Source organism: Diplotaxodon limnothrissa, linkage group LG20 (genome assembly GCF_057381915.1).
Source record: "Diplotaxodon limnothrissa isolate DT_005_m linkage group LG20, D_limnothrissa_male_GT1.1, whole genome shotgun sequence".
In the NCBI taxonomy this organism is placed as follows: domain Eukaryota; kingdom Metazoa; phylum Chordata; class Actinopteri; order Cichliformes; family Cichlidae; genus Diplotaxodon; species Diplotaxodon limnothrissa.
In genome coordinates this window covers 8,745,657-8,886,739 of record NC_140615.1, presented here as the reverse complement: position 1 = coordinate 8,886,739, position 141,083 = coordinate 8,745,657, and the positions used below count along the sequence as shown (strand labels likewise).

Genomic DNA, 141,083 nt, shown 5'->3' with positions numbered 1-141,083 from the left:
TCTTTTGCTAAAGAGGGAAAAGGAGAAAAATAAGTTCTGGAGCTTTTCTGCTCCATGTTTTTTGACAAAAAGGCCTTAAATCATTTTATTTCACTATAAAATTTGAAATGCACGTACGAACATAAATAAATATTGTTTATAATTCACAGAATATATTTGCAGTGATGATGCATAAATAATACAAAGAAAAAGGAAAATAAAGGAAACATGTTTAACACACATCCTGTGTAATTTATTTTAAAAATGGCTGTAATTCATAAACAGTTAATGTAAAGGTTTTGAAAACCCGAGAGTTTGCACTTTAATCACATTTTGATAGTCCAAATTAAAATCCAATGTGATGATGTAGATACTAAAAAAAAGCATGAATAATGTGATTGTTTTTTGCCCTGGAGTTACTGCGCTCACATGCTTCTGGACCAAAAGAAGCACATCAATGACTTCTTTTCATGCTGCTAACTGAAATCAGTTGAAATATGTGTACTTTTTTTTTAATTACTCATTAAACATTATTTGAGCCCCTTTTTAAAGTAATTAAAACAGTGATGTGCAAGTTATCTTTCACACTATGAAAAGCTTATTTCATTACATTATTTTATTTCATTTAATGTCACTTTATGACAAAAAGGGATGACTGAGGAAGAAGGTTGCCAGCGAGCATGGTCAGTAATAACAATCAGTTTGTCTAATCAGCAATTATGCTGTCTAACAAACACCTGGCCTGGCTTTTTTTTCTGGAGGCAATAAAATCTGTTCTTTGTACAGAGCTGTAGATTAGATAAGCCTGAGACCCTGTTGCTAGGTAAAAACTCTAACAACTATCAAAGATCCTCACTATCACAGAGGGAACCCTTGGACAGTTATTTTCCATCGTCACCACCTTATCCTGACACAATTCCAAAATGCATTTCAACTAAACGCGGATTACTGGACCTTTAAAACACATTAACACAGTGACAGCAGAGCCCACCTCTTTTTTCTTCAGGATGATTTTCTTCTGCAGGACTTTGACAGCGTAGAATTTGCTGTCGGCTTTATGCTTGGCAAGCAGGACCTGTATGGAGGTTCACTTGTTAGTGCCTTGTTTAGCAAACAGTCTGCACCACCATCTCAGCATTCTGCTTTCAGGATATTACATGAAAGTAGCGCACGCAGCACAGATATGTCGTCTGTGGAACCAGATAATACCGAGAAATCTGATAAGTTTGTTGACACAAAGAGCAAAAAGGCCTGAGGTGGACATGAAGCCACAAAAACGCCTATTTTTTAAGATCTTTAGGAGTTGAATGTCCATATTTATTATGTTCCACTGGACGACGCTCAGGAGACCGAAAGAGGCCTCAGTGGATTGTACAGTTAATGATTCATGAAGAAAGGAGCACATTTCGATTAGACAGTAGTCAGCAGGTAGACTCTCACTGACCCCCGCTGCAATGTCAGCAACCGCACGCTATGTAGTCTCTCTCCTTCTTTCTAACGCCCTCTCACTTGTCTCACAAGGTCAGCACAGTAAAACCCTTATTCATTTGCATTAATACCATTAATACCTTCAACTGGATTTGTTATTTATTAATAAAAAAGGAAAAAATTTACTCGAGGAGCCGCTGCAGCCGCTGCACCTCCTTCAGTGAACTGAAGGAGGTAGAACAAGGAAATGACCGAGAGGAAAAAAAGCCAGGAGATGTATTAAACAGCAGAAAGATGGATCTATAAATAAGTAATTGTTTCAGTGTTACCTTTCCAAAGGTCCCTTTGCCAATGACAGCCAAGAAGTCAAAGTCAGTGGGCCTGGCACTGAAACAAGAAGGTAATGTATTAAAATTACATAATAACTTCTGAGATACTTTATTACTAACAGGATATAAATCGTGGATATAATGCTGGTAAGAGTTTCTCCTCATACAGCAACACCTCCTTAATAAAATACAGACTGTAGATAATTAAAGTTTCTGTTTGAGGTGCTTCGATCTGACATTAAGAAAGTTAATGGGGAGGTGGAGCTACATGCTGGTTAGTGAGTTACTGACTTTGGGTTTGCTGAAGGTCCCAGGTTAACATCATCTTGAGGAGAGGAAGGTGGTGTCCGCAGCTGGAAAAAAAAAAAGATTGATTCAATTGATTTATAAATAGGCTTCAGCAGCAGGAAAAGGATACATGTCACGATGTATTCGATTATCGAATGAAAAATACAGAAACTAAGGCGTTCGCAGTAAAATCTCGACAAGGTAAGGTCATGTCTAGCACCTTTGAAACACCAGAGCCATTCAAAAAACTTTAGAAGATCAAATTAAAACCAAAAAGATGAAACGAAGAGAAGAAAAGGCAGAAATGATCCCAGTAGTAATATTAAAAATAAAAACAGCAAACACAATGTTGGCACAGCTACCTGCTGGTTAAAAGCAATCATGAATAAAGGGGCTAGCTGGTTGTGGCATTAAGCACCATAGCAGCTGTGCATTTAGCTGCTATGGTGCTTAATGCTCATCCTGCTTAGTTTAAGATCTGTGCAGTGCACTAGCTGACCGGATCTACTGGGTTTGTATCCATTAAACATCTCAGATATGTATTTAGGGCCCCAAGCCTTTTAATGATTTATTAACAACCAGTAATACTTGTAATTCAGTTCTATATGTTACTGGAAGCCAGTTCAGGGAGCCGAAAATAGGTGTGGGCAATTTACAATTTTCAGGAGCTCAGGAGCAAAGCTGCTCAAACGTATTTTAAGAAAACTTGTGGGATGTATCTAGAGAGCAGTTATTACAAAAAAAGTTTTGTAATCCATCCAAATTCTTCCGCTTATCCAACTCAGGTTGAGAGGCGGGGTACACCCTCGACAGGTTGCTAGTCTGTCGCAGGGCTAACACAGAGAGATAGACGACCGCTCACACTCATATTCACACCTACGGGTAGATTTTTTACCACTTAACCTAACCCCCACTCAAAGCATGTCTTTGGACTGTGGGAGGAAGCTGGAGTAATTGAAGAGAACCCACACAGACACAAGGAGAACGTGCAACACTCCACACAGAGATGCTGGATTCAAACCCATAGTCCTTCTTGCAGTGAGGCAACAGTGCTAACCACTGTGCTGCCAGACATCGTTAAATTACTGCTAATTATTGAGTATAATACATATTTTCTCTGGTATGAATTTTGTTCTTGAAAAAACTTATTGCACTTTTTGGTTGAGACAAACTCTTGAAGTGGCAGTGCTGGAGGGCTTGTTAGTTTGTCTACAGCAGCAAACAGAGTCTGAGTATTTCAGGTGTTTTCATTAATAATGTTAGTAAAGTAGGATTAACTCAAAGATGTAGATACAGACACTGATTAAAAATGTCATTGTCAGTCTGAAGACTGCTTCTGCTCAGTTTTCTTGTAGTTTCTCTTTTGATCTGCTACCATTATAACATTTTTCCACAGTGCTTTCTGTTTACCAGAAACAGTGTTAACCTTGACAGGTGCAATGTTGTCAAGAACCCTGAGAATGTTAGAGTTACTGCTTGAGCTGGTCATCCACAGACTCTGCTATTGCACTATTACATCATACCAATGGTTTGCATAAATAAAGTACTAGTGTTTTCATTGAAATTCCTCTTTCTAATAGTTTTGAATGTGGCTTGGTGGACTGGGGTGACCATCAAAGAAGACACAAAAATGGTCAGACAGAACTACATCCAAAGCATTAGGATCAGACTCGTAACGGAGCTGATCTTAAGCCCAGACACTACAATTTTCAGGTCTTTTTGATGATTTTGTATATGAACACTGAAATACCAGAAAAATGTAAAAGGACCAAGATATGTTCAACATTATGCACCACCATTTAGTAAAGAAGAGAAAATATAATTCTCTGTAAGCCGTATGTTTGATCTGGTCAAGATTTCATGCCCTTCCTGATGCAACACTCCCCAGTTACCCAGGCTTGGGACCAGCACTGGGAGTACTGTGGCTTGTGGACTCCTGGACAGAATTAACAATGAGTAGATCAGAAGGAAAGCTCAGGTTCAGTGGTGTGAAAACAAAGTTAGAGAGGCAAGGCTGACTCTGGACATGTGCATAGGAGGGATAGTGGGTATATCAGATTAAGGATTAAGTGGAGCTGATGAGCAGGAGGAAAAGAGGAAGACCACAGAGGAGGCTCATGCATGCATTGAGGAAGGATATGCAGAGGGTTGGTGAGACAGGGGAGAATGCTAGGGATGGGGTGAGACTGCGGTAAAGGGAGCAGCCGAAAGTTATAGTAAAGAGGAAGATTGACACTTGGGTCTTGCGCTCTTTTAAATAGCAGTCTATTCAAGTCTGATCTATTCAGGTTTAAATTATGTGGATTAGGATTTTGTGAAAATCTACTCTGGAAATTAAAAATCCAGAACCAGAGGAAAAGACATACGTGAGGTTTGCCTCATTTAAACAGGGAAACCCATCAAAGGTTAAGAGCAACACAACAAATGCATAGATTTGTCTCGTCCTAAGTGATCACATCAAACAAATGGCACTGCTAGAGATCATGTGCTGAATCTCTAAAATATTGATTCAGTGTGACCTGATCAAATACGACGCGACATGAAAGCCAAAGACACTCCAGATGTCGATATCAGTTCACTCATTAGACATCTGCTAAACAAAGCAGGACTGGACTGCAGGCGCGTTTCCCTTTCACCCAACAGAGTAAAATAAAAGCATCATGATAAAATTACACTCACATTACAGTGTGCCATGGTTACTATACTCCACTCCCATCAGTGTTTGACAGACCTGCTAGGAGAGGAGAAATATTCACATTCAGTGGGCTCAGCAGCTTTTGTAGGGGTAAAACATATTCAATATTTATAGGTAAAAAAAAATCTACTCATCTGCTCTGACTCGGAGGAACGTGGTCATCTAACCTCCGTAACCTGCGCAGGTGTTAACTCACCTCATGTGACAACAGCCTGAGGATCAAGAGGAGCTGGTAGTTCTGGTTTGTACTGAAGAGGATGCTGGAACAACAGAAAGACTGTGATGGGCCTCGTGTTTGTGTAGTGTGTGTCTGTGTGTGTGCTTGCATTACTAATGTTATGAAGGGAACACATTTTTACAGCGTTAGGAGACGCAAAAATAAAATCTGTAAATTTTACTCTTAACATTAGGGTGAGGGTTATGTTTCGTAAACTAGAGGTTATGGCAAGTTTTCAGAAAGTTATTGAAAGTCGGTGCGATGTCCTCTAAAGTGATGGAAACATGACCCTGTGTGTGTGTGTGTGTGTGTGTGTGTGTGTGTGTGTGTGTGCGTGTAGCGTGTCGGTGAACATGTTTATATGCTAAATATTGTTGTGTCTTTTTTCATATCTGTCAAAACATATGGGATGACCAAGATCTCTCTCACTCACACACACACACACACACACAAGCACATCCATCTAAACACACACACATAAAACAAAAGTCCCATTGATCTGAGGTCATGCTTTTCCTAGGAACCCTAGGCCTGTTTATCTATTTATAGGCAAATGAGGTGCTGAATGTCACATTACATTTGTGCAGATGCATTTATTGTAGTTTGTATATAATAATATTTTAAGGCCAGTTAGTAACCGAATCCGTGCAGTTTCACACCCCAAAAATAACGATTTTATGCTACATTAAATAATCTACAACTAATGAAGAACTCTCATAGACACAGACTGTCACTTACATAATGCCTTTCTAGTCAGTTTGAGCACTAAAAAAAGCTTCTTACCACAAGTCTTTAAACTTGATCACACACATTCACACGGTGCTTTTACTAACATTAACGCACTCGAACATTTCGACATGCAGAGTGGACGAGCCGGAGTTCGACCCAAAAGTTTTCCAATTGGCCTGATCCACATCCAGCTCAAAATTTTAGCTGTTAAAAAGTGTCCAGTTTGCCAAATTTTAACTTTAAGAGTGTGTTTCCACATTAAGATTGATATGAAGAAAGCACTCTATTGTTCATTTAAATGTAACCCAAAAAAAGTGAATAAATAGACTGCAGTTTGGCTATAACAGCGAACTTAATGCATTATTTAATAATGACACATTTGGTAAGGACGTGACAGGAGGTTAAAATGATGCACATTGACAGTTATGATAACCTCTTAATCTGCCACTAAAGCTACACTCAGCAAAACTACAACTCTGTTCAGAGATTAATCCTCAGAGCAAACCAGAAACTAACTCACAGAAAGACTCGTGTTCGCAAAACTAAAAGCTGGATAGAAAACTGAATCATACAAGAATAAAAACCTATTACAGAGCCTTCTTAGAAAACTGTGACTTTCCTTTAAAGAAGGGAAAAGCTCAGCTACAAGTCAGTGATCTGAGTGAGAGTTGGGACTAAAGACAACATGTAGAGACTTCCTAACGGGGCTATCAGTACAGTATCATCAGTAACCCTGATCGATCACACAGATCACATATGGACGTGTCTAAATATCCAGCAGGCTGAGGTTGTTAGCAAGTTTTACAAGCAGACCTGTGCAATAATGATGAGCACCACAGTGACGCTCCACACTATCTGTGCACCTGTTATTATTACCCCGGATATAGAAAATGACCCGAGGAATAAATCACGCAGAATAGGTCAGAAATGATCAGCTCACCTGTGTGAAGGATGAGGTGATCCGTGCTCTGCGCGCTTCACACTGACAGGACTCCAAACAGAGCGCAGTCACAGTGGCAGCTTGAGGCTGATCTCAGGTCAGCGCATCTGCTTTTCACATGTCATGAGGGGACGTGGGCAGGACTCCACAGAGTGAATCATTGATGAAATGTTAGCGAGCTTAAAATAACAAGGCGGTGCAAGGGCGCAAACTTTCAGCGACCCTGCGTGCGTGTGCGTGTGCGCAAATAGCAACATTTCCGGAAATTGCTGTGTGGTTTCAAAATAAGGTATGTAAGATATAAAATAATGTAAGACTGATATGTTTTTTAACCTTCCAAAGTTATTTGTCAAGAAAAAAGGTGAAACAGCGGTCACATTGTTATAGATACTTCACGTATGTGGTTACATGAGTACATGAACCCTAACTTTAGCGTCATGTAAAGCATGCGTACTAGGGGTGCCAAAAAGGGATTTCCGATTTTTCTGTGTGGGTTTTTGTTTGTTTGTTTTCTCATGTGTAATTTCTGCGCACGCACTGTTAAATAAACTGTGTTTTAAAACTCATTTGTTTTGTAAGCATCTATCACAGATTGTAGGCCAATAAAATCATTTCGTTTAATTAGGGGTAGATATTTTTAGCGCAACACAACTCTTGTACATGGCTTGCTGGGCTATAATCTGTCAAACATATCTCTCACGAATGATATCAAGTCATTTTGAGCCTGAAAGAACATCGATGTCACAAGGTACACGTTGCAATCCATTTTTGCTCAGGTGACTTTTATATATCCTTAGTGTATCAGCAGCATTAAAAATTGTATTTTTCAAGATAGATGTGGCCAAGAGGGCAGCAGAAAGTGCAACAAATACAACATCACAGTTCCATAAAGATATCTTAAGTGGGCAAAAATTGCTGTAATGATTATTATGAAAGTGCCATGACGCAGAGTCATAAAGACACTTGCCAGATATGTCAGTTGTGTATTTTATAACACCTTCATAAATGCTGTTGACTACAGTCTGTTTACTGTATGAGTAAATATATTCCTTATTTAAAAAAAACCCACTTTGAAACATGAGGAATCGCTTCTTGTCAGTCAGCCGACAGAAGCTCAAATTCAGTCCATGGGAATCAGTTATAAAAACTCATCAGTTAACTGCAAATCCAAGTTAAATATATTAAAAAAGTTAAATATATAGACAGTCAAGTCTCTTGGTTTCTAACAATGAAAGTGCTATAGTTTTGTCCTTACAAGGACTTTTAAAGCTTTGCTATTAACTTTTTTATTTATATGTAGCCATAGTAAAGTCAGTGAATGTGGTCAAACTGACACATAATGTTAAAACTACACAGATTTTTCTTATGTTCATCATCTCTTTTGAACGTTTTGAAAATATACTAAAAAAAATGCCAGTTCCAAACAGGTTGGGACAGGGCAGGGGTGACTCAATTTGAAATGGTGGAACAATTTCAGAATAATGGTCCTCAGCATAAAATTGCAAAGGCTCTGAATATCTCATCATCAACATCATCATCAAATATCGATTTTCTGGTTTGTCCCTTCCACACAGAGATTTTTCCATGTTTTGATGTTATTATATACTGTAGATGATGAGAAAAGATCTTTGGTTCCTCAGACACCCACAAATGCAGGTAATAGCTCTGTGATGCAAAGAAGAAGGCAGGGAAACACTGGGCCAAAGATCTGAGGCAAAGAGGAAAACTGTTGTTAAAAGAAGCGGGGATGCTGTACACTGATAATCATGGCCCCATTTAAATTTACTGCACTCATATGTGACCTGTGACCCATTAAGATAATCTAGCTTCTGAAACAGCCCCATATAGTTCATAGACTGGTAACACTTTGGCCGTTACCTCATTTTTTGAGGTTGTCGAGTGGCTCTATGCCCAGTTAGTGGGGCATAGTCACACAGTCCCACAGTTTGAGAACAACTAAAAACAATGAAACTTCGACAGACTGCAGAATAAGTCAGTAGACTCTACTCCCAGCAAGGTTTGTCAGTTTAGATGTGTTTTAACACACGTGAAAGAACATTTGAATAAAAGTGTGTCATCTTCCCCCCAAAACACTATGTTATATAAAGATGTTACATGACAAACTAAACTAAAAAAGTATTTATGAAGTATTCATTGAACTCCCCGGGCTTTATAAATATCCAAGTCATTTTCTTTTAAGGTTTTATGATAGTGGTTTCAAACTCATTCTACATTGTGGGCTGGGCCAGAGCGATTAAATGATACATGTGTAAAGTTCATCGCTCTGACTGCCCTGTAATTAAATATTTAGATTATAAAGTTTTCATTAATTACCAGAAAATGTACTTGTACTTTTGTGTGGTATGGATGGTGGGTGAAGTCTGTATTAATCAGAAAAGCTGACTTAAAATACAGTAAAAAGTTTGAAATATACTCAAAATATATCCTTCAGATTTTCTAAAGCTGTCCAGTGGGAGACATTGGAGTGTTTGCCGGGCTGATTTGAACACCCGGGCCTTATGTTTGACACTCCTGATTTATCATATCTTTTTTTTTTTTTTACTGTACTGTGGGTTCAGGTTTCCATATCATGCTTCTGAATACTGAACTGCAACAAGCTTTCAATATTAAAATGCGCACAGAGCTGAACGTTTAACACAGCTCAACACTAGTTTCAGTGTAATGGGACTTTTCTTTTGTTTAACTCTGCTGCTCGTACAGAAAACATGGGTTAATGTTAAAACCAAAAGTCCTGACTTTGCTTAGCGCCATCTTCTGATATTATTAAGAAAAAAATAAGACCTGGTCAACTGCTGCTCCTTCCTGTATGAAACATTTGTTACCCAGCAGTCAACTGAGTGCTTTGTTTGTTGTCTTGCTGCTGCAGGTTATCAGCAGCGCCTGCTTTCTGGCCTCTGCAGTGGAACAAGAAGATAAGTAGTGAAAGCAGAAAGGGCGTGGAGGGAGTTATCGCCACCATGGCCAAGTGCTGACAACAATACGATCAACAGGGGGATGTGCCTGTAGGCATAGTCAGTTTATAGTCAGTACTGTGCACACAGAATACCTGCACACACACAGGAAATGCAGGATTTATCATCCGTAGCAGGAGGCAAGAGGCAGAGACATTAATCAGACAAGACAGCTGTGGATGTTTATTAATTCATATGGTTTAAATGACATTTGTGACCCAAGATTATCTTGACACGCACACACACGCACACAAATCCCACCAGAGAGACATACAAAGAAGTGATATTTAAGATTCCAGGAGCCCTTAAAACATTCAGCTTTCGTCTCACAATATCAACTCCATACAGTGTTTTAAACAAACCCTGACATCAAATGTAAACATTTCTGAGAACACAGTTCGCCCGGCGCTTCCTTCACATGTAAACTGCAAGAGCGCTCCATTGGCTAGATACCAAATACGTGTTTATAGTGCAAAAGGTGGATTTTTTGCACTCTCTAGTGACCGAGTGTGGGAATATCCATGTGTAAAATCCATTTGAATTTCACAGTTGTGCTAAAATCCCAATGCAAAGAGTCCGTTTCATCTATTTATAACAGCTAAAAAATAATTTCAGACGTTTTGCATATAGAGATAAAAATTCAAACACTGTCGTTTGTTTTCTCTGCCTCGGATTCGAGAGCTGAGGGTCGACGTTTTAAAAGTTACATTTCGTCCTTCACTCGAGCGCTCACATTTTCGGTGCAGCGCGCAGAATTTTGAGGCAGTGAACATAAAGAACTAATACTCAGGAATAATCAGTGAAATGAGCAAAGGCTTCCTCTGCGACTCAATCACAAATCTAAACAGTCTGAACAAAGCAGCTCATTTGATTTCCTTTTTTTTAACATTACAGTGCAACAATTTGTCTAATATATAAGGAACTGTAATATTAACTGTTGCTGAATACAGCACTTCTGTATCAGCTTCTTTATTGCACAAAACATGAAGCCTATAAGAGCCTCACAGACCAGCCTCACTTACTGCATCAAAATCCTTTTACTTACTTTTTTTTTAATGTGGAACCCTTTCTTGTCTTTTACCCAACCTTTTTTTTTTATTTTCCTTCATTTCCATTAGTTGATACAGTATTTCAGGATGATTTCTTTTCAACCTTGATACATGTTCCTTTCACTTTTACTCGTCAGACATTGCAAACTGATGGGTTTTGTCACAATCCAGGTAAGAGTTCTCATCACATCTGGCCACGTGTGAACTTCATCTTAAGGTAAGTTGACCTCTTTGGAGGTTTCAACTATCCTTGTACATCAATAGGAACTATTCTAACTTAGGAAGTAAACGTACAGTATCAGTACTTATATCAGCTGCATTGGTGTAGGCAGGAACTGGATGTTAATCTTCCTTGTACAGGAAAACAAATAAAACAGTATGTCTGTTTAACAAACATCTGTTACATGACATCACCTATTTTTTCCCCTTCACACCACTGAGAGCAGCGGGTGTCTGCAGTTCTCTGCCCATCCATGTGTCCATAAGTTTGTATACCTTAAGATGGACAACTTTGTTCATCTTAATCAAGGACATGATACCTTTTGAAGGTTTTCGGGGATTGTCTTTAAATTTGGAAGTTCAAGCACGAACTGATTAGAATTTGGTAGTCGGTGTTTAAAAGTCGCTGAGAGCTTTTGGCTTAATTCACACTGTGATATCATTTCTCACAATAGCTTAAAAGGATATGTTATTTATAAAATTATAACATTTTTATGTTCAAATAGTAAAAAAGTTACCCACAGAGAGACATGGATGTAAAGTGCGCTTTGGTAGGCAGAGAAATGCAACTGTGGGGTTTCCAGCCGTTCCCGCTGGCTTATAATTCAAATTCAGTATAAAGTATGTGGGTTGAAATGTTGAGATTTAGCACAGCACACACAGACGTACTGTGGCTAAGGGATATTTTTTGAGGGGTTTTGGGTGAACCAAACCCATCAGTTTCTGTTTTCCTACATGTGCTCCATCCTCATATCCATGACAGTCCTCCATTACTCTCCAAAAGTATTCATATTTTCTAATCAACCTGAATCTTCTAATCTCAGCTCTGTTTCTCTTTACCCTGATTGGACCTCACCCCCCCCCCCCCACCCCCCTCCCTCCTCCCTCTCTCTGATGGGTACAGGACACCGAACACATGGAAAAAGGGGTCAGGGTCTTTTTCCCTGCAACAGAATGAATTTGGCACATGATGATTGGCGGCACAGCGCTGCCGCTGAGTGAGGGCGGGATTCACTTCAGTCCCTCGTCTGTGCTCTTGAACATGAGGATGGCGTTGGAGATCTTGAGGGCGGGGCCTAGCTTAATGCTCATGATCTTCACAATGTCGGTCTGGGTCAGCAGCAGGAAAGCCTCCCCGTCGATCATCTAGAGAGACACAAATGTGGAGATAGTAAGTGGAGAAGAGTTTGTTCCATCTGGTCAAATATCAAATTATAGTAGCCCCTAGCAGTGAAATCCACTCAGAAATATTATACAGCTGCAAACATGTAAGAGTGCAAGACAGTCTAAACAGCATCAGTAATGAATGACATGTTTACACGTCACCAGTAAAGACTGCAAATCTTTATTCATCCTTCAGTTATTAATCCACCTCTGGTCTCACCTCTTCTTTGAAGAGACGAGCCTGTTCTTCACAGCCAATTAAATTCTGGACAAATCTGAAGACCTGCGGCACAGATGCAGCGGATTTCAGGTAATCGTATAAGTCAGAGAAAGAATGTAAATAATTATAGAGGCGAACGACATTTTCCCACCTCCTCGACGCTCCATGCAGCCACCTGGCTGGCGTGAATGCCCTGAACGCCGGGCAGCAGCTTGCAGTGCTGTTCCCAGCACAAAGACAGAGTGCGGTCTGATTGGTTGCTCAAAGCTGACATGAACAGTGATGGATACACTCCCTGTGAGGACATGTCTGTGCACAGAAACATACATACACATGATGAAACACGTGATTGTACAAACATGGAAATTTGAGGGGAATACGAGATACATGAGCTGACTGGATGTTTGTTGCAACTGTTGCCTGTCTAAATACTGTATCTAGAATCTTATAAAGACAACGTGATTGTAAAATTATCTTAAAAGCATTAAGTAATTATATAAGATAAATACGTTGACAACCATTTAATTTTGGGTATCATAGCAGAAAAAGCAACGGTTAATTCATTTCTATTAGATTGCAAGGCTCAGTGGAAGCTCTAAAAACTTCACCGGTGAGTTACAAAAGGTCTGCCGGCCTTTTCACAGTAACAAATACAGCATATCAAACAATTAACATGCAAATCTTCTGATTAGATTATTAGTATTTCTTGTTTTGAGGTGAGGTGCTGCGAAAACAAAAAAACAAACAGTGCAACTTACTCTGGTAGTCCCTCTGTTGATTCTTTCTGTATTTGGGAGGACGACCAATCCTGAAAATACAGAAAATGAATGCGAGAAAAAACAAACATGCACACAAATACATGGACACCACTTTACCTGCCACGGTAATGAGTCTTCTTAGTCCTCTGACCAAAGAAGAGGTTTCTCTTGCACTCTGAGTCTGATAGGTCAGCCTTCAGCCTACCCTGGTTACGCTCAGCCAACGGGCAGCCGGATATGCAGTGATGGGCGGTGAAACGACCGGTGACATGGCCTGAGCCGTCACACCCTGGAGTTGGACACTTCCTGTTTCAAAGACAAAAATGGAGATATGCTTTCTGTGCATTTTAGCATCTAAAAAAATTCTAATTTAAAAAAAAAGAAAGTTGGGACTCTGTGTAAAATGTCAACAAAAACATGGCCCCGTCCCAACTTTTTTTAGATCATTGACTGATAATGTCAAATTCAAAATGATGATCCACTTTCTCAGTTCAAATATTTGACTTTTTTTATTCTGTTTTCATTTAGGTTTTACACATCATCCCAAGTTTTTGGAAAAATCATGCATTTAATGACAGAATGACAGAGCTGAGTTCAGGATTTACCTGTTGTGGAAGCTGTATTTGTTGGTTCTGGGCTGACTGATGGGTTTACAGGGAACAGAGGAGGTGTAGGTGGACTGGCCTGTAGCAGGAGGCTCCCTCACACCTACATATATACAAACACAGAGGAGAACATTCACATACACTCATAGGCTGACATTCACAATCACGGCATTGATTATGCCTTAAAGAAATCATGTAAATAACAAGTGGCAAACCGTGAGGCTTTAAAAAGATCCACTAATGTCCACATGAGACTGGCTTTACAACAGAAAAAAACCATTTGGTCTATAAAGTCACCCATTTAACTTGTATTAAATCTTAAAGTTATGGATATGCCTAACAATGTAGATTAAATCATTACCTAAGAACAGTTTCTGTTAATCCAGTTTTCTTATTGTTAGGTAAAGTTAGCATGCCATTAAATATCACAGTGAATTACACTTGCTATGTAAGCTAGCTTGTCAGTGCTAGCATTAGCCAATATCGTAGCAGCACTGCCTTCAAAGTTCAACAAAATATTAAAATAAAGTTTCAGAACAGTCCGTAACACAATACTGATGTCACTGTGGCCACTTCTATCTTTTATATACAGTCTATAGAAGATAGCAATAGGCTTAGAATTTTTGACCTCCAGTTTTAAGTGAAGAAAAAGGAGTCACATGAGGCTGGTTGCTACCATGCGGTTGCTGTGTTTTAGTGTCCCGTGGAGGGATTTTAAGCGGGTGACCGGTGGCCTCGCACCAGCCTGCTGGATGGATGTCTGGGTGATCTGAGTCTACCCACTCATCATAGACGTGACTCCAGCCATCATAATGGATCTGAACAAGAAGAAGAGAGCGGGCTGTAATAGATATAAATACTCCACATGTACTTGAGCTCAAAATGTACAGAAATCAACAGTCAACTGCAAAGACGTATGACACAGTAATTGGACATGGAAGATCTTATTCCTGCAGACCTATCCAAACTGACAGGCACACATTAAACACACTTTATTGTTTCTTCTGTTTACTTCTCTTAGTCGTTGTGCTGTTATTTCTGATGACTGATCCGATCATCTACACACACACAATCCACTTTATTGATCTAGTCTTTTATCTCTGTTTGTCTTCTTCACCTCTGCAAAACTGTTCCTGACGAGGCAAGATGGTTTAACCCATGAGACTGGCACCTTCTGCTTGTTTTCCAGGTTTGATTCACTGCATCAGTTAGATTGCAGGTTGCGCGAGCAGCACCTTGGTTTATCTGGATGCTGATGGTCAGACCGAAGGGATCATATGCTTGATTGTCAGGATGGTCGGTCTTTGAAAGCGGAGCTCAGAGGTTGAAAAGTGGTCCACCAAGATGATATTTGATCTCCAGACTTGTTTATTGTTTTATTTATTGAAGCACAGCTGCTGAGCATAAGGAAAAAGTACTGGAGCAGGAATCTATATCTAATTTACTCTGATGATTGATGAAACTTGATTTCTTTTATTGTCATCAAACCAGTCTTGACTCCTTTTTTTATAAAGCTGATACTGGGATTATGTTTAATTGTGTTGCTTCCAGCTCTTTGACTGATTCTTGGGATCTTTTAATCTTTAGGAATCGATCAATCAATTAATTTTCTTCAAGAAAATGGGTTCAAGTAATCATTCCACAACATTAAAGAACTACACAAAGTTGTACCTTAATGCGATGCGTGTCCACCTCCTCAACTGTAGCCACTCTTATGAGACCGGGACTTCTTTTGTCCACGGCCTCCAGTTTCATCTGAGGCTGAAAGCTGTGAGGTGACCGCTGGAGCAGAGGATGATGGGATTTCACATTCACGTTGACAACAAAACAAACTAGACATATTTTCCATTAATCTGTGACTTTACTGTTCGTAATGCTAGCTCTTCTTTACTTTTTATCTGCATTCTCACCACTTTAAAGGCATCAGCAGCCACTGCTTTGGATCCTGTCTCCTCCAAGTATCGAGACCAGGAGAACCGGCCCTGGTCTGGATAATCTGGTGCAGGAAAAAACTTTCACCAACGTAAACAGCCATAAAACCTTACACGGTTTTGCCTGACTTTATATATCACTTATTAAAAAACAGCTTTTGTAAGTTTTAAGCATAGATACATATGTCAGGTACTAACTTTTAACTGTCACATGTTCATCCTCAGTTTAACGGTAATGAAAGAAAAAAAAAAGAGGGCAAGTGTACAAAAAAGTAACTGAGCAGAACTCATGATGAACCCATGATATGACAATGAGCACGGATAAACTACTGATTAACAGGGATCACATTCCTCACCTTGGGGTGGTGTTAGAGGGAGGTTCCTTTCTTGGCACCAACCAATAGGATGAATGTACGGACTGCTGGAATCACACCTGCATGTTGTGACACACAACAATATGCACAATTTAGGTTCAATAGAAATTTCTGTGAACTTACAGGAAAATTAAGACTGAACTGATGAGAGATTATGCTGCAGGAAATAAATCAGCATCTAGCTGTTGAAGAAAGTGAAACTTTTAAATCCTGAAAGATTTGTGTTTCTCTCTGTTGAAGTGATCTAAAGACACTTGTTTAGTAGTATTGTATCCATAGTGACATTGATGTAAAGGTGGATTTGTTGTACTGCTCTGAATCTCTGTGAAGATTGTGTTACAGCAATGTCAGTGTTTGCACGACACTTTTTTTCTGCATTGCTCTGTAAACAATCTGAGCTGACTGTGTTGAATATTGAACAACAGTTACTTTTACTGAAACACAGGAGCGAGAAAAGAGAGAGGTGAAAAAACGAGAAAGCAGCACGCATCTGCTGTGTGCTGGGAGAAAACTGGCACATGCGCTGAAACGAGTGAGCCAGATAAAAGTCCAGCTTGTTACGCTTTGTTTAATGGAGGCATTATCTTTATGCTAATCAATACACCGTGCTTATGCAGCTCGGCTGCTGTAGTCTGAATTGCTGCGATATGTACTGAAAAAGAAATCGGATACATGGAAAACATATTAGATGTTCACACTGAGAAAAGTCCAAGGGTTTTGGATTTTTTTTGCAGACAGACGAACCTTTACTTCTGAGCAAGGTTGCCACTCTAAAATGTTCTGAAATGAACATTTCACAAACGTAATTTTATAATCTGAAATGGTCACATATCACCTATGACACAGCATCAAACAGCTGTACAGTCCTAATAAAGGTATGAATTTCGTTCCACGGGATTCAGAACTTTTTGCAAACTCTAGCAGCCATCATTAATCTGCCTTAACAATGCCAACTGCTCCCCTCTTGATTAAACTCAAACCTCCAGCTACACCAGCAGAATAGAGATATTATAATTACCCTTTTCTATGACAGCACGAAATATCTAAATAGCTGTATTCTCACCGATACTGCTTCAGATTTATATGAACATATCAAAAGCCCAATCACAGTATCATTTTAGAAATCCTTTAAATCATTTCCCAAAAGCATTCAGTTAGATGCTACGACTCACCAGTAGTCATATGTGTCATCCCAGTTGTCAAAATGAACCAGGAAGCGGTCATCCACCACATCGGTGATGGTTGCTACACAGATCAGGGAGGGGTTCATACGATCGACGGCCTCCAGCTTCATTCCTATCTCGAAACCACACTTCACATCGATCTGGAAAACCAGGGGAAGCGTTACCTTCTTTGGTGTGCTGTTGAGCCACTTGTCAAGATTTTTAGATTATGATCTCCATGCATTTGGTATTTACATAAAAATTATCCAGGACCTTATTAAACAAAACAGTTCAGTTTGTCTTCAGTGCTGCACGATCATGATCTAAGGTGCACATTTCTTAAAATAAGCTTTTCATTATAATAGCTGAAGTTGGGAATTTTCCTTGCACTGAATCAGTCACCTCATCCAATATGTGTGTGTGTGGTTAAAACAGCCAGCATATATTATACTGCACAGAGATGGTTACCCTTCCGGGACTGGCAAAAAGTTCTTTGGGAGCCACTTGTGCTTTAGTCATTCTCAGATAGTTGGTCCAAGTAAACTCCTCCTCTTTACAGCCTGCAGGAAGCACAGAAATACAGAAAGGAGTCACATGTTGGAAGATTTAGAGGATTTAGAGGAATTGTTTTCACATCTGTGTGCTTTAAATGTAAAAATGCCAGGAGAGACTCAGCTGAGCTCAGTAAAAACACTAGATCTCATTACTTAATCTGCACCAAAAGAAACCATGCGCTCTAAACTTCTTGTGTCAATAAAACACACACTGGGATGGCAAATATTTTTTAAGAATTTATTTAGTGTAAGAATAAGTATGACCTCTGACCTTTGGGGGTGTGCAATTTGTGCCCTGTGCTCTCACACCAGCCTGCAGCGTGGATGTCGGGAGAGTTGGCATTCACCCAGAAGTCATGACAGTCAGAGTAGCCATCAAAATGAAGCCGCAGCCGGTAACCGCAGACCTGACATGACATATCAGAAGAGGAGACACCTCAGTGAACTCATTCTGCATCCAAAGCATTCTGTGAATACATGAAAATGATCCTAAATAAGAAGCCTGGCGGCGACGGTCAACTGGCTCACCTCAGCCACAGTGAGGACAAAGTACATGGACGGATGCTGCGGGTCGATACCTTCCAGCTTCATCCCCTGTTTGAAGCCGTTCTTCACTGTCGGCACTCTCTGGGACTGGAACATGAAACAACAGCAAAAGTTTCCGTACAACAAGGAGATGGAAGCAAAGTCTGCATAAAAGATTTTTCTGGGGAAACTGAGTGACAGCAAAGAACAGAGAAACCATCCGAAAACCGCTAGAAAAAATAATAAAATAACAGGGATTATGTCTTCATCTTAATGTTTTTTACTCTTTTATTCCAAGATTAGGTTTTTCATCACTGTTATACAAACCTTTAGATTATTTTAAAATCAAACTCCAACATTTAGTACAGAGGTGTCAAACGTAAGGCCCGGGGGTCAGAATCGGTCCGACAAACACTCTAAGACTCCAATCCAGTCTGCTTAGACAGGTTTGGAAAATGGCATAAATTTTGGACTTTTAACTGTATTTTTAAACATTTTATAACTTAACCGATGAAGACCATGGACATTTATACCACATCAACATAACTACGTAGTAGGTAAACTATTCTGCTGGATACACTCACAGCTCAAAAAAAAGAAGCAAGTTCTTTGAATTAACATACACTTTCTGTTTTGGAATAGTCTCAGCAATGAGCTTTCTTTTGTGTAATTTTCAGCACTTATTTCTTACAATTTAAGCCCAACGAGCTGCGCTGACAGATTTCTTTCATTTGATACAGCAGCGTTTCTTTATTGTGTAGAAAAACGGAGACGTACTGCTGAAATTGCACTTGTTTTCTTACACTGAGATACTTCAGAGATTAAAAGTGTAACTAAAGTTCTTTACACTTACAGAAAGGAGAGTTTCATTGATTTGGCCCGCTTCACTTCAAAGTGGGCACAATGTGAAATTAGTTTTAAATCCTTGATTTAATATATGAACATATGGCTTTGGCGACATAAATTACTTTGTCCCTCTCTTGAGAGTGCTACACTCAATTTTGCTCCGAGCAATAGATTTGATTGCCTACTACGGTTACTACGGATGTGTGTGTGTGTGTGTGTGTGTGTGTGTGTGTGTGTGTGTGTGTGTGTGTGTGCATACCTCTTGGAAAAGCTTGTTAGGAGCAGCGACAGCTTTGGTCTCCTCCAGGTACTGAGTCCACGTCCACTGCTCTGTCTTACTGTCTCCACCTTCAGCAAACAGACACCCTCATTTATTACATTTATAAAATTATTTATTACAATTTACAACTAATGGAAACAGTCAGAAGAAGATAATTTAATGGCATGTCAGCTGCAGCGGAATTTAAAAAATCTAAGCCTGCTGTGAAACTCCAACATTATGTCTTCTATACACTCGATACATTTTCGACCTTGCATGTTTTTTTTTTTCAAATAAATTGAAACAGGAAAGGGTATGTAATGAAAGGATAAAGAAGGACACACAGCTTCTGGATGAAGTAAAGAGATGATGTGATTTTATGTGATGTAGTGTTGCAGCTTAGTAGTAATAGTATCCAGTGAAAGATGATATGCGTCCAACAAAACCACTGATGCAAGAAATAAATGCTCCAACCTCCTCTGATGTGTCGGCCATCTGCTTTAGAATCATCCATTTTCTCATCCTTAAAAAGAAAACACGAGAAAGCACACAACAGGAAACGGTGAGATGGTAGTCACGCATAAAAGCAACTTTAAAACTGAAATAGCAACGCGGTTCCACCGTGCCCTCGATGTCCGAGTCTTCCTCAGATGGACTCAGGTACTCCTTCCTTTTCCTCTTCCTCATGGGCTTCAGGTGATCGGGGGTGAGGGAGACTCTCCCGCCTGCCGGCACTTTCTCCACGCCAATGCTCCTCCTGAGGCGCGGGGAACGAAAGATGAGCTTATGCATGTGGAGCGAGGCGCGTAAACATAAAGGCCGAGCAGCGGGGCACATACTTGTCAGTGATGGGGTCTCTGCGGAGCTCTTCTGTGTAGGTCCGCTGAGCTCTGGGATTATGGTTCTGTTGTCCTGGATCAACCTGGACTTCAGCTTTGATCGGCACCAACCTCTCTGGCTCCAGGGCCACGCCCCTCCCAGAGCTGGCAGGAGTCGACGCATCTGTCACAGACAGGGCTGCAGGTGAAAACACGCCCGTCTGCATCTTTATTGAATATTCTTTGACTTTTCAAAGTTTCTCAGCTGGATTTTAAATGTCTACAAAGAAATCTGCAGCTGCAACCTCTTCACTTGTAAAGAGAAGCTCTGCTACAGCTGATGTAATTACCACTCATTTATGCTTAATACACACACACACACACACACACACACACACACACACTGATGACTGAGCCCATGCTGTTTAGTACTTCAAATAAAAGTGCAGGCTGTTTAAACACGTGTAACACAAGAACTAGTTTAACTCACTGTTATATTTGAAATATCACATATAAAAGCTGCTTTGGTTATCAAATATGTGCTAAAATATAACAAACACATGTGGCTAAGTAGTATAAAAATCTGTTATCCTAGAGGTGACCGGTTCCAAACTGTTTTCTGCTCTGTGTGTGCAAAATGTAAATGATTCACCAGAGTGCAGTATTTGTGTGTCTGTGCCTGATATTACTATGACCTTACGTAACCACGAGTCTACCTGGCTTGTCTGGAACTCTTTCTGCGTCAGTGGATCTCCCAGAAGTCCCTGCTGCAGGTTCAACAGTGCTGCTGGCAGTGCCCGGGGTGATCAATGTGCTCAGAGCTCCTAAGTCACTCACACAGAACTACAAGACAAATACACACACACACATGCATCAGTGCACCATCTGTCAAAATGTGTCCGTGTCTTTACAAACTGTATGCTGCTTTAAAAAAAAAAAAAAAGTATATACATGTATATGTATATATATATATGTGTATATATATATATGTGTATATATATATATATGTATATATATATATATATATATATATGTGTATATATATATATATGTTATTCAGGACTTTGTCAAAAAAGAAATAAAAACAACTTTCAATGACTTTTTTTAAACCACAGCAAAGCTTAATATCGCTTTACCTTAAGGTTGCTACTGGGCAGGATGGCCATTCCCTCCTTCAACTCTAGGACATGGACAATGCTACAAGCTCCGCCCACCTGTGCTGTCAGTGCAGGCGTTGCCATCTCATTGGCTCTGCTTCCTTTACCTGGGTTACCCACTGCAACAGCTGGAGTCACCTCCACCTTCTGATGGGCAGGAGCTGAGGAAAAAGATGCACTCGGAATAATAAAGCACAAAGTGATGTAGTTCATTGTCATCTGCTTTACTCACTATAAATGGTAAAGGAAAAACAGCGCTCTGTTGCCGTGACAACCAGGCAAATAGTATTTGTTTGTTTCTGTAGATTTGCAGACAGGCTTGGTTATCAGCACACTTCACAAAACTGTTAAACAGCTGCTAATATCGTCACTCAGTTTTCACACTCAGTATTACTGCACATTTCGCTGACATGAGAAACTGCAATAGAAATCAGGATCTGCTGGTTATTAGTGTTATATTATTGTTATTAGTGATTAACACGTTTGTAAAAGACCCGGGGGCACAGACCCGGCCTCAGAGAGGGTCACAAGCTAATGTGCGTCTAACGCCAAGTCAGATAAATGGGAGGATTGTGTCGGGAAATAAATTGTGTCTGTTTTTTATTTTTATATCAGTTCATTAAAGTATTTTTTCCCCCAAAACTTTGTTATGGTTTTTATTTCAGTAAGTTTTTATTTTAAGTAACAACAACAGTCTTGGTTTATCTAACACAGAGCAGAGATTTTGGAAGCAATCAAACTGTTTTCTTAATGTTGTTGTTATTTTGGAAAAACACAGTTTTAATTACCTGATTATCTCTTTTGTTAATAAAATTAAAAAAGTAAAAAACTTCCACGGCTTTGGTGAGCTAGAGCTAACGTCTCAGAAAGCGTTGCTCTGTCCGGCCAACACATCAAAACTTAAAGGTTTAATATTGAACATGGAAACTCTGAATTAAAAATTATGCATTAAAACTTATTAATTATGAACAGGCACTGGAAGATTTGTCAGGATTTGCACATGCAGTGAAGAGTGGCTGAGTGAACTCTATGTACTACCAGTCAAAAGTTTGTACACACCTTCTCATTTAATGTTTTTTCTTTATTTTCATGACTATTTAAACTGTAGATTCTCACTGAAGGGATCACAACTAAGAATGAACACATATGGAGTTATGTAGTAAACAAAAACGTGTGAAATAACTTGTGTTTTATATTTTAGATTCTTCAAAATAACCGCCCTTTGCTTCCATTACTGCTTTGCACACTCTTGGCCTTCTCTCAATGAGTTTCATGAAATGGTTTTCCAATAGTTTTGAAGAAGTTCCCAGAGATGCTCAGCATCTTGTTGGTCCTTTTGCCTTCACTCTGCGGTTCATCTAATCCCAAACCATCTCCTGTGCCTTCAGTTTTGAATAAGTTCCCCAACAGTGTCACCAGCACAACACCCCCACACCATCACACCTCCTCAATGCTTCACAGTGGGAACCATACATCTAGAGACCATCAGTTCACCTTTTCTGCGTTGCACAAAAACACGGCGGGTGGAACCAAAGATCTTAAATTTGGACAATGAGACCAAAGCACTGGTCTAATGTGTTTTGTGCTAATTTTGATAATTGTATTTCAAACAAATCTCTTCTGCTTGTTGTTGCTGCTTGTATTAGTTTCTTAGCAGCTATTTGACCATAAAGGCCTGATCTGCGAAGTCTCCTCTGAACAGTTGATGTACAGATCTGTCTGCTACTGGAACTCTGTGTGGCATTTATCTGGGCTCTAATCTGGGTTGCTGTTAACTTGTGATTTCTGAGGCTGGTCAGATGAATTTATCCTCAGCAGCAGAGGTAACTCTTGGTCTTCCTTTCCTGGGCCGGTCCTCATGTAAGCCAGTTTCATTGTAGCGCTTGATGGTTTTTGCAACTGCACTGCATTCAAAGTTTAGTTATTTTCCGGACTGTCTGACCTTCAGTTCTTAAAGTAATGAGAAGGTGTGTCCAAACTTTTGACTGGTAGTGGATGTAGCATCTTTAACAATCCTTAAACCATCAGCTGGGCCCGATTCCAAGAAGCAGGCTTAGTAAACAACTTTGAATTTGTTAACCCTAAATTGAAGGAAACACTGTTTTCCCCCCCTGAACGACAGGTAACTTCAACTCTGAGTAGTTACCATGGTTACCAAGTTTCTCTCTCTGACTCCTCCCCTCTTGATATGCACAGTTTAATTTCTCCTTCATAAAGTCGCTGTCAAAGTGCACAACGCAGCAAATTCATTCACAGAAGAGGGCATGGTTAGTTCACTGTTTTCTGTACGTAACATAACAGCGATTACATCTTAGACTTATTGTCAGTTCAGATTTAAATCTATAGACTCGGTCTTTCTAAAGCTGAATCTCTGTGAACAGTAATGCAGCTGTCACACTGTCAGTCAGTTTGCCCACACTTTAAACATTTGCTGCAGCAATCACTGTTTAAGTTATCAATCATGTGTTGTTCTGTAATCAGTCACATTGATGGAAAAATGGCTGAGAATATCTGATTGAAGATGAGCGTGAAATGACTAAAACTGAGTTCAATGGTTTTTTTACAGTGACGTTTAAGGATGCGCTCAGATAACCATCATGGATTCAGACTGGATCAGGTCTGGATCCAGCTCATCTCCTCCAGATCCATTCATTGTGGCTTAATTTGTCCCGATACAATCTGTATTCCTTATTTAAAGAGCCTCACCCTCCCAGAATTACACTAAAATATCTCAAATCTATCTGAACATCATGTAAACAGCTCTATAAAAGCTGAGACATTTCTAAAAACGTGTTTGTCCATGCTAACATGCAAAGTCTTACTATCAGGCTACCAGTAACTGAGTAAAACATCTCTACTGTTGCCGTAAGAGAGCCATCATCTATCACTGAAGGCTGATATTACATAAAATTACGAACGCTTACACTGGGGAACATTAAAGCACAGTTTTTCCTCTAAATTTAATTAAAAACTTTTATCCAGTAATGGCAGACATAATGAAATCCTCTGTGAAAAATGAAATTCTTACAGCGCATCAGTACATTAAATTTTTACTGAATAATTATTGGGAAAAAATGTAATGATTATAAACTGCTGCAATAACTGTTTTTTTTACTGAACCAAAACTGACTTGAGGGCAGACTGTCTGTTGCCGTCTGGGTTACTAATCTCACAGGTCCATCAGTAAAGTGTGGCTCGTCTGTTTCTCCAGATTTTTATCTTCCCGGACATCTCCTAGATTTTGTCCCTGTCAGGTTACAGCTGAATCATTAGGGTTAAAAATCAGAACTATAGCTTCATCTAATGAAAGTTTGCTAAATAAACACCGCAGTCAGTACAGAGAAGTTAGATATTTCATATCGAACATTTATATTGTGCATGATGATGACAGAACGGCCCGTGGCTCAATAAAATGACTCTTTCCGCACTTCTAAAAGGACTAAAAGGAGGCTCTCTTGTTTACCTGTTGCCGTGGTGAATCTGCCCTCCTAAAGTAAAAGAGGTCAATTTTAACATTTTCATTTAAATGTATCCAGCTAATGATTTTATTAGACTGAGATTTAAAGCGGATGACTTGTTCAATGAAAAGAAAAGATAAGTTTTTAATTAACAATTCAATTTTCATTGGGGGGGGGGGGGGTTATCACAAATGCATCAATAAACCTGACCTGAATTACTGACAGAATGATCTGAAGCCGTTTAGTAAGTCTATGAAGGTTTTCTGGAAATGAAGACTCAGAGTTGATTATTAAACTCACAGCTTTGTGAACAGTGACCTAATAAGATGAGTTGCATCTTTTGTGTATATATTTCTATGTGATGTTATTAAGTCAACCATTAAAATGACCCTTGTTTTGTAATGTGATGCCTGTGAATTAGGTTAAACATTGCAGGTGTAAATTCTGAACTATGACCTTACAATTTGCCTGGTAAATTATTACACTGCTGGTTACTTAAAGGCTCACTTCTCAATTCGTTTTTCAGTCTAATGAGATCAGAAGACACGATCAGTGTTTTCCCCAACAGTGCTTTAGTAGAGTATGTATCTGTGAACATGCTTACATATGAGTTCACCTGGTAGCAGGAGAGCAGTGGTGGTGTGGGGCTGAGGCCGAGCCTTCTTGGTCACACCATCACCCCCGCAGATGAGGATTGTCTCTGTGGGAGGCGAAGATGACGGATCCATAGGGGTGCAGTCCGGTTCTTTGGCTGGAGCCTCCATGTTCACTTTGGCACTCATGACGGCGTCCCAGTGTGTTGTGCTGGAGCACTGGGAGACACAGCGTGAGAAATAGCACAAAGTAATGCTGTCTGGTTATCGGGTAACAGCTTTAACATTGTGTGTTAAAGATTTATAGAGGAGACTGTACCCAAAACCTGAGGAGGGAGTGCCACAGTATGGACGGGAGAGTAATCCCGCCAATTTAAGCTTTCATTTTTATGTTGTTTCTTGTTTTTAAATATATTTCTTTATTGGAATATGTCTGATTTAGAGGCATATACAAAATTCAAATCTTAAATTATTATAATATTATTTTCTGCTGTCTTGAAACATCTCTTTTTAATTTACCACATTAGCACCGCTTTTATCATTCAACAAAATACTATTTATCCAAAGTACAGGACAGAGTTAAAATTTTACTTTAAAATTTAACTACATTTCACCCTCCAAAAAATCTTCCTCTAAAAGTGTTTCCAATAAGGCAAAACAGCCATGAACTTTTATAAGCCATGCATTCCTTTCAATAATAAAAGAATAATGGTGACACACCAATATTTACGCGCAAGCTCCCAAGTCTACACACACACACACACCGACAGAGACTAAAATACAGCATTTCAGTTAAAATGGCGGAGGATCTGAAATCCTTGAGGCAAAAAATGTGCTAAAGCAGAGGCTCAATTCCTGTGAAAATCCCATTTAATGAAAAAAGCAACCTTATCGCCCATTCCGGCAATATCTTTAATGAATGAGCAACATTTTCTCCTCATAACAGCGTTAAGTGTGCCGGGTATTTTTTAAACCTTGGCGCAACTGCTTTAAATTTAAAATTAGTATTTAAACCTGCTACGTCAAAGATCCGCGAGCCATTATCAAATGTATATATTAAAGATGATAAGCTTTGTGCTTGATTACATCTCTGACGCCAAAAACGGTTTACCTCGGTGAGGGGAGAAAAAAAAGAAACAACAGACTGGCGGGTTTCTTTTTAAACCCAGTGTGACTAAAATATGCTTCTGCCTTCTATAATTAGAGGAAAGTTCTAAAATTTGATTTTAATTCGTGTTTTCAGATTTCAGGAACTGAAATTTGGCTTACCAGCTCTGATCTCCTGCGGCTCCGGGGCTTGGACTGCGCATGCGCGGGACCACAGTACAGTCACCGCTCGTTGGCTATAATTTAACGCCAAAAGAAAGACTTCCAGTGCGTCGCTCCACTTTCAGTAATGGTCGATAGGTGAAAAAAAAGTGCTCCCTCGATTAGCTGCAAAAGCGTAAAATAGCTGCTGTAACGATTTTTATTTGGCATGCGAGCGAAATGTTCCCGCTTACATCCATAAATACGCGCTCTGCTCATTTCCTCCACAACTGCAGCCTATAATGAGCGAGCGCTTATTATATAATTAGCAGGATATAGGTCATGTCAATACTGCAGTCAAGGTTTTTATAATCCAGACAAAACAACGTCAGGCAGCAAGTTTATTTTTTAATGAAGATCTTTTATTGAACATAGCATAAAAAAGGACTTTTTCCCCATTAGATCTCATACATGTTGGGGGAGAAAAAAAAGTCAGTTCCACAAGATGGAGAATGTGGCTGAGTTCAGCAAGTCTGATGTTTACAGACTCACAGGAGTTCTGAACACATGGACCTTTCAAGCACAAAAACAGTACTAGCTGCAAACTTTAAATAAGGCTTTCCAAAACCCTTAAGTCTGTTCTGAAGCTGGGGAGGGAAAACATTACCAGGGAAGCAATCGGCGCAATGGAAGAATCTGAGGAAAAACAGGACGCTGCAAAGGAGTCTAGTCAAACTGAAAATCAAAAACTAAAATAAAGGCCCTTAATAGATTACCTGCTTAATGTTACCAACCTCCTCCCCCCAAAAAGCTACCAAAAGATTGCTTTGTGCTGATTACTCTATGTACAAGTAGTTAAAAGGGATCAAAATAATCCATCTACAATGCAAGTTACTCAAAAGTGAAGTCCAAACCCTCATCTTTAAATTAAGAAGTTCTGCACTACAAACTCTTACATCCTGAATATGCATCGTTTAACACGAAGACAGACTGATTCCTCGAAGAATGTGACCGAATGTGCAGGTCAACTCAACTGCTCCAGTCCTGGAGCCTACTCTTCAACAATCATGCGAGCTTGAAAGAGTACGACACAAAATAATTACCAATCAAAGATGGATGCTTCAGACATAAGAGGCCTGGAGACACAAGGAAAGCAAACTGTCAGACTACCAACCAAAACAAACAGCTGCAAACTGAATAAAAGAACATTTAAGACAACTTAATATTCACTGACCAAACAAACAACTTGAAATGAAAGCAGAACAGTAAGAAACCTAAATTTTACCAAATCAGGCACCAGTCACAGAGACATCAACTTCCTCAGGCTATAGTTGTAGAGCCCAGCACCCATTTTCATTAATCCAAAATTCTTAATTTTATTTGTAAACTTTATTTTTTTAATTTTTATTTTTTTAAAGGGAGCAGATCATCTGAAACAAGTTCAAAAAGCATCGGCTGTATTGTGGTTGATGGTCTAATAAACTCCTGCTTTAACAAGTTAAAAGACAAATGTACATTTGAAGGGGGGCGTCAGAAGCATAAACCAGTTATTAAACACTGCTCAGTATGTACAGCATAATGATCAAGCTAAACAATAAGAAAACCTCTCCCTTCTCTACACCCACTAATCCTGAGAAGCTGATCTAGACCGTGAACGAGACCTGGAGCGAGACTTGGAGCGAGACCTGGAGCGAGATCTGGAGCGAGACCTGGAGCGAGACTTGGAGCGAGACTTGGAGCGAGACTTGGAGCGAGACTTGGAGCGCTTTTCTCTGGACTGGGATCGGCACTCTTCCTCTTGTGGAGATGGGGAGCGAGAGGCAGATTTGGCCACATGCTCTTCTTTTCCATTCTCTACTGGAGAGGGTGAGCGGCTGCGGGACTTCTTCTCAGCAGACCGTTCCTTTGATCGGCTACGAGAATCCCTCTCCGACTTTACCTTAGAGCGGCTCTTTGAACGAGACTTGGACTTGTGCTCGGGGGAGTGAGACCGAGATTTGTGAGAGCGTGAACGAGATTTGGATTTGTTGGATCTGTTGGATCTAGAACGAGATCTGCGAGAACGTGATTTGCGGTCTCCTGACTTGGAGCGAGACTTTCTCTCAGACCTGGAGCGGGAATGATGCCGTCTCTTATTGCTGCGGGAACGAGACCTATAGGAACAGAAGCAAAGCTCAGTACAGCCCCACCTTACATGACAGCAATGTCATGACAAAATGTCATACTGAACATACAGAACTTATCAATACCAATAATTTAATTTAAATCTCCATGTTACGGTTCCAAGATTACATTGATCCTAACCTCGAGTGGGATCTGGAGCGACTCTTTGAGCTCCTGTGGCTTCTGCTTCTCCTGCTACGGGAGCGACGACGACTGCGAGATCTGAAGATGACAGAGCACGATTTAAAATTTATTTTTTTTTTACATCAGTTTCTTGTTAAATAAACAAAATGTACCAAAGCGAGGCTCATCTTAAAGCAGTCAGCAGTAAGAAATTTGCTTACCTGGAGCGACTGCCAGAGTAAGACCGACGTCTGCGAGGACGGTCCTCCACCAGGCGAATTTTCCGCCCGTTGATGTCAGTACCATCCAGCTTGTCCAGAGCCCTCTTCATGTCGGAATAAGTCCGGAACTCAATCACTCCCTCATTGGTGCGTTCCTTGTGGGCATCTGCATAGGTCACCTCTCCTGCCTGACGCATGAAGTCCTGGTGGACAGGAAGAGGATAAGGTGCCGATTATTGATTTCATTCCAAGCACTTCTACAATACACTTTCCCTTTATCTGAAGATTCCCCTCTCTTATTTTCAAATATTTACCTTGAGGTCCTGCCAACTACAGCGGCTGGATAAGTTCTCCACAACGAGGCGGTACTCTGTGCGGACTGGCGGTCCATATTTGTCCCTGCCAGAGCGGCTGCGGCTGCTGTAACCGCTACCTTTATAAAAAAACAAAACAAAAAAAAAACGACAGCACACACAAATAGTTAGAAACCACTAAACCAAACAAGATTCAAAGTACTACTGCTCTGGGCTATCAAATGCACTCAAGGCAGTGAGTTTCCAGATTGTCCTTGGGGTGGGGGTGGGGGGGGGGTTAAATTTGTACAAATAGTCAAAGGGGTTTCTTTGATCTCATTTTCAAACAGCTTCAGTTAAGTGCTCTACAAGCAACTGCATGGGCTCTTTAAAGTTTGTATTTTTCAACATTTGGAAGCTGTTTTCTGCTGCAAAGAACACCACTGCATCTGTTTCCGGCAATACAAAAAACACAAATCAGCATCTGTCTTACTCCAGTACATCACTGTGATGCTATAGCTGCATAAAACAAATGGACAGTGATGTTCTTTCAAGACCTGTGTATCCTGTAACACAAACAGAAAGGAGGCATCCACAAAGGCTGCAGTCAGGGACACTGTTCAAATTGATTACGGTGTTAAAAACACACCGATCTTTTGAAAATTGGCATCTTTTTATTTAACCGGATGTCAGTCTGAAATTCTTTTTTCCAGTTTTGATCTTACAACATTTCTTTAGATTGTAAGGTCTGTAAAGGTGCCGATCCACTTATGTTTGCTGTCAACATAAAAACCAATGGCAATCCTCACCATCACCCCTGGTCTATTGGCAAAAGGCTGCTGTCATCATGGCTTCCGGTTAGGTCAGCCAAGGATCAAGGGGGGGCAAAGGTCACACACACATTGTAAGGTGAAAGCCAAGGCCAAACGGGACAGGCAGTCATCTTAGCCAGTCATCTTTAGCCTCAATGGACTCTCAGCCTCAGCCCGCAACTGGACTCTTTCAAATTGAAACATCAAGGACTTTTGTTAATGTTGAATATAAAAAAAAATTTATATATAGACCAAAGTTAAAACACATTTCACATGAAAACGTTAGTCTACTCCTAATGACTACACTAACTAGGTAGCTATGTATGTGGTGATTTGTGTTCAGCTTGTTTTTTTCCCCCTCTGGTGCAAACAAACAAAAATAAAAATAAAAAAAGACACCTTCACATGGCTCGCCCAAATGACAGTTATGGTTCAAGTGAATTTTACAATGTATGAAAAGAAAACTATGTTATTTAACAACACTAAACTCTAGACTCAAAACTGCTCTTTAAATCTCTCAGATTGTTGCCCCTTGCAATCAAATAGCATGTAGCTCGTGATGATAATCACTATGGAGGAGCAAAAACCTGCAGGTCACTACCCCTTGGGTGACAGACTGAGAACTGTTCAGCAGGGTGATATAAAATTAAACTGGACTCCCTGATTTGTAAGAATGAAGATAAACCATGGTTGCATGTAATGAAGTTACTGCGTGATATAATGAACAACATCTCTACTGACAGTCCTACAACTTTGCATGCAACCTGCGCCTTAAAGAGCTACCCACGTGGCTGGCTATAACCCATGAGGGGTACCTGGAAAAACCTGATCGAGGGCCAGCTGAGTATCTAAACCTATGCGGCAAGTCTGTTAAAATTAGCGTAACCATGAATCATTCAAACAGCTGTCTGTGCAGTCCACGTCGACACCTCACCCCAAGGGGAAGGGGAAGAGAGGGTATCTTGTAATAGACTGCACTTACTGCGCCCACCACCCCAGTAACCCCCACCGTAGCCATCTCGGTCTCGTCGCGGGCCCCGGGCATGCTCGACGATCACCCGCTCCCCACACAGCTCCTTCCCGTTTAGCTCGTAAACGGCGTCGTCGGCGTCCCTATTATCTTCGAACTCCACGAATCCATACCTGCAAAAAGAAAGGGTTTAAAAGCATGAGTATGAAATGAGCGTTACCCGCTTACTTCCACGAATTAGCGTTAGCATACGTTAGCACAGCGACGTGCAAAGTATAAAGACGCCATGTTGGCCACGCGACATTTGCTAAACGTTCATGAATGAAGTTAAAGAAACAAAACGTTTTACATTTATAAGGACAATACTAAATGTCATACATCGACATATTGCGTTTTAGAATCAAACTTAACTTCTAAAAAATATATATCTATCTGCGTAAAAGAGTGAAATGCCCCCCGAGTCCGTGCGTCGTTCGCATGAATGGCTAGCTTTAATGCTAACTACGACATGCTAGTTGGACTCTGGCTTACAAAATTCCGCCGAAAACTTACCCGTTCTTTAAATCAATCTCCATTAGCTTCCCATAGCCGCTGAAAAACCGCTGAATATCTTTTTCGCGGACATGATAGCTTAGTCGTCCGATATAAACTCGAGGCATTGTGATTCGCCTAGAGTGACTGTTCTTCACTACTGCTCCGAAATTGCTGAATGCTACTGCCGTTAGCTCTCCGCCAGCAACCGGTCGGCTGTTTCGCCAAACCCAGCCAATAAGCGTGAAGCTAACGATGATCAATTTCCGGAACAGAACTCCAAATTAAAAGCTACCGTTTATCACAAAACCGCAGACATTACGCGCACGAGAGGAAAATACTAGTTAAATCCTATGTAAAATCTGCCCTAGTCATTTCCAACTAGAGGCATTTTGTAACTGTAGTTTGCAGTGGGTACATACAGAGATCATCTTAACTAATTCAAAAAAGGGTACAATTTTACTTGTAAAAAAAAAACAAAGAAAAAGAAAACACCCGCAGTCACAAAAACTAGGTAGTTAAAAAACACATGCAACTAAACAGTAAATTGTTGGAATAGTAAAGTCTCTATTGCAACAAAGTTGAATTAGAAAAATTCCCGTTAGCAGCCAGACACAGAACCAGCCTTACTGATCAGTTTATTCACTCCGTTGGTATTACAATTTCTGATGCATATGGTCCACAGCTGCGTGACGGAATATCTCTATCATTTATAATTTCTGTTTAAAGCCTCTGTGTTGGCCTTCCATGTGGATGCCCAGGTAGTCATAGTCCTCCACCACATCAGTAGCCTGTCCCAGGATACACACGGTTCGTGTCCTTCTGAAAGTCAAGTCACCAACTTCTTTGGTCTTATTCACATTCAGAAGTCAATACTTTCTCAATGACCACTCCACAAAACCATTAACCTCTGCTCCTCATCACTTAAACATCCAGCTGCTGCAGAATCTGAGTATTTCTTTAGGCGACATCACCTGGAGTTGCACTGATTGAAAGTCCGAGTTGTACAAAGTGAAGCAGAACTGAGACAGCATAGCCTCAATGGTTTGATAACTATTGGATAAATTGGCCAACTATATCTATAGCATCCATATTCTGACTCCAAATGATAGTATAAGTGCAAAGTTTGTGAATTTAAATTAAACATTCATGGTTTGGCTGTATAAAATTGTTGAAACACATTTAGAATATGGCAAGTGGTAGAGATTAATGAGTACTTATCTGATAGGCTATGTGCTTAAGTCTGGCTGGTTATGACAGATTTATGTGACTTATACATCAGTGATTGATGCATTTGCCTGCATACTGGTAGTTTAAGCGCAGCTAAAAACAAAAACAAAAAACAATTATATAATATAGTGACATTTGGGCCTGCAGAGGAAACCTAACTATGGCACCAACCTGACATATTATCCTGCAGTCAGGTTCAAAATAAATCTGCAACTCGACATGTAATCACCAAACTCAAGGACATTGTCTTCAGTTACCATGGTTATCAGCTGCTCATGTTTTAACCTTGTGGGTCTGTGTTTGTATCATTACAGCAAACCGTAGGCCTCACAAGGACTGTCAATCACATCTGTGCAAGTCACACAAATAAGACTTAAATATTTTAATGGGACTTGAAACAATGGCCATATTTAGAAATGGGAGGGGGCCATAATGACGAGAGCCAAGGCCGTTCACTGATCATTACGACCTTTTTCCATTGTGACAGTGAAAACATGACGTCATTATCATGACTGACAATTACTAAACGGGCACCGTCATTAATGCAAGCAGAGAAAGTAGTGGAGAGAGAGAGAGTAGAATATTTTATTTTTGTAAAAACCAGGTTTTAAAATGATTCCAGCGAGACCTTTATATTCACATTCCTCTCAAAACAATTAGATTGACACTCCTTGATAGACTCTGTTAACCACACTGCAAAATAGGAACCTGAAGGAGGAAACGATCTGAGGTGCCTGCTCAGAAGTTGTAGTTTATTATTACTTTATTATTTTAGTGACTGGCATTAGCTCATGAATCCTGCTCATCGGAGAAAAAAAAAAAAAAAAAGAGAGAAAAATTGAATCTTTATTTTCAAATTGACTTCATCAAACCTCAAGTGGCTGACAAAATGTTCTAATCAAATAGGTACACAAACTGCTCATCAGTGCCACAAAAGCACTCACAAACATACTGTATAATAATTTCTACTCATCTCATAAACAGCCTCCTTTATTAGAGTACTCTTAATGTTGCTCTCCCCTTCATTAGCCCCCAAGTCTTCTAGTTTTGTGTCTCCTGCTACAAAATGATCAAAAGCAGGTCCTGTGTTAGGAGCCTCACACACTAGTTTCAGTGACATGTTCCTGTATGTACTCCAGCCCGGTGACTGATTTGTCTCTATAAGCTTGAGTAGAAAATCCTGGACTGACAGTTTTTTGTATATATCATTTAGGACCAGACCAGAAACAAGAACACACCCTTTAGTTGAGTTCAAGAAAAAAAGAAAAAAACCCAGAAGTGACCAAGTCAACAATTCGTTGGTTCTGTTACTGTAGATGAACTTAGCTTATCTACAATTTGGCTAATCTGAAGAAATATTAACGTCTGGCGCATGTAAAGTGGAAAAATAAACAAAAACTAAACTTCAAGCTGTGTTAAATCAAGGGTTTTTTGGAGGAATCAAGAATCACAGCAAATAGGAAACAGGAAAAAAACAAACCCTAAGAGCTGGAGGGTCCATCAACCAAACAAATCAAATGCATCCAGCAGTGTATGTGTCAAACATCTGTTGCTTATCAGGTGCCTGAACCCTATCTTTCATCTTTAGACACTCTCACTCCCTGTCAGGTCAGGCCATGACACAACCAAAATGACAGCCAAACCCTCCCGCAGTTCAATTCAGAGAGTCCTTTTAGCAGATCAAGCGGGCGCCCGACCCCAGCTTCGGCCCTTCTGATGGGGAAAGATTGGACCGTGAGAAGAGGTGGGGGAAGCCCAGTTTTAATGGCCTTTAGTTAGCTTTGGCGCGGAGCTGCGCCCTCTTGCCCGTCACAGCCTGGAAACCGGTCTTGATACTGGCGACGGAGCAGCGGGAGTGGCACGTCTCACACTGCAGGAAATAGAGACGAGTGTCCTTCTGCAGGATGGTCTCCGGTGAGCGGCAGGTGTGACACGTCACATATTCCTCTGCAGGGGTGAGAACAGTCCACTCAACATTACTGTTCACAAGCAGGGGCTGTTTAATTTTACCCCCATCAATGTAACTTCACTGTAAAGAACACGTCGTTCCTACTTACTGATATATCTTCTCAACACATTTTCTATCTGTTTCTGTTGAAATCTGCCTTTGATCACAAGCTGGTTATTTCCGTCAATGGAGCCGCTGTTGACAGAGAAAAACGCTAATTAAACTTTTACTTAAAGTGAACACACAAAAACAAAACGTGCCACAAACTTAGCTTGAGAACTGACATCACTTAAAATACAAAAAGCGTACCTCGTTCCCAGCTCAGCCAATAGAAAAGCGAGGAGATGTTTAGGCTGACGATGCAACCTGTGATTAATCGCATGAAAAAAGAAAAAAAAGAAATCAGTTTGTGGATTACACATACTACAAGTGTCACTGAAATGCGTCTGTCAGTAAATATAAAAAGCTACACGAGGCTCACAGTTTGCAGATGTCTGTGAAATTGACAAAGGAGGTTTTCTTGGTTCCCACTCGGACCACCTGGGGAGGCTTCATCACAAACTTCCTCTTCTCCCCAGCCACCATGTCGGGGTTCTTCTCCCTCATGATGTTGAAGACTCTGTTCAGGAGCTGGAATAGAGACGATACTGTGACTTTGTTTTGTTTTTGTCTATGTTCATAAAGTTTTCAACACAGAATATAAAAGGACAGAAATTGAGAGCCCTGTGGGATCAGCTGAGGATAAAAATAAATAAAAAAGGAAAGCAGTGTGTAAATCTGTGCTTTTTATAAACACTGTTCTCAGACCGGTAAATCCAACTTTGTAATTTTACAAACCGTTTCACTCATTTCCTCATAGAACAATAAGTGGGGGATTTTAACAACTCTATTCAAAAAGTACATTTAATGCCGTTAAATATTCAGTGCAAAACTTCAACATAAATGTAGATCAAAGCACCAAATTAGTGGACACTAACTTGGTGCTTTGTCCTACATTATCAGGCCATATTTCACTTTGTTGCAATCCTGACTAAGGAATTTTCATTTTCTGACGTGAACCTTTGAAAGTAAACAAATACCAAAATGAACACATTCATAAAGAATGTGGTCCAGTGTTTCACTATCTGTTTGACAAAATAAACAGGAAATATTAAATGTTGAACTGCTGTCTTAGAAAATCATTGCAATCAAAAAAATAATTTATCATTTTGAAGTGTTTCTTTTGCCTCTTAGGAAGGTTGGCAGGGATAGGTATCCGTTTATAACCCCGCCAGTCTCAGGTAATGTTTCATCAGATTTTTTAACCCTGCTAGTCTCAGGTAATGTTTCATCAGACTTTCCTTTTGGACACAGGCTCTATTCAGGCAGAAACGGTTTGCAAAGTAATTCCAGTTTAACAAATCTGTGGGGACGGAGCTCACAAAACCAAATGGGCTGAGGTCTTAATATCAGGACATTTATTAATGAGAGAGAGAGAGAAATACAACAATCTATTATGTCTATGTGTACACAGCCTCACACAGTACAAAACAACCGAAAACAGTCTAATATTTATCCCACTTTACAGGAAATAACTTCACAAACAACTGTGATAACTCTTTTTCTGCCTTTCCTGAATTGTTTCTAACTTTCTCATTTCACGTATCATCCTACCTCGTCGTAGGTGTAGTCTCTTTCCGAACCAGCCCAGGCCGGTCCTGTGGAAGAGCTGAAGGAGATCCCATCACCATTCTTGCCATCATCATCATCCACTGCTGGGAGAAGAAAAAGAAAAATGACATTATGGGTCAAACATTATGATCCATGTCCCTTTTTTCGGTCCCTAGTTTCAAAACCATGTGATTTCATCGTACCGTCGTCTTTATCACCGGAGTCGTTTTCATCAAAATCTACTTTCTTTGGCTTCTTCTTTTTGTTAGGGAGCATCAGATCCAGGTTGTCCTCCTCCATAGCTTCCGTCTGCTCGCCTTCAATTTTCAGCTCCTGGTTTGGACAAGCGAGAAGTGAAACTCAGCACGTGAAAGTTATTGGTAAGCCAATCAAAATCAGTAGAAGCAAAAAGTTAAAAGTAATGCAAAATCAGCAAATGTTTAATCAATGGCTGACCTTCAATCCCTCCTCCATATCATTTTCAAACACTTTCTTGGGTTTCTTCTTCTTTTTCTTCTGGTTGAAGAAGTTTAGGTCGTTCAAGTCATCCGACGGCTCTGGAAAAAAAGAAAAAAAAAAAAAACCCTCCTCGAGCTCATAACTCTACACAACATAGTTGCGAACTGATACCGCACCTTAAATAGATCTAACCTTTCTTCCTGCCTTCATCTTCATCTAGATCCACCTCCTTGTCATCTCCAGCCTCTGGTTCTGCCTCCTTTGTCTCCACCTCCTTAGCTTCTTCTCCCCCCGTCCCTTCTCCTCCGTCCTCCTCCAGCATGAAGGGCTTCTTCTTCTTCTTTTTCTTCTTAGTCATGTTGGGATCGAAAATCATCTGAAAAAAAGAGTGAAGGAAAAAAATCTAATTAAAATAAATATTGAAATGCTGTCCAGCTTCATTTAGTACAGACACTTTATGGCTGCTTTAAATATACATAACATTGACTAATCCAGCATAAGTACAATTACCAGTGAGAATTACAAGATATATATATTTATGAAAGTCATGTTTCATCAGATTTTTCTTTTGAGTGGCAGTGGGAGTTTGTTTGAACATTTTACGCTTGTGAAATTTAGTTTTCAGTTATGAAAACTGGACTGTGGAAAGACGCTATTTTTTCCATTTTAGGCCAAAAAAAGTAACATGAAGTCATATCAAGGATTGAACAAAGAAAACAACTTAACAGATAACAAAATGTTGCATATCATCTTTACAGACAGAGGCTGGACTCTTGAGTTGATCCAGTGTACACTGAGTGTGTCAGTACACTATTAAGAAACCCTACCTACTGCTGTAGGTTTCTTAATAAGGCTTGAGGTAAAGTAACCCTCCAGAATTTTTAACTAACATATTGCACAGACTGCCCCCATTCAGTTAGAAAAATAATAATAAAAATGTCGTACTATTAACATTAAGCAGCGGTAATTCTGGTATTTTGGTTTTATTTTACAGCCAGAGGAGCTGTCCTTAAGGACAAACCGAGGTACAGATAGCTTTTGGTCTCCAGCAGAAAACGTTAACAGTTAGCTCCGCAGCTCTGGTAACGGGAAGCTAAGGCTACATAGCTAGCTTCCACTCTTCTCTGAGAGTCCGGCGGAAGCTTCGACAGCTCGAATTGATGAGCCACGCTCAGAATATATAACGTATATGCTCCGATAAATAGCTGTATATCAATATACTTGATGACTTTCTTGATATTCCGGCTGGCTCGGGCCGTGCTAGCCCGACTGCAGCAGCCATGTGAGCGCTACTGCGGACAGAAAGGGAGGGAGCAGGAGAGTCGAGGCCCAAAGTCATCCCCAGCACCGATATGCGCCTGAAACTCAACGAATTCCGTCCAGCAGTTCTTCACACCTACACGGATTAAACAGCATCTGACTCGGAGTGCCTTACCTCGTCTCCTGACATGTTTGCGTGCTGAACAATGAAATAAAAATGCCTCTTCTTTCTTCTTCGATCAGTCCCACACCGCTTCGCCCAAAATTTCTTGCATCAGCGTATGACTACAGTGCGCAAGCGTGAAGTCGCCAAATCCCGACGTGCTCGTGGTGACACCCCTTTCTGCGCTTGCGCATTGACAGTTTTTAAGGAACGTTCAAGATCGTGACTCAGAAATAATAAACTGGTGCTAAATATGCACGTTGTCGTTTTTATATAGTTCATTTTTTACAATTATAATAGTAAAAACTTTCATTTGTCAACAACAAACTAGTCATTATAACATTACGATAGAAAATAATATTTAAGTAAAAAAAGGACAGAACATCAGCGAGAATAGTACCAGAAAAAAGGAAAGAAAATCAACTTAAATACAATTAAATAATACAGTAAAAATAAACTTGCAAAACAAATTAAAGAATTGTAAACAGCATTTCCTACATTATCAGGCCATATTTCACTTTGTTGCAATCCTGACTAAGGAATTTTCATTTTCTGACCTGAACCTTTGAAAGTAAACTAATACCAAAATGAACACATTCATAAAGAATGTGGTCCAGTGTTTCACTATGGGAACGGGAAATATTAAATGTTAAATTGCCGTCTTAGAAAATCATTGCAATCAAAAAAACAATTTATCATTTTGAAGTGTGTTTCTTTTGCCTCTTAGGAAGGTTGGCAGGAGGTATCTGTTTATAACCCTGCCAGTCACAGGTAATCTTTCATCAGATTTTCCTTTTGAGTGGCAGTGGGAGTTTGTTTGAACATTTCCTCTTGTCAAATTTAGACAACTGATATAAAGCATAGGTAAACTTGGCTATAACACCTGCTATCAACACTGTATAGTCGATTCTTTCTTTACAACCTGGAGCATATCTTGTATTATGTATTTCCCCTTCTGATCTCATAATGATTGTCATAAAGTCACAATGACTGTATACAGCCACTGATTATTATGTAAATATTTGCCGCTATGTAGCTAATGTGCTTTATCCAGAATAATAGTTGTACTTTAAGGGAAAATCATTGAGATCTGATAAACAGGCACCATTTTTCAAAACTACAAAAGATCAGTGAAACGGCAAATTGATTTTCCCTTTAGTTAAACTTTGTTGAATGAATATAAAAGCTGCAAATTTTAAGATTTAGTGCCTTTGGAACAGACCAGTTACTTCTCTCGTCTTTGTCTTTAAATCTCCTTTAAAAAGATTTTGTTAATATTTGTTTTTTGGTGTTATTGTGATGCAGAAAGAAAAGAAAAAAGCTCCAGCTACACAACCCGGAACAAGATGCTGATGTGGTGGAGGACTATAAGTACCTGGGAGTCCACATGAACAGCTGAAGAGAAGATCAGCACAGATCTCAGTTTCCAAAGGAAGCTGAGATGCTGCAATATGCGATGCGACATCATGGAGATTTTCATCACGTAGATGTGACGAGCACAGTGGACTTTACTTTGTTCTGCTGGGGGAGCTGGCGACACCAAAAGAATGAGCAAACTGATCAGGAAGGCTGGCTCAGTGACTGGCCATCCTCTCCTATACTTACCGAACGGCCGCTCCCTCAAGAGACAGATACAGGAAATATTTCATGCCACCACAAGATATCTGAATGGTAGTAAGGCATCTGCCAGAAAATAATAAATTATTATTGTTCATTTTGTCTGTTAAAAAAGATTCTGTCTTCATTGTTTTATTTATGGAGTGATTTTAGAAATACTCTGTAACAAAGCTTTAGTTACCAATTTAATATTAAACTAAAAGTGTACTTGCTGAGGTTTTTCTTCACTCACACTTTGTTTCTTTCTCTGGTGATCTGCTTAACTTAGTCATTTGACCAAAAACCAAAACAAAACGCATGAACAGACAATGCTTCCACCACAATGAAAGAATTGAAAACCATTTAATGATTCGCAAATAATATTCTCATCTGGATAAATAAAACATAGAAATGCAAACATGCTTATCCATTTGTCCTCGTGTTACGTTTTCTATGTAAAAAATGTACATCATGTTGCTGAAAAACTAAAGGAATTCAACTCTTTTAAACTCTGAAATGCATGTGTTGCAGATTGGCTATAATCTAATCTTTTATAAACCACCATCTCCCTCTGGATGCAGTTAATAAGGTGTGACAATAGTTTAATATTACTAGTTTCTTTTTTTTTCCTTTTTCTTTTTAACATACATTTTGAAATGAAAACCTTTATGAGTGGGACACAGACAGAGGAGGATGAAAGTGGTAGGTTAAACATCTCTCTTACTAGCCCTGCGGTGTGACCTGTGTCGTGATTTCCCCACCGTTGCATGCTTCACGCAGCATCAACCAAAGCGCTCAATGGCAGCAGTAATGCAGTGTACTTAAAAAAACAAAACAAACAAAAAAACCAAAACACACACAGTCAGCTGGGATATTTACACCAAAGAACGAGAACCACTGATGGGGTTGGGAGGGTAAGGGGAGAGGCAAAGAAGGAGCGAGCGGCAGGAGGTCGAAGAACCCAACCTGAAATGAAAGAAGAGGTTTGGATTCTGGCAAACACACACAGCTCAAAGCTTCTTCAGCCAGCACACACTCAGCTGCACCTCCATTTCCAGAGCAGTTAACAAGACGAGGAAGCAACGGGTTATTTTGTCAAGGAAAACAAAAAAACAAACAAACAAAAACACAAAAAAAAAATTGCCACAAATAGGTAAACGGGAGAGTGAGAAATCGATTTTTTAAGCATTAATCATCCTTGAAAATCCCCCCCAAAATCATCCAGCGATGTTAACAATGACAACAGCTTGGTGAATAACTCCATCTACTGCACCATCCAGCTTATAACACCACCCTGCAACATGAAATCTGTGGCCACCAGCATGGCACACGACAAGGACCACAAAGTGCTGCATTAAAGTTGAGGGTAAAAATATTAGGTGACTTTGTCCAGTATAGCAGACCCTCACGGACTCATTTGTACTGAGCACCTTGGGGGTCTCTAAAGGGGAAAAGGAAAAGAAAGACTACAGCATTGTTGCTTTTTTTTGTTTTGTAGTGTTACACATAAAGTAGACAGTCCACTCTTCTCAGACACACAGAAACACTCAGACACAACATCCCATCAGTCCATTCGTTTCCCTCTTGTTCCTTTCCTCTCCGATGCAGGTGTGATGTGGCGGATGCTGCATTTACATGGCTTCCATCGCCCAGCGCTGCAGGTCCTCCATGTCGTCCTCGTCCTCCTCTTTCCTGGCTGTGGGAGGGAGGACAGAAATAAAAGATGTGATCTGAGGATCCTATCGAGATCTCATCAAATCCTCATTCAGCATTAATCACTTCTAGGCAGTACTATTGTAATTCATTATTACCCAATACTGCTGCAAGAACACTGACGGGGACTAGAAAGAGACAACACATTTCTCCCATACTGGCTTATCTCCACTGGCTTCCTGATAAATCCAGGATTGAATTTAAAATCTTCTCCTCATGTTCAAGGTCTTGTATAATAATTCCATTCGAGCACTTTGCTCTGAGACACTATCTCTACTTTTAATATTAGGCTTAAAACTTTCTTTTTGATAATGCATACAGTTAGGGCTGGATAAGCTAACTATGAAACCTTTGGGGCAAGTGCCTGCTCATAAGGGATCATCTGATTGAGGGTTTTTTTCTTTATTATAGCAGCACCTTTAGCTGACGATAAAGATAAAGATCCTATGAAATAAAGCTCCTTGAGGAAACTGCTGTTGTGATTCGGTGCTATATAACTAAAAATAAAACTATAGCAGTCACATCACTGAAAGTTAGTAATTAACAGTTTGTACATCCTGCGAACAGCGTAAAAATGCAATGCAAATGGTTACACCCCAGAGTTCTTACCAGGTCTGGAAGGTAATGAAGTCGAAGGCACATTGGGGAGAGGGGCGGTCTCTGGTCCACCGATCTCGAGCAGATTTTTGTCCAGCTCTTCCTGTTCCAGCTCGTCCAGCTCGGCAAGCAGCTCATCCTGAGAAGCAAAGAAATTCACCCCAAGGATGAAGACCAGCAACAACGTATTCATACCAGCAAAAGCAAAAAGATAATAACTAATAATTAGACTCGGCTATACTGGGTTAACCCAACATCATTATCAGTGCAACATTCATATGCCAAACACAGGATAATAGCAACTGTCTAAGAGATAAGTAATGATATTTCTGAGTCAGGCGTATGAAAACATGCTTATGTCATGTACAGTAAAATCCCATCATCATTAAGAAGGAAGCCTTAGATAAGCAAAGATGCAAAAGACAGAATGATTTCATTCTGATGGACTGCTGCCCCAGTCCTGTGCTCCAATCAAGCTCCAGATGATTACAGAAGCTGTCTTAAAAAAATTGTTAATTTCATGTATCTCAGGCTTCTTGTTCGGCTCCACACACAGGTGCTTGCTTGTTTCTGGCTTAGTAACTTGTTTTGTTTCCATCTGGGACACTTGCCTCACCCTGACGATTGTGGCAGGTTTAGTAGAAACTGCACCATGCATAGACTACTCTGTGTACAAACAACAGATCTCGAGGTGGTACCAAAGGTTGAGGTTTTTTTTCTTTTAAATGAGGGTGTAGTCGTTTTTTGTCTCCTGTGCTGTTTTGTGAAAAAAGACATTAAAAAAATGTTTAAAAAGAATCTATTAAAACCTTTTAGGTGCAACTCCACCTTCTCCATCCTGGTTAAAGCACACTTTAACGTGCCTACAAGCCAGGGTCATAACAGTGTGTATCTGCAGTTATCAATACGTTGCTGTGGATGCAAGTACAGATTAACCCTCCTGCACCATTTCATTTTTTTTGATTTAAGCTTAGAATTGAGTCTTTTTTCTTTAATCATCACTACCCGTTTTATTTGGGTACGCTCTCAATTTATGTATTTTTGGTAATAAAATCTGTGAATAAAATGAGGCACTTGCACACTTAGAATCAGATATACCACACAAATGTAAACATAAAACAGCTGAAGAGCTTCACCTACCTCATCAAACTCCTCACCAAAGCCCACAGGTTTAGAGATGGCGTCAGAGATTTCTTGGGCCAGTTCCTGCTGCTCTGTAATGTCCTGCATCAGTTCATCCACTTTGTCAATGTCCCTGAAATAAGAAGGAAAGACTGTGAGCAAAAGAGAATTCACTCATATAGGTTTTATAAAAGAGGCTATTTAATCTAAATATGACGATTAGATGTCTGAGTAGTTCTACGGCAAAAACTAAGGAGGATGTCAGGCATCTAATATACATGGCAGTGAAACCCACATACACTTTTTTATGGTTACATTTTACAGATACTGACTGAAATAAATGCATAAAAGAAAGGATTACTGCATCTTGGTGAAATTATATGCACATCATTATCAGCAAAACCTCCTTGTAATATTTCTGATCATTTCAGAACTGACTGAATCTTCTTTACGCTTGCTTTAGTCTCAGTAACAAAAAGGAAGTTGCAAAAATAATCTATGCAGAGAGGTTTCGTCCCAGTCCAATCGATCACGCCTTGGTGCTCGCTCTTACATGTTTTCATGAGCAGACTTCATGGCCTTGGCAGCGAAGCCCATGTTTTTGAGCACTTCAGTGTTGGTGTTGGCGTTCTCCAGAGCCTCCCGCTGGAATTCAATGGTGGACAGCGTCCCATCGATCTGCTCGAGCTGCTTCTCGTACCGCTTCTTTCTTTTCAAGGCCTGAAGTGCCGCTGAGGATCCAAAGACAGGGAGTGGGGTGGGGAGAGTCAGAATGAACAAATTGGCCTTGAAACACCATTTAGTGACAATGGAGAGAAACAGTGAATAATGGTACTTTAACACAGCAAATATTTGTGATACTACCCAATCAGGCTGTCATTCCTGTTAGTCAGCACTACTCTGTGAACCTAGATAATTCACTGCTAATTATTCGACCACATTAGTGACACTTTTAGCAATACGAAAGACAGTCAAATATAGCCGGCGTGAAGACTAATGGAAAACCTGGAGAGTAATTAATCAGATAAAGAGGTCAGATGACAACAACCCCTGAAACCTGATAGGCTATACTGATCTTGTCAGAGAAGGTTGTGCTACGCTGAGTCATTCTGTGAACTTTGTGGATCAGAAGAAGGAAGTGATTAGCTAATGTACCATACACTGCAGTATTCTGACTAAAAATTGGCACTAAGTCTTTTTTTTTTTTTTTTTTACTTAATACATCTGGTGGCTCCATTAACTGTTCATCCATTTTTCTTCTTCCACTTATTCAATTTAGGTGTTGCGAGGAGGGGACTGTGGGCTGGCTGGAACTTATCCCAGCTACCTTAGAATGAGAAGCAGGGGTACACCCTGGACAGGTTGCCAGTCTATTACCGAGCTAACACAGACAACCATAAATCATCAATTGACCTAATATCATGCATGTCTTTGGACTGTGGGAAGCGATGGAGAACCCGGAGAGAACATGGAAACTCCACACTGGCTGGATTTGAACCTGCGATCTTCTCGTTGGGAGGCGACACCGCTAACCATCCTGATCTAAATTAAATTTACTCTGATCCCTAGAAATGTGCTCGATGTCAACAAGAACAATACACATGTACAAATCTATATGGTTGGCTCCACGTTGTGGTAGAACATGGTCAACTTGTATTACAGTTAACTTATAATGAGCCCCAAGCTGTGATCGGCTCACGTAATCATCTGTAAGGAGACTGTGGGACCTGCTGGAGGTCCACAGGTTTCTATACGGACATCTGATCAAGATGCAAACACGCCCACCTCTCTGACACTTATAACACGTGCTCAACCCTTGTCCTGGCTAACTGGGTCGATATCTTTATTGCCGCTATATTTGCAACATCATACCTAACAGTCTATATACACACACCACACCTTCAACCAGGTCTCCTGATTTTTAAACAACCACCTATGAGTCAAAAGAAAACTCGAATATCAGCAAAGGCCAAGGCTAGCGTCCCCGCGGGGCCATAAGTTAACGGTGATCACATAATGAAGTCAGTCACACAGCTAGACAGCCGCCCATCCAGACTGGCAGCCATGGCCGTGGTAAAGACGCTGGATGAGGCTGCCAGCAGTTACGACACCTCGGGAAAGTTAGCCAACTCAGCTAACGGGCTAGCTAACGGTTAGCTTGAGGTTGCTGACAACAAAAATCTAACAAGCAAGAGAAGAAACTACGGGGGAAAAAAAACCCTCGCGGCGTCTCACCTCTTTTGTTCTTTGTGCCGTTTTTCTTTGCGGTCTGCAGCTCCTGTTCGATCTTCTTCTCTAAAAATTCCTGTTTCTTGGTTAGCATCTCCTCCGTCTCCCGGAGTTTTTGGATCGCCTCCTGTGGACTCGGTCCCTTTCCCGATTTTCCTCCTCCTCCAAATATCTTGCCAAACACCGACATGTCTGGGATATTACACAGCGCTTACTATAAAGACAAAACACAAATGCGAGATATCTTATAAAATAAAGCTACGTCTCTGCTAAGCTACTCGGACACTTCGCCTTAACCTGGACCCTGGAAGGGTTGTTGATGTTTTTCCACTTCCTGGATTAGGCCCACTGACGTCATTCTGCCCGGCGAATGAGGGGCGTTGCCTGTTGGTTCTCTGTCGCCATCTGCCTGACAACTGCTTTTAATCCTCTTTAATTCTTCAATCACTCTTCTTTAACAAGGAATATATTAATAATAATAACAATAGTTTTTCCTCTTTCGAGTTTAGCAGCTGTTGTGCTTTCGTACTTAATGAAACGTCCCAAAATAACAAGTAAAGGCAGTATTTTTGCAGCTGTATAGATTTTTTGTCCTGCTATTCAAGTATCAAAGTATTAGCAGTTACAGGGATATGCACACCATGCTTCCCAGATTGCATTCTTAACTGAAAGGGAAAAAAACAGAAACCTTTCACAGAGCCAGACAGTTGGGGGGGGTTATGTATTTTAATTCATTATGATGCTACATCATCCATGGTGGCTGTTTATTTTCTTCCTTTAGTACAGTATGTTAATAACTTTGCCAGTTATCCTTTGAGTCTTTTTTAATTTTTATTTACATACAAAAAGAGTATCCAATTACTGTGTGATTACATTGTTGTGACTGTATCTGCAGGTGTGGTCTGAAGCGCTGATGCCTTTGTTTTTAAATCCTTTAATGTAGTGTGTATTCACAGGTCAGTCCTCTCACAGCTGCCCACATCCAGACATATCTGACCCCCTCCCCTCCCCATGCAAATAAGCAGATATTCATTGTTGTTGTTTTTTAACTTTTGAGGAAATGAATCAGCCGAGACGGTCATGTGATGGCCAAGATAATACAGCTGTGTTATCTCACAACCACCAGAACTCAACAGGACAAACGGAAAAGGTGACAGCAAAGGAAACAAAAAAAAAAACACACACACACACACACACAAACTGATAACCAGACTCAAGATGGTCCCTTTTGGAAAAGACAGTATTTTTTTGTTTGTTGGTTTTGCTAACATGGATTTTTCAACACTCAAAAAAATAAAATAATCATAAGAAATTCAGGTCATTCCATGCAGACTACAGAGTGCACAAGTGAGAATAGCGCATTTGAATATTTTAAACAACAGAAGCAAAGTGTCTACACGACAACACAAGAGAGGAAGAAGAGAAACAAACAAAAAAGGCAAACAACTGCTGTAATACACCAGAGGGCGCAAAGTCAATGCACCATGGGCAAAATTCAATAGAGTGGTCAGAACTTGTGTTACATACTCTGATGTGCATGGATAAGTAAGAGTCTGTTTTGCATGACCTGTCCAGAGCTTTGTAGCCAGACATTAGCCTTTTTATTTATTTTTTTCCTGTTCAGCGTAACTCTGTGTGCAAACCTGAGGAAGTAATTAACAAACAAACAAAACAAAAAAACAAAACAAAAACCAAGCATGAAGATGTAAATTACAGCTTTGTTTCTGAAACAAACAAACAAACCAAAAAAAAAAAAAAAAAAAAAAAAAAGAAGCCAAAAAATAAAATATAAATCACCATACAGAACACTTTCTCTGAAGTCATAATTGTGAATTTACTGAGTCATGATTTTAATGAATTTCTACAGATTCCTTGGTCTGGATTACACCAAATCATCCAATTCAATCATTCAATTAGATTTTCAACAAACACCCCCATTTTTGCTGAATACAAGAAATCCGTTTGGATTATTTATTTATTTATTTTTAAACCAGCCCTCTTCACAGCCTGTGAGCCTCACCGTCTGTGGTCTCCTCGCATAAAAACAGTCACACAGTCCGACACATCATTGCTCCTGCAGGAGGCAAAATAAACACACACACACACACACACACACACACACACACACACACACACAGACATGCTTTTTCTTTTCTTTTTAAAACCCCAAACTCTTTAGAGGACAATACATGAAGCTTGAGTCTAGAAAGGGGGAGAAAAAAACAAACAAAAAAAAAAAAAAAACAGTCTTTCACTGATCAACTGTGTTCACCTCTCCTTGCAGATTAATAAGTGGAAGAGATTATCAGAAGAGGGTTAGAGCTTTTAAACGGACAACGTGTGTGAGCAACTTATGAAAACTTGCGAATCAATGAAAGACTAGACATTCAGCCAGCGTGAAGCCACTTAAACACACGACTAACTGTTACCTGTGCAAGTTAGGGAAGATCATTTAAGGAAGAGAGATGGACGGAAAGAACAGATCAAAGAAAAAAAAAAGAAAGAAAAAAAAAAAGGACCTGTGACAAAAATGCTCGCACTCATGGTTTAACTTGGGATAGCCTTCTTTCGTTTTCTTTTTACACCAAACCATCATGATATTGCCTTAAATGTTTAAAAGAAGGAAAGAAACAGATCAACATAAACCCAGAAGACATCCCCGTCGCCGTTGCTGACACGCGTCCTCCCAAGCACGCGGTCTATCCGTCCGTCTGTCACTGTGCTCTGTCCGTCTGTGTCCCTACAGGGCCAGCTTGCCAATGATGACTCCAATCACAAAGAAGAGCACGCAGAACGCCAGCACGCGGGTGCTTAGGCCTTCGTCCCTCACGGCTGTGGTGGCCATGGTGGAGGAGGAGTGAGCGGGGGCCAACGGTGTCACCTTTCTCTTCCGCAGACCGTCATCCTCCTGTGATGAAGACAAGGAGTCAGAAATACAAATACGCGCTTATAAGTTAACTTTTAATTTGTTAGAATTTGTCACTCCGCTTCTCAATGATAGCTTATCAAAAATCTGATATTTATTTTTATATGTCATTACTGGATTTTTAAACAATGTTTACACCAGGATCATTTTCCATCATTTAACAAAGAGCCAGCATAGTGAACAGTTTTGCTTTTCTGTTGCAAGCAGCTATAACACTGCTGCCTTCAAGTGCTGTCAGAATTTTTTAATTATTATCAAACTACAGAAAACAAAACAAACAAACAAATGAAGAAGAAAAAAAAATCACAGATAACAACAATACAGATATCAAAAGGACAAGGAAGCTTGCGGGAAATTTTATGCCTGAATATAAAGCTTTACATACAAAACATACAATTTTCACAAATGCGCAATGTGTCCCCCTCTCCATGCATGGCATTTGTCCATAACATAGCCAAACTTGTCCCATACTTTTGCAAGCGTGTCTGGAGTCACTGCAGCCACTGCTGTTGCTATGATACACCCAGTATGATGATTGTATATCATATATGACTGTATGTTTGTTCCCACACTCCTCCTAGACGACTGATTTAATTTTCCTGAAACTACCTATGGTTTGTAGTATGTTGAGTGATTAAAACTACAACATCAAATAAAAATTACTTTTTCTTTTTCAGTGCATTTGTATTTGGAAACTTCGTGACCAAGGCCGGTTCATAAATGTATGTTGTTTTTACGCATCTAAATAAAACATAATGTTTAGGTTTATATCCATGTTACAAGGACACTTTAATGGTCACCAGAGGGTCTAAGTTCTAAGAACTGGCAAGACTTTACTTGCCATCTGGTGTGTCTATACCAGGGGTGCCCAATCCCAGTCCTCGAGAGCTACTATCCTGCAGCTTTTAGATGCATCCCTACTCCAACACAGCTGAATCAAATGAATGGCTTGTTATCAGGCCTTTGCCAAACACGATGGCATGCTGAAGAGGTAATCAAACATTTGATTCAGCTGTGTTGGGGTAGGGATGCATCTAAAAGCTACAGGACAGTAGCTCTCGAGGACCGGGATTGGGCACCCCTGATCTATACGATTGGACAGCATTATTTGAGAGAGAGGGAAATCTTCCTGGATATTTGCATTGCTGGGAATGGCAGGTGTGGTTGTTCATTCCTTTAAGGTAAAGTACTGACTTGCCTCTGGAGTAATTCCATTTTAATTTCTGTTTCCAATTAAAATCCCCTATTATTTATATTAAAGAGAGGGTTAAAGTGTAACTTCTAGCAAAACTTTGCTACAGTGATCGTGTAGAAGTGTAGTTTTAAACATTTCTCAAAATCACCTTTACTCGCAATTTTGTAGTAATTAACCTATTCAGGTTTATGATTTATAAGCTGGTAAACATTTACACATAACAGAAAAGACATTCATAAGAATCAGCGTAACGAGCTGACAATGATATGAGCCATACCACATACAGGATGGGGTCACTGCTGTCTAGGGACAATTCTCTGGACTCGAGCAATGACAAAAATACTTTGAGAAAACTCAGGCAGTCATTGAGTCATTTCATTCTCTGCTTCACGTTAATGTAGTGCAGCACTAGTTGCACTAGTCAAAATATATTTCCTGGAATAAAACATTTTATTTCAGTGTTTTGTTTTGTTTTTTATTTCAGACTTGGTCTTGTTCCTCCTATATTTAAGAGTAAACTCCACAGCAATGCTTCTTCTGTTAGCACAAGAGAAGACGAGCTAGAGCAGAAAATACAAGTCTGACTGGAATATGAGACAGACACACAGGTTCTTATTTGTTTTAGCGCGTCTCACCCTGATCTGTTTGTTTTCTTCCCGTAGCCTCTGCACTTCCATCTGCAGTCGCTTGCACTCCTCCATGATCTTCTTCACTTCTCCATCATCCAGCGAAGCACTGGCTGACTTGGGCAGGACAGAGTGCTCAGTCTTAACAGAGGCAGAGGAAGACACAGTTTTGATGATTTCACTCTCATGCTGTGGAGAGAGAGTGAAGATGGGGAGTGGTCGGTGGGATGAGAGTGGAAGAAAAAAAAGGAACGAGGGGACATGCAAAGACAAAGCATGGAGATTAAAGTGGAAACAAATCACAAAACAAAATAAATCACGAGATGGGTGATACAGTGATGTGTAGCTGATGAATACAAGACAAAAAAAAAAAAAAAAAAAAAAAATGCTGACAGAAGGAAAAAAACTAAAAACTACTACTCCACTGAAACAGAAATTGAATGGTTTAGTCTGATTTTATTCTTTGAAGGGGACCTATTGTGCTTGTTTTCAGCTCCATACTGTTATTCATTGTTGCTGCTAGAGCTCGACATGATTTACAAATTGAAATATTTCTTATTCATCTTATACTTGGCCTTGGCACAGTCAAACAGTTGATCCAGTCTGAAACGAGCCCTTTTAGTTCCTCACCTTTTAACGCTGCACTCTGTTTTAGCTAACCTTCTTTTGATTGGCTGCCTCCTCTCAAACAGAAGGTTTGGGCAGCTTGGTGGGGTTCCCGTGCTTTCAGCCAGATTACTGCTTACAACTTTTCTGTCACAACAGGTCCCACTAAATACTCAGTCAGCATATAATCTGTTACTACAGACAGCTATTATTATGTACTTAAATCAATGAAGTACACAGTGGAACAACCGTTTGTGGAGCTCATTTGGGGTGTGAAAAAATGTGATTGAATGTTTAAAGTGATGTGGCAAATGTTGAAGTGAAGAGAAACACTTACAGTTTTGTCATTTTCTAGAGGCATCTCAAATGCACATCTCAACTTTGAATCCATCAGCTCTTCAGGCTTTGCCTCCTTCCACTGTTGACAAGAAAATGAAAAAGGGAACCTTTAGATTTTTCTTTTCTTTTGTATCACAACTTCATTTTTCACTAATATCCATACTTCAAAGTAAATTCTCAACAGAAATGACCAACTTTACATTTTCAGGCTTAGGGAGCTGCATAAAAATGTATACATTTGTCAAACAGTTTTAAAAAAAGCTTTTGCGGAATGAGACAAATACATTGAGTGAGCTACACTATTCAAGTGTTCAGCTGAAGATAGACTTTTGGAAGACACAGATGCCACTAACGCAACTAAACAAAACAAAACTCAGGGCCGAGAGGCAATGTAAGAAATTTAAACCCTTCAGATTCTCCAGTAATAAAGCACCCCCCCCCCGAAAAAAAAAAAAAAAGAAAAAAAAAAAGGAAAATAGTATGCTCAGGTACTCACAACTCCTTCCATGTCAGTCATGTCATATGGAGCCAGCATGGACTGCACCATGAATTTGTGTTTACTCTTTTCATTGGGGTCATAGTCAAAAGGCTGTAGCATAACTGTGGGCAAAAACAAAGACAGAATGAAGAAACCAGGATTTGCCTGTCTCATAAACCAATAGAACACAGAACACATTACATGTTGAAAATGGAAAAAAATGTACAATGTCAAGAAAAATATTAGCCATTTTGAATTTGAAGAAAATCGCTGAATTTGAAGAATTTGTAGCAACATGTCTCAAAAAAAGTTGGGACAGAGCCATGTTTACTGTGGTTTACCATTCCCTCTTTTTTTAACAACAGCCCATAAAAACCAGAGGAAATGGGACCAGTTGCTGGACTTTCAGGGGAGTAATAGTGTCCCATTCTTGTCTGTTATAAGCTTCTTGCTGTTTTTGGCTGGTAAAAGGTCTGGACTGCAGACAGGCTAGTTCAGCACTTGGACTCTTTTACTAGAAAGTTATGCTGTTATGATAGCTGCAGTATGCTGTGTTTTATTGTCTCGCTGAAATATTCAAGGCCTTCCTTGAAAAAGACGACCTCTAGATGAATATGTTGCTCTAAAGCTTGTATGTACCTTTCAGGACTTATTGTGTCTTTCAAGTAGTACAAGCTAGAGCAGGGTGATAAGACCAAAAATATTTATCACGATATACTAGGGCTGCTCGATTATGGCAAAAATGATCATCACGATTATTTTCACTGAAATTGAGATCTCGATTATTTGACGATATTTATTTAACCCTTTAAGACCTACCATAGAACCAAGTCCGCCAGAGCTTATATTATTATTATTATTATTTTTTTTTTTTTTTTTACATGCTGTAGTGCCATTTGTGGGAGCATTTCAAGTTGCTATACATCAATACAACTGTTATAGCCCATATTTTAATAATATGTATGCATTAAGTCCATAGTAACTACATTAATTGCAAAAAAGTGCAATAAACTACAAAAAAATTGAAAATCGTTTTTGTTTGTTTTTTAACATATATTTCTACTTGGGGAAATTTAAGAGGTTTATCCCTCAAAAAGTTAAATACAAAAAAGTTGCAAAAAATAGTTTACAACAACAGGAAATTTATTTTGAGTGTCTTCATAGTTTTATTTTGGAGATACAGCAATTTTTATATATTGCAGGAAAAACAAAAAACAATCCTATGATGCAAATTTGCAAAGAAAACAGCATGTGCATCAAAATAAACTATTTCCAGCAGTGCAATTCGAGTTATAAGCATCCCAGAAACTATTCAGAAAAGTATAGAGTCAAACATGACTTATAAAAACACCAGTATAGGCTTTTAAGGCCTACAAGTAAAAAACTACATTTTCCGCGAAAATGATGTCACTTCCGGTTTCGGACAGGAAATGGCGGATATGCGATAGTTCGCGTTGATGTCTTTTTCAATGTGGGAAGTGTTACAAACAGCTGATCGGATCGGCAAAGCCTGTTTCTGGAATATTATGTTTTTGTTCCTGCAAGTGCTTTTTATGCAATTTTTGCAAAGCTATATGTGGAAGGAAACTGTGACCTAGGACAAGCTGATGACATAAGATGTAAGTACAAGTCCTCCGGTTTCATATGCAAAACAAATTATTGCGTTAGCTTACGCGGTTCTACAGGGATTTAAAGGGTTAACAATAACAATGTATTGAATAATGACTTTAAAAAATAATATAAAATAGTGTGCAAATACTGATAACAGTGCAAATGTTTGCAATATAAAAAAAATAAATGAAAAATGTAAACATCTATGTTTAGTGAACTTTGCAGTGTTGCTCTGTGGTGCAGCTATGACACCGTAGCAAAGTTTACACACTGTGTCTACTTGATCCACGTCTGACTCCGCAAATCCATAATGTTTCCACACCACTGAAGTTTTTTTTACCTCTTTTCAACCAACGGCAGTCACTCTCCTCTCCAAATAAATGCTGCTTAGCTTTCCGAGCTTTCCTCGGGTCCTCTTAATTGTTGTGATGCGTGTTCGAAATGCAGAGAGGTGCGCTCGATTTGCCACACGGAGCAGCGCGAGAGTAAAGCACGAGGGAGGGGCTAATAATCGGCTCAGTCATTTTTAATGATCGTTGAAAGCCCAGATCGTAATCGTGATTAAAATTCGATTCATTGAGCAGCCCTACGATATACATTTGAAAATTTGCGATAATGATATAACTGACGATATAATTGACACTAGACAAAATACTTTACAACTCCACAACTTAATAATGCAAAAAAAATAAATAAATCCCATCAATGTATTTTCACTTAAAGCAGCTGTTTTTTTTGCATTTAAGTTATATAAAAATTGCAAATTCTTTGCTGACAGTTTAACCAAAAGGCATTTCCAGGGGAAATTGGCCGACATATCCTCAGCATAACCATGCATAATATCCAGAAAACTTAAAAAGAGGTTATACAAACACACACAATACGGTAATATTATGTTGAAGCACAGTAGGTATCACTCCGCGAGGCTCCTGCCTACGGTAGCCGTAATGCTCCGACAATCCATCAAGCAGTGCGGCTTCGTAGCTTAGCAAAGTCGTACTAAAACATTTGACAGATTTTCGAGCGCCGTGTAGCACACAAAATCATTTCGAGGTGAGTAAACACAACCCGAATTCATACATACGGCACACGGGATTATAAGGGGCACTCTCGATTTTCAGAAAAATCAAAGGATTGATTTTAAGTGTGCCGTATTTTCCAAAAAACACGGTAATAACGATGGCCCGCTAGCATGCTCTACCAAAAATAGTGCTTTGTTGTGTATCTGATGGACGAAAGTTAAACCAGTTCCACACCACTGAAGTTGCAGCATTTTTACAAACCAATTCTGGTTCATCCGTTTCATTCAATGATCCGCTTTCACCCTTCTCATTCTCTGTCGCCGCCGTGCTTTTTCCGCCATGTGCGTATGAAAACAAAGGCACTGCGCATGCGTGTTTTACCCATATTCTATCGGGAGATTTCATTTTCTTATCGTTGCCCAACATTATACCGGTATTACCGTGAACAGTATAATATGGCACAGCCCTAGTACAAGCTTCCAATTTTATAGGGACAAATACACCCCATATACCAGTAGAGCCTTATATAAGCACTTTTTGCTTTAGTTCAAAGGACGTGATGTCTTTTAAAAAAAAAAAAAAAAAAAAAAAAAGATTTATGTGTTGCTGCCATCAAATTCGAACTTAACTCATCTTATTCATGAGGTAGTAAAATGTCTCATGTCTAAACATTTGACACTTTTCCATCTTATGCTGTGGATAAAATGTTTTCAAAAATTTTAACTTTGAGTAAATTATACCACCCTCCAAAAAAATAAGAAACAAAAATGAAAGAATAAAAAAAGAAAATGATGCAGGAGACAGAAACCACTTTAGTTGTCAGAAACAAGTCTTTTTTTTTTATTTTAATTTAAATATAATAGTTATGTGCAGATTAGACAGATTATTGGGAAAGTCATAAGGAGGCATGTGTGTAAAATGTCTCCAAGCATGATGTAATTATAAACTCAGGTAGTGACTGCAGTATCCATTACAGGTAGTGCAGGCGCGACCCTTTATTTGTGTGCTGCAACACAATACATGGTTGCTGCTAGTTCAGCACTACGGTTCCATATCTGACGCTGTTAAATGTAAGTATATTACACTTTATCTAGCACTTAAATTATGACAACTCAATATAGTTTTACTTCTATTAAGCCCAATAAGCTAACATTAATTACAGAGTTAGGCAAAAATGGATCAGTATAAGCCTTTGAACTTCTACATTAGGTTCACAGCTTTACCAACTTTTCTGGATGGCAAAAAGATGCAAAGATCCTTACCAAAAACATTTATGGAGGTTCCAGCGTCAATGATGCCACTGTTTGGGCGCACACAGTATCTGCGAGGTGCGGTCGTCTTGACTTTGAAACACACATTTCTGTCTGTGGGGTTGGTCAGCTTCAGGGTGGCGGTGACAACATCTGTAAATGGGCCTGAGGATGAGAAAGAAAGAAATGCAGTGACTTGAGTGTGCGTGCAAGCATGTGGGTGAATTTACACGTCTCGTAGTTTGGGTATAGATGCAGCATTTGTTTGTTACTTGGGCTCCTAAGAAGAAAGAAAACAGGGTGGGTGCACAAAGATTCTCCCAGGTAAAAGTGCAAATATACACAATGTAAAAATCCATTTCTGCAAACATCAATATCAGAGCAGATTTTTTTTAGCGGTTTTACAGAGCCTGCCACAAACAGAGCAAATTAAACATTAAAACAGTGGTGAGATCAGCAAAGTGTGCACGTGTTTATAATTCATACCACGCCCTCAGCCAAACGTTGGATGCTGCAGAAAAATTACTAGATGGGTGTCTTAAGTGCTAATGTTTTCCTTTTGTCTCTGTAGCAATTAGGTCTCTCACACGTTTCTTGACAGCTTAAGCATGGTTTTGGAAACTGATGTTGATGCAAGTGTGCATCAGTAACAGAGTGGGTGTATGGATCTTCTCCAAAGCCCTGCAACAATCAATCAGTGAACAGCCCACTTCAAACTGATACCACCACCCTAGGCCCTCACTTGACCCATTTCTGCAGCAAAAATGACACACCAAGGTAATTATCCAAGAAAATAATCATTACCGCTGGCACTGCAGCTCAGTCCGTAATTTCATAATCATTGTGCTTGGATACAGAAAAGCTGTAAAGGAATTCGGGTTGCACAGTGGGAGAAAACGCCAAATCTCCTGCCGGCTAGCTTATAATATTGTGAAATAGCATGGTAATAAGGATAAGCAATGACACCCTGATCGTGGAAAATGCTAGAATAGGGAATTCTTTGCAGTCGGGCAGTAGAAACGACACCGAAGGGGAGGTTAACTGAACCATTAGATCAAATCGAGGTGTTTCCAATGCTGTCAGAGTATAAAAGAGAACGTATGACAAGCAAATGAGAGAATTAGAGAAACGGTGCGGCGGGCCTGCCCTGACGCTGCAATGACAGCTAGCAGTTTGCCTTGTTGCTAGTGAGATTAGCTGGATGCTACTCCAGCGAGCTAGTTAGCACCGTCGCACAGTGTCGTTTCACCTGTCACCGCACAACTGTCGTACACACAATGTAGACTACAGCTAACAGCTATATCCCTCACGTTTTACCACAGCATATACAACGAATGGCACATTCAACTACTCAGTAGTGCAGAAATCGAAATACTGGCTCTCATTTACAACGTCTCCTGTGTTAGCTACCTAAGCTCGGCCCTGCCCTCCGCTTCTTCGGTTACCTCTGAATTTCAGTTCGTGTTGTGGCTCCAGCAACAGGACTTGTTCTGGTCTGGCCATGTCCCAGGGCTTCTTCCTGTCGTGACGGCGAGGACAACAATATTTTTTTTTTTATCGCAGTTGGCCCGCAGAGGTGAAGCAAGCTGGCTCCCGAAGAAACAACCCGGCCGCCCTCGGTTTTTCTACGGGAGGGTAAATAAAGAGGGGGGATTTATACACGCACAAACACACACCGCCACTCGAACTGACAGGCTGGCTGACTGACTGCCACCGACAGCTGCTGGAGGCTAAAAGGTGCTACTGCTAACTTTACTAGCAGCGGAGACGAGGAAGGAAAAGGCTACGTCACGCTGTGGGCGGGACTAGCAGGTGACGTGAGCTGGTTTTTGTTAGTGCTGTCAAAGAAAGTCCAACGTTTAACAGCTCAGGACTGAGATAAGACAGCACTATGAACACTTCAGCCACAATAAAGATTTTACATTAAGGCCTAAAGCACTGCTACACATTCCTTAAAATGTTATGTTTTAATCTTATATAGTTTTAATAGTGAAAAATACAAACCATACCAGTATATGGAAGAAATTTCAGATCCTTTTTGCCATAGACCTTTAAAGAGTCCTCTTCTGGTTGCTCCCAGTAGGGGCCACCACAGCAGATCATCTGTCTTCATCTCGCTGTCTCCCTTGAATTCTTTCTCATACCATCCATCTGCATTTCCTCCTTCACTTCATCCATGAATCTTCTCTGTGGTCTTCCTCTTTTCCTCCTGCCTGGTAGCTCCATATTCAGCATCCTTTGCATTAATACATATTTATACCTTCTCTGCACATATCTAAACCATCTCAACTTGCCTCTCGTTAGTGTCATATCTTCAAACCATGCAGTATAACAAGTCTCACAGCCACCTTTGAAAATAATGCCAACCAAATTCCTCCAATAGGTCTGCGTAACCCCTCACCATAGGTAGACTTTGAATTAGGTAACACCAATTAATTCAGCCAGATTTGACAACCCACAGGAAAAATATGGAGAGGCTGGTCTGTGTTTTTCTTGGCTTGGTTTTTTTCCCCCTCCACATTTGTGTCCTATGTTTTTCCAAATAAAGTTCTTGCTGAGGGCCCCAGTTAGACTTATTCCAGCTCCTATTTTATATCTGTATCTGAATGGACTTAATTTAGCTCAAATTCAGATCCATCAGATATGAGTTTTCCCTTGCTGTGATTTTCTACCACCTTATCACATCCATTCTCATTACATCATGCTCTGCAACACCTTTCTTGTAGAAAATAACCAGCATATGGTTTTGGATGCTGCTTTCACTCCATACTTGCTCCAACGGTGACTTTGGCATCAGCTTAAACTTTGCTTAGGTTGGTGAGACCAGCAGAAAAATATTAGTCCTTTATTTATCCAGGTAAAAAAAAAAAAAAAATCTCATTGAGATTAAAAATCTAATTTCCAAGAGAGTCCTGAAAAAAAAAAAAAAATAGGAAAAAAAAAAGCAAACTCTGCTAATGTCAAAGCTTAAAATTAATAAAAAGAAATTTTCACTAAGTAAAATGTTGAGTTTTTGGATACGGAGAGCTGGAGAAAACTTTTTAAAAAAAAAAAAAAAAAAAAAAAAAAAGAGTACAAACAACAAACATGTACTAGAAAAGTCTTGTGCATTGCTTCCATACACACCGCTTCAAAACACACCTGGTAAGTTCTGAAAATATAGAATCAACATGTCAAGTTTAAGTTTAGGTGCTTAATGATTAAAAAAATATATATATAGTTTTTAAATTATCAGGGCACTCATTAGGAGGCTGCAATATTTCCTTTTTGACTGAGACCATGGAAACTGAGCTGAGTAGGCTTGGGAGTTACTTAATCCAGAATAAAACTAGGTAATTTTACCTTTAGATACTCACATCGGTGATACATGCAGGAAAATCATTTACACCAGGAGTGTCAAACATAAGGCCAGGGGACCAGAATCTGCTCAGCAAAGACTCCAACCTGGCCTGCTGGAAGTCTTTGAAAATTGTGCAGGAGGGCATAAATCCTGCACTTAAATGTATTCTCAGAAATTTTCTTTTTCCTACCGAAGACGACCTCCTCCACAGCCACACTCTAAGTAATAGATAAGTGCCAAAGTTAAGAGGTTGTCTGAATTAAAAAAAATAAAAATCAATGTGTCCACAGTCAAATAATAAAAAATGGAAAGTTTTTAACTGAATTTTCTATTTCATAATTACAGGCCCGTCTAGGCAATGAGCTACCAGAACTTTGTAATTTTACACATTTGAGTCCGAAGAGTCATGTTGACACATTTCTTTATCACGTATAAGATATCTCAAGCAGTAAATATGCATTTAAGTTATTTTTACGGGCTAAAAGATTCTCTCAAGTACAGCCCTTTTAAGATCAAAGTGGGCGCACAGTTGGCGACCCATTGTGCTTTTCTACTTGTGCTACATCCTTTCATATTCTTTTCTTCCTGCCAGTCACTCTTTGAGATCATTATATTACACATGTACTTTGAGTAGCAGTAGCAATAAATGAATAAAGAGATAAAAAAAACCAAACAAAAAAACCAAAAGGAGCTAAAGAATTTATAGAGCTAAACTTGAAATAGCAAATATGTTTTATACAACAGTGCATTCAGATCATACTTCTGATTGTAAAAGCTGCAAGACAAGGCATCTCTAATTTTTTTTGCTGCGGTGGGGGCAGGAGTAGGGGGGCGGGAATAAATAAATAAATAAATAAATATCAGCACTGTTAAAGATTAAGCGATTTGGTCCGATACGTTACTGATTTTCACAACGAATGTAGATCAGTTTTTTGGTTGGGAGCTAGAGACACAGGTAGATGTGCAAAATGTTCACTGCCATGAGGATTGTTGTTTTGCGAAGCACAACAGTCATAAGAATCGATAAGCTTGGATGCACTTTTGTCTAATAGGGTTGTTGATTTCTATCCCCTGAGTTGCGTAGAGTGTAATGACAAAAACATGACAAAGCAGTTGCTGTTTGCACCAAAAAAAAAAAAAAAAAAAAAGAAAAAAAAAAGAAAAAAAAATTCTTTATTTCATAGAGCTCCTTTTCAGAAAGTAGACCCATATTTGATGTACACATTAAATGAGACTAGGGCACTGAAATGAGAGATGCTAATACTGTACAGGCTGCCTCTGCTGTGCAAGGCTAGGCAGGAGGACCCCCTCCCCCCTCAGCAGAAAAGAAAAACAAATTGTTCTTTTTTTGGCCATTTTTTCTTTTTTGCAAAAACAATAACGATTTGTGTAGAAACAAGCAATGTTTTGCATCTGTCACCTCCCACTTATAACCCTTCAGTGTGTGGAAGAAAAAAAAAAAAAAATCCCAAACAACTTCAGTTGAAAGGATTAAGTTATAGCAATATGCACACCATCAAGTGTACAATTTGTCAAGGTTCATTTGATTCTAATAAAATACTTTAGAACCCATATAGATTTCATATTTATCTTTTTGGGGGTATATGGATAAAAAAAAAAAGAAAAAAAAAAGACATTAAATCATAAAGATGGGCTGGAAGGAAAAGGGTGGAAAAACCCCCCAAAAATAACCCAAGGAAAAAAAAAAAAAAAAAAAAAAAAAAAAAAAAAAAAAAACACACACACCCAAAAAACAAAAACCCAACCACCCCAAAAAACAAAACTCTAAAGCTACAAATGGTCATCCACCATCTCCAAGGAAAGGAGAGGAGAAAGAAATAGACTGAGAAAGAGAGAGGTGGGGATAAAGAAAGGGAGAGAATGTAAGAGCGAGGGAGGCAGGGAGAGGATTGGCCAAGCTATACAGCGCAGTATGACACCCACTTTAGCTCATTACACACGTACAGTCGTGATCAAGGCACAGGGATCTTCTAAAAGTTTTTTCCTCAATAAAGTTGTACAAAATAATACATTTTACAGTCTGTACAAGAATAATAGTTCAGCAGTAAAGTAAAGACAGACATACAAGGGAGGAGAGGAGGAATGGTGGAGGGAGGAATGGCAGGGAGGTGCAAGCACACAGGTGGGGGCAGAAAAAAAAAAGTCCCATTTTGTTGTGTTTTTAATATTCCAAGATTAATATATCTTATTTTCTCTTTAAAATGAAAGACCACTGCCAGGAAGGTAAAAGTGCAAATGGAAAAGGTGGCGGTGAAGAGGGTGGGCGAAAGATGGAGAACGTGTAGAGAACGGGTGACAAAAGGATGACAAAGAGTTGAGATAAAGAAAGAGCGCACAGGGCACAATGGCACAAAAGTCTACACAGAGAAAAACAGCTGTGGAGACTGTATAACAGGATGAGAGTTCTCTTTAACTTATATGGTACTGTACTGTTGAAGGATGCCCGTCGCCCTCTATTGAAAGTCCCATAGAAGTTGGCATTTCTGGTTCTTTTTGTTTTAAACTCAATATATCCTCCTCATGTGATGCTCCGATACCAACAAGACAAAGTCAGGTGGCTAAACAGTTCTGTAGAGAAGCCGCTGGCGCCCCGATCAATCACGGCCGACACCTCCCATCAGAGAAACTCAAATCGCAGTTGGCTCCCATCCCGTTTTAGTGAACACCTGCTCGAGTGACGTCTCACCAACACACCCGTGGTCTGGTTAAGTCTGTGGTAACGCTGCTCCTCTGGGCTCGGCTGAGCTTCGCCCGTTTAATCTCAAAAAGCACCGACCCAGATAAATAGCCGGCATCTCAACGAAATGCGAGCAGGTACGTGCGTTGCCAGATTGACCCCCCTGTTGTGCAGTCCAGTAAAAAGCAGGTGAGATGTGTTGTGTGTGCGCAAGCAGAGCCACTGGATTTAAAGATGTCTCTAAGTGAAAGGAAGGTTTGGTGTACATGGTTTGAGTCAAAGTCCTGAGCACAGTGCTTGTTTTTTTGTTTTTTGTCTCTCTTAAATACAGTGTTCAGTTGATCTGCTGTGATATATTCATTCTCCATTTGCAGTAATTCATCTCTTTCCCAATTGCACTGAAGTAGTAGCTCTTAGTTTTCAGCCCAATCAGGGGAGAAAAACCCCCCCCCAAAAAAAACCCAAAACGAACAAAACTCAAGCTGCAGCTCCAACCCTCGCTGCAGGAAACTCAGTCCGGACTGGGCCACTTTTTTTCTGTTTTTAGGAAGGTGAAGGTAACGTGACGATAACATTATGTCGAAAGGTGAGGAGCTGGGAGTATGGCTGAAAGTCAAGACTGAAGTCGGTTTTACGTGTAAGCCCCTCAAACCCATCCGTCAAAAATTCTGCATCAGGTAGAGAGTTTGCATCAGGGGAATTTCTGGGTTCACGGCGTGTTTACTATAAGTGTGTGTTTTGGCCCCTGTTGTGTCACAAGAGCTCTCATACTTCTGCAGAAGAGTTCAGAGACGCAGGTTCAGGGATTTCTTTTTCGTCTTCCATAGTCCGATCTGGTTTTATCTTTTTGGCCTAACACCTTTCCTCTCCCATCACAACAGCTCGTACTGCCGCAGGTGCATCCGCTGGATGATGTCTCGACAGTCATTAAAGACGCGGCGGATGTTCTCTGTGTCGACGGCGCAGGTGAAATGGGGGTAACAGTAGTGCCTTCCATCTCCACTTGCTGTGCTGATCCTCTGTAGAAGAAAGGAAAAGTTACAAAGCAGCTAAACAACTTTTGTGCAGCAGAAACGTCTCCAAATTTTATTAAAGCATAACCCCCGCCCCTCCACTGCATACATTTAAAAACAAATCCCATGAAAGACAGCTACGCACTTACCAGGAACTCATCTCTGATGAAGTACTTTGCCCTTGTAACACGCGGATCTTCTCCAGGTTCTGGCGTTGCTGTAAGAGGAGACAGAGGCCAGTGACTAACTTCTCACCATATGCAATTTCACAGGTAGACAATTTAAACATGACAATGCAACAACTAGTAAGGAGGCACTACAACTCTATAGCAGAATGTGTAAGACGTAAAAAGAAGCTTTCCACCTCACAGAGCAAGCGCTTCACTACAAAAATCTTCTAGGTGTATCCAGGATGACCCCTTGTGGTGAATGATATCAAAGGTATCCTTTCAAATTTCTGGATGAGTTGTTGCATCGAATTTTCCATTTTTTTAAATGATAAATTTCATTGATGAAAATAAAAATGTGTTTTCACGTCGGTATAATTTATTGTACTTAATCTTAACTAACACACACACACACACACACACACACAGCTCAAAATCAGATGCTGTAATAAGGCAGCTCACCATCATCAGGTGTGGTGTAGCGAGCAAATTCTGGGAAGTATTCTTCGATTTTGGACTTCCCTGCCAACACCTTCTCTGCAAGCAGGTCCTGTTTATTTAGGAACAAGATGACAGAAATGGTCCGCAGCCACCTGAGGAAGACGAGAGACTGAAATAAGATCACACTGAAATATAAAATTGTTTCCAAGTGTGAAAAGACAAAGTTCAGTCAGCCAAAATAAGCCATAACAGGGGCCAGCAGATAACAGTTCGCTTAGGACTTGCTCAAAGTGTTCTAGCTTCGAAACCATGTTTGATAAATAACTTGCCTACCCTTGAGAGGCTGAAGTGCTGCGAAGGCTTTCTGATTTCCTATGCTGTCAACTTAATCTCGGGATTCAATACAAAACAAACCACAAGTCCACAGGATGACAGGTTTGGCGTCTTTCCTCACCTGTTGTTCCAGATATTCTTGAAGAGGTTGAGGGCCTCCTGTAAACGGTTGGTCTGATTGTCCTCTCGGATCACCATGTTGTAACTGCTACTGGCCACCACAAAGATGATGGCTGTTACGTCTGAGGAAGAGGGAGGAACAGCGATAAATCAGACACCGTGAGAGAAAAGGATACGAGTCAAGGGAAGTGAGAGGAAATAAACACCACTTACCATTAAAGCACTGAATCCATTTCCTGCGCTCATCCCTTTGACCGCCGACATCAAACATACTGTACAGATATAAATGTAAACATGGAAAATGCTGCCATCATGTGGAGAAAATGCATATGTACAGCTGATTTGTGTTTATATCCTCAGACACTGTAGATTACCTTTGAAAGAAACTGTTACTCTCCACCCTTTTTTACTTACTGGAAATTAACTTTGTCCACTTGGAATCTCGTCTCAAAGATCCCTGAAGTCAGTACTCTGCACCTCAGCAAATCCTGGTGAACAGGAGTGACACAATGTAACAACAAGGCTTTTATGTGCCAGATTAGAGTGACAAACCTGGAGAAACACTCACAAGATACAAATCCAACATATGGAATATTTGGACAATATACTGAATTTCAAAGTGAAAAATAAGAGGATATAACACATTTGAGTTTGGCACCAAAGGAGCAAAAGCATAACTTTAATATGTGACAGGGACCAAAATGTTAAAGTCCCTTCCTCATAAAATACTATTCAGGGGAAATAGTTGTATAGTTAAATGTAGGATATTATTAACTTTGTAGTGGAAGAAGTTCACCCACCTGATCTGTTGGAGTGTAGTCACTCTGTTTCACAATGTCGATCTTGTCTAGAAAGCTGAAAAGACGAGAGACACAAAAGGCAAGAGAACAGTTACCGAAGTAATACTATAGACCACACAGTGGTTTCATATTTGTAAGACTTGTACAGGTGTGCTCAAGGAGTCAAATGAGACAAAAAAAACACCACAAAAAAACAAAAAAACAACACTGGTATAATACCAGGCATGACTGTGCACTTTTTCCTCCAGCAACACTTAAGTATCATCTCTCATGTACATCGCTACAGCTGTGGTATTATATGAAATACAAAACCAGTTTGCCAGAGAGGCTGTCCGTGTGGTTTTGAGCCCGACATACTGAGACTTAAAGTCTCCAATAGAGAGAGATACCAATAAAACCAACTTTTGAATTTAATTGTATTTTTCTACAGCAGATGACCTTGAAGGTAGAAGCATCCTCACTGCTCACTCAATATGCAGGGAAAACACTGAAGCTGTTGTCCAGTATGCCAAAATGAGTCAATGTGAAAGCAGGGAGTGAGCATAGCTACAAGTGATCATGACAACTCAAAGGGCAGAAGACGACAGATTCAGGTTACACCCAGCTTGAGGAAACTAAGATCTTATGGAGAAGAGTACAGTGCATTCAGTCGTTTTAATATGTATAGTATTTAATGTAGCTTTTTCCTCATTTGCAAGAGAAGGTGGGCCTCCTGCAACATCTGCAATTATTTCACATTTGAGTAAAAAGGATGACCAAGAAGTGCTATGTTAAAGATCAGAACAAGCCGCAGGCAGCATTCAAACATCTTGCCAATGACAGCAGGTCATCAATATATCATGGAAGACATGGATGAACTAGGAAACAGGAAGAGGAAGTGGACAGTGAGAGAATCTTTGGGATTCTTTGAAGGTCCGAGCAACCACCAGCCCCATCCGGAGAGGGAAGAAAGAAAGAGAAAAAAAAAAAAAAAAAAAAAAGTGTCCAGAAGGTAAGATGAGAGCACACACACAAGAGTGGAAGAGGTAAAGAAACAGAAGGAGAGAGACAGAATGAAGGTGTAGTGGCGTCTGTCTGACATTACAGAGCAGATTTCAAAAATAGCTCCCCAGCGCCCTGGCCTGCAGCACGGTTACCATGGAGACCCAACCACAGGCACTATTAATAGTCTATCAGCACCCAATCTCGTGCAGCTGGAGTAGCACCAGAAAGAAGACAGACTGATGGAGAAAGGGGAAAAAAGGAGGAGAGAAGGAAAGAAAGAGCAGGATGAGTTTGTGTTGTGTGCAAGGAGGAAGGAGGAGGGATCACAGACTGGACTGTACCACTTGAGTGAGGAAATCAACTTTTTAAAGATCAAACCGATCTAAAGTTCTCAATGACCGGATGCATTATTCACCAGGATGGATTTATTAGTAAAAAACAGTCAAGACTACAGGGTCATAGTCAAGAGCTGAGCAGCGAAGGTATCCTCCTCAAACATCACCCCCCCCTCCTCTAAGCATCCTCTGATCTGTAGATGACTCAGCCTCCGCCATGTTTGCTCCCAAACCCTGCAAACTGCAGCTGTTACACGACTCCTTCACTATACATTTTCTTTGTGGTTTTACCTGCTTTTGTTTGGAAAAAAAATATAAACTGGACAACTCTGACCCATAAAAAGTACATTTAGGACCCCCCTTAATCACTTAACGTATGCACATCCAGATTTTAAGATTTCAACCAGTGACTCCTGTCTCAGCTCCCTTTTAAAAGTCATCCACCTTTGTTAGGATGACTCCATACTCCTGACAGGTTATGATAACTTTGCTGTTTTTATTTGTAGCAGATGCAGAGTGCTCCAAGTCTCGTCAGTGATTTTTAGAAGTCCGCAGGTATTTAATGTATCCCAAAAATATGACCCTTTAAGTTTTATTTCAGTGTTTACCAGGACATGAAAACTGCATGTTTAGAAACACCACTCGAAGACTAAGCTGTTTTAATAATAGTGATGCACTGTATCAGTCTTAATTCAGCAAGAGACTCGTTTCCCTTTATGCTGAAGAGCTTTGATATTGTCGGACTTACTCCTAATCGAGATGATTTCTAGCTAGTTTTCCCTCATTAATGCACTGAATCAGCATCGTCAAATCTAATCTTCTCCACTACACAATTGCATGCCAGCATTTTCACATACGACCACACTCGTCATTTACATGTGTAAGGGTGCGTTGGTGCCCGCACATTGGGAAAATGAGAGGAAACAGAAGGAGGGCGTTTCTATCTGCTGGGTTGATTTTAAATTAGAGCTTCATGCAACTTTGTTTATAGACTAGCTACTTTACCTCTTTTCCTGAACTTTGAGTCAGTGTGTGTTGTTGAAAACATGCAGTGTGTGGTGAGGGTATGGAGAAGGGTTCAGAAAAACAGAATCAAGTCTTTGTTAAGACTCAAAACAAACGTGTCACAGTCAAGTCAAAACATTTGGTTGAGTTGTTCATCTCAAACTCGAGTATGAGCACCGGTTACAGTATTGAAGTCCATAACTGTATGTAGAGGTGGTATATGCCGATATTACCTATGAGCTTTCTCCTCTTGATGGGAAATAAACTCTGGATCTCATTGCATTTAGTTTTTAAATCTTTTTTAAAGCACAGTTAATATTATGTAGGGTGCATAGTGCTTCCCTAACGAGTAGATTTTTTGGCAATCTCTTAGGGAGCTAGAGCATTCATACTATCCGGTCTTCAAGTCTGATATTATTAGCCGTTTCTGGGTCCAAGCTACACTTTAAACAAATATAGCAGCATCACAGAGTTACAATTTTGCCTAAATTCTTTCCTCTTTAATAAAATGATCAATGTGACTGCTCTACCAGGTGTAACAATTAGGTTTAACATCCAGGCATTCACCATAACAGAGCTAGCAGGGAGCTACAGATGGAAACCATGGATTGAGATTTCTGAAAAAATTAAAACTTACAGCTCTGCTATCACAGCCGACAAAAATGAAGACAGAAAACTAAACAACAATGTTTGCAGGGTTACTGAAGTTGGGCTAGCTGGTATATAATGTTGTTCTATGTCACTGCTAGCTACACAGCTATGATTTGCATAATATAAACACATTAGTACACTAAAGTTGGAAGATGAATGCCAACTTTTTTCCACTCAATAGAAGATCATGTGATGGTTCCCGATGGTTAGGGATAAATGCAATTGCATATCAGGAAGCTGTAAACAGACTAAACTTCAGTCAGGAGAACAACTGAGATAATCCATTCAAAATATGAGGTTGGTCATTAATATACTACTGCATGGGGCTTTAGTTACATCATAAGGTTTTAAAAGCTGAGCTTTAAAAATGAATAGTGGTAATAAAAGTGACAGAGGTCGACAGTGATCACTGAATTTTTTGTTTTGGGGGGCTTGCTCAGATGACATTGAATAAGATACAAACCAAAACCCAAACCAAAAACAGCCTTAATAAACGCAGAGTAGTTTGGACCTGGAAGCAGGGTTCATACATCATCACTTAACAACCGGATTGACGAGGCTAGGGCTCACATTGCTATCATCTAGTTTTGAGTCCTTAGTTGTCATTTAATCTAAGGAAATAATTTAGCCAGATTTAAGGAAATTAAGGTAAAATGCACTTTTCTATAATACACGGTCTCATTGCCATATAGGAGTCATGAATTGAAAAAACCCAACTAGTATGCCTTACCTGCCATGAAACCGCTTAGTAGCGCACATGCTGGGATCAGGATGAGCATGTCTACCCCAGATTTCACCCTACTTATGCTTTAGTCATAAAACCGGAAGTATTAGAACAAATACGAAAACATACTTCAGTCTCTACTTCTTTGTCAATAATGCAACTGTTCATCCTGCTTGTAACCGGCTTCCAGCAGGACCTGACACCATCTCAAGCTGAAAGGAGCCGCTCTGCTATGCAACTTCTAGGATGCCCCAAGTACACAACATTTGCCTCAGATTACTAGTAATAAGCTTCTGTAACTCAAAGCAAACAAAACAATAAATAAAAAAGACAATTAAAACTACACCAACTATAAGATAACCACACAAAATGGCACCACATGCACAGTATCAATAAAAACTAGAAGTTATCCCTCACAGAATCCTCACATTTATAAATCACGTCACCATGAAGTTGAACTTAAGTTACTTACTACTGTGCACAGTCGATTAGCTGGTACTCATTGGATCTCTCATAGCAAGCCCGGACACCTTCGTCTTGCCACAGTGTCTTTGCGTGATCGTAAAACTCCTGAGAACAAGAAGATTTGGGGAGGGGGGGGGGGAGAAGATGAATCATACAGGCAGAACAGGAGAATTGAAGCATCAGCAGAAGTTGGACATTGTTAGTAATCATGTTTATCATGAAATTACAAAAAACAAGTTCTGTGTCACTGCAGTGGAAATGCGAGACAACATTAGAACCACTGCATGATTAAACAGGATTGAGCAACAGCTCATGTGCTTAAACATGTTTCAAAGTAGGCGATTGTGTGTATTCCTTGTGCATGTTACACTGAACATGACATGAAACGGGGGGGAAGAAAAAGCACAGGGCTGTCTGTTGTCCATGATGTGTATGTGAGGGCACCTCCTGCCCAGCGTTTCTGTTGACACCATATGCAGTGTACGTTGTGCCTGGGCGATGTCTGTGTGCACATCTTTAAAAAGGTAAATAAGGGTGCAGATTCCTCACAGCAGACAGACTTTGTGACATGCAGATATCAAATCAATGAAGCATTTATCTTTTTTGCACTCTTAACACCTTTGCCGATTTCATTTTAAGGAAGTAAAAAGTTGCAGAAACAACAGCAACAACACCACCTCTGTGTGTCACTCACTGACCACTTTGAGCACACCCGTTAAACCTGACTTGAACTGTCCGGAGCATTGTACATGCATGCTTCTTAACTGGCTTCATGGTGGCTGGTGGTGTGCTGGATTGCATTACACGGCATGTTCCCAATATTTTGTCCACTCCATTAACATACATGAAGAAACATTAGGCAATGTCAAGCACTCCGGTACACCACCAGCCACTATGTGAAGCCAGTAACAAAGCTGACTTGTCGCTTCTTTAATAACATCAAAAACTGAAAGGGTGCAAGCTTTGTGAAGGTGGAGTTGATGTTTGAACTGTTGCTCATGCTTACAGTAGATTTTACGAAATGAAGTGGCAACACTATGAGAATCATTGCTATAAAAAGGACCATTTTATAACTGCAGCATCCAAACCCTTCATCCTTAAAAAACACGCAATACATATTTAGCACAGTTTTTAAAAATGGATCATTCGGTCTGCTGCTCCTGAACCTCTCATCAATGTCACAGAAACATGGCCATTAGTCAGGTGACTCTGCTCCTAGATTTAAAAAGGAACAAGTTTGATTTCCTTAGAGTCTTCCAATCCCTATGAGCACACTGTTGAGCATTTTGACAAAACCCTGTGTCTCCACATTCCTGATCAGGGAGGTTTTCCTCATGTACAACAGCGTGTTCCCCGTGTGTGTGTAGCTATATGCACTGAAGCTACTGAAATTTACTTGTGGCTGTAAGGTGGTAACACCTGTTATTGCTGACATATCACCCCAAAATAACTTAACACAAACAGCACAACTAGTTTTTCTGCCGATTTAGATGCCCACTCTAAACACATATAGTATATTCTCCTTCATTACAGCCAAATTCATTATATTGCTCATTTACATTTTTTTTTTTTTTTTTTTTTTTTTTTTTAAATACCAGCATCTGTGCTGTGATATTGACATTTAATATGAGAGATGCTGCTTCTCTTACTGCAGATTTCTAGGCATCACTAGATTGTGATATGAAATATGTGACTGTTTGATCAATAACTGCAGCTAGTTGCTAAACTAAGAAAAAAATCAAATTTGATGCACTCATTTAATGAAAATAAAAAAGTTGGGGGGGGGGGAATTAAGAGCAGACCAACTGCAGTGACTCAAAAGGTATTTTCTATGTGCAGAGCCATTTTTAGCTCATCTATAAACTAAACAAATGCAGGTCAAATATATCTGGTTTCTCCTACACTACAGGAACAAAGGTATTGAGTCACCTACACTTTACACCTACAGGAGCTGTTCAGCCTTGGAAACCCATGCAGCTCCTGGTGCACAGTTTGTGTGCTGATGTTAATGCCAGAGTTTGGCTGTTACTGAGTCAGCGGAGTGTTAGAGCCTCAGGACTTGACGACCCTGCTCTGCCACTTTGAAGCAGAGTTGCTGTGGTTTCTAAACACTGACTTTGCAATAATACTACTTCGAGTTCATGGTGGAATATCTAGGAGGGAAGAGATTTCATGAACTGATTTGCTGCAACAGTACTATCCCTAATATAGCACCATGCTCGAATTCAGCAAACTCTTTAGACTGGCTCTTTCAGCAGTGTTTATAAAGTCAGACTGCATGGCTAGGTGCTTGATTTATACATTTGGGGCGATTGTGGCTCAAGAGTTGGGAGTTCGCCTTGTAATCGGAAGGTTGCCGGTTCGAGCCCCGGCTTGGGCAGTCTCGGTCGTTGTGTCCTTGGGCAAGACACTTCACCCGTTGCCTACTGGTGGTGGTCAGAGGGCCCGGTGGCGCCAGTGTCCGGCAGCCTCGCCTCTATCAGTGCGCCCCAGGGTGGCTGTGGCTACAATGTGGCTTGCCATCACCAGTGTGTGAATGTGTGTGTGTGAATGGGTGGATGACTGGATATGTAAAGAGCTTTGGGGTCCTTAGGGACTAGTAAAGCGCTATATAAATACAGGCCATTTACCATTTGAATTTGAAATTTAAAGTGTTTACCAAAATCTACATAGTGTACTAGAGTGGGCAATAGACAAATGGCTGTGTTGCACATAAACACTGGAATTTGCTGTGTGTAGCCATATGTAGGAAGTCATCCAATATTTACTTAGACAGCAAGTCAACGGCACATTCCTCTATTAATTTACACTATGGGCTGCAGAGATGAGACATTAACAAATGTGTGATTCAAATTGCAAACAAAATTTGCTCTTCACATTTTACAAATGAAACACTCATTCCATAAACTCAGTTAAAGTTAAGAAATCTGACTTGGTAACAATTAGTGCAGCCCTCAAGTCATCATGTAATGGAAAAGTAAATGGGTTGGACTTATCTTATCCCAATCATCCAGCAGGCAGTCTACAATAATGTACCTGACAAAAATAAGGATCTCCAATCATTTTCAATCTGCACTGGATTCAATTCCTCGTCTCCATTAAAGTCCTAAACCGGTTTGACCGTGGTAAACGGCTTTAAACTATTAATGTTGGAATTCACCTGTTCACAAACCTGCATGCGTCACGTGTGGGCACGTCCGTCCTCGTAGCTCTTTACAACTTTACCAGCACTCTGCTTGCTGAATTAACTGTAATACTCCCTCCTTTAAATTAAAAATGAAATCTAACCTAAACATTTATAGTGGCAGGCGCACAAGGGCACTGTTAAAGCCAGTTTAAAAGCAACTGACTTCCTGCAAACTGATTCCCGTTTCATCCTGATTTACCATTAGTCTTCATTTCGAGATAAATTAATAATGTCACAGTCCTGACTGGAAGTGATGATGTGCCTATGACGCTCACCACCACACACACTTTTCACCATCATGTTTTATAACTTTGAAACTATGCCATGCTTGTCATAAACAAGTCATCCAACCAAACAAGTAAAACGACCATAAACAAATAATTGCTTCCCAACAGCTCAGAATGCATGGAATTCATTGGGCAGCGGGGTGATTTAGTGGTTGACGAGAGTGGCTCGTAGGTTAAATCTCTCAGATTTGAGTCCTCTGACAGCTGATTTGTCTTAATGAATTGTTGCAGAGTTAGATTTGCTGTCTGCTTACAAACTACAAATCACTCAGGGTAAGAGTGTGAGCTCAGTGCCACTATGTAAATAAATGGGTGTCTGGTGAGGATCGTTACTTGACTGAAACACAGCTGCCCCTTTAGTTTCAATATTTCCCACCCCTATTTATCATTTATGAACTTTATTCAAAATAAACAGAAGTAACAAAAGCTTCTTCTTGAAAAAGTCATACAAGACTGAGTGACCTGAAACCTCAAGCCCAACAGGTGGCTGTAGATAAACACTGACTAATGTCCACACTAACATTTTAGTGTTGAGTGCATAACTTACTTCCCATGCATTGCACTAGCCCTCAGACTTTTGCAAATGCTGCTGAGCTCCAGCACTGCAGTGCAGTGCTAACTACTACACCACCAGTGCATGGCGGCATACCAAGTGTCAGTTGTCTTAACATACACATTTTCAAGACGGACAAAGACTCCCAAAAAGAATACCACTGTTTCACCTTAAACTGCTATAATCATATTAGTGTAGGTATTGTGCAAACCTTCATCTCTTGGGATAGACAATTAGTCAATGGAAATATCCCACTGAGAATACCAAACCCACACAGACATTACCAGTGGATTCATTAGTAAACCCCAGTGTCTATAACAGTCTCTGGACACAGTCTTTACCTGTTTCAAGAGATCCTCACCTGTGACACTGGGAGTAATTCCTACCATGATCTACTGAAGTACAAACACACAGCTGAAAAGGCCATGGCCCTGCTACAGATCCATTATACAGACTTTAAAAATAATAACACAAATTTAAATAATAAAAGTCCTAAAATGTACCTTACACATCTATCCCAATTTCTGAAGCAACCCAACAAACTCAAACAAGTATATAAGGTCAACTCTACAATTCTTAGTAGAACATAAACTGGGGCAATGAACTATGAAAACGTGAGCCATGAGTTCAATTTGAAAGAGTAAAGCTGGAAAATTACTGTCATTATAAAACAGTTCTGAAGATCAAAGCAAGGCAAACAAGAAAAACCGCTAAATAAATTACTTAAAGAAAGCTACATGTCAAAGTGTGGGTTGATATGTATTTGGTGATATATTGCTACTCACAGATGGAAAATCAAAGTCTTTCTGATTGACAAAGTTGAGGATGTATTCAATCCGGCACTGGTTTTCAGGACATGCCAACTGGACAGGTGGGGTTAGGGTACTCATAGCTGTTACTATGGTCTGTAGAAAAGAAACCCAAAGAAAAACGATAAGACAACACGACAGGTTACGGCCGCATTTGTCTAAGCTGCTACTAAACCACCAACAGCACACTTACCTCGATAGCCTCTTTAATATTATTCTTAATGTCCTGGATTTTCTGCTTCTTCTCTCTGAAACAGAAAATGTTCAATGAGAAGCAGTAAATCGCAGAAATACTGCAAATGTCTTCAGAACAGGAAAAAAAGTGCATGCATATAAAAACTGTTTGACTGAGATGAAGTGCTCAAAACATGTAAAACGAGTTCTACTTTTGTCTGCAGGTGATTTGTTATATATAGAAAAAGTTAATATCCTAAAGATTTTGGATATTAATGTTTAGCATTTAACCTGCAATACATTGAGACCACAAATTAACCATAAAACAGCAATAATCTGAAACTGTTAAGAGGGAGCAAAATAGAGTAAATAAAAAGACAAGACATAATTTAGCGTTAAAAAATAATTTAAGGCTAATGGTGACAGAATGATTACATTTGTTTTTTGAACCAGTCGGTGACATTTTGTCAAACAGACAAAACTGCATGATACAAAAGCAACTTCACATCCACTGAAAGAAAACAGCCATTCTCACAGCTTGCACTGCAACTCTGCCTCTCTTCAAACCACTACATTTACATCAAAAACATGTTTAGTTTTGCTATAAAGTATCATTTTAATGAAGCTTGGAGAAAAAAAGAAAAAAGAAAAAAAGTGTTAGAGGTCCCTCTTACCCTGACCGGGTGCATTACAGTCCACTGTATTAGGTTTGTTTTTGGTCTGTATGGGTAAACAGACCTTCATTGACATGCATGCTAGCGAAATTATGTCTGCTGTAAATGATAGCCGTGTGTTTGAGACATTTGGACTGACAAAAAAAATGTTTCTAATAAAAGGCAACCAGAGAGCCAGTTAGTCTATCTTTCACCTTGAGCCTGCCAGGACAACAGTACATTGTGTTTACAATAGCTCCATGTCAGTGACAAGGGTGAAACGGTCCCCTTTACAAACTTATCTACACTTAACAGCCACAAATGTATGTATACAGCCAAAGCCATGACACCAAAAGCTAACGTCTGTTCACTAGCTTCAGTAACTTGGCATTTCTGGCACTCAGTCTTTGTGGTGAAAGAAAAACAAAAACATATTTTACAACAAACCACATGTGAGGTAACTGGGAAGAAAAGAAAAATAAAATGGGGGGGGAAGAGGAAGAGGTTATGAGGGGAACTGGGAAGGCACATTTACATTTTTAAACTGATAGTCAATGAAGACTGTCACATGGTTGTGTGATCTCTCCAGAGAGACTGCTTCCCTCTGTATGGTTAGAGAGAGATGGACTTAAAGTTGTAACATATATGCAATATGTGCTACAGTGATTGCATCCAAAAAACATGTGTTCAACAAAAAAGAAAAGCGTTTAGGTGGATGATAGCCCATCTAAAGAGGGTTTGAAATCAATATCAATAACATTCTGTACTCTAGTGTGTTGCATAACATGGATTAATTAATAATCAACTGGCCATCTATACCAGGGGTGTCAAACATGAGGGGTGGTGGCCAGAACGGGGCCAGCAAAGTCCCCCCCAAAAAAGAGAAAAAAAACAGACTTGTATGAAACTGAAATTCAGTAAGTTGTAAGAAGCCACATTAAGTTAACATGAAGACTGTATAGAAGTCTCACTTCAGCCCATTTTTAAGCTTGCTGTGTTGGTTTCATGGCCAAGGGGGTGGGGGGATAAAAATAAAATGAACTGCTTTGATTCAACTTTAAGGCCCATCATCTGCCCCTCCCCCTCAATAAAAATGTCCCAAATACCCCAGTCCTCATTTTTGCCTACTTTCCAGTTCCAAATGCCTTGCCCAAGGGCAGCTAAGTCACGTTTGTTCAAAGAATATGGAGAGATGAGTCATCCATTCATCTATTTCCCAAATCACGCCGGCAATTGGAACTGCCAGTCTTCCGGTCACGAGACAATTACTCTGACATTACCATGATGCCACAACACTCAATCCATTCACCCCAAAATTATTTTTATCACAGGCCTTATTGAACCCTTTAAGGCTCAAATCAGTATATTATGTCCTGCCTGAGGATGCAGGCAAATTAAAGCACATTATTATGCTTGTCATGTGAAGTCCGTTCTGGAACACCGTTTTGGTTTAAAGAGACCTTCATTGATGAAGGTGATTAATTCCAAAGGTGACGTCTGATCAGACATACACAGACAATAAACCTAACATGAAAATCCTCCAGTTTACTGCATCTGAGGACAGGAATGAGCCATACAGGTCTCAATAAACACGAGTCACATTTATGACTCCAATGGCACTCTACGGATTTGTTTCTTAATGAAGACAGATCTCACCCATGCAAGCAGAGACAGACACACTGACACACACTGTTCTGTGTTGTGGAGTCACACACTGGGTCATATGCCCAAGTTCGCCTTAAGTGCTGAAAATCTAGCCTAACCTCGCAAAGATACTTCCATCTTATCAATACATGACCACCACCAGACCAATACAAACATCTTATTTTACTCCTGAAACTGGTTAAGCAAAAGTTAAAGATGTGCTCCCAAAAACACTGAGGAGGGGGGGAAGAAATGCAACACAAGGGTAGTCTTTAGAGTTTTCACACAGAGGGTTTAATTTGTTAGACCACTCAGCTAGATTAACCCTCAACCAAGTATGCTTGGTGATTCAGTTCAACCCCCCACCCCCACTCCAATCCATCAGAGGGAACAACTATCAGTTATATTGTTGGTCACCGTTGGAGTGACCTTAGGAGACCCTGACAGAAACTTGTGCAAGTACTATAAAAGTTCAGCTGCTGGCTAGCTAGCTCCAACTCCCATCTCATGTTCTATCGGAAAGCTGACCAGGACACTGATCTAGTGGTCTTTCATATCATTCAGCCTTCTCTCTATTTTGTCTGGTGTTCAGACGGACTTCTGCCCTGGAGATCTCTTGCAAGAGTGCCACTACCCTGATCTTAAAATGAGCAGCATTGCTAACTACTCTTCAACATGGTGGAGCTAGCAGTTGAGGCACTGGAGAACAGCAAATTATTGGAATCATTTATCACAAAGCTGGCTTAATTTTACTTGTAGGTGAGCAGTTTTTAGGGTACTGACTGTCAGTTCTTTAAGCCGGCTTGGAGCACCTTACCCTTACATGCACGCTTCTCCTTACCTGGGCAGATTTCAAAACTTAAACTAGGCCCAGTCATAGCAGTCAATTTAGCTTCGACCAGAGGTGGTCAACAATGAGTGAGCTAAGTGGCATCATAATGTCTTTACAGAGAATTAGCTCACTAAATAATCGCTTTTAACCAAATCAAAAAATGTCTAATTTCTGCCAATACTAGCATATCAATAAATTAATAAATAAATTACTTCAATGCTCCAGGGCTATATAGTAGAAGATGAAACTACCTTTAGGATTCTATTGCACCATTTTACAACTGAATCAATACAAGTTAGGTCTACTAAAAGTTGACAAAGTATCCCACTGTATAGTCAGTTCTCTTCACAGTGAAAAGCCTGCAGGCTGGTCAGCGACCCCTTGGAAACCTCCAGTTGGTAGCAAAAAGTGTAAATTTGCCAAATGGTTGGCAAGTGGTTGCTGGCTGTTGCTAGGTCAAAGTAGTTGCAAAGAGGTATACTTGTTTCATTAGAAACTTATGACCATTGACAGAAACTCTTACAGGGGTCTCTGTGGCGCTGAGGAGGAGATGTAGATTCAGCCTGGGATAAAAGTCTTCAAACCCACAAGCCAACATGAGCCTCAGACTTAAAAGAGCACTCAGCAGAATGCTGCTCATTCTCAGCCTCACTCTAGTACTCACTCTGCATTGAAGCCGTTGACATGTAGGATCCTCATCTGTTTCACTATGGTGCTCTTTCCCGACTCTCCAGCTCCTGAGAGAGAAAAAGTGAAAATGGATTATGTACCTTACTGATACACTTACATGCACTCAGTGTTGGGATAAAATGGGTGTTTATCTGAAATACCAGTTTACAGTGTAAGTACAACTTCCTTTATGTGGACACAAGCACTGTAGCTCACTACAAGGTTAAAGGTCCCAAACTGTTATGGGTTTGACTGAATAAGTTGCCTGCAAACTGACAATTAGTGCAGTGCCCGCTGTTACAGGCATGTTCGCACCGGTGACATTACTATGAGGTCACAGAGGTGTGAGAACAAGTGCAAATAAGGCCACCAATAAAGCACAACACTAGATTATTATCCAAGGGGCCAGAGAACAAAAGAAGACCTTGAGATTCCTTTTTAAACTACTTCAAATAATGGTTTAATTTTGAATAAAGTATAACATCTTGTTGTGTCTGCCCCTACAATCTCTTACCCTTTAAGCAACTATGACAAAATACAGAAAAAAAAAAAAAAAAAAAAGCCCCAAAACAATTCGAAAGCCCATTTGTGTGTCCTGGGGAGAAAACATGTTAAGGTGTGCACACAAGAGGAATATTCTGATCATTCAATATCACCCGGGATGGGAGACTTCATTCTGCAGCATCACAATGAGTCCCCCCCCCCCAAAAAAAAAGCCAGCACCAAGAACCATCTGACAAGAACAACGGGTCCATCAACAGATGCTGTAACCCCCCACAGAGTCCTGATCTCGACACCATGCTCTCAGTTAGACTAAGACTAGCTAAAAGTATAACATATCACAATTCTCCTAAGATACTGCATGAAAAATTTGAATTGTTAAAAAATAAATACATAAATTAACTCCAATTAGGGTTTTTTGTGTTTGTATTCAGATGTCAACAATACGCTTGTCGTCACTTTATCTGAGCCTGAACCTTACTGTGTAATATTGTATATGTGTGTTATTCATTTTCGTTTCTCATTTCTATTTTAACAGACTGAAATTGATAGCATGCAGCACTACCGGGCCGTTAGTGGTAAGCTGCAGGTTGCCAGATGAATTGCTTGGAACTGCTATAAGAATGAAACTCAGTTTTTGCCCTGTAATGTCAAACCTACAGCATGCAAGGCTACATGAGGAATGAGCAAATTTAGTTACAAGACCCAATGTACACCAAGATGTATGCTTTTCCCGTTTCAGGCCTATTTATATAAATTTAAAAAAAAAAGAAAAAAAAAAAAGAGGCCTGAAACAGCAGTCTTGTCTTTGTCATCTTAGTTATTTCTGGTGTTCACTTACATTAAGGTAAAATTAAATTTACCTTGAATTAAATAAAGACAAATGTAAGTTACACCCCCCCCCAAAAAACAAACAAACAAAAAACCTAACGTACTTAAGGTAAAGCTTAAAACAGACTGAAGCACAAAGCCACAAGTACATCAGTTTGTTTGATTATTTAATATCTAGAAGATTAAATATTTATTAGGTGATTTTTTTTAACTATTGCTTGACATGATGAGTGACTGTTGAAGTAAATGTCTAAATACATAATTACATGTAAAACTTATTTTGGCATTCTACAGTATTACAGCAATACTGAATATTTCAAAGTAAAGTTAAAGGCGTAATAAGTGGCATGTTTGTACAGATGTCATTTATCTTAGGGCTCTTTTCTCCCTTTCTGTCCTACTTTGGACGAATGAAAAAAAAGTTAACTAAATACATTTCCAAGGTAAAAAGACGAAGTCTAAAGTAAAAAAAAAAATAACTTGGTCAGCTTTACATTAGCATCATCTGACAGTTTGCACCAGTTTAGGCTGCGATTCCCAGCAATGAAGTGCAACTGTTAGTCAAGCACATCAGAGAAGCCACACAAGTCTGGGACTTGTGCATTTTGATGGCTCAGCTTGCTACAGTATATATCATGAACTCGTAACATCATGAGCTCGACGATAACTGATGACCTCGTGTCACAGTGCTCCCTCCTTCTCTGCCCATTACCCGTCTTTTACCAGACTACATTGTCCTTATTTTATTGCTTCACAAATACTAAAGTACACTTTAGTTTGGAGAATGTTAACCACACAAATGATTTTAAAAAGTAGGTCATATATAGCCAAATGAGTATTATCCAAAATGAAAATCCCGACTGACTTTAACACCTTAACAATGGCCTTAAAAAAAAAAAAAAAGGGAACTTTTGCCGCCACATGTCCACAGTGAGCATATCTGCTAGTAGACCCTTTAACATTGGCAGTTCTATCACATTAAATCAGAGAAGATACACCAGAATGTCAGACATCAACCAGCCAGAAACAGAATGATAGAACAATACTTTGGTCCATTATGTGGCAGGATTGTTGAAGAAAATCAAGATTTTGCTCCAAACATAACATCCCAGTGCACTTCAAGCTGAGTAACACCCTCAGACCAAAACTGGTTCATCCCTAGGACAACACACACACACACACACACACACACACACATATAAGCTAAACAGCATAGTGTATGCAGTGCAGTCAGGAATACTTGGACCTTTAAACAGGACAAACCAAACAACCACCTTACAAATGTTTAACACAACATAGGAGAGCCAGCTCAAGACTCAGCTGTACACTTGTACCTAAAGGAGAAGGACACCAGGGTTCACATTTTCATCCAAGACGGACGGTTTGACAGGGGAGTGAAAGAGGCCACCTAGGTCCACTTTGATTTGTTCATTGTTGAACACCAGCTATCACGACCTACAACACAGTCTCAACAGTCCTTCCCAGGCATTACAATCCCCACTCACACTTTGCCTCAGGTGACCTCAATAGCTCACATGATGGTGGGGTGGGAGATATGATATAAGAAATTTCATACCATGCCCCCAGTGACAGAATGACCCATGCCCTTTTATTTTTTTTTTAACACTACTGATCATGCGAGATTCCACATGATCAACGTTGGGTCAAGGACCATCTCCAAAGAGACAACCCCAACTAAGGGTTCAATACCTGGGACTGTCAGTCATTTTGGAAGTAAAGAAGCCTCTTGGATAAACTTAAAGCCCAGTTATGTTCTTTTCAAGCATTCAAGACAACCATGATCTGGATGACAGAGAACCTGCAGAAACATGAAATCTAAACTGCCATTAGGCCCTTCACAGCCACAGAAGTCATCAGCACTGAAACTCTTGCAACATTGCTTAAACTAAAACATCAGATTAGCTGCTAATATAGTTGTACGCTAACACAGCATTTAAAAAAACAAAACAAAAAACCAAACAAACAAAAAAACAACAAAAAGAAAATGCTTGTTCCTTTGTTTTGCAAATACTGTGGTAGCATTAAAGATGCAATTGTTTTTGTCATGGCAAACTCATTAAATATTGCTTCACATGCAATGTGGCATCTAAAACCTGTTTACATTAACACCCTGAGAATTTAGGATGCTTTTTTATAATGAAGTCTGACAAAGATGCCAAATTAAAATGTAGTAATTTACAGGATTAATGGTGTGCAGCAAAATGTGGTGGGTTCCACGTCAGGAAGCATGACTGTTCATCTGATGTAGTATCATGATGGACAAGAGCTGAACTGCATCTGGGGCACCCTGCAGTGTTCTGACAGAAAAGCTAGCTTGTGGGGTTGACCAGTATAAGCACAGAGCAATCCAGTAGTCTTTTTGTACTGCTACCCTTCACCCATTGTGTCTTATTTAACAGGTCTCGTTAACATGGACCTATTAAGGCTTTAATTAGACTGGGTGGTTAATCCAATCAAAAGCATACTGAGCAAAACACATAAATGATCTGCAAATTTAAACCTTGTGGGCACACATGCTCAAAATTTTGCTCTGCCAATAGATGGTCAACATTTGTGTTTTAGCTAGGCTACAATACAAACCAACACTACAAATGCTGAAGAATCGGTTAGGTTGTGTGTCCAGCTTTAACTCGTAGACTCTTTTTGGTCAATTTACTGCCTGTCAAGCTGCAGAGATCATCTTATTACCAACAAAGCTAACACAAGGTCTAGTAGCAGGTGTGAACTGAGTGTCCCTTTTTTATGCTTCCTTACCTTTGCTCACCCTTAAAAAAAAAAAGTTTCCTTTAAGGGTCGCATTTAAATCAAGCTGATATTTTAGATCTGAAAGACCTAAAAATTACAGAAGGTATATTTGTTTTGTCCTTCTCCTTTCCAAAAGTCATCACAACTTCCTCCCTAATGCAAGTAGTGACATGTCATACAATATCCACCCTCAATAGTGATATGTTCAAAACAAATTGACCCCCTCCCCCAAGGGTCCGCCGCAAATTCTTAGAAGTCAAAACCCTGTGAATGGATATACGAGGAGGGTACAGATGAGAGCTTTGCAGGAAACAAAAAACACTCTTATATAATGAAAGAGACCCAGCCCACCTAAATTTCACTCACACAACCACATGTTGAGTCTTACACATATTCATTTCTTCATTAACCAAGTTTTGGTGTGCTTTTCTTTGAGTCACATTATCTTATGTTTGGGCAACACACCCACAAACTGGCATGTGATGTAAAGCTTCTGTTAGTTTGGCAAATTTGAGGCCTGCATGCATGCTTAGTGCTAGAAATGAGCACTGTTCAGCATGCTGCAAAGTCCCAGTTTAATACAACTGAAAAAGAAAAAGTGTTAAAGAACAAACATACATTACTTAATGATCAATTAGGACAGGCTGGTTCTGATTGATGTTGGTGCTCGTTAATCCTTTAACCACTGCAAGCAGTTTACCCCACCTTACAGGTTTGCCTCACTGCATACTCTAAAACCAGCCAATGGGCTGTGCTACAGCAGGTTTGGGGAGTTAGCATTGCAGAATGACAGTCTGACAGCAACATGCCAAAAACCCAGCACCGTATTGCATTTTTGGCCTTATGCAAGAGCAAAGTCACTGTTGACAATGTTTCCCAAAACAACATCCCAGAAAGTTTTGCAGGGAGGAAGCAGGGTCTCAACCGTCCAAACAGAGGCCTTGTCTGTAAAGCAGCAAGCACATAAGATCTGTAAAAATGTGTCAAACTCACCTAGAAGTAGTAGTCTGTGTGTTGCTCTGTAGATCTGTTTGTCCTTTTGGAGCTGCTTCTCTATCTTTTTGTTTGCTTCTCTTTGAGCCTTCTCCTCATTTCTCTGGTCTTCGGTCTTACTGTTGCCCAAACAACCCATCTTCCCGCAAGAAAAAAGAAAAAAGGGGGTCCAGGGGAGGAGGAAGAGGTGGTGGAAGAAGAAGTAGAGGAGGTGGTAGTGGAGGGGGAAGGGAAGGTGGGGGGGTAATGTAGAAAGAAAAATAAATCAGATAAACTAGTCTAGATGCCTCGTTTGACCCGCGGATTTGGCAGCAACGTTACCCACATTTACACCGTTTAAGGTCCGTGGCGCCCCTGTGTAGAGATTTAAAGTCCGTAACGCGTATTTTGCTGTCAGAGAAAGGGCAGGATACTGTTGCTGACGACACGGAGGCCGCCTTCTCAGTTTGCTGAATCCGGCTCGGGCTTTTCCCTTTTATATGCAGTAGTTTGTGTTTCGTTTTTCCAAACTCTTTCCCCCCCCCCCCTTCAGCCGTGTAAGATAAAGACTTGTAATCCACAATGTCCACTATAAGACCCAAAAACGGCGGTTCACCTCAAACGGAGGCAGAAAAAAACAGCCTAATTTGCATCTCCAAAAGCCCGGGTCTTGCGTCTCACAGCTGCCCGTGACAAGGAGCCGAACTCGGCGTGTCCGCAAAGCTCGCCTGTGCTGTAGCGCCGCTCGTTACCACGTCGCTTTTCATGACAAACATTTCCATGGGTGTATACTTAGACTCTATATCTATTTTTCTGTCTCCCCGACGGCTGTCTTCGTCGGGGACCCAGCAGGACAGCTGTAAGGAAAATAATATTTACACCCAAACGAGCTACATGTGTGGCATTCTCGCTTCTTCCGTCGTCACCCGGCTCTTTTTCATTCTCTGCATCAAATCAGCCCCAAACTCACTGCGGTTGTCTTTTCGTCTTGATCCCTCGCCACCTCCAAATCCGAAATGATCCAGTATCCCCCCTCCGATTTGTCCTCCTTATATGTGATGGCTGTTCCTTGCTGTTTTCTCCTCCAAAGGGCCTTCTCTCTCTCTGCCCCTCGCTTTTGTTGCTGAAATGTTTTATCAGCCCCTCACATCACCACCAAGCCTCCAAAACTGCGCACCGATAGACTTTTTTTCTTAATTTCTGGCTCGACTCCGATGAATCCCTTCAAAAGAGAGAGGGGGGAAATAATTACAAAAAAAATAAAAATAAAAAAAAATAGGAGGGGGACAAAATAACAGAAAAAGAAAACGTGACCAAAGACGTGAAAATCCCTCGAAATGTATCCACGTTTCTTGCAGGTGAAAAAGCTACACCCGCTGTCAGGCTCGGCTTTTATAACCTACATACGGCCTATACATGTGCACACACTCTGTCATACAAACATACATTTATATACACATATGTAGATTCCTCTTGAATCCTAGGTGGGTAAACAGGCTACAGACTTGACACTACATGTGCATTTACATTCACAAAAAGTAGGACGCGGGGCTGTTGTAGCAGCACATTCCCACCGTGAAGGCCGCTCCCCTCCTGGCCGCTGGTCGAGGAAGGTGAAAGACGGGAATACCCGATTCTTGGAGGTTATTATTTTCTCCCTTTCTCTCTTGCTTTCTCTCTCCGAGAATAGTAGCCTACATTGAACAGATAGACAGCGCTTTTAGAGAGACGGGGTGGGGCCACACAACGCTCATTGAACCCTGGGAAGGAAGGACCGAGAGAGGAGGAGGAGGAGAGGCCGCTTCGCCTGGTCACGTGATCCGGGTGCGGAGCCGCGTTAGCGGCGTGGCTGTGCGGAGAGAGAAAAAGGCGCCCTCTTCAAGGAAAAAAGACCTGAGGTGGTTTGTATGCAGGAATAACAGCACAAGACCCCTCTGAGCAGGGCTACTCAAATCTTAGAAGACCACTAGATATGTTCTGTTACAGACATTTATTCACGGAAAAGTACAAGCACATCAGCAGCGGATTATACTGAGTTATACTATTAGGAAGACTGGTGCATTAAGTTACTTTCAAGACATAGGCTTAACACTATTATACCCATTTCTTAAAATCTGCTAAAATAGTTTTCCATAACTCACGATTTAAATAATCATTCTTTATCTTGTGAAATAAGCTGCCCTCACTTTAAGCTAATTCTGACTGGCTTTCTCTTGTAAAGCACGTGAGTGCAACAGGCGCATTCAGAATTTTTTTCATAGGGGTGGCCATATGGGGGCCACTAAAAATATTGGGGTGGCACACCAAAAACAGAAGAGTGCCGGGCGCAGTGGTGGGGAGAGGGTGACATCGTAAGGGACATACAAATGACAAAAATAATGCTTCAGCTCACTGTAGGGCACAGGTGTCGAACTCCAGGCCTTGAGGGCCGGTGTCCTGCAGGTTTTAGATGTGCCCTTGAGCCAACACAGCTGTTTTAAATGGCTAAATTACCTCCTCAACATGGCTTGAAGTTCTCCAGAAGCCTGATAATGAACTAATCATTTGATTCAGGTGTGTTGGCCCAGGGTGATATCTAAAACCTGCAGAAGACCAGCCCATGAGGCCTGGAATTCGACACCCCTGCTGTAAGGTGTCTTCCTCTCTCTTGCGCTCACATTTATTAAAATTATTACCAACACAGGACCCACCCTAGGGGGGGGGTAACAAATCTTGGGGGGTGGCCAGTGCTGCCCCCTGGCTCCCCATTGGCACACAGCTGTCTGCCTGAGATGACTATATTAAAGATATCTGTTCTTACTGACATCATATAAAGCCACAAGCAGAAGAAAACTGCGACTGCTTTTGACTTTGCACACACAATGACCTATTTTTTTTTGAAACTGAGTATTTATTGTTTTAATAGTACTACACGTCAGAGAAAATAAGGGTCTCCTTTAATAACGCAGGTGGTGGAACTGTTTGACTACTTAGTGTCACTCCATAAATTCATGAGAAAAATAAAACAGCCACGTGCAATATTTTTTTTCCTATAAAATATTGTGAAATATAAGTATCAAGTGGCATACCATGCAAATCTTTAGTGAGGGATGAGGAGTCCCATAGTGTCCTCCAGATAAAAAAAACTAAAATCCACGTTTTTTTTTATTTAGAAATCGAAGATAATAAAGCCACAGATAAAAGTCACCTGTGGCAGAAGCTGTATTTTCAAACACAAATGAGTAGAGCCAGCTGTGCTGACATTAGCACTCTCTACTCCTAAAAGCTCTGACTGATACATACCAAAGTGTTCAGCTTCCTCTAGATATCCATTATTTATTGTATAACCTGTAACCAAACCTACACATGTATTCACTTCATATAATATCCCGATCGAGTCCTGGGCGGAGTCTTTATCCCTTCTCCATCTAGATCTAGAGATATCAAATAAAATGTGCTATAGCCTGTGATAGTGGATGTAATCTATCAGTTCTCTGCCATTGGAGCAACACGGCTCTCCTTTACCAATATTAAACACAATACTAAAATACCACAAGTCACAGCCAGCTAATCTAAAGGCTAAAAGACTTGGTTAAAGCATGGCTTTGAACTTTTATGTCCTGGTGAACTTTGAAAAGTTAATGTACATGCTTCAAAACAAATGTCCAGAATCCAAACTGCAGTTAGGACTTTTAGACACTGGGTGGCAGCAGTTTTCAAAATCAGCAGGCAGGTTTGGGTTTAAGTCAATTGCTTCTGAGTTATCCCCATGACATTCATACACATTTGACTGTAGAGCACACCACACCAAATCAATTAACAATATTTACAACATTTTTGAGTTTTGGATTGTTAATTGCTGTTCATTTTGTATTCTCTGTTTGCTTTTGTTCCTTGAGTTTTGCTTTGAACCCTCATTTTAGAGTTCAGATTTTCTTTACCTCTTACTTTGCATTATTTATTTTTGTTACTTTATTCTAGTGCAGTCTAGGCTCCCTAGTTACATCTTGAACCTTTTTAAGTGTTTGTCTCTATTCTGTTCCCTTTCATCTACTTCCTGTTTTACTTCCAAGTCACAATTTTATTGTACACATTTTTAAAAAACTGCTATTTTTTGAGTAAGTGAATCATATTAAACATACTGAAAAATATCTAAGCCGTTTTCACTGGCTTCCTTCTTTCTACTGATTTAAAACTAGAACCATGAAACTTTACCAAGATGTACTCCATGACCATGTGGTAGCCTTTGGTAGTGAGTCCGTTGCAGACTGGGAGCTCTTTAAAAATATTTTGTCAAATTCCCTGAGGAGAAGTCTACCATCTGTTCAAGTACAATACAAAAAAAAAAAAAAAAAAAGCCGCGCCACACCTTTTTGTTTTGACAACCATCTCTTTGAATATGCTAAAAGTCTAAAAGATGTGAAATCAAGTTGTGACTTCAAACTTGAAATCAATCACAATCTCCTGTTAACTGTGTCCCCATTCATTTGAGTCACTAACTGCAAACTAATAGTATATATACCACATGTTGTTAGTGTTTAGTGTTAAAACTGGGGTAGGCATATTGCTTTGCATGTCACTGGACAAAGAACTCACAATAACTTTTGTCATATTGTAATACAAATAGTCTAAAAGAGAACTAGACTCCTCCACCTTTTCTCTGTCCAGTTTTTCACACCATATCATGCGGGGAATATAAACTAGAATAAAGGCAGGATCTGCATGGTCCTATAGGTCCATTAGTCCTTGGACAAATGCACAGTTTCTTGTAGTTTTTTCTCCCTGCACCACCACCCTGATTTTAGATCAAACAATCAAGATATGATCTAACTACAGCGTTTCAATTTTAATTCAAGGGATTGAACAAAAGCATTGAGCTAACTTTTAAGGTGCTAAAGTATTTTTATACATAGTCACCAATTTTCAGAGGCTCAATACTATTTGGACAGTTGACTGACAAGCAACTGGTTGATAAAACATCTGGAAATGATACAGATTCAAACTTGTATTTGTTAGTTGTTCACTGGAATTCTCAATATTTGACTTACAAAGAGATGTCAGTGCAAGTGCCCATCCTCATGTGGGCTGAAACAAGTAAACCTATCAGAGAGACAGCAAAAACTTTCAGGAATAACCAAATCATGATCTAGTACATTATTTAAAAGAAGGAAGCCAAGCAAAGTATAGAGAAGGAAAGAAATAGCCCCTGATGCTAAGCATGTGACCAAACATGGTGGAGGTAATGTTGAATGGAACCAGGTCACTAGTATGTATTGATGGTGTGACTGCAGATAGAGGTAGCAAGATGAATTATGTAATTAAGTGTACAGGGTTACACTTTCTACTCAGATTCAGCCACAAAACTGGCCAGAGAGCGCTTCACAATGGAAATGGATAATGATCCAAAAAGCATACTGTACAAGCAACACAAGAGCCTCTCAAAACAAACAAATAACAAAAAATGGGCTGGTCTTTAATAGCCAAGTCAGTCACCTGATTTCAAGCAAAAAGACAAAACTGAAGCAGACAGACCTACAAACAAAGGCCTAGTCTGTCAAAATCAGCATTTGGTGATGTCCATAGTTTCTAAACTTCAGGTAGTCATTGACTGGAATAGATTTTCATCCAAATTCTTATATTTAAAATGAATGTAGCTTGTTTACTTAATTTTGACCCTCTGATAATATGTGACTATGTATAAAAATGACTATAGCTGCTAACCAGTTAATACACCATATCTTTTAAATCCCCTTGAATTAAAGCTGAAAGTCCACACTTCAACCAGATCCTGATTCCTTTATTTAAAATCCACAGTCATACTGTACTGAAGCAAAAGTACAAACACTGCTTCACTGTCCAAAAACCGAAATGTCTCTGTATAATGCAGCCTTAATATCAAGGCAGGTGTGGGTTTATTTGTATTTTTAAGGCGGTAGAGTGAAGTGCATCAGTGATGTATGCTGGCAAATGATCTGTAAATGTTAGAGGAACTGAAGTGAGACTGTTCCCGGCAACAGATCAATATTGGCTCAACACCCATCGAAACCAGGGTGCTAAACTCAGAGAGTAAAACTCACTTTGAGTCAGAGTGCCATTTCTACCGATTTCTGTGCACGTCCTCTTGCGCACATGCTGAGCATGAATTATTATTCTGATCTTAAAACTAAAACCTAAGAAAGGTGAGAACATCTCAAATATATTTTCCTATCTCTTAAATAGCTAAAGACACATGCACACTCACATGCACTCACATCCCCACCCATGAACCTTCTAGGGCATGTCCGATGGCATCTCTTTCTAACTGCACTGTCATGAAATTTTAGCTGCACACTCAGCACTCATTGTCATCATGATCAATTTAGATTTACTGCTGAGGAGTAATTCAACCTTTTTTTTCTTTCTTTCTTTCTTTTTTCTTTTTTTTTACACTGTGTGCTTATCTGCACACATCTAAATATCTATAAACATACACAAAAGGGATTTATTACTATAGCTTGGTGTTGTAATGTAACGACAATTTAAAAGTTAGATGTTAAGCATTAACTGTAAGCATTGTCAAAAATCCCTCCACCATTCTCCTGTCTGGCTGCAAGAGATCCCACTACCACATTGTTAACAAAACACTTCATTTTATACAGCTGATATTTTCATTATTGGTTATTGCTTAGTCCATAAATTTTTTTAAAAAAAGGTCCAATACAATTTCCTAGAGAGGTGGCATCTCTTTTGTCTGAACACTCAAATGCCCTTATTTGAATCTTTACCATGTAAAATAAAGAAAAGGAAAGTTTAAAGTTTGCTTGAAAAAACAACTTGAGTGATTATTTAAAGACCAAAATGTGACCTCTATTCACAAATATCATTTCTGCTGCTTTGCTTTACACGGAGAAAATAAGATTCACACTCAGTACCCCGCTAAAACTCAGAGGATGCTGTATGAATTTGATTAAAATATCACACATAGATTGACCTGCTATACAAAGTGTTGATTCCTTGCAATATATAAACAAGAAGAAAACTGTGACATTTTAGGACAACAACTACTACTTTTAATGTTTTAAGTTATCTTTTTTTATTTAAGAAGCTGGTATTTCTTTTTTTTCCTGTTCTTATACACAGCAAATTCCTGCATTCCTGCAAATCCTTAAACTTTACAATACTGCAATTTAAATTAAATGAACATAATTTTACACTACATAATGCATAAACGCTGTTGCTTCCTCAAACCTGTGCCACGGTTAATTAAATGCTAATAAAGTGCTTTTCCAGTCTCACTCTACTAATAGTCCTGGAAGAGGCTATTTTAACACATTTACATTATTTATGTTGCCAAAACTATCATTTGAAACACAAAAAGATCATACTGGATTTTTCTCCCCCAGCCTTTCTCTTATATTTAGAACAAAGTTAATGTTATTGCATTGTAAGTCCTTGCATTGATCATCCCTCTGTAGTCACACCAGCTCTTTAATGGCCTCACATCCATGAATATTAGATACACTTCCCTTCACCCCTCAGTGCAAATATGATGAGCCAGCCTGACGCGGCTTTAAGGAAACAAACAACGAGATATGAGAGTATCTGTATGGGTTTCACATATATCAGATAGAGAAGATTCTGGGATACACTAGTTCGAATACAATGCAAGAATGAAGGCATGGATGCAACTTGCACATGCAGAAACTTATAATACTCCCCAATGACATCTTTCAGCAGAGTCACACAAAAATCACTGCTGCACTTTGGTGTTCGTCTGCTTTTGTGTAATTCTGCAAGCGTGTTTTACAGTGAAGCAACGATAGTGGATATTCTCCTGAGTGAGATTAGCTACAATATGAGGATAGTAACAGAGATGCTGGGTTACAACCCGTTATGTCTGGGAGAGAGACAGAGAGAGAGAAAGGGAAAGAAGAGGGAGGTGAGGAGGAGGCGGAAAGGAGGGTGTGACAGAAACACAAGCGAAGAGCAAAGGGAGTCATTATCCGCACACAATATTTGAATCTGCTGTGTTTTTTAATCGCACTGCTTCTCGTCCTCGTGTTATTTTTTTCTTTGCTGTACTATAAGATACTTTGATTGAGGCAACATGAGTTCTCTTCTGACAAATATGTGAGCGGGCTGGAATTTCCCTCCACATAACTAAGTCACTTACTTATTTATGCGGACATCCAGCGAGTGAGAGCATCTGAAGGAGCAGTTTGGGTGTCTCTGACACACGGAGGAGGACATGGCGGGGGACCTTGTGGTTGGGATGCTGTATAACTTGTTACTACCCCTGCTCCTGCTCACTGGTGAGTTGATGTCTGTATGTTTATTTAATTTTTATTTATTTTTACTGCTGGTGTTGGTGGTTTTGTCCGGAGATAGTGGGGTTTATAGGGATATGTAATAGACGCGGTTTCAGATTTTTGGGTGTAAAAGTTTACATGGCAAGAATCTTCAGGTGTTTACTAAAGGTTGCATATCTGTTAACACAGCATAAGTTGGGTAAAAGCTACTGGTGAACCCTTGTTGCAGCATATTATCGAGACACAAAAACAATTTGTGAGAAGCAATGTGCTGCCAGATTAAACCTGAGGTAGACCGTGCTGATGAAAAACAGTTACTCCTATCTGAGCAGTATTTCTGTACCCACCATCGTGTAAACTGTTTAAGTGAAACATGCACATAACGGCCCTATGTGCTACAGGGTAAGGTTAACACTTAACCTGTGCTTGCTGCTTAGGAGCATTTTGATTATCATTTGTTGGTATTTCTGCTGGCATAAATGTTCTCATTTTGCTGTTATAATGTTGTTTAAAATGAATGTATCATATTTGAGGTTAGGTATGAGGTAGTCAGTATTAAGCAATATTCTTTAAGATTCTAACAAATCATCCAGCAGCAGTACCAAAATATTAGCTGAATTGTAGGGCTTTTTTAAATTAGTCAACTAAATTAATATTTATTCCTGTTCCAAAATATTTTAGGTCTACTTGTTGAACTCAGGTCTTTTCCAGCATAGAGCAAACCAATCGAAAACCATCAGCATCTTTAACCAGCTTTGTTAACTAAGGTTTCCTTGCTAAAACAAATATAATGGCTTATATTAATGGTAATAACAGCTTACCAGGGATTTTTCCTACACATAAGAAATCACCCCGGAAGTGTGTAACCTTTTTTTTTAAAACAACTTTAGGTTGGGGTTAATTTAATTATGCATAAAGTGCACCTTTGCTTATCAAATGGGCAAGAATAACAGGAAAATGATAGGGCTTCTGTTAAGTAGTATACACTCAGTGCTGTTACTATAAGCAGAGTAGTCATACTGATGTGGATAGACAACCCAGAACAACCCTTTCAGCCAGGTTTTATAAATTGTTATACTATAAAAAAAAAATCAAAGGTATACTAGACACAGTTTATTCTTTTAGCCTTTGTTTCATTATGTGTGTTTTACTGTTGTGATGTGTACCTGCTACCTTAGATGAAACATTACGAGTATTTTAGAGTTTACATAATAATTAACATTAAAAAGAAGCATGCTGTGCCTTATAAAAAATACTCTTTTTCTTTGAATTTCTCTCAGACCCATTGTGTTTTTTCCCCTCTGCTTCTCAGCTTCATCTTTCCGCTATAATGGTCTGTCACTGGTATATTTCCTGTTTTTGCTCATCTTACCGCTGCTGCCGAACCCGAGTCTGGTCACCATGAAAGGTGAGAGGGGCTCCAGAGGCTAATGATGTCATCTGGCATGTTGTTGCTCTGAATCATAATGTAAAGGTCTTGGTTCAAACTTGATTCAAATCTAAACAACATCAGTGATTCAGTCTTTTTTGCCTGAACTTTAAGCTTATAAGATTATTCCAGCATGTACCAGGTAATTGTAGAAAAACAATGTTCATTTCCTACAATCGTGGGTTAGAGAAAATGCTTTCACTTTAAGAAACATTTCTTGTGATGTGTTGTATAAAATTTGCGGTTCCACATATTTGTACACCAAATGCTCTGTGGCATTCAAACCTAATATTGATCTGGCATCTTATTTTAACGATTAAAATGTTTGGTTAAAACTGATAAAAATTAAGATACATTTTTAGAAATTTAGAATTAGCTTCATGACCCTGACGTCATTCACTCACCTTCTTTCTTGTGGCTTCTTTTAATTTTGGCATGTTGAGGCCGTTTAGTCAGTTCATGCTTCTGTTCAGTTCAGGCGATGATTCGATGGAACAGGACATCCACAGTTATACAGTCTCTGTGTGACAAATCATACTCCAAACAATTAGCAGTGCTTTGAGGTTTGGGCAAATACTTTTTTGTTTTCGCAAGGTCAGGCTGGTATTACTTGATCATTATATATAAATTCATATAACTAGGAATTTATATATTTGCTTATTTTAGTTTAGTCTCTATCTTAACTGCTTTTTGCATTGTTTTTTATGCCATTTAATTTTTTTTAAATTTATTTTACGCTAATTTATGTACAGTTTTGTGATGTTACTTACCTACTTATCATTTCAAACTTGTATTTTGTGTTTTCGCTGGTTGCCTTTCCCTTTTTTTTAAACTTAGTTTAAAGAGCAGACACAGTTTCACATGACGTATGTGCAAAAGTAGGAGAAATCAAGTAATCTGATGTGAAGTAAAAGAAATGTAAAGACCAGCGCAAGTAAATCAACCTGTGTGCGATGTATATATGTCTACAGCATGTGTGTGTGTCTGCCTTCTCTGTATTGATCACAGCATTCTGATGAATTAAAGTATATGTATCCCTCCCTCAAAGTACTTTGTAAAGGGGAAGTGGTTTGAATGGTCAAATCAATTATACATAGCCTGGTAATTACAGCAAGGAATTAAAAGATGTAATGTCAGCATTTTCACAGCATTTCTTCTTTCGCTCTTTTTCTATGCCTCCATATAAAAACTGTTTACCCTTCAGCTTCATAAATCCCCCTGCTATAATCTTACTGCGCTTGGACTAAGTGGTGAAGCCTGTGTACATCGTGTGTGTATGGCTCATGCGTTTCTGTGCACCCACCTATGCTGGAGAGAGTGTGTACGTGTGTGTTTTATGAAACAATGCTTTTAGTAAAAAGCGTGAACATCGACAACGCATTTGCTGGCTCAGCTAATGCTAAGCCACGTCAGCTATTAATGCTTTGTATCTCCAACCTTTTGATTACAAGAACTCTAGCCCTGAGACTATGAACTGTTTTATTTATTTGAATATACAGCCAAAATCGCAACACAGCAACTCACTTTTAGACTGTCATTAATATCTTTAATGACAGTCTAAAAGATAATAAATTCGGAACTTGTGCAAATAATGTTGTGACACGAATGTGATTTCAAAAATAGTGCCACAAAGCGATTTCATTGGATAAATAGCTGTACTAGACCAGTTGTGACAGAGCCAGGCGTTTCTTTGAGACTTGAGTGTCCAGTTTCTTTTAAAGAAACTGAAGTATGGACAGAACCAGTCCAATTTACTGCCAAGTGTCTGGGAGACAATATTCTGCTGAACAATGTCTGAAGAGAACCACAGGATGCATCCATTACTGTGTGTTTTTGTGTATATGTGTCCCAGAACTCAGAGAGTAACATGCCGGCTTTATTTAAGGGGAATAAAAATGATTATTGAGTTGAACAGGAGACAACAAAACACGTGGTGTACAGCAAAGATAAAAGCAACTTCTATTTTTATTGAAACCTACTTTTCTCTGCAACTACACCTGTGGAATTAATCCTACTTAATTTCAGATACAATTCTGGCTTCCAACAATTATAGAACAATATAATAGATTTAAAAAACTATTGCATAATATTCTGTTTTGCAACAGTTTGCTTGCTTTGCCTTTCAGGACATCTCTTTCTTTGACTTTTGTTTCTCTATAAATTTTATACCAGGGTGTCACAAATTTTGTCCTGCTCACATTTTATTTACATATTCATCTTTTATATTTGAATTACGGTTAAAGTTTGAAGAAAGTTGAATTGACTCAGTATTTTCAGTCTATGAGTAATTGTGTTAGTTATTTGTGATTTCATAAAAGATAAAAATAATAGATTTTGTCCTAATTTCATAAAGTTTTCTTGGTAACATTTAGAGGGAGAGAAATTGCTAATTATTAAAGATTAAAACATCAAAGTCACACCTCGGGACCTTTTCTATCAACATATATAGTGAAATACATCATTTGTTTCCTCGAGAGACAAATTTTGTATTTTTCCCTCTGTAATTCACCACAATGGATTTTAAATCAAACAATCACGATGCGATTGAAGATTTTCACCTTCAATTCAAAGGGTTGGAAAAAACGTGTATAGTTGTATCATTGTTGAGGTCCGCAATAAAGAGACACCTTCATAAATGGAAATACAAAGAATTTACAAAAAGATGCAAACCACAGGTTACAATGAAGAATAAGAGGGCAATGTTGCAAGAAAACATCTAAAACAGCCTGAACAGCTCTGGGGAAACAAAATCCTCGGACAGATGAAGCCAAGATTAACTTGTACCAGAATGATGGGGAGAGTAAGACGTGGAGCAGAAGACAAACTGCTCCAGCATACCACATTACAGTGGCTTGCAAAAGTATTTGCCCCCCTTGAACTTTTCCACATTTTGTCACATTACAGCCACAAACATGAATCAATTTTATTGGAATTCCACGTGAAAGACCAAAACAAAGTGGTGCACACGTGAGAAGAGGAACAAAAATCATACATGATTCCAAACATTTTTTACAAATAAATAACTGCAAAGTGGGGTGTGCGTAATTATTCAGGCCCCTGAGTCAATACTTTGTAGAACCACCTTTTGCTGCAATTACAGCTGCCAGTCTTTTAGGGTATGTCTCTACCAGCTTTACACATTTACAGACTGAAATCCTTGCCCATTCTTCTTTGCAAAACAGCTGCAGCTCAGTCAGATTAGATGAACAGCATTTGTGAACAGCAGTTTTCAGATCTTGCCACAGATTCTCAATTGGATTTAGATCTGGACTTTGACTGGGCCATTCTAACACATGGATATGTTTTGTTTTAAACCATTGCATTGTTGCCCTGGCTTTATGTTTAGGGTCATTGTCCTGCTGGAAGGTGAACCTCCGCTCCAGTTTCAAGTCTTTTGCAGACTCCAAGAGGTTTTCTTCCAAGATTGCCGTGCATTTGGCTCCATCCATCTTCCCACCAACTCTGACCAGCTTCCCTGTCCCTGCTAAAGAGAAGCACCCCCAGAGTATGATGCTGCCACCACCATATCTGACAGTGGGGATGGTGTGTTCAGAGTGATGTGCAGTGTTAGTTTTCCGCCACACATAGCGTTTTGCATTTTGGCCAAAAAGTTCCATTTTGGTCTCATCTGACCAGAGCACCTTCTTCCACATGTTTGCTGTGTCCCCCACATGGCTTGTGGTTGTGTACACAGGTGTTAAACTACAAACTATGTGATGGTCAAATAAATTATGGGCGTAACTGTTTGCACTACGGTAAACCATAAACCATTTCTAGCTCATTACACAGAACAAAAGACTTTGTTCTGAATTCTGTAATTGCACTTACTTTTGCTTCCTGCTTGCTACTGGTCTTAGGTCAAACTGGGCAGTTCCTGCGGCTGATCATCTACACGAGTTTGATGTTCCTGACCCTGCAGTGCTTCTTGCAGATCCCCTTCGCATACATTCCTCCACAAGGTGAAAACAAAACTCTGGTCACAATAAATGAGCAATTTTTATAATAAAATGTCACCAATCCTCCGAGCAGACCTCAAAGACAGCCAAAAAAATAATTTGACTATAAAACAGTGCAAAGAAATACCCAATTAAAACAGGAATAATGCTTTTTAACTTGATGGCTGTTTGGTTTTCCCCTTTTCTAACAGTTAGTGGCTTCTGGGATGGATTTCTCTACCATTTGGGAATTGTAAGGTGGGTAGCCTGTGTTGTTTTTTTTAAATGTGCTTATAAACAAATTGATGTATCATCTATTGGAGATCAGTGAAGATCAAATGTTAATGTATGTGTATTTTCAGATTTAGCTCGGTTGATCCTGGGAATATTGTACGTCTCCTGCTCCCAGACGTGGGCCTCTTGGTCTCTACGTTGTTCATACTGAGGCTCTGCAGGAAACTGCTACGCCCCGTGCCTCAGGTCAACCTCCATGAAAACGGAATCCCGCCCTCTGACCCTCAGGTAACCACTCGCTTGTCAACAGCTATAGTCACTATGACACAACATTACCCTTGGGGTATCAATCATAAGGCCCAGGGACCAGAATCAGCCCAGCAAAGACTCCAGTCTAGTCTGCTGGAAAGTTTTGGATAATATGAAGGAGTACAAAGATTTTGAACTGTATTTTAATACATTTTACAGCTTTTTCTGTTGATAAAGATGACTCACTTTGCCATTCAGTGAGTCATCAGTCAAAAAACATTATTACAAATACGGGGCAGTCTGGGGAATGAGCAACTAGACCTTTTTCTGTAATTTTACACATTTATTGTGTGCTTCTTTTTTCTTATATTAAGACATCTCAGGGATTAAATGTTTAGCTAAATGTCTTTACAATGACAGAATGGTGAGTTTCAGTGGTCTGAACCACTTCAGATCAAAGCAGGCTGTATGTGGCCCACAATGTTCTATTGGTTTGACTTCCCTGCATTAAGCTAACAAAGCACTGATTGTTTCATGGATCTTTCAGGATGTGGAAACCTCTGACACGGAGTCAGAGGATGGAAGTGAAATCGAGGGTTCATCGTTTGACAGCTCAGAAGAGACTACTACCCTGCCGGTACAGTCGGGTCCACCACAATTTGTCCAGAAGCTCATAGTGTTTGCAGCTGGACTGAGGCTGCTGCTGTCAGCTATCATGAACACAGCAGGGAAGGTGGTGGTGACTCTGCTGCTGGGGTTGGCAGGTACAATACAGCAGCAGCTTTGTGCATGCCAGCTTACTATAGCTTAAAAATGGTGAGTATTGCCTAAATCACCTTTTTCTTCATGGCTTGTCATCTTTTATGTGTGTACAGGTATCATACTGCCCTCCCTTACCTCAGGAGTGTACTTCGGGGTGTTCCTGGGGCTGGTGTGGTGGTGGGTGTTTGGCCGCTCCATCAGCATGCTGCTCTTCAGCTCCCTGTGTGTGATGATGGCCATTTTCAGCGGAGGACACCTGCTGGTTCTGTATCTCTATCAGCTGCCACTTTCCCAGGAGCTTATACCACCAGAAGATGTTTATCCCAGGTATAGAAATAAGAGTAGATATTTAAATTATATCAGTCTGGTTCTTCTATTTCTTTATTTAAATTCTTTTTACTAAAAATATGCCTTACGTGGCACTTTTCTCTCTCTCCCTTTACTCTTCCCATTCATCTCCAGATTGTTTGGTATGATAGGAGTCATCAGATCCGACACTTCAAACCTGCACTCTCTTAGCGTGCACACAAACGTCAGCTGGCCAGACTTCCTCAACCCGTTGGTTCTTCTACTCCTCTACTACACACTAGTGGCTTTGCTGCACAAATGGGTTCATGTCACAGAGAAGGTGCGCGTGTGTGTGTCAGACTAAATATGTTTAGAGTCAAAAGTCATATGGGATAGGTTCGAAATGACAAACATGGGTTTTTTGTTAATTAAAATGAGAAAAATACACGCTCACACACATCAGAACTCGTGCAGGTTCCTGGGCAGAAGACAAGCCAGTGACAAAACACACACACAGACAATAATGCAGACAGCTGGGTTATTTTAAGTCACACAAGATCCAGTCACATGGGTGTAAAGTCCAGTGAGGTTAAAAAAAATGTTTCTGGCTGGTGGATTTTAATAAGCAACACTTGCCTTGGCTGACGAGGGGAGAAGTTGCTTTTAAACACTAGAGTTGTGCATACATTATCTGCTCTTCAGCTATTGCAGTGACTTGAGCTTAGAAAACTACTGCTTTTATCATACCAGTAACACATCTCTGCCCCAACTTCCACAACTGTGTTGCCCAAGGAAGCAGATTTCCAGGTTCTACCAGCTTATCTTGGAAGGTTGCCACTCCCAACAGTACTACAAGTAGAAGTGCAAGTTTTACTATTACTTTGAGCGCTACTCTGCCATTGCTGGTCCGCATGGTTTTCACTTACTTGGCAGACTTTTGATAGTGATTGTGCTTCTCAGGATGAAGCAGATGAGGGTGAGAGTCCAGTAGAAAGTCCAGACGCTCCTCCAAGCTTCTCCAGGGTCATCTACATCTCAGGAGATAAGCAAGAGGTAACTTCATTATTGAATTTTGCATCCAACTATCGTTCTGGTTGGTACTTATATCAGTGATCCTGAATTCATGCTGAAAGCTTAATGGCTGTTAAATAAATTATTGGACATCACATAGTTTTATTACTACAAGTTGGTATTTAAACGCCTATTAAAGTCGAGATTTCCCTTTTTAGCTTTTAAGTAGCACAGATGAGGAAACCTATCTACCTGACGAGGTGAGGATGTTTTAGCATTTTCTATTTAGTACACTGAATTCTCAATCAGATGTGGACTCACTTAAAATTTCTTAGAGATTATCCTACAGTTTTGTTGTAACACACAGCATAATTTGCTCTCTTTCTTCAGCCAATGATTTTGATCAAAGGAAACTCCTGGCAAGATCTCCACACTGACAGTCTTGGATGTCCATTAGGAGGGGCAGATTACACAAACGGTTACCCTCTACCACATTATGAGGGCAAGGACTCACTGTCTCATGGTAATCACAGAAAACTTAAATACATATTTAATTAACTAAAACTATACGGTACACAAACTTGATAAAAAAGCAGAAGCTACTTTCAGCTGCTCTCTTATTCATAAGGGGTCACTGCATATAGATTTGGCAGATTTTTTAATGACAGATGTCCTTCTTCACACAACCCCAAAAAAGATTTGTGTGTCCTCCTTGGTATGGAACCAGGGAACTTTTTGTTTGTTAGGTAAATATGTAAACCACTATGATATAGAGTCAACTTTTATTTTTCACTAAACCCTTTCATTTCATTCTTTACTTTCCCTCCCTCTTTTGCCAGACACAGAAAGCGAGGAAGATGTGGAGGAGCAGACTGAGGAGGTCCATGAGAGTCTGACAGAGACCTTGCCTCCACCTTCAGGCCCAAGTGGTCTGGTCATTTTTGGTCAGCAGGTGCAAAAGCACAGCTACGTCAGCGGCCTTATCATCATGATGGTAGAGTACAAATAATCATGCTGGTTCATAAATGTGTTCTGTGTGGTGACTTTTTTTTAGCAGCCACAACCAGTATCATCACAGTGTTGAACAGGTGAAGACATTAGGTATAGGTCACATTATATTACAAGCAAAGATAAGGAGGATTTACGCATTAGCTATGAAGTTTCAACCTTTAAAGAAACTGGTTTATTTGTTTTTTGAAACCACTTTTTTATACAGTTACAATACTTTAGACAACTGCAAGACTAATTTATATATACCCAGAGTCTACAGGTATTTTCTTTATTTTCTACCAAGGTTATTATAGTTAACTGTAACTAAGATAAAAATTAAATCTAGATGTGAAAGGCATTTTAGTTAGCTAAAATAAAATGAAAAACATGACTTTTGAAAAAAATTTTTTTACTATTACTATATTACTAGATCTTAGTAGTATTGTTAGTTTTCGTACGAGTTTTATCACAAATTGACTAATTAACATCTGACCAGTTGAAGCTAAAGCAGCCATATTTGGGTGAGTAAAGATTAGCAAGCAACTTTGCATAGTTAATAGCAGGCTCACTATGTCGTTATGAAGTTAACTATAACTATTATTCACAACATTAACAATATTAGCTAACTCACCCTAAGCGGCTAAAAAAGTTGTTTTTGTTATGATATCCACTGCATACAGATTTGGAGTATCACCTACAACAACTGGCTGACTTTCTCCATGCTTGTGTGGTCCTGTATAATTTGGATGATGAGAGACAGAAGGCGGTATGCCATGATGTCCGCCCCTTTCCTCGCCATCTATGGCACCGTGCTGGTGGTGCTGGGCTTCTTGAGCGGGCTCCGGCTGAGCCGGGCCGAGTTGTACCCGGGTCTGCCCCCGGCGGTCATAGTGGACTTTGACCTGAACAGCTATCACCCTGCACCCTGTGTCCACCTGGGAGCAAAGGTTAGCCATGACAGGGTAATAAGGAGCAGGAATGGACCTGATAAACTATTGTAATTTCCTTCTGTGGTTCTCGCTTCCATTAAAAACAATAAAGCTGTATTTAGACCTACCTTAGCTTGTAGGTTATATTGTTTTTTGTGTGTGTTACCGTTCAGTCATTTAAGAAACACGAGCCTTACTGTATACAGTAACCTTATGTACTTAGTAAAAATTACTATTGTATAGTAGTTTGGCTTTTTTTTTGTACACATTTATTATCTAATATAACTCTAATTCACTTTTTCTTCCTGACATTTATTTATCAGTGTGTTCATGTATTCCATCTAAAGTTTATTACCATAAGGAAATTTGTGTTTTTTTAACCAGACAGTCTGAAGTCACTGAATTCAGTTTAAATCTTTCTTAAACAAGAATTTTCCAACAGTATTCACAGACTAGTGTACTTTGAAAACTTTTGACAGATTTTTTTAAAATAATTTTTTGTTCCCAACACAGGTCTGCTTCAGCTTAATATTTACTAAGTACACAAACTTGTGTATTTTGTGTTTATGATAAACTATTTTCACTGCAGGTCTTCTACACCTTCAGCTTTTGGTTGATGTTTCGTCAGCAGCTGAAGGAGAGACAGGAGGGGCAGAGCATGAAGGCAGAATCTCTGGATGAAGTCAAAGTCGTGCCATGTAATTTATCTTTTCATTGATTTTCTCGAGATTATATGTCAGAAGATGTTGGAGTAATGTAACTCCTACCTGGGCACTAATGAAAATCATCCTGACATCAACAAGACAAGTTTAATCATCAAGCTGTCTCTGTAATGCCCTCCCTTACCTCCTTCTCTTTCTCACTGTGTTTCTGCCTCCTTGTTTTGCACCTTGCCAGCGGAGGAAAATCAGCCATCTCCTCTGGTAGCGAAACTGATCTCAGGTGTAAAGGGGTTTCTGGTGAAGTACTGGATCCTCTTCTGCTGCTCTATGTTCTTTGTGGTCAGCTTCTCTGGAAAGGTATCTAATGACAGACTTAAACATCGTAGCATTGGCTAAGGCAGATTTTTACTAACAGAGGCCCTAAATATCACAGGAAGAAGTTTTTTAACAACTATTTTTTGCTTTGCTTCTCAATATGTTTTTTGCATTCTCATTACATGTAGTGCCCAGTGCTCACCAGATACTGGCTGTGAGCACTCTGGCTAACATGGTTATTGTAAGAACTCATCTTGCTACTGTTTCAGCCCATGGTGCTACATACGGCAACGTACAGCAGCTTTAGTAATGCTCATCTAACAGAGTTGTGAGATGAAGTCCCAGTTACAGCCTGTAAAAATGAAGATGTTGTTACAGCGGCTTTCAGTAAAGGCTGCACAATCTTAATCTGCAGACATAGTCACAGAGAGTCTGTCTGTGGTCAGTGAGGGAGCGGAACCAGCGCTTCCAGTCACCTTTGTAACTGCAACTCCTCCGACTTCCCCGAACATCAATGCACTCTCACCTCGTCCTTGAATGCACTGAAAATGCACCATACTGTATCATTATAAAGCAGAGCCTTTCTCTATAAGTCGGATATAATGCAAACAAAAATGTATTGCAAAAAGAGTTTTCCAAAAATATTTTCAAACTGATCTTTAGGAGCCTCTGTATGGTCAAAAACGAATATTATTATGATTAGTAGTAGTATTAGAAGTAATAGGTTTAAAAGTAGTTTTATTGTTATTCTTGTTGTTGTTTTTTCACATGTATTTCCTTCTTCAGTACTGTTGAATATCAGCATGTGTTTTGTCTTCTGCTAGTAAAACCTTATTTACGAAAAAGAAGATGAAAATGCTCCTTCCCATAGTCCCACACGTCATTGGATCCGTCTGTTTCTATAATCTCAGTCTGAATTGTTTCTGAGCCGTGCAAATAATAAGTAAATACTATTGTTTCATTCATTGTATCATGTTTCACTCATTCAGGTGGTCGTATACAAAATCCTCTACATTGTCCTCTTCCTCTTCTGTGTTGTTCTTTACCAGGTTAGTAACTTAGTTTTCTGTCCTCTAACTTAAAGTAGACTTATATCAGAGTATAGTTACTCAGCTCACAAAATATCTATCTATCTATCTATCTATCTATCTATCTATCTATCTATCTATCTATCTATCTATCTATCTATCTATCTATCTATCTATCTATCTATCTATCTATCTATCTATCTATCTATCTATCTATCTATCTATCTATCTATGATTTTGAAATGGGTCACTAAGTGGAAAGTTAATCCACTTTTATAGTTAAAATGTTGTTGTAGAACACATAAAGCCAATATATTTTAGGTTCATCTTACACTATAATGTGTTGACTCCTAAACTAACATCAGTGAACCATTCAGCTGTTGTTTGTGCGTAAAAATGTTCGGAGTGGGTGTAGATCTTCCATAAAATGTAGAAAAGCTCACAAAGGCAGACTGTTTACTCTTCATCCATACTCTTTTCCAGTTAAAAGTATTGATTATGACTAATAAGCACATACACAGCCACTTTTTTTGCTCCAGTTTTACTGTTTTTTCTTGCCCATATTATGTTTCTGCTGACCTTTTAGAAAGATGTAGGCACTTACAGGAAGGCCTAATGGCTTTGGACATGACATGTCTATTTAGACAACATCAGCAACGCCCGGTGTTTTACATACCAAGGCGATTCGAAGGATAAATGCAACACTGTCATTTTTAATGAAGATCTAATTTGGCTGTTCTGAACTATTTTGTTTAATTTTTATATATTAAATATATATATATATATATATGTATATATTTATTGTCCAGGTACACCCTGGACAGACTGGCAACCTGTCCAAGGTGTACCCTGCCTCTCGCCCTATGGTGGCTGGAATAGGCTCCATCCGTCCCTTACCCTGAAAAGGATAAGGGAAAGAGGATCGATGGATGGATATTTAATTGGTAATTATAAGACTTACAGGAGAAATTATAAACTGTGTTTTTTCTCTCAGATCCGTTATGATGTGTGGCGTCGACTCCTGAAGACGTTCTGGGCAGTGGTTGTTGGTTACTCCATGGTGGTGTTGATAGCTATCTACATGTACCAGTTCAGAAGCGTGTCTGGGCTATTCAGACAAATCATGGGGATGTCAGAGGAAGGGTGAGTCTCATACAGTATTGTGCAGAAGTCTTTAGAAACTTCTTGATTCTTTATATTTTGTTAGGTAAATGGGATAATAGATGCTGCAATTTATGGAAACATGTGCAAGCACATATGTAAATACAGTGAAAGACAGTCTCTGACGTGCTGAAACACTATCCGCTCAAAACACGTGAGGGCTATAGGTTTGAGGCTGCTGTCGGGGGTTATTGGGGGGGGGGGGGGGGGCCCTCTGGCATTTGTAGTTGTTGAGGGCTTGGATGCCTCTTCACACCTTCTGGCAGCTGGTCTGTGAGGAAGTTCTCTTTCCTCTTCCTGTAGGCCTCCTTGGCCTGTTTGATGCCCCTCCTTAGGTTGGCTCTGGCACAGAGAGCTGTCCCTCATGCTGAAGGCGCAATTACTAGTTTTGATCAGAGCCTGTACTTCACCCATCATCCTGAGTTTTTGGTTAGAAAAAACCTGGATGGTTTTGGTCACTGTCATATTCTCTACCCAACACTTGATGTAGAAAAGGATAGATTGAGTTTTTCCATAGTTATGTGTAGACACGACACTGGTTTATACCTTGAGTTTGGTCCTTTTTATGTTTGTATGATTCTTACGTCAGTGGCTTAATAAAGAGAAAACTTTCCTCTGAAATGGTCAGGTACAAGGAGTGGACCAAAAATGAATGAAAAAGCAGGCAATGTCCAAAGAAAAACATTGAAGGACCTTGAGAAAGCCCTGAGAACTATTGCTCAAGAGCACTTTAAAACATTGCAAGAAGGCCTGACTCCTAGAAAGCAAATATAAAGAAATGAGGGGTGTAGACTCGAGTCTTTTGTCTTGTACTATATACTCGTGGTAGGTCGTGAATTGTTACTCATTAATTTATTTTTGTTAGTGTTAGGAGCCATTTTGATATGAAGCAAGAAGCTTCTTTATATCTGTTTAATTTGTCTTTGTAGCAGACTTGGCTGTTTGTTATAAGGTTGTGTGTTTTTCTCCCATGTGATTCTCCAGTCTTCGTGACCTGGGTCTGGAACGGTACAACACGGTGGAGCTGTTTGCACGCATTCTGCTTCCTGCTACGTTCCTTTTGGCTTGTATCCTCCAGCTTCATTATTTTAACTTTGACTTTCTGACTCTCACTGACCTGGACAACGTACCTGTCAGAGAGACTTCAAGGTGAGACAGCAGGAATGTATGGAGGGAAAGATCCTGCTCAGACTATACTACATACTATGTGTCTCGTTTGTCCTTTTCTTCGTACAGAGAGGAAGAGCTCATGAATTCAGTCAATGAGATATCTGACACGTAAGTGTAGCAATTATCCTATTATAAATTTTTAATTGTACTCGCAGTTCAAATACTTTGATTGTTTGTACAAAGATCCACCACATTTGACCGCATCTCACACGGCTTATTCACTGCCTGTGGATAAAATCTGCATTTGAATCAAAATGAACTTTCTTTATGTGGTGAGAGCATTACATTATGTTTCAGTTACATAAAAATATTAAAAGTCGGGCAATAATAAAATAGTCTCTGGCTGTGCTTTGAGGTAACTGAAATATTACAAGTATTGTCATTATTCTCATTTTGTCCCAGGATTAAAGAAAACATTCAAAAGCTCCAGAAACGGTAAAACTTTTCATTGTTGTTTTATTATCTTCATTCTGTATTGTATTAATTTGGAACATAATTTGTTTGGATGAAAAGTTACTACGTATACTTGGATATATAACAACCTGTAAAACTGCCGATGGATTTGTTACTGAATTCCTGCAGTTTTTTAGTTAAATGGAACACCCTCATTGTGGTTGTCAGGCTTGTGAAGGAGCAGATGGGAAATGGTAAAAGTCAGGAGACTCTGGCCAGCATTGGACAGCAAAGCTCCTCAGAAAAAGGGGCAGAAGAGCAGGAGGAGGAGACAGGAGAAGGTAGTATCTGTAACAACAATGTTTTTCATTAACAAGCTGGCACAGGTTGTTGTTGTTTTTTCAATTTTACTCTCTGAAACTCGTTGGCTTCCTTTAACACATGCAAACACATGCAAACATTACTCTTTCAGTTTAGAGCATTTGGAGTCTATTCACATGTTCTGATGTTTCCTCTTCAGATAACTGAGATTGTACTGTTACTGTCTGCGGCTGCAGCATTGATATAATCCAGTGTTAATGATCAAATTATGTCTGATGCCCTTTCCTACCCTTGGTATCATCCCCTCTTCTTAGAAACAGTGCACAGCAGCAGTGAGGACAAGTGGATTGTGATTGTGGATCGGGCGAGCCTGCTGCTCATCCAGGGTCTGTCGGGGTTTCGAAGGCTCCAGGAGCTGAGCTGGAGGCTGATGGAGCTCCACAGCCTCAAAATTGTGTCGTCTGGCATCATCTGGGTATCGCTGCAAGAGGTGGGATGTTGGCTCTGATCATGCATGCATAAATTCTATAGGTGTGTAAATACAAGTTATTAAAGCAGCAACAAAAAAAATATGTCCAACAGTATTGATTTACTTAGTGCTGATGTTGATGAGGGTACATTTAACCTCCAGCTCTTCTTCTTCTCTGTACATAAATATGTTAATATATTTTGCACAGGTTTCACTGATGAACTTGCTTTTCCTGGTTCTGTGGGCATTTGCACTCCCATTCCCACGGTTACGACCTTTAGCATCAAACATCTCTGCTGTGTGGGCATGCGTCATGGTGGTGTGCAAGATGTTTTACCAGCTCAAAGTCATCAAACCTCTTGATTACTCCTCTAACTGCACTGCTGTGAGTTTTCTGTAATTATAAGTCTCTGGAGGTTGGATTAAGTGGCTCGTTTCTGTGTTATTGGGGTTTTTTGCGCTTGTATTCTGTGGTAGTGCAGTTATACTCACCTCACAGCAAGAAGGTTCTCTGGTCAAACCTGCTAATGCATGTTAAGTTAATTTGTGAATGTAACTGCCACTGTGTCACTCAGGATTGTAGTTATGTGGGATGCTATTTCTTCTACTATGCACAAACATTACAAACTTCAGTCACATGGTCCTGATGTCATCTCTGATACTGAGGTAGAAACAGGCTTTGATAATGAGTCTGACTACCTTGTCTAGGGTTTACTTCCCTCCAACAGCTCGGGCCTGGATGATGGAGCAGAGCTGAAGGGAAACATGGTGGAGTTGCTGAGGAGGTCTATTCTCTACATCGAGCCCGTTGACCCCGTCTACTGGTGTGGAGCACTGCGCAAGTGTGAGGGCAGGATCCTCCCCTGTCTCAGGGTGAGCTGATACATGTCAAAGTTTGGTATCTTAAAAAAATTGTGATGTGTTTCCAACATTTAGAAAAGAGTGCACCTGCTTTTAAAAGCTCTTTTAAAGTTGTCCAGATGAACAGAATCAACTTTTGGAGATTTACTTACCTGGATGATTGAGCATCTTTTAAAGTCATTTACTAGTCATGAAACTTCATTAGGGCAAAAATCTTTAAGAAATTTAGATTTCAGTTACTTAGCAGTAGTTTTGTTTAGAGAAAATAATACTTTGATATCCATACTATTATTATAGCATTAAAGTAATTATTGGTTGTTGTTTTTTTACTGTGATAGAACCATCTGATGGTCCTGGGTCTGCTGGTGTTCGAGTCTACTGTCCACCGCCACCAGCTCTACTTTCGTCTCAATAACAGCCTGAAGCCTCCACCCTTCAGCATTATCTTCCAAGGCATCACCAGGCAGCACCTGGATCATGGCATCCTGCCATGCATCAAGTACTTCATCAACTTCTTTTTCTACAAATTTGGACTCGAGGTACTTTTTCAGGCTTGCAGTATTCATTCTGTTTCTCTTTAACTGAAAGTGCACATCTCTGACTTCTTACCATGCTTGTACTGCTTCTTAGATCAGTTTAATCGTTGCAGTCAATGTGATTGGTCAGAGGATGGATTTCTACGCCCTGCTCCATTCCTGCGCCTTGCTAGCCGTCCTGTCTCGGCGACGCAGGAAGGCGATTGGTGAAGTGTGGTTTAAATACTGCACGTTTACAGCGGGCCTCATGGTGCTGCAGTATCTGCTCTGCATCGGCATCCCTCCTGCTTTCTGTGTTGGTAAGGATCTTTCTAATAGTTTGTAGCAGTTTTGCTTCCATGTCTTGAAAAAAATATAAAAAAAGTTTCTAAGATAAAAAATGTAATCACCTAAATCACTTCAAAGGAAATATAAATATATATAAATGAAAATAATCTGTGCTATGCCTTTTATTCCATTTGCTTGGTAGATTACCCCTGGAGAACAGCTGTTCACCCTTTGTCTTCTAATGTGATTAAGTGGTTTTACATGCCGGACTTTGCCATGAGACCCAATCCTTTATTCATATTCTGTGAGTTGATCTTCTAAGTTCTTATTTTGTTGATCTTCTTTTCCTCTTCTGGGTTAGGGTCTCCCATTTTTGTCCTTTTCCGTCTGCAGATGACTACCTCCTGCTGCTCTGCTCGTCTCTGCAGTGGCACGTATTTGAGGAGGAGAACCGAGCTGCAGTGCGACTGCTGGCCGGGGACAATGTCGAGATCAGCCGCAGTTTGGATCCTTGCTCCTTCAACCAGTTCATACCTGTTGACAACTTTCTTCACTGCAGGTCAGAATGTGTGATTCTTAATTGTTGTAGGGTTGATATGTCTGTTATCAGTATACTGACACTGTGTAATTCTGTTGTTCAGTTTATTTTCTTCTTATCTTTAACATGACTCACCCTCCAAATCTAAATTTAGTGTTGATCAGAGCAGGAAATAGCCTGAACTCCATAATCCAGCACTCTCATCAAACCGCTTTTTGTATTGTGGGTTAAACTGCATATGGAGAGTTGGGAGCCCATCACTCTGGTCTGTGGTCATTTTAGGAGCATTAAAGGGTTGAATTAGATTATTAATTTATGCGTGTCTCATTTCCAGGAACTTTTGTTAATGGGCTTTATTTCAGTCTTCAGATTTCTTGCTGTCCATAAAATATATTTCTGAAAATTCTCAGACAAAACCAAAAAAATTCCATGTGGAAAACACATTTGGAATTAGTAATTTATGTACAATTTTATATTAAAATAAATACAAGAAATTCGACTCCCTGTCAGCTTAGAAGATTGCAGATACAAGTGGCGGAAACAAGCTGGCCTGCCCCTTAGTGATAGGTTTTAGGCATTCAGGGGCTCAGAGTAGAGCCGCCATTCCTCCACATTGAAAGGAGCCAGCTGAGGTGGTTCAGGCATCTGACAAGGATGCTTTTTGGTGCCTCCTGGATGAGGTGTTTTCCCCTACCGTGAGCAGGCTCCAAGGTAGACCCAGGACACGCTGGGGAGATAATCTCTCTGAGTTCGGCTGGAAATGCCTCGATGCTCCCCTGGATGAACTGAAGGAGGTGGCTTGAAAGAGGAAGGTATGGGCTTCTCTGCTTATGCTGCTGCCCCCAGGACTCAGTGCCGTGTATGTAGAAGTCTGAATTTTCTGATTATGATGACTACAAAATACATGAAGTAAGATTGAAGTCTTTGAACAAGTTCAGATTTAATCTAAATGATTGTCCTTCTTGCTCTGCACCGTTCTCTCACATACACTCTTCCTGCTCCTCTTCTCTGATTGTTGTAATCCAACTAATCATCCCTGCCACCTATATTATTGATTCATTAATTAATTATTCCCTATTTGTAAAATTGCAAGCAAGCCACATGAGCGATGATTTTGAGGCTCGGGCTCCTTTGTTTCAACACATATTAGGGACGACAAAATTATTATTTATATCTCTACTTATTTCTCTGATGAACTTTTGGGCTATTCGCAGACGACTGATCGCCTAATCAGAGGGAAAACCGTTTTAAAGCCCCGTCTGCCAACTTAAGAAATAAAGCCGTCATTACACATGTACTTTGGACAATGCTGGAAGATTGGATTCAGTTCGATTCTATGGAGCCGCCAGAAAAGTGTGCACAGAAGGCAGGAAACCTGATTTTGACTTACTGTAAATTCACCAGACAGACTTTGTACTAAGGAGCTAGCAGGTTAATGACTGATAAAAGAAAGAACTTGCTTATTTGTTTACACATAATAACACCACATCACGTTCCATTATGTTGATGTGCGTGAGTGATGTCAATGACCACAGGGAGCATCTGAGGCCTCGCTTCCAGACAGAAGCAACATTTAGTAAAGAGCTCATGATTTTTATTAAACATATAAACAGAAAACAAAACATAAATCATTGAATTCTCCCCTGTCTGTTCACATCCATGCATTTATTCATTGTACTACAACTGCACTGAATACTTTCTTATTGTCTGCAGTGCAAGTGTTAGTGTTATAACTAACTCTGTTTAGGCATGTAGTGTTCCCATGCTAAACTACATTAATTTTGTAAGTTACTATTAAATGTCCTTGTTTCCTTGGTGAGCTGAAAAGCCTGAAAATATAGAATACAAAATCTCTAATTTCCCCAGTCAAATTTTTGTACCACTCTGGATAGATAAGTATAAATAACTTGAAATGAGACAGCATAATCTCTAAACGTTAATGGTTATGAGTTTCCAAAGTGTCAGCCTGCACTTCAGAGCCTGTTGTTTAGATAGAGGGGATGAAGAGGTGGCAAAGTTCATGGTAGAAGTGCAAGGTGAAACGTAGTTATGCAAAGACAGATCGCTCCTTCAAAAAGGCTGTAAAGAACACTAAATACTTTTAAAACGTTTCTAATTGTCTAGAGTTCTTGGACATTAAGTGTTTTTGTGTGCATTATAAGATAAACAATCGCTACCTCCGAGAAAAACGCTTTCCGTGGAAGTGGTTGAAGAGATTACATTGTTTTTAACTGTTAAACTACAAACCCGTTTATTCAGTTCATTCTTTTGTTAAAATCTTTAACAGTTTTCATCTAATTTTCTTTTCTTATTTACTTGTTCTACAAAATTTAAAAAACATTCTCTCAAACATTTGAAAAAGTAAGAAATGCATTCAATTAAATCCATAAGCCTGGACAATTACATCATAAGCCTGTACATTAAATATGGATAACGTGCACTTTAATAATAATTTTTTTGCTGTATCTTAATGTAAATACAGAGAAGGAATAAACTACTTGAAGAGTTTTAAATATGTGCTTTCCAAGGTTTAGTATAGTTTACTAAAACTAAAGTAAAAGCTGGAATTAGAAGGGTTTTTTTTATTAACTTAAATAAAAATAGAAACTAGACTCTTGAAAGATATCAAAACTAACTAAAACATTTCGTGAACTTGGAAATCAAATTAAAATAAAAAAAATAGTGAAAGTTTTAATATTTATTATTTTAATATAATTGATAATTTGATTTTATCACAATTTGCTTAATGAAGCAGTCATGGATGTGTTTATTGGGAGTCTGGATGTTGTGTTTTTATTGTATTGCCTGTACTGATTTTCCTAAATCCTGCCTCTAAAATATGCCCTCCTCTATGTGGCGTCTAAAAATAAAAACTAATAGAAAATACAAAACTAGATTAACTGTAGTGCTTACATATTTTTTATAGCGATGGTTTAGCTTTGTAATATTTGGCAGTATGATTTGCTTTCTTTTTAAACTGAAGATGTGGTCTCTGTTTTGTCCTCAGGTGCTATCTTGATATGGTGAAGGTGTTTGTTTTCAGCTACTTCTTTTGGCTGGTGCTTTGTCTCATTTTCATCACTGGCACGACACGCATCAACATCTTCTGTCTCGGCTACCTGGTGGCCTGTTTCTACTTCATGCTGTTTGGAGGCAGTGTGCTGATGCAGCCAGTCAGATACACCCTGCGGCTATGGGACTGGCTCATTGGGTACACCTGCTTTGTGATCGCCATGAAGAACCTGGTGTCTGTAAGCGACCATACCATAAAGAAGTTCAGAAGTTGTACAATTGTACAGAATAATTCAAGACATGCAGCTATTTTTTTAAAATCATGCATTACTGATTAATGCCTCTTTTTCCTTCTTTCAGCTGGGTTCTTGTGCCTACCTGGACAGCCTGGTGAAGAACAGCTGCTGGCTAATTCAGGCATTTAGCATGTTTTGCACCATCAAAGGTTATGATGTCCGTAAGTGTCTGTAACAAGGATATTTAGTCACGATTTGTGTTAGGGAGAAAAGAATGTGCCAGAATTTCCGATGGTATATTTACACTCAAAGCCACTTTATTAGGTACTCCTGTTAAACTGCTCATGAATGCAAATATCTAATCAGCCAATCACATTGCAGCAACTCAGTGCATGACCTGCTGAAGTACAAACTGAAATTGTCACAGTGCTGAAACAATAATTATAAGCATCATTAAAAAAAGAAAAAAAAACACAACAGAAATACATGATGGAAAATTAGAGTTTTTATATTGACATTCAACATTTTTTAGATGTTTTACAACACTTTTTTACAGCTGTGTTATATTTTACTTTTTTTTTTATAGTTGCACTTTATTTGGAAGGTTAAAATTATCATTTTAATTAGCCAAAATAAAATGCAGAATTAAATATCCATTGGTATACATTAAAATTAAAATCAAAGTCATTATTCTACACAACACATGATGCAGAAATGTTTTCTGTCATGTAAATGTTTGTTAAAATCTGCTGTAAATTCTTCAGACATATTTCTCCTACCCTGTGTGCCTTTCAGCTGATCCCGATGATGAATGTGAGCTGCCTGCAGGTGAAGCCGGCATCGTCTGGGATGCGATCTGTTTCACTGTCCTCTTGGCACAAAGGAGGGTCTTCCTCAGCTACTACTTCCTCTATGTGGTGTCTGACCTCAAGTCTTCTAAGATATTGGCCTCTAGGTCAGTGCTTCATTTTCAGGTTTAGCTCTATAACATACAGTAGTCTTAAAGCTTTACACATAAGGTCAGTGAGGTTTGAAAACTTGAAAGTTTTATATGTTTTGTTGGATAAATCTAGATTGAGTGTAACACTTAAAAAATAAAAGAAAACCAAAGACACAAGAATTCATGCGAAAGCTGTTTACGAGAGGTTTTTGGTAGCTCTCTCTTTCATGGATAAATCATTACACAGAATTCCTAATAATAATTTCCAGTAATTTTCCTGGAAAGAACAACGTGATTTGGTCCTAACTGCATGAAAATGTATTTCGGCATGTTTGTTTGAGTTGCTGTGGATTTACTAAGGCTTACAAGGCTATGCTAGAATGACCAAACTACAGTTTATTTTTTCTGTTTTTTTCTGTTCTGTTTTTACAACATAGTAGCTGTAAAAAGACATCACTAATCTCTTACTCTAACTCATTTTACATGGTGGGTCAGATACAACCCACTTTCATCCTGAGAGGGCCAGACCAGTGAAACTTTCTTTTCTTTGTGTTTGTATACAGAAGTTTATTTGCACATTTAATTGCTGAAATATCTCAATATAAGTAAAAAGAGCAGTTTCAACAGTATGTCTCAGTTTTGCTGCATAACTAAGAAGTGTTACTCTACTAAATGAAAGAAATCTGTTGCCAAGATCTGTATGATGTGTAAAACAAAATGTGTAAAGCATTGCCCAGACTGTCCTGTAATAATTGGACTGCACTGGAGTCTGCGCCAGGCCAATTTTGTCACACATTTTGGGCCTTATGTTTGACACCCCTGCTTTAGAGTCACAATGTAAACTTAGCTTGTTAATGTAAAAACAAACAAAGTAAAAGCTAAAACAGCAGTTAATGTCCCTGTCCATCTCGACCTTGAAGGGGCGCTGAATTGTTTGAGGCCAGAGTGAAAAAACAGGTAGCAGCCCGACTGGAGATGGAGAAGAAATCAGTGGAGGCTCTGAAGAAACAGTAAGAACACTTACACTGAAACCATTAATGGATCAGGTTTACAGTAAAGACCATCACACTTCCCCTCTTCCTAAGCAGCGAGTTATAAACTAACCTTTCAGCCTTCTTCCTATAGGATGGAGAAGATCAAATCTAAACAGAAGAGTCGACCTGCACCACCAGAAGAACCTCTTGCTGATCAGGAGCAGGTGACACCTGGTAACACAAGTGACTCTTTTTCAGTTTCTAATGTTAGCAAGGAAAACAGGCCAAATTCATACAGTAGAGTAGAGAGAGTATGGTGAGGGATGTTTGAGGAGGGGGTTTAGTCTGCTTGTTCTTTTTCTCTGTGATGGATGTGTTTACTTTATGGAAGCCAGTAAATATCATCAACACATAAACAAAACGAACTGTAAATTCCAGGTGATGACGAGAAGGCAAAGAGAGATGCAGGAAAATGGTGGAAGCCCTGGGTCTCTCAGCCTGGAGGTGAGCAGGATCCTTAATCAGTGTGAAAGAAAGAGAGTATTGGCAGAGGAAAGAGTGAAGACAATGCTGTTTCCTATCATTAGGTTGTGTGCTTCACTTCTTTTCAATTTAATCAAAGAAATGTTTTTAACCTGACAGTAAATGCAGCAGCAGATTTTAGCCACTGACCTGCTTCTTTAGAGCAGATCAGATGCCAGTGGTATGTCTGTGTGTGCATGTAGTTTTGACACTGTTTTGTTTAACACAGTGGAAAACAATTGTGGCTACCACCTGTTTGAGAGTGACAGTGAGGAGGAGGAAGAGGAAGTTCCTGAGAAGACAGAGGAAGCGCAACCACCAAAGAAGAAATCTGCTTTTCAGGTTAGAGCCAGAATGATCTGAGCCAAAACTAAAAGCAATGGAGATACAGTTAAAGTATTTCACAATTTCCCCTTAAAGTGTTCGTTTTGAGTTTTGTAGCTGCAAAAACAATCTATGTTGTAAGATCAGTGGGTGATCTGTGCATCTTTGTCTTTAATTCTAGTTGGCCTATGAGGCCTGGGTCACGAGCTCAAAGAAGGCCTTGAAGGACCTGAAGAAGGAGAAGACAAAAATAAAGAAAGAAGAGAAGAAGAAAGCAAAGAGAGAGCTGCAGAGGCAGCAGGGTGAGAACGGATCATGTTGTGTTTACTAGTGCTACTCTTACTAGTAGACATGTATGGTAAAGGGGACTGTAACTATAAAGACATGCTGTATCACAAACAGTTTGATGATGGCTCTTGTTCTCCAGGCATTGATAAAGCAGAATCCAGTGAGGACGAACCAGATGAAAGTGTTGTGGAGGAGGAGGGAGAGGAGAAAAAAGGTATACACTTCTAAGGGATGGGAATGCCCTAGTTCCAAATGACCCTCTGCTTGTTGTTGCAATGAAAACAGGAAGCATTAAAAGCATGGAAAACCTTCACTCTAATTGGCTTACTGTGCTTTTACACATAACCTCTTACAGAAAATATCCTGCAGCGCATCATCAGCACGATAAAGTTCAGCTGGGTGTTCCTTCAGTCTCTTCTTGATGACCTGACGGAGGGATTGAACTCATTTTGTAAAGACAACCTGGGCATTTCCAAAGTGCTGCGCTTCGAGCGAGCCTTACTCAACCAGCAGCAAAAGAAGGTCAGCTGAGAGGATAAACACTTGATTTTAGTCAATAAGCAATGTAATTATAACAGAACAAGTTTCACAATTAGTCTCAAGGCTGATATTTATATTTAACACAGTTTTATGGGGGAAAAAACAACAACATTATCTGCTATTAGCAAGTTCAGTACATTCCAGGCAATCCCATAAGATGAACACTAAACACAAATGTCTTTAAATTTGTCTTTAAAGTGTTTTTGATACATCTTCAGTTTATTTAACCAGGATCCTTTATCCTAATGCACCTTTTAGCACTCTGTCTGTATTATCTGGCTCTGCAGGGTAAAGAGGTGAGTCAGGAGAGTGTGAAGCAGTTTTATGAAAACTGGAAGTCCCGTCAGAACACACTGTCGTCTCAGGACAATCTAGATAAATCCCTGTCAGCTCCCGGCTCTCCACCTGCCAACCCTTCTTCACAACACGCGTACAAGAAGCTGAAGAACCAAGCCTCCAAAATTTCCTGGGGCAGCAGTGTTTCCAGGTACACACAGACAACATAGTCATAGTTTACCTTTCAGGCACACACACTGAGTCTCTCCCTCCTGCTTAACTTCAGCTGCATGACAGACGAGACGATGCTGGTGTCCCGGCAGCCAACGCAGGAGGAGCTGGATGAGCCTCCTGCTGTGTCACCTGCTGCTGACCAGCTCAGACGAAGGCTCTTTAAAGAGGCCAATATTGACATGACATCTTTTGACACTGAGGAACTTTCACCCAGGTGAATGGATGAGTGAACGACGTTTTAGACACATATTTCTGCTCAGTTTAATCCTGTTGTTAGCTGTGATCTCTAACAGACAAATCTATCAGACAAAAACTCCAGTGCAGAATTCATAAAATTATTATTTTCCATTGAGAATAACTTCTTCCTGTTCTTCATCAGTCAGTAAAACTGCAAACACCACATAAATAACACGCATAATTGCAGGAAAGGTTTCATTTACCAGAAACAGCTTCAGATACAAGAATTGTCTTTCAAGATGTGATTCTATGATTCCTGAAAGTAAGATTTCTGATTCGCTTGTTTCTTAAAAGCTGTGAAGAACCAAAAGAACTTCATGAACAAGAGGAGGATGATGAGAAACAAACAGAAGTTGAGATGAAATGTGAAGAAGAACAAGAACAACGAGAATATCCTGAGGTGGAGAAAGAGGAGCGGGATGAGGAATCGCTGCAAAGAGAAGAGGAAGAAGGTGCCAAATACCCAGAATGGACCTCGCTGGATCTCAGGGATAGCGATGGAGAGAAGAGTCTTGACCTCACAGAGTCTCCCAGACCTCTGAGTCAAGAAACGAGGAACCTCACTGCCAGTGAGCTGCTACTCAACAAGTTAGTAGACACAAAAAAATTTAGTATGCAGGACAAAAGAGATATAAGCTCCATCTCTTAAGAACTTTAATCTCCATCATTGTGTTTTTCCTCTTCCTCTCTTCTCTGTCCTTTCTGATTCTGAAGCATGTTTGAAAATGATGAGATCTCCGAGTCCGACAAGTTTTTCGTGACCTTGCCGAGGCCGCTGAAGCTGCTGTTTGCCCTCTATAACACCATGGTGTCCAAGTCAGAGATGCTATGCTACTTTGTGATCATTCTAAACCACATTGTGTCAGCTTCGCTCCTCTCCCTCATCCTGCCGATTCTCATATTCCTCTGGGCCATGCTGTCTGTGCCTCGGCCGACCAAACGCTTCTGGATGACAGCCATCATTTACACCGAAGTAGGTTTTCTTGTAAATACGTCAGATAAAATCTAAATGAAGCAAAGGTGTGTTTTTAGTTTCTTAATGCAAATACTAGATACACATATAATGCTTTTAATGGTTGATTTGTTGAGTAGTTTAATGTGCGTGCTGCAAACAGAACTCACTCACATCTCTTGTGTCTCTCTTGTTTGTCTCAGCTGACTGTTGTGGTGAAGTACTTTTTCCAGTTTGGTTTCTTCCCCTGGACCACCTCTGCCTACCGAGGCATCAACGCTGACCGGCCCTTCGCCCTGCCCAACATCATTGGGGTGGAGAAGAAGGACGGCTATGTCCTCTTCGACCTAATTCAGCTGCTCGCGCTGTTCTTCCACCGATCTATCCTAAAGGTAATGTGAAAACTAACCACTGTAAATCGTTTTTAAGCAGCTACTTTGAAATGTTCAAGTGCTGCCTGTGTCTATGTCTCTGCAGTGCCACGGGCTGTGGGACAACAAGGAGGTTGAGATGCCCGATTTCTTCAAGAAGCTGAAGAAGAAAGTGGACAAGAAGAAGACCGGAGCAGAGAAGATGGGCAGCAGGGAGCAACCACCACGCCGTCTGAGGTTCCTCCCCCTCCAGGCGTCCACCACCTCCTTATTCTGTAGACTGAAAAAAGGCGAATCTGCAGAATCTGGTGGTGAATATTCAGAAGATCCCTACATGTCTTGAATAAAGAGTCTCCATGTTCATTATCTCATTTTTGGAAGTTGTCATGTTGAATTCATTACCAGCAAATGGCTAGTTTTTCTCAATTTCTTTTAATTTGTTTATTTTTTAAACTGGAGAGATGAAGCCCAAAAAGCAGCAAAGCAAGAAAAAGAGACGGGAACGACATAAGGCTCCGCTGACAAGGAAGCAGAGGATCAGACAGCAGATCAGAGAGAGGATGCTACAAGCCAAAGCTGCCGCCATAGAAGTGTGAGTTGTCTGCAGTCCACTAAGTCTGTTTTCTGAGATGTTAGTCATTACTTTATTTTGGTAGATAATATTTTTCCATAGATTTATTTTTAGTGGAGAGGAGCTTCCCGTTTCTGTCTTACTCTGCAGTCTCTTCTCTTTCTGCAGCGGCCTTCACATCTACTTACCTATAAGGCAGTTTTTCTATGACATCATTCACCCAGATTACAGCCCTGTGTGTGACGTCTACGCCCTCATGTTTCTCATTGATGTCGTCAACTTCATTGTCACCATATACGGATACTGGGCTTTTGGGGTAAGACTACACAAACATATTAATATTTCTTATTATTTAAATCATAAATAAAATTTACTTGACATGTATGATTTATGACAATGAGGCTAATTTTCATCGCTCTGTAGAAATACTCTGCAGCGGCTGACATCACAGAATCACTGTCAGAAGACCAGGTTCCACAGGCCTTTCTGGTCATGCTACTGATCCAGTTTGGTACCATGATAGTGGACCGAGCCCTTTACTTGAAGAAGTCTCTGCTGGGAAAGTGCGTTTTCCAGGTGGTGCTGGTGTTTGGCATACACTTCTGGATGTTCTTCATTCTCCCTGGTGTCACAGAGAGGTCATTGTTCAATAAATTCTTCTTCTTCTCATTTTTTACTCAGTAAAATAAAGTCAAACTCAATGAAGTGCTTTGTAAATAAAGTTGGCATTGTATGACTGACCTTTTCAAACATTCAACCACCAAAACAAATTTTTCTGTTCAGGGCTGGATAACTGTAATCTGGCATCGTAATCAAAAAATAATAAAGCTTTATTATTTTTTTCAGCTTTTTTGTAAAACAGTAAATCTTAGAATTTCATGGATAACAACAATACTTATATTTTATCATTAAAAAATTGATTTCAGTTTAAGAGCTTGCACATACTGGTGGATTAATGTCACATAAATCTTACATTCGACAGAGGCCTATTAAATTTGTTAAGCACAGTATATAAAAATAAAAATAAACAAATCTGATCCATGACAATAAAAGGAGCAAAGATCGATATCTCTTCTGTTTATTTGCTCCAGGAGGTTCAACAGAAACCCAGTTGCTCAGCTGTGGTACTTTGTAAAGTGCATCTACTTCGGCCTGTCTGCGTACCAGATCAAGTGTGGCTACCCAAACCGCATCCTGGGCAACTTCCTCACCAAGAACTACAACTACCTGAACCTCTTCCTCTTTCAGGGGTACAAAAACCGGCTAAACTGTAACTAAATAACCGCCAACATAAATACTTCAGACACGTTTTACACTGTGACTGGTTTGTTTGTAGCATGATCAAATTTTTATTTTAATTCAAAACGTTTTTCTCTCTCTCTCTTCTCCTCTTTCAGTTTTCGGATGGTTCCCTTCCTGACAGAGCTGAGGGCGGTGATGGATTGGGTTTGGACCGACACCACGCTATCTCTCTCCAGTTGGATTTGCGTTGAAGACATCTACGCTAACATATTCATCCTCAAGTGCTGGAGGGAGTCTGAGAAAGTAAGCAGGAGTGCTTAAGAAAGTAGTTGAAATTACTTTTAAAATCATTTTAGTCCCTGAACAAGTACAAAATAAACAATTAAATTACAGAAAAATGTGTGTTTTTCAGTGTAGACTATAGAAATTTCCATTAAATATATGAGAGAGTCTGGGCTGTGAGCTACCAGAACTCTTTGCTTACCTTTATAAATTTATGATGCAGGAAAATTGAGACGAGCTGTTGAAATGGCACGTCTTTATCCAGTGGACTGAATAACTTTTGATGGTAATCTATTCGTAATTCTTCCAGAAATTCCCCCACCCTCCGGGGCAGAAGAAGAAGAAGGTGGTGAAATATGGAATGGGAGGTTTCATCATCTTTGCTCTCATCAGCATCATCTGGTTCCCACTGCTCTTCATGTCACTGGTCCAGTCAGCAGCCGGAGTGACCAATCAGCCTTTAGACGTCTCCATCCAGCTCAGCATCGCAGGATACGAGGTCAGAATCGATACATCATATTTTGTGTTCATTATACTTTTTCTCCACAAAAAAATGTTATGGTTACTAATATTATTTATAAAGTTTGTGCTTCCTTCTAAGGTGAAACGGCAAAGTCACGGTGCATGGAAAACTAAATTCATATTTGCTATCATTAAACACAAGAAACATGACTTCCCTGCAATAGTGTCATGGTTTATGTGTATGTGTGTGGACATGTGTTAATTCTCTGCTGCATCTTTGTGTGTTCTCACAGCCTTTGTTCACTATGAGCGCCCAGGAGCAGAACTTGGTGCCTTACACAGAAGCAAAATTCAACAGGCTCACCAAAGTTTATGCGACTCATCCAGTGAGACACAGTTTATTCTACTGTAAATAGAAACAAATACATAAAGCATCAAAACTCCACTCAATCTGGTTCTTTAACAGAATACATTAACCTCGAAAACTATAAAACAAATTCATGAGCTCAGTCCTAGCTGTAATAATACCATCTATGACCACAGGAGGGAGCAGTCATTTCGGGTATTAGAGCAGAAAACCAGAACACCTGTAGAAATACATTACTGTCCAGCATTTCTTACACAATATCCATTACAAGAAGATATAACTTCGGGTGGTCAGATGACACTACACTTATTACATTCATTATTCATTATTAACTCTCTACATGGACTCACTGTGCCATATTGAAATAGAGTTTATGCTGTGTTTGTATTATATAACACTAGTTGATGTTGAAATATCATTATCCAAATTCACCAGAACACTGCAGCGGCATTTGCTGAAATAACCTAGGAAATCTAATCATCTCTCAATCACTCTCTCAGTCTGCCATGCAGTTCATCATGAACTATGAAGCTGAGGACATTCTTGTTGCTAAGATCAAGAGCGATGCCAGTTTACTGTGGACCATCAGCCCAGCCAGTCGAACGGCCATGATCCAGGAGCTCAGCAACTCGTCTCACATATACATGACCTTACGCTGGACACTGCTCAGGTCAGGCTGTGTGTGTGTGTATCTTTCACCTTCAGATCATTTCTGCTTAGTATTTTTGTCAGCTAGTTGAGACAAAGAAAGAAAATTTATTTTTCTTAAAAGTAATTTAACCATCAAAGATATGGACACCGTCATAGCAAATTCACCCCAAAGTCAGAGCATGCAATGCTCAGGGAAGAAAAAAAAAACCAATGACTACATCTCAAACTCTACAGACCTCAGTTAGCATGTTAGATGTTAAAGTTCATGACAGTAAAAATACAAATAGACTGAACAAGTATGGCTTGTTTGGAAGCATCTACTCTCTAAAAAGAACAAGGCGCCACAGCAAGAAGACTTCTGCAACAATGTCCTTTATTGTTACAATGAGAGAAAACCAAATGCATCAGCAAAAACTCCTCATACTAACTGTCAAGCATAGAGGAGGGGTGATGATTTGGGCTTGTTTTACAGACACAATCATTGAGCAAACCATTAACTCCTTTGTATACTTTGCTATCCAGAGGACTTCATGGTAGATTCAAATGTAAGGCTATTGTCCCAAACTGGGTTGTGCAATAGGACAATGATCCCAAGCACAGTAGCTAATCTACAAAATAAAAGAATTAGGTTGTTACAGTGGCCCAGTCAGTGGCTTCATAGTGTAGTGGTTAACTAAATTGTCGGACACATGTAAGATGGGAGGAGACATGTCTGTGTTGGTTTTCAGTAATGCAGGTCATGTTAGTAATAGCAGCCTTAAGACAGTGGGAGCAGACACAAATCCATGAGAGGAGCGCTTGTTGCAATGGGCCATTCAAAGTCCAGATTTCAGATTGAAATACTACGATAGGACCGTGAATGAGCTCAATAGAATACTTATTAACCTCAATATACTGAAGCAATGTTTACATTAAAAGAGTCAACCATAATTCCTCCACATGTGAAAGACCGCTAAAGTCATAGAGAAAATGAACTTGCTGCTAAAGGTGGGTTATACAAAGTACTGAACCAGAGGGTGTACTTACTTTTTCACATGACTGTAGTTATACTGTCATATCAACTTCAAAAATCTGGGAAACTAGCCCATTGTTTCTTATTACTTGATATTTTCTGCTAACTTTATTTAAGCACTTGCAATTTCACATCATTTGCCTGCACTTTGCACCAGTGCAAATAACACTTAAAATGACACCGGCAAATATGTTCCTCTCCTAAGGAATGCGTCCATATCAATGAATGCAGAGACCGTGGGAGAGCACACTGTGAAGTTTGACGACAAAACCTTGAGGGAAGGGATTGTGCGAATGCTTAAAGGCAACAGCAGCAGACCTGTGTGAGTCTCAGTCAAAACACAATCAGATGGTTTATGCATGCTGTATTATTGTGTTTTATTCAGGTGATGAAGTATTTGTAAATGTAAATCAAACAGAAATGTAGAAAATGTGGCTCTGCTGCTCTTCTTGTCCCTATAGCACATAGAAGGTTAAACATCAAACTAAATTTAATGTAAGGGAACTCAGGCAGCCCTGGAGAGCTCCAGTGTACAACATTAGTGAATGTTTTGAAATTTTTATGGTGTTAATCTGAGTTTTCTTGTCTCTCTAGGATTATTGATTCTCTGCTGCCTAAATTCATCAGGGGTCCCAAAGGACCTGAGTCCAAAATGGGAACCAGGATGAAAGTAGGTTAGTTACTCTTTGTATTTTTTACCTGATCAAAGCAGGTCAGTCTCATTCCTTGTTGTTGGTGTATAAAACATGCACTTTGCTTTAAACCCATATCATCTCTTAGACTTGACAGACCGTCCAGACCTTCAGGCGCTGGCTTTCTTCAGGCCCATGTCAATCCAGCTTCAGCAGGTCAATGGGACGTCAAAGGAGGCAGATCAGTGGTGGGTGGTGGAAGAGTGCTCCCCAGTTGTCACGTCCTCCGAGCACAAATGTCAACGCATCGAGTTAGTGGTGTTCAGCGATAAAGTCAGCCCCTCCAGTCTGGGGTTTTTGGCCGGACACGGGTAGGTAACAAGACATTTTAACTGCATCCTGACAGGAAATCTTTCTCATAGCTGTGGATTCATTTACACACAAAACCTGTCCTCTTTCCCTCTTCACGACAGCATCGTGGGTCTTTACATGTCAGTGGTGCTAGTCATCGGAAAGTTTGTCAGGGAATTCTTCAATGGGATATCCAGGTCCATCATGTTTGAGGAGCTACCATGTGTCGACAGAGTCCTGAAGCTTTGCACAGACATTTTTGTGGTTCGTGAGACGGGAGAGATGGAGCTAGAAGAGACACTGTTTGAGAAGCTCATCTTCCTCTATCGATCACCAGAGACCATGATCAAGATGACCAGAGAGAAGAAAGACAGCTAGGGCTCAGTGGCTTGTCAGAATGCCCATGCTTTACGCTTGTAACTTATGAAGGATGATTTCAAGTAAATAAAAAGAAAAGTACAAACGAAACATCAGCATGAATCTATTATTAGAAAATGGTCTGGCTTTATCATTAAGCTACCCTGCGTGTCCTTTCAATCATGGCCTCTGACGTTAAGTGACAGGACAAGTTGAGAAGTGTTTTTAAGCAGCTCAGTAAATCATTGCTAAAGATATGAAAGGTCAGACATCAAGATGTACCACAGCCAAAAACCTCTCATGTGACCATAAACTAGAGGTCATTAATGAGAGAGCTGCACTGTTCACTAACACTTCAATTCCTATCCAGAAAGCAAATTTGATGAATTTAAATGACCACCTACACGAAAATCTAAAAAATTAAGTGACCAAAGATCTATTATATTACCTGCCAGAAAAAAAACGTTACCCTATGATCTTAACTGCATTTAAGAGTAAAAAGCCCTATTGATTTCTTTTTAATGCAATTTGTTTTCATACCATTGGTTAACGCATGCTTTCGAATTACATTTTTTACTGGTATAAAAGATGGCATCCCCATCTGACTTCTAATGACTAATATACTCATGGATCCACACACATATACCTCTGTAAATACTACATTTCTGTGTATAACTATGAAGAGTACTCCATTGCTTTATATCAAAATAAAGTGTTTGACAAAAATCATGGTCTTATTGTGCAGTACTGTAAATACCACAATAGATTCACTACAACACTACAAGGGCAAGAACACAAGGAGACAAGAATTCCAACATCCATCTTTAATACAATTTTGATTACAAATGAAAAGGGGGCGGGGGGTGCAGTGTCATTCAGGTCCCCAGTCTAACACATCATCTTGATGTTAACCAGCTTTTATTTTTCTTCTCCACGGTGTGCAGGACAGGTAAGCTGCAGGACCTCACAACCCATGAGAAAAAAAAATATCTACATCATGGTCAAACATCCTGGAAGGAAAGCAAAGCAGAATGGAAACATTAATGAAAAGATCCTCATAAAATGTCTTCGTAAATCTAAAACATTCAGTGACTGTAAGGTTATAGTTAAACAAATTTGAGATCTTAAACTTAAGCTGTCAGCCACAAAGGACAGTACCCATGTTAGGAGCATGCCACGTGCTCCTAAACTCTCCACGCCTAATAAAACATCTACATTTCCCCTTCAGCAGAGTTTGTCACATTTGTTAAATGCTCCTGGAGCTCACCTCACCACAATAAAACAAGTTGGTGAAATGTTGCACCAAGTCATCTAGTTCAGAGTCCTGATAAGAATGGAAACCACCACAGCACATTAGCAATACGAGCTAATAGTGACCACTACTGAAACAACCAAATAAATGCACTCAAATGCTGAATTTTAATACTCAAAAAAACTTGTGTATTATAAATCTCAATGCATACTCACGTTTCCTAAACCAATATATTCCTTTATATTTTTGATTTATTTGTTGAGAGCATTTGACTTTGTCTGAATAAAATGAACGCTAAACTGATGCACTGTTAAATTGTTATGCATTCGACAATTCAAATACGAGGCCAGCTTCACCATAACTAGACAGGACAACGATATGGAGCTTAAATGTGTGTGCAACAGTAATAATAACCCAGTACACCACTATTTGAAGGAGACACTGAAAGCACCGTCACAGCCGCCTCTCCCTGACATTCACTCTATCAGAGGGCATGAGCTGTGATCAGAACAGCGTTGGTACCTTTAAAGCTGATGAACTTACATGCTGTTTTATTTTGAGGTTTGAGGACTCTGACGTTGGACTCTGCGGCCCTTATCGCCTCGGCTTTGAACTGCGGCTTGAGGGCAGCCCGCACCGCGTTAGCGCAGATAGCGGAGAAGCGGATGTAGCTGCAGAGAGGACACACAGGTTAGCCACATGCTAAATGCTACCGACAATGATTTGTCTGTAGAGGACAAGAACAACCTCTTCTTCATTAAGAAACCACATACTATCAGAGGAAGTCCCACCTGACTCGGTATTGAGGTAATGCTACTGCCATAAATTAAACGCATACGGTGGGGAACACTAACGTTAGTAAACTTAGTATATTAGCTATGTAGCTAAATTGAGAATTTAACACTAAAAACCAACATTTTCTTTGACAGAGCATTCTGTTCTCATTTTAAACCCCGTTAAAATAAAGCAATCAACATTTACCACAAGCCATTTCATTGTAACTACATATTTATTTTTATTTTAATACCTCAGGCCTGCCTGTCTCCAGTATGCGACCATCTTGGCTGTGTTGTAGCTTCAAGGACAGGTCGGATGTCTGCGTGATGACGTATTTGACAGGCGCAAGACGTTTTTCCTCCCAGCCAATAAAACAGTTTTTGGTCGTGATTGACAGCTGGTACTTTTATTTGTCCCGCCTTCCGTGGATGAACAAAGTACCTGGCTTTTTATTGTTTACTTTGAGTCGACAGTAAATTATAAAGTTAAATTTCAATAAAATAAATAAATAAGTGGTATGGTCTGTGAATTAACAAACCCTGTTTAAAAAAGTAATTATGGGACAGCTTGCCAGGGATTTTTCTGTAATTTCACACATTTATTTCTTTTTAAGCCTAAATATTGATAGATAGTTTATTGATCCCAGAGGGGAAAATACTGTGTTACAGCAGCTGGCAGGATAAAAACCAACAACAATAATGACAACTCCCCCAATAGTGCAGCCTTGAATAAATAACTAATATAGTTCATGTAAAAGCATCACGGGTGCATAGTCAGGGCCTCATACTATGAAGGAGCAAAGACTTTACATTTACAACTGTAAAAAACCCCACAAAATATAATAATAAAAAAAGAAGTTAAATAATGAACACTAAAAAGTAAGACAAAATGTGCAAGGGACTAGTAAAAATTACATTAATAATTAATATGTACACAATTAAGAAAACAGCTTCAAGAAGGTATAATACAGAAAGAGTCACACTCATAGATTTATTTCATTTACTGCAGCAGCATTTCTTTATCATGGAGAAAAATGGCAGACGTACAGTTGAAATTGCACTTCAGAAAAACTTTATTAATCCAAGAGTTAAATCATCGGTTATCATAGCAGCAAATATACAAAAAACAAGAAGCACTCATATAAATGTGTGTAGAAACAGAGTTATGATAGATAAACATTAAGATAAGTGGATAAACATAGAGATATATGTGTAAATATAAATATACATATAACTATAAAAGGACAAGTACGTGTGCAAATATATGTTGTGGTGTACAAAAGTGACAAGGTGCATTGAGGTGTGATTAATTCTGCTAAACATGTGTGGATCTGACCCAAGTGGATGAAATAAAGAGTCTGAAAGCAGCGGGAAGGGACAACCTCTTCTAACGTTCCCTCAGACTGCGAGGTTAAAGTAACTTGTTGCTGAAACTGCTCTTCAGATTGTCCAGTGTGTTATGGAGGGGCCTGGAGTCATTGTCCAAGATCGCCAGCAGTCTTGCCAGCATGCTATCACTGATCACCTCCTCCAGGGTGGTGAGCTTCATGCCAACAACAGACTCTGCCTTCCTGATGAGTTTGTTCAGTCTGTTTGCGTCCTTTGCTTTGATGCCTGCATCCCAGCATGCCACAGGAAAGAAGATGGTGCTCGAAACAACAGACTGATAAAACATGTAGAGCAGCCTGCTGCATACATAGAAGAATCTGAGCCTTGGTAGAAAGTAAAGCCGGCTCAGACCCTTTTTGTAGGCAGCGTCCGTGTAGGCGGACCACTCCAGCTTGTGATCCAGCTGAACTTGTTGGATGTGACTATTTCGGCATCAGTCCCACCAATGCAGATGGGGGAGGGTCGGGATCTGTTTCTGCCAAACTCCACCACCAGCTCCTTTTTTTGGCCACATTCAGCTGCAGGTGGTTTACCTCAACCACCTCATGAAGCGGTCAATCAGTCGATATTAAGCTATCTATATTATAACGCTATATTAAGTTGATATATTAAACTATCTCAGGGATTAAATGTGCAGTTAAAGTTCTTTACACTGACAGAAAGAGGAGTTTCACTGGTCACACCTATTTAATATCAAAGCGGGCTGTTTGTGGCCTATGTTATAAATGAGTTAGACATCCCTGCCTAAATGCTCTAAACTGAAATGTATGTGTTATGTAGTTTTAAACCACTGCATATCTACACAATGTGAATGAATGCAGTGAGTTTATAGGGTGCTGATTTTAATTAAAAACAACAAGTAGAATACATTTTCCTGCACAATGAATAAAAAAGAACAAGGTCAAGCAACTTGTGGGAAAATGTGAATCTTTGACTTGAAATAATTTTGCTACTAACAAATGTTTCCCACTAACAGGTCTGACTGATGGAGAATTCCAACTCAACTACAGATAAAAATGCTTCTCTTTCTTATATCAGCTGTGCAGCCAACAGTTTCAATTTCAATCTGAAGATTTTGCCACTGTTACCATAGCAACAGACAGTAGGACTTTTCTTCATAGGAACTGTGAATATTTGGGTTATTTTTGTGAATCTTTGTACTTCATATTATTCACATAATGATGTGACTGCATGGACAGTTAATCTATTAATTAAGTCCATAGTAAATGACGATGTATGCTGTAATATCAAGTTACACAAATCTTTGAAATTATACATTTACACAATATTGGATCTAAAATTGCTGATGGCTGACCTGGAATTTATGACCTGGAATTTTTTTCTTTTAAATAATAAGATGGAAAAACCAATTAAAAAATGCAAATATTTCTTATATTTGTTGTTAATGTTCACCCAAAGTGACAAAGGAATTTGACAAAGGAACTTAAAAAAATCACAGACAATGTCTTGAATAATCAGGCCACTTTCTTCAAACTGCTGGCATACTTGTGGTTCCTAGGCTATTTAAAAGTAGAATGGGGGTCAAAGCCTTTAGCTTTTAGGCACCTGTTCTGTGGAACTAGCTCCCATTTGGATCCTGGGGACAAACACCATCTGAGTGCTTCTTCTTCACTCACCTTTTTTCAGTTGCTATGTGTTTTTACACCACTCTGCAATTAATCACGAGTTATTACTTCCTGTTAAAAGGGAGCTTTTCCTTCCCACTGTTGCTGTGATTTGATGCCATATGAATAAAATTGAATTGAACCATTACATATATATACACTTATATTTCATACATGGACCATTCATAGAAAATTATATAACGATCACTCTCTCTGGTGGCATAATCTCTTGCCATCCCTAGTACCACCATAGATTTGTACATGAAAATGTTGTTTATTAAATTAAGTTTGCATTAGCCTAGCTAAAATTGACACTGAATATAAGTTCTAAAACTAAATATACCGCAAAATGTTACCCCCCAATAAAAAATAGTTAAACATAGCATCAAATGGCTTGATTTGTTGTTGTCTGTAGCAACTAACAGTGCAGACTTCTGATATTTTGTGCAAATTTAAGCATGTAAAACTTTGATTATTTTTAATAAAAAGTGTGTGAAACTGAATTTAGACTTGTATTTCTAACTCATCCACTTCCTGTTGTGTAGCTTTCTGTGTAGCTTTTTTTTCTTTTATACTTCTTGGGCATAGTGCTTATTTATTATATAGACTACACAGTACACAACATCAAAATTCACATTTTTTATGTAACTGAAATATGTAATAATTTGGGCTTAAGCCAGTAAGAAAGTTGCAGACTATGTTTATATGAAAAATGTATAAACATGTTTATTAAAATACATCAAATTCAGAATCAGAAAGACTTTATTTATCCTGCATTTGATGTATTTTATTACAGAATTTAACACCTGCATAAGTGTAAAGAAATGGCTTTGATTTTTCCACCCTAAATTTTTTATGCCACCCTAAGAACATTTCTCTAGATCCGCCCCTGCTGCTGAGGGTCTCAGAGGTGTTTAACAAATGGATTATTCTGGAAGGGGTGCAGCAGCTCTGTCTGCCAGCAGGGGGAGCATCGCGGCTAAGACTGTTAAAGGTTTCTCACTCAGCCCCTCCTTCCTTCCTTCCTCTCTCAGTGGTCACGCTGTCATTTGTCGCCGGCTCCCGTGCTCTGACAGAAAAACGGTAAAAATGAAGATTTGGACGTCAGAGCACATTTTCAAGTGAGTATTTCTTTTTTTTTTGCGGTAGTGTTTTATAAAGTATGGTTGTTAAGTTGGCTATTTCTTCTTATATAATCAGTTTTCGTGGCTCCGTGTGCAGTCTGGGCGAAGCTTGCAGATAAGTTAGATAACACGAAGGCACGCCGCTTTAGTCGAGTTACCCAACGCTTTTAGTTTATATTAGTTATGTTTAGAAATGACTTTTGACTTCCCACCGCGTTTGATGTTTACAGCTGAAGCCTGTATTTGCTACATGTATTGGTATTTGAAATTAAAGTGCCCTTTACCCGAGTTAACTTTTGTCGTTAGCTTTGTGCTGCTAACATTAAAGCTAATTTTTTCGCCTTGAATACTATGACTGTAATGATGTTTAGGTTTATTGTAACATTTCAGCCTTGGAGGACTGTTTTCAAATGCTTTCCCCGAGCCTTGGTATTTGTTACGGGATAAAGAAAAATTTAATTACCCGCGTGTTTGACATTATCGACGGGGAACGTTACATAACGACCGGTCTGTCGTTTAAACACAATAAACGGTATATAATCAGAGCATTTCTGCTCGTTTTACAGCGACTGATAAATAAAATCAGTCTGGTTGCTTAAACCCTCTACTAGAAGTTTCCAGAGAAAAGCCGTGGGTGCTGCTGCTGTGAGTCTGCGCTGTGCAGAGGGGGCGTTTCTTCTCCCGCCTGTCTGCAAACACAGACGCTATTGTGATTCACTGTGGCTGCCGTCAGCAGCAGTTATGCAATTTGAGACAATTTTATGGTTCAAGTTACAATGAATAAGTGAAATACTTTATTGTTAATATATGTGTGTGATGTAATGTATGTTGTTGGCTGGAAATACATTTACAAGGGTTACAGAATGTTTCCGGGGTGGAACCAATGTTTAGTCTGTTGTTTGGGGTGACAATATTTTCAGTTACACGCCACACTCGGTAGAGCGCAGCATGCTTTTCGTCTCTCTCTGGTGGTGGTAGAAACATGTAGACGCATGCAACGGAGTGTTCGACTATGGGAAAGAGTGACACTACAAGAAGCGTTTCATTTAACCCCTGCAAGTTAATGCGGCCAATGAGGTATGCAATTTGTATATGTTGTGATAGAAAATAAGATGTTTGTTTGTGATAGAGCGAGCGAGTTTATGGTAACCACGTGTATATGTTAGCATTTTGTGAAGGTAAATTGTAAGCATTTGTGTTGTTTAATAATGATGTACCTTATTGTTTATTCTCTATGAGAACAATGTACGGTGGAAATTGATTATTTTATGTTGTTGTACAGTTCTCACGGCATCGTTACGGCATCTCTGGTGGCATCGTTGGTGGCGCCCGTGTGCAATAAATGCCAGTAAATCAAGAACGCCTTGTGTTCGTTTTTCAACTTGGAGGGAGTTACAGTGAGAACTCAGTCTGCTCGGCATGAGGCGAGGAGACGAGTAGCGGTGTCGTTATCCACTGAGCAAGAAGAAATTCATCGCACGCTAGCATCAGACAGATAAGACTATGCATACGCCAGTTAACCTAAGCAGCAAACAGTTGAAGTTTACATGGACGATCCTTTAAGTGATGCATTTAAAACAAGTTAAATGTTAAGAAGTGGGTCAACTTTGACGACTGTTTAACGGAACACTGTAAGAACTGAAAGTAATCTGTGCTCTGCATATCTCCTTTCTAAGTTCATGGTTCTGTCTAATAAGATTTTTTATAGGTGAAGTCATTTTACCTATTCGTGTTATTTGGATGCTAGAAGTGTTGTAGAATTAAGTGCTGCGTCGTATGTGTTGTTGGTTTAGGAACAAAGTTCACCATATTTATACGACTCAAGATGGTATTCATTCAGATATTTTATTAAGGTTTAAGGTGTTGTAAAATCTTGAAGGTATTATCCATTCTTGATGTTTTGGACAAGTTCACCTAAAGACAAGGTTAAGCTTGTAGCTATTAATATTTCAGGCAATTGAGCTGGTCTGTTGTTAAACCGCATGTCTGTTAAAGGTATAGCTAGAATTTATTTTGTGCCAAGTAATAAGTAAACATCGCAGAATGGATCAAACAACTGAATATGAAACTAAGAACGGCGACTTACTTGAGGATAGTAGTGCCACAAATGTACAGCAGTCATGTGAAGAAGAGCCACGAAGAAGTCAAAGACCTCGAAAGCTTACTGAAAAGGCTCAGCAACTGCATGATGATAAGTCAAAAAAACTTCAGCATCGTTTCACTACAACTTATGATAAATGGAAAGCAAACGCCAAGCAAGCTAAGAAAATGATAAAGGGAGCCCCCTCTGTTGAGGTTGTGAAGGATTTGATGTGTAAGTTAAGTTGTGCATCAGCAGATGTGAAACACGCATATGAAGATTTGCGCAAATGTGCTTCCCCAGACAGTGAGATCCGTCGTAGGGCAGACACCTGTGACGCGGTATCCAAAATAATCTTGGACAATGAAACCACTTACCTTCAGAATAAAGATAACGAAGACGTTCAGATAGAGGATTTAGTCTGGCCTGAGTCTAGTTCAGTGTTTTCATCTTCAGCTTCTCAAGGCACAAGTAAGGGCTCTCAAAGAAGTCTAAGCTCTGCAAGCAGTTCCAGCATAAAGTCACAAAAGTCAAGCCTTTCCTCCATTAAGAGACAAGAGGCCGTAGCAGAGCTAGCTGCTACACAAGCTGCACTAAAGGTCCTGCAAGAGATAGAATGTGAGCAACAAGAACTTGAAAGTCTTGAAGAAGAAAATCGAAAGAAGATTGCATTACAAGAGGAAGAAAATGTGGCAAGAAAGAAAGCACTGGAAGAGAAACGCAGACAAATAGAGCGCTTACAGACTGTTAAGGAGCTAAGTGCGGCGAAGGCACGACTCCAAGTTTATGAACAAGACATAAGCTCGGATGAGGAAATAACAGAGTTACTTCATAACCACGCAGCTCAACAACATAGATCTCCAGGAGTTGTAAGGAGTCCACGTGAGCATCCCGTGATACACCAAGCAGATAGTATCACAGTCCTCGCTGAAGCAATAGCAGAGTCTATTAATGTAAGCCGTCTCCCAACACCTGAACCATCTATCTTCATGGGTGATCCACTAAGGTATAGCGATTGGAAGATGTCATTTCAAACCCTGATAGGCAGGAAAAACATTCCAGTAGGGGAAAGAGTCTATTACCTTCGTAAATATGTTGGCGGACCTGCAAAAAAGGCCATTGAAAGCTACTTCCTATTAGGAACGGATACAGCTTACAACTCAGCATGGGACATCCTGGAAGAAAGGTTTGGAAGTTCATTTGTGATAGCTAAAGCTTTCAAGGATAAGCTTGCCGCATGGCCCAAAATCGGACCCAAAGACAGTGTTGAGCTGAGGGATTTTTCAGACTTCCTTAGAGGCTGCCAGGCTGCAATGTCCCAGATTAAGGGTCTGGAAGTATTGAACGACTGTGATGAAAATCAAAAACTTCTAACAAAACTGCCAGATTGGCTGGTGGCCAGTTGGAATAGGAAGGTGATTGAGATAGAAGAAACTTGTAATGTGTTTCCTACTTTCAGTCAGTTCGTGGAATTCATCACAAAGGAAGCAAAAATAGCTTGCAACCCAGTGACTTCTCTTCATGCCCTGAAGTTTAATGATGGTGAAAAGGTAAAGATAACAAAGGCACGAAACATTGGTGCAAAGGTGCTTGCGAGCAACTCTGAAGAGAATGCAGAACGTAAGAAATGCACTTTTTGTGAAAGATGCAATCATGGCATACAGACATGCTGGAAGTTCAGGGAAAGACCAGTTGAGGAACGCGTTAAGTTTGTTCAGACAAGGAAGTTGTGCTTTGGATGTTTACAACCAGGACATCTCTCAAGGACCTGCAAAAGAAGGAGTCTTTGTGAGACATGTAAGGAAAAACACCCAACATGTTTACATGAAGACCGTGAAAGAGCAACCAGAAGAGAGAAAGGCAGTGATGAGCATGGGGAGAGTGTAAAAAACTCGAAATATGCTAAGTCAACGGAAGGAACAGAGAGCAAACATACTCCTGAACCATCAAATGAAGCCACGTCAAACAGAGTAGTGCAAGGTATGGACAGCATGTACTCCTCTACGGTTGTCCCAGTTTGGCTATCTACATCAAGTAACCCAGAGAATGAAATTCTTGTATATGCACTACTTGACAACCAAAGCGATACCACATTCATTATGCAAGATAAGGCAGAAGCTCTGGAAATGAAAGGGGAGGCTGTGCAGTTAAAACTCTCCACACTTTCATCCAGAAATACAATCATCCCGAGTCAAAGGTTAGTTGGACTGCAGGTGAGAGGTTTCTATTCATCAAAGAAGATTTCTCTCCCTGTAACCTATTCAAGAGAGTTCATCCCTGCCAATCTAAGTCACATTCCTACACCAAGAACGGCAAGAGCTTGGACACACCTAGAGCATCTTGCAGAGGAGATCGCTCCATTGATTGAGTGCGATGTAGGGCTTCTCATAGGATACAACTGTCCACAGGCTTTGCTGCCCCGAGAGGTCGTCCCAGGTAAAGACAATGAGCCATTTGCTCAAAGGACAGATCTTGGATGGAGCATAGTCGGTTGTGTTAGCCCATGTGTCGACTATGGTGATGCTATAGGAAGCAGTCACAAGATTGTCATGAAGTCAGTGAAACCTCACCTCCAGACATCTAAGAAGCTCACAAACGAAGTGAAATATATATGTCGAACCCAAGTCAAGGAGTTCATTTCACCGCCAGATGTGCTGAGGATGCTTGAGTCTGACTTCAGTGAGAGAAGAGTAGAGGATGCTAATCTATCTCAGGAAGACTTGCGTTTCCTAACCATCATGGAAGAAGGAATCAAAATCAAGGCGGATGGTCACTGTGAAATGCCGCTCCCCTTCAAGAAAGATCGACCAAATCTCCCAGACAATAAGACGTGTGCAGTCCATAGGCTTCGATGTTTGAAAGGAAGATTTGAAAAGAACAAACAATATCAAAGGGACTACACGACCTTTATGAGTGAAATCATAACAAATGGGGATGCAGAAAAGGTCCCAAGAGGAGAAATTAACAACAGTCCTGTGTGGTACATTCCTCATCACGGGGTGTATCACCCACACAAGCCAGGAAAAATACGGGTTGTATTCGACTGCTCAGCAAGATTTGAAGGCGTGTCACTAAATGATCACCTTCTTACCGGACCAGAATTAACGAACAGCCTGATAGGTGTTCTCTGTCGCTTTCGCAAGGGACAAGTTGCCATAATGTGCGATATCGAGCGTATGTTCCATCAGTTTCACGTCAAAGCAGAGGACCAGGACTACTTGAGATTTCTCTGGTGGGACGATGGAAACTTCCAGGCTCAACCATCAGTCTATCGCATGCGAGTGCATCTATTTGGAGCTGCCTCTTCCCCTGGTTGTGTAAACTTTGGGTTGAAACATGTTGCTGCCCAAGGACATGGTCACTACAGTGAAACGACCATTCAGTTCATTGAACGAAACTTTTACGTGGACGATGGGCTCACAAGTGTCGCAACCAAGGATGAAGCCATTAAGTTAGTAAAGGAAGCAAGGCAACTCTGCAGTGCTGGCAAACTGCGAATTCACAAATTCATTTCTAACGATCATGAGGTACTTGCATCCATTCCAGAGAGTGAACGTGCAGATTCAGTACGAAACCGCAACTTGGTTCTTGGTGAGTCCCAAATTGAGAGAGCTCTGGGAATCAAATGGTGCATTGTTGCAGACCAGTTCCATTTCAGAGTGATTGTGGATGAACGCCCACTTTCTAGAAGAGGAGTCTTATCAACTGTGGCATCCATCTATGACCCTCTCGGCTTTGTGGCACCATTTGTTCTGGTTGGAAAGCAAATACTCCAACAGATGTGTCAAGACAAGGTTGGATGGGATGAACCACTGTCAGAAGAGCTCAAACCACGGTGGGAGTCTTGGCTATTGGATTTAAGGAACCTGGCTGACATCAAAATTCAGTGCTGTTATCTCCCAGAAGGTTTTGAGAAGGTCGAAAGATATGAACTGCATCATTTCTCAGATGCGAGTGTTAAAGGGTACGGTGAATGTTCTTACTTGAGAGCAATCAGTGTTTCAAACCAAGTCCACTGCTCTCTAGTTATTGGCAAAGCCAGGGTGACTCCTACAAAGGTCACCACAGTACCCAGGCTTGAGCTATCAGCAGCAGTTATTGCCGTGCGAACGAGTGACCTGCTTAAAAGGGAGTTGGAAGTTCAAGCCAAAGAATTCTTTTGGACAGATTCGAAGGTTGTTCTTGGATACATCAACAACGAGGCTAGAAGGTTTCACATATTTGTGGCAAATCGCATTCAGCGTATCCAAGAAGGTTCCGATCCAGACCAATGGAGATATGTGACTTCTGAGAACAATCCCGCTGACCATGCATCACGGGGTCTGACAGCAAAGGGACTAATTACTTCCAGCTGGTTCACCGGTCCAGATTTTCTCTGGCAGGATAAACTTCCTGCTGATGACATTAAGGTGGGAGAGTTGGGAGCTGAAGATCCAGAACTTCGTAAGACTTTTGTCCATAAGACACTGACCACAGAAGATTCGTTGCTCAATCATTTCTCAAGATTCTCAAACTGGACAAGGCTAGTTAAAGCAATTGCACGACTCAAGCGATACCTCAAAGAGCTGAAAGGTCTGACGTACAGAACAAACGAAGTCACCAGTCTTGAGGAGAGGAAAGAGGCAGAGCTTTTCATCATAGCTACTGTTCAAAACGAACTGTTTTCTGAAGAAATCAAAGATCTGAAATCGAAGCAGACAACAACAAGAGATCGTGCAAATAGGTTGCACAAACTGAATCCTTTCTTGGATGAAAAGGGTGTGTTGAGAGTGGGAGGTCGGCTGGAGCATGCAGATTTACATCCACAAAACAGTTACCCTACTTGAAGCTGAATAGTTCAGAATTCTTGTCTCTGTGATCTATGTGACTAAGGGACTGTATACACTTGCCTTTACAACGAGGTTCAGTTGAAAAATCATTAATGATTTGGTGGGAGTGTGGCTGCCGTCAGCAGCAGTTATGCAATTTGAGACAATTTTATGGTTCAAGTTACAATGAATAAGTGAAATACTTTATTGTTAATATATGTGTGTGATGTAATGTATGTTGTTGGCTGGAAATACATTTACAAGGGTTACAGAATGTTTCCGGGGTGGAACCAATGTTTAGTCTGTTGTTTGGGGTGACAATATTTTCAGTTACACGCCACACTCGGTAGAGCGCAGCATGCTTTTCGTCTCTCTCTGGTGGTGGTAGAAACATGTAGACGCATGCAACGGAGTGTTCGACTATGGGAAAGAGTGACACTACAAGAAGCGTTTCATTTAACCCCTGCAAGTTAATGCGGCCAATGAGGTATGCAATTTGTATATGTTGTGATAGAAAATAAGATGTTTGTTTGTGATAGAGCGAGCGAGTTTATGGTAACCACGTGTATATGTTAGCATTTTGTGAAGGTAAATTGTAAGCATTTGTGTTGTTTAATGATGTACCTTATTGTTTATTCTCTATGAGAACAATGTACGGTGGAAATTGATTATTTTATGTTGTTGTACAGTTCTCACGGCATCGTTACGGCATCTCTGGTGGCATCGTTGGTGGCGCCCGTGTGCAATAAATGCCAGTAAATCAAGAACGCCTTGTGTTCGTTTTTCAACTTGGAGGGAGTTACATTCACCATCAGCGATGTTGTTACATTCAAATGTCCCCATATTTGCAGAAAATAATTTTCTCCTATATTATTACCTCCTAAATTGGGTTGGGAGTTAAGCGGGTCGTCTGCTAACTTGAATGTTTGAGACAAAGCGCTGCATGAATGGATCTGACTGTTCGGAGCCACAAATGCACCACATCTTCTGCTTGCATTGCAAGATACTAAATGCACTAAACCTTTTCTCCAGCCAAACAAGTCAAATCAAGCGATGTCTATTAAATATCTGTTCTAGTTCACTTGTACACTTGTTCTGATGGAGGTAGAGATGCACAATAACGCAACTGGTCCTTTTTGTTGCTTGTAAGATGAGTGAAATACAGGCATGGTGGATTTTTAAGTAGTGTTTACCTTAGTAACCTCAGAATCTAAGATGTTTTTCCACACTGAAGAGCACACTCTCAGCAGCAAGCATTGAGTCATCTTCAGAATGTTAAATTGCCCGTTTCTAACGTTGATATCGATTCAAACAGCCACCCATGGGAGACGGTGACCAAGGCTGCGATGCAGAAGTATCCCAATCCCATGAATCCCAGTGTCTTTGGTGTGGATGTTCTGGACAGAAGTGTGGACACTGAGGGACGGTTACACAGCACCAGACTGCTCAGCACAGAGTGGGGGCTCCCTGCTTTGGCCAAGTCGGTGAGTTAAAAGGATAAGAGAAATGATCGACGTGTTTTGTTCAGACTGGGTAATGTTAAGTTGTTTTTCCTTGTATCATTTCAGAATTGTATTATTTTTTTTATTTTATTGTTTCCTGCAGATGTTTGGGGTCACAAGAACATGCACGTATGTCCAGGAACATTCAGTAGTGGACCCTAAACAGCAGACGTTTGAGCTGCAGTCTACAAACGTGAGTAGGATTGACAAATACTTTTATTATGCTTCATCAATACAGACATGAAAGCCGAATTGTTATGGAAGGATGTAACTGTAACCTGATCTCTGCAGTTGTATTTACTTGTCTAATCAGCATTTCTGTCACTATAGATTTGATGTGGTTGCTATGTGTCACCTTGTGGCAGATGCTGATATAAAAAGACTGATTTCAGGTGTGTTTTGTTCTTACAGATTTCCTTTACCAACCTGGTGTCTGTGGATGAGAAGTTGACATACAAGCCACATCCACAGGACCCAGAAAAGTAAGGGACTCATTTTTATCTTTCTCATCAGTTAAATTGGAGTTAAAAAGCACAACATTAAAAAAACCCTTAATATTATTGCAAAAAGGTTTTGAATGTTTAACTCCAAGATTTTTAAAAACAAAAAACTCTACAAAGAAAAAACTTGTTTCAGCTGTGTTTGTGACTTTTCTATGCTTGCATATTCAGGACAGTACTGACACAGGAGGCTTTGATCAGTGTGAAAGGCGTCAGTCTGAGCAACCACCTCGAGGGTCTCATGGCCAAGACCATATCTGTCAATGCCAGCAAGGTAAAGCTGCCTTTAAAATCCTCCTTAAACTCACCTTGATAATATAGTTACTCTTCTGATTTTAAAATCCTCATCACTGCGCGTTATAATGTGAGGCATTTGTGTCTGTTTTAGGGTCGGGAGGCGATGGAGTGGGTAATCAGACGGTTAAACACAGAAATCGAGGAGCTGACTGCCACTGCTCGCGGTACCATGCGATCCCCCATGGCGGCAGCAGTTGCAGATAAATGATCTGGATCTTCCCGGTTTGTTACTCCACCATCATGAACCGATGGGCTTCTCTGTAATTTTCCCCTCAAAGGGGACCCTCACCTCATCTGCCAACACAGCCTATTAACCACAGCCCCATCCTTCGGCCCTGCGTTTGTTTGTCATGAGATCATTGTTAGTCCTTCCTCAGCAGTCTGCGCCAACAGACTTTTACACCAGTCAGGTAGTGACGAGGAAGCATTGAGCTGATGACGGTTTAAAAACAAAAACAAAACACCACTTAAATCGGACTGCACTTGAAGCTCATATGACTTGGTTTTGTGATATGGAAACTTTTTTTAGAATTGAATTCACAGCGTGCCTCTGAATCATCTCACCAGGTTCTTCCTTTTGTCTCTCACATTTCATCATCGCTTTCAAATCTTCATAAACAAGCAGAGGATGGCTCGATTGGAGCAACTTTAATGTCAACCTTTGGATTGATTGACCATGCCGTGCACAGCAAAGCTGACTGAAATGTCTCAAAACCAAATGCTGCCATGCACACAGACTGTAAAAGAATATGAAAGTAAAGGGGAAACTGTAAGTTACAAACTGCATCAGCTTTCTGTCAGGTGGGTGGATCAGATTCCGTGTACCTTTGGGTGATGTTTTCACCATAGCAGAAACACTTTGAAGAAGTGCAACTTCCCTCAGAACATGGGTTAGACTTTGAGGTCTGATACTGATACTGCATCATAACTGTGTCAGGGGTCACAAGAGAGTGAGAGAAGGTGTTGTAGAGCAATGAAGGCAGCTTAGACTTGTTATTTAACAAACGTCTCAGTGCATTTAAACCAAGTGGAGCAGACTGTTGTTTGTGTTACTAATGCATGACTACTGGTATATATGCTACAGCTGTCAGCACAGTGGACCGGACTTTTTTTTTTTTTTTGGGTTCTTTTTCTTCACCCACTTGTGGGTCACTGTGGTCGAGTTTTGCTTCAAGAATACTTGATTTCTGAATTCAGTTTTTTCTTACAGTGATGTGCTGTATAGTTAAGTGTTACAGTATGAGAATGTAAATACTTGAATGTTTAACTTAATTTCAGCATATATACTTTAAGTGGCGGCAAGTCCTCGAAGGGTGCAAATTAAAAAGAAGGAAAAGAAGAGTGGGCACTGAGCAATGTGTCAGGATTCACCAGTGTTTAGTGTGTTGTTGACGCTCACCAGTGTTGTGGTGCAGCCCTGCAGGGTTACGTTCAGGGTCACATTCTGTGCCTACATGAGAAATAGAAATAACCAGTTTTACACCCCAGAACGCTTTATTCTAACTTTATTTGTGGCAAACGAGCTCTGTTTTATTTGATTGTTATTTATTTTGTATTTGTAACATTTACAAAGGCTGAACTGACCAACTAAGAACTGTTGGCTTGTGATGTTGTGCAAATTTGGTGCAGTCCCTCCCCCTCTTTAAATCTTTCTTGTTTGTGTCATAGAGAACTCTCAGGTGCTACATTGTTAACAATGGCTAGTGTCCCTAATAAGTTTTTCAAAGACCACAAGGAGATGAAAGAAATGTTACATCCCTTTTTTTCTTTTCTTTTTTTGTACTTACTATAAAATGTACAAAGCTACAAATAAAGTTTACATGAGAAGGGTTGGTGGTACATCTTAAGCTTTGTACAGTGTTAAAGTGTCCCTTCTTGGATCTCAGCAGCATCACAGGTCTTCCAAGATGCTCCATGGTTAGCTTTCTGTTTCGACAGCATTACATGCATACTTCCAGTTTGACTCATCATTTAAAACAGTAACTGTCTGGTTTTCAGTTTCATCATGTGCAACCCACCTCTTGATCATTTTGTCTAAAACCTGACCCGTCCACACAGTCTCATTTCATGAAATGTGATGTTTTTCTATGGGGTACATTTTGAGAACAGTGGCTGTAAATAGGCTTGTATTGATACTTTGGTGGTGTTACATTCCAAGAATGTGAACGTGGAACAAAATCTAAAGTGTGCACACTGAAATGTTACAAAATAAAGAGATGTCATTGTTTCATGAACATGGTGTTGAGGATTTGTGTCAAAGATTAAATGGTTTTAAATTCTGTTCACTGCTGTCTGACTTTATGAATCAAACACCTCTTTTGGAATTTTCCTTTTAAAGACATTGCCCTCTGGTGGTAGAATAAATAATGCACAGTGTACTGTCACCAGCTACAATAGGATTGTCTATTAGGGTGCTTTTTTTTTTTTCTTTTTTTTTTTTAACTCTATTGGTATACTCAACAGTAGTTCACCTGCTA

The 141,083-nt window shown here is 39.8% G+C and overlaps 10 protein-coding genes across 19 annotated transcripts in view; 2 read left to right on the top strand and 8 right to left on the bottom strand.

The window, feature by feature from the left end:
- The window catches only part of sgk2a (serum/glucocorticoid regulated kinase 2a), an 11,910-nt gene extending 5,242 nt beyond the window's left edge, over positions 1-6,668 (bottom strand). Inside the window, exons 1-7 of one of the 3 annotated variants that reach the window (XM_085345655.1) lie at positions 6,606-6,668; positions 4,916-4,979; positions 4,704-4,758; positions 2,028-2,089; positions 1,737-1,794; positions 971-1,054; positions 1-7 (exon numbers count right to left, since the gene is read on the bottom strand). The exon at positions 1-7 is cut by the window's left edge and continues 125 nt beyond it. In XM_085345655.1, coding sequence (XP_085201781.1) covers positions 1-7; positions 971-1,054; positions 1,737-1,794; positions 2,028-2,089; positions 4,704-4,718 — 226 coding nt within the window. In that variant the 5' untranslated portion in view covers positions 4,719-4,758; positions 4,916-4,979; positions 6,606-6,668. Of the gene's footprint in view, positions 8-970; positions 1,055-1,736; positions 1,795-2,027; positions 2,090-4,703; positions 4,980-6,605 lie in introns of those variants that run through there. The other 2 variants (XM_085345656.1, XM_085345657.1) reach the window with 2 other exon arrangements.
- A 5,188-nt stretch (positions 6,669-11,856) lies between these two features.
- Positions 11,857-25,474, bottom strand: l3mbtl1 (L3MBTL histone methyl-lysine binding protein 1). Of its 4 annotated transcripts, none has more exons than XM_085344444.1 (21): positions 25,294-25,474; positions 21,199-21,380; positions 20,779-20,905; positions 20,084-20,246; positions 19,866-20,001; positions 19,719-19,767; positions 19,245-19,333; positions 18,143-18,247; positions 17,886-18,021; positions 17,529-17,620; positions 17,070-17,221; positions 15,880-15,956; positions 15,503-15,588; positions 15,264-15,374; positions 14,269-14,410; positions 13,593-13,695; positions 13,105-13,293; positions 12,988-13,037; positions 12,381-12,538; positions 12,230-12,292; positions 11,857-11,991 (listed from the first exon to the last, which is right to left on the bottom strand). In XM_085344444.1, the coding sequence occupies exons 1-21, from the start codon at positions 25,457-25,459 to the stop codon at positions 11,857-11,859; spliced, it is 2,511 nt and encodes an 836-aa protein (XP_085200570.1). In that variant the 5' UTR covers positions 25,460-25,474. The 4 variants fall into 4 exon arrangements, with proteins under 4 accessions (XP_085200570.1, XP_085200569.1, XP_085200572.1 ...); XM_085344443.1 differs by having other exon boundaries at positions 14,221-14,410; positions 20,084-20,261; positions 25,282-25,459; XM_085344446.1 differs by having other exon boundaries at positions 20,084-20,261; positions 25,294-25,459.
- Positions 25,475-26,943: 1,469 nt separating this feature from the next.
- LOC146610512 (uncharacterized) lies at positions 26,944-31,847 on the bottom strand. Of its 2 annotated transcripts, none has more exons than XM_085343767.1 (6): positions 31,653-31,847; positions 31,113-31,273; positions 29,340-29,458; positions 29,026-29,228; positions 28,823-28,903; positions 26,944-28,671 (listed from the first exon to the last, which is right to left on the bottom strand). In XM_085343767.1, the coding sequence occupies exons 1-6, from the start codon at positions 31,757-31,759 to the stop codon at positions 28,143-28,145; spliced, it is 1,200 nt and encodes a 399-aa protein (XP_085199893.1). In that variant the 5' UTR covers positions 31,760-31,847; the 3' UTR covers positions 26,944-28,142. The 2 variants fall into 2 exon arrangements, with proteins under 2 accessions (XP_085199893.1, XP_085199892.1); XM_085343766.1 differs by having other exon boundaries at positions 31,140-31,273; positions 31,653-31,815.
- A 1,581-nt stretch (positions 31,848-33,428) lies between these two features.
- eif2s2 (eukaryotic translation initiation factor 2, subunit 2 beta) lies at positions 33,429-38,456 on the bottom strand. Of its 2 annotated transcripts, none has more exons than XM_085344344.1 (9): positions 38,354-38,456; positions 37,111-37,294; positions 36,916-37,016; positions 36,663-36,792; positions 36,463-36,563; positions 35,291-35,439; positions 35,119-35,175; positions 34,919-35,004; positions 33,429-34,808 (listed from the first exon to the last, which is right to left on the bottom strand). In XM_085344344.1, exons 1-9 carry the CDS (start codon positions 38,366-38,368, stop codon positions 34,633-34,635), a joined length of 999 nt encoding a protein of 332 aa, XP_085200470.1. In that variant the 5' UTR covers positions 38,369-38,456; the 3' UTR covers positions 33,429-34,632. The 2 variants fall into 2 exon arrangements, with proteins under 2 accessions (XP_085200470.1, XP_085200471.1); XM_085344345.1 differs by having other exon boundaries at positions 36,463-36,560.
- Positions 38,457-40,328: 1,872 nt separating this feature from the next.
- On the bottom strand, positions 40,329-45,931 carry LOC146610510 (charged multivesicular body protein 4c-like). Its single transcript, XM_085344273.1, has 5 exons — positions 45,605-45,931; positions 43,923-44,100; positions 43,388-43,502; positions 42,260-42,386; positions 40,329-41,633 (listed from the first exon to the last, which is right to left on the bottom strand). The coding sequence occupies exons 1-5, from the start codon at positions 45,786-45,788 to the stop codon at positions 41,569-41,571; spliced, it is 669 nt and encodes a 222-aa protein (XP_085200399.1). The 5' UTR covers positions 45,789-45,931; the 3' UTR covers positions 40,329-41,568.
- Positions 45,932-47,377: 1,446 nt separating this feature from the next.
- Positions 47,378-57,418, bottom strand: LOC146610509 (vesicle-associated membrane protein-associated protein B-like). 2 transcript variants are annotated; one of them, XM_085345295.1, is made up of 6 exons: positions 57,097-57,418; positions 55,664-55,816; positions 51,787-51,890; positions 51,289-51,369; positions 50,355-50,534; positions 47,378-48,506 (listed from the first exon to the last, which is right to left on the bottom strand). In XM_085345295.1, exons 1-6 carry the CDS (start codon positions 57,152-57,154, stop codon positions 48,339-48,341), a joined length of 744 nt encoding a protein of 247 aa, XP_085201421.1. In that variant the 5' UTR covers positions 57,155-57,418; the 3' UTR covers positions 47,378-48,338. The 2 variants fall into 2 exon arrangements, with proteins under 2 accessions (XP_085201421.1, XP_085201422.1); XM_085345296.1 differs by having other exon boundaries at positions 50,355-50,486.
- A 3,379-nt stretch (positions 57,419-60,797) lies between these two features.
- On the bottom strand, positions 60,798-83,722 carry gnas (GNAS complex locus). 2 transcript variants are annotated; one of them, XM_085345297.1, is made up of 13 exons: positions 83,576-83,722; positions 82,627-82,765; positions 77,531-77,603; positions 73,757-73,811; positions 73,540-73,659; positions 68,735-68,832; positions 64,564-64,618; positions 64,178-64,251; positions 63,977-64,035; positions 63,765-63,885; positions 63,332-63,462; positions 62,852-62,919; positions 60,798-62,708 (listed from the first exon to the last, which is right to left on the bottom strand). In XM_085345297.1, exons 2-13 carry the CDS (start codon positions 82,763-82,765, stop codon positions 62,562-62,564), a joined length of 1,140 nt encoding a protein of 379 aa, XP_085201423.1. In that variant the 5' UTR covers positions 83,576-83,722; the 3' UTR covers positions 60,798-62,561. The 2 variants fall into 2 exon arrangements, with proteins under 2 accessions (XP_085201423.1, XP_085201424.1); XM_085345298.1 differs by lacking the exon at positions 83,576-83,722 and adding an exon at positions 82,952-83,076.
- Positions 83,723-90,811: 7,089 nt separating this feature from the next.
- On the top strand, positions 90,812-123,274 carry LOC146610507 (piezo-type mechanosensitive ion channel component 2). The gene is made up of 54 exons (XM_085344994.1): positions 90,812-90,875; positions 92,185-92,280; positions 96,159-96,260; positions 96,449-96,494; positions 96,599-96,758; positions 97,267-97,483; positions 97,595-97,808; positions 97,944-98,109; positions 98,730-98,822; positions 99,171-99,303; positions 99,620-99,774; positions 100,451-100,717; positions 101,289-101,397; positions 101,597-101,718; positions 102,666-102,725; positions 103,699-103,847; positions 104,850-105,014; positions 105,102-105,143; positions 105,657-105,769; positions 106,064-106,239; positions 106,427-106,607; positions 106,967-107,091; positions 107,418-107,618; positions 107,710-107,914; positions 108,085-108,186; positions 108,276-108,441; positions 111,428-111,671; positions 111,793-111,889; positions 112,464-112,623; positions 113,529-113,618; positions 113,734-113,816; positions 114,021-114,086; positions 114,334-114,446; positions 114,610-114,730; positions 114,856-114,930; positions 115,072-115,238; positions 115,544-115,743; positions 115,819-115,980; positions 116,298-116,591; positions 116,718-116,976; positions 117,159-117,347; positions 117,433-117,637; positions 117,786-117,918; positions 118,066-118,213; positions 118,321-118,535; positions 118,989-119,147; positions 119,295-119,442; positions 119,732-119,920; positions 120,177-120,269; positions 120,751-120,920; positions 122,119-122,235; positions 122,508-122,587; positions 122,694-122,916; positions 123,019-123,274. Exons 1-54 carry the CDS (start codon positions 90,812-90,814, stop codon positions 123,272-123,274), a joined length of 8,085 nt encoding a protein of 2,694 aa, XP_085201120.1.
- Positions 123,275-124,068: 794 nt separating this feature from the next.
- atp5f1e (ATP synthase F1 subunit epsilon) lies at positions 124,069-125,598 on the bottom strand. The gene is made up of 3 exons (XM_085345113.1): positions 125,533-125,598; positions 125,049-125,176; positions 124,069-124,263 (listed from the first exon to the last, which is right to left on the bottom strand). Coding segments are annotated over exons 1-3 (162 nt in total). The 5' UTR covers positions 125,565-125,598; the 3' UTR covers positions 124,069-124,261.
- Positions 125,599-129,323: 3,725 nt separating this feature from the next.
- LOC146610505 (PRELI domain containing protein 3B-like) lies at positions 129,324-140,856 on the top strand. Its single transcript, XM_085344005.1, has 6 exons — positions 129,324-129,416; positions 137,623-137,791; positions 137,913-138,002; positions 138,221-138,291; positions 138,481-138,583; positions 138,698-140,856. The coding sequence occupies exons 1-6, from the start codon at positions 129,385-129,387 to the stop codon at positions 138,812-138,814; spliced, it is 582 nt and encodes a 193-aa protein (XP_085200131.1). The 5' UTR covers positions 129,324-129,384; the 3' UTR covers positions 138,815-140,856.
- The last annotated feature ends 227 nt before the right edge of the window (positions 140,857-141,083 follow it).

What these genes read in the sequence shown, in the direction of transcription:
- l3mbtl1 (XM_085344443.1), bottom strand. Translation starts at nt 25,459, where the DNA reads ATGAGTGCCAAAGTGAACATGGAGGCTCCAGCCAAAGAACCGGACTGC. An exon ending in GCTACCAGGTGAACTCATAT is followed by an intron (nt 21,381 to 25,281) that starts GTAAGCATGTTC and finishes CTTTTTCCTCAG; the next exon opens with CTCCTGCCCATCAGAAGGTG. An exon ending in AAATACAGCTTCCACAACAG is followed by an intron (nt 13,294 to 13,592) that starts GTAAATCCTGAA and finishes TCTTTGAAACAG; the next exon opens with GAAGTGTCCAACTCCAGGGT.
- LOC146610512 (XM_085343767.1), bottom strand. Translation starts at nt 31,759, where the DNA reads ATGCCTCGAGTTTATATCGGACGACTAAGCTATCATGTCCGCGAAAAA. An exon ending in GTAGTTGGCAGGACCTCAAG is followed by an intron (nt 29,229 to 29,339) that starts GTAAATATTTGA and finishes CCTGTCCACCAG; the next exon opens with GACTTCATGCGTCAGGCAGG. An exon ending in CGCTCCAGATCCCACTCGAG is followed by an intron (nt 28,672 to 28,822) that starts GTTAGGATCAAT and finishes CTGTTCCTATAG; the next exon opens with GTCTCGTTCCCGCAGCAATA.
- eif2s2 (XM_085344344.1), bottom strand. An exon ending in CTCCGGTGATAAAGACGACG is followed by an intron (nt 36,564 to 36,662) that starts GTACGATGAAAT and finishes TTCTTCTCCCAG; the next exon opens with CAGTGGATGATGATGATGGC. An exon ending in TGTGTTGAGAAGATATATCA is followed by an intron (nt 34,809 to 34,918) that starts GTAAGTAGGAAC and finishes TCACCCCTGCAG; the next exon opens with AGGAATATGTGACGTGTCAC.
- LOC146610510 (XM_085344273.1), bottom strand. Translation starts at nt 45,788, where the DNA reads ATGTCGGTGTTTGGCAAGATATTTGGAGGAGGAGGAAAATCGGGAAAG. An exon ending in TTGGTGAGGAGTTTGATGAG is followed by an intron (nt 42,387 to 43,387) that starts GTAGGTGAAGCT and finishes TTTGCTTCTCAG; the next exon opens with GATGAGCTGCTTGCCGAGCT. An exon ending in TTCATTACCTTCCAGACCTG is followed by an intron (nt 41,634 to 42,259) that starts GTAAGAACTCTG and finishes TCCCTCCCACAG; the next exon opens with CCAGGAAAGAGGAGGACGAG.
- LOC146610509 (XM_085345295.1), bottom strand. Translation starts at nt 57,154, where the DNA reads ATGGCCAGACCAGAACAAGTCCTGTTGCTGGAGCCACAACACGAACTG. An exon ending in ACACGAACTGAAATTCAGAG is followed by an intron (nt 55,817 to 57,096) that starts GTAACCGAAGAA and finishes TCTCATCCTCAG; the next exon opens with GCCCATTTACAGATGTTGTC. An exon ending in TGACTGACATGGAAGGAGTT is followed by an intron (nt 51,370 to 51,786) that starts GTGAGTACCTGA and finishes TCTTGTCAACAG; the next exon opens with TGGAAGGAGGCAAAGCCTGA.
- gnas (XM_085345297.1), bottom strand. Translation starts at nt 82,765, where the DNA reads ATGGGTTGTTTGGGCAACAGTAAGACCGAAGACCAGAGAAATGAGGAG. An exon ending in ACACAGACTACTACTTCTAG is followed by an intron (nt 77,604 to 82,626) that starts GTGAGTTTGACA and finishes TTTCTCTCTCAG; the next exon opens with GAGCTGGAGAGTCGGGAAAG. An exon ending in GTGGACAAAGTTAATTTCCA is followed by an intron (nt 64,036 to 64,177) that starts GTAAGTAAAAAA and finishes ATATCTGTACAG; the next exon opens with TATGTTTGATGTCGGCGGTC.
- LOC146610507 (XM_085344994.1), top strand. Translation starts at nt 90,812, where the DNA reads ATGGCGGGGGACCTTGTGGTTGGGATGCTGTATAACTTGTTACTACCC. An exon ending in CAATCCTTTATTCATATTCT is followed by an intron (nt 108,187 to 108,275) that starts GTGAGTTGATCT and finishes TTCCGTCTGCAG; the next exon opens with ATGACTACCTCCTGCTGCTC. An exon ending in TTACGCTGGACACTGCTCAG is followed by an intron (nt 120,921 to 122,118) that starts GTCAGGCTGTGT and finishes TCCTCTCCTAAG; the next exon opens with GAATGCGTCCATATCAATGA.
- atp5f1e (XM_085345113.1), bottom strand. Translation starts at nt 125,564, where the DNA reads ATGGTCGCATACTGGAGACAGGCAGGCCTGAG. An exon ending in TGGAGACAGGCAGGCCTGAG is followed by an intron (nt 125,177 to 125,532) that starts GTATTAAAATAA and finishes TCCTCTCTGCAG; the next exon opens with CTACATCCGCTTCTCCGCTA.
- LOC146610505 (XM_085344005.1), top strand. Translation starts at nt 129,385, where the DNA reads ATGAAGATTTGGACGTCAGAGCACATTTTCAA. An exon ending in TTGAGCTGCAGTCTACAAAC is followed by an intron (nt 138,003 to 138,220) that starts GTGAGTAGGATT and finishes TTGTTCTTACAG; the next exon opens with ATTTCCTTTACCAACCTGGT. An exon ending in TATCTGTCAATGCCAGCAAG is followed by an intron (nt 138,584 to 138,697) that starts GTAAAGCTGCCT and finishes TGTCTGTTTTAG; the next exon opens with GGTCGGGAGGCGATGGAGTG.